This window comes from Sciurus vulgaris (genome assembly GCF_902686455.1).
Source record: "Sciurus vulgaris genome assembly, chromosome: 8".
NCBI classification, from domain to species: Eukaryota; Metazoa; Chordata; class Mammalia; order Rodentia; family Sciuridae; genus Sciurus; species Sciurus vulgaris.
Genome location: NC_136468.1, coordinates 104995509 through 105139687, shown reverse-complemented (window position 1 = coordinate 105139687; position 144179 = coordinate 104995509). Strand labels below are relative to the sequence as shown.

At 44.1% G+C, this 144179-nt stretch overlaps 3 protein-coding genes across 16 annotated transcripts; 2 read left to right on the top strand and 1 right to left on the bottom strand.

The window, feature by feature from the left end:
• Positions 1-43444: 43444 nt before the first annotated feature.
• TBRG4 (transforming growth factor beta regulator 4) lies at positions 43445-53506 on the top strand. 7 transcript variants are annotated; one of them, XM_079150596.1, is made up of 12 exons: positions 43485-43602; positions 43962-44024; positions 45399-45863; positions 48276-48599; positions 49293-49464; positions 49724-49881; positions 50516-50626; positions 51225-51369; positions 51663-51908; positions 52103-52214; positions 52333-52447; positions 53217-53506. In XM_079150596.1, exons 3-12 carry the CDS (start codon positions 45450-45452, stop codon positions 53316-53318), a joined length of 1899 nt encoding a protein of 632 aa, XP_079006722.1. In that variant the 5' UTR covers positions 43485-43602; positions 43962-44024; positions 45399-45449; the 3' UTR covers positions 53319-53506. The 7 variants fall into 7 exon arrangements, with proteins under 7 accessions (XP_079006725.1, XP_079006723.1, XP_079006721.1 ...); XM_079150600.1 differs by having other exon boundaries at positions 43497-43579; positions 45605-45863; XM_079150599.1 differs by lacking the exon at positions 43962-44024 and having other exon boundaries at positions 43445-43517.
• A 13891-nt stretch (positions 53507-67397) lies between these two features.
• Positions 67398-77037, top strand: NACAD (NAC alpha domain containing). 2 transcript variants are annotated; one of them, XM_079149898.1, is made up of 9 exons: positions 67399-67581; positions 70413-72943; positions 73184-75407; positions 75577-75689; positions 75771-75842; positions 76185-76331; positions 76440-76586; positions 76709-76831; positions 76948-77037. In XM_079149898.1, the coding sequence occupies exons 1-9, from the start codon at positions 67515-67517 to the stop codon at positions 76960-76962; spliced, it is 5439 nt and encodes a 1812-aa protein (XP_079006024.1). In that variant the 5' UTR covers positions 67399-67514; the 3' UTR covers positions 76963-77037. The 2 variants fall into 2 exon arrangements, with proteins under 2 accessions (XP_079006023.1, XP_079006024.1); XM_079149897.1 differs by having other exon boundaries at positions 67398-67581; positions 75577-75842.
• Positions 77038-78668: 1631 nt separating this feature from the next.
• Positions 78669-143720, bottom strand: CCM2 (CCM2 scaffold protein). 7 transcript variants are annotated; one of them, XM_079149906.1, is made up of 14 exons: positions 141924-142315; positions 141551-141688; positions 114704-114877; positions 104364-104462; positions 103678-103788; positions 102627-102667; positions 92116-92199; positions 91471-91654; positions 86606-86742; positions 85495-85630; positions 82480-82537; positions 81648-81786; positions 80806-80944; positions 78669-79296 (listed from the first exon to the last, which is right to left on the bottom strand). In XM_079149906.1, the coding sequence occupies exons 4-14, from the start codon at positions 104419-104421 to the stop codon at positions 79016-79018; spliced, it is 1368 nt and encodes a 455-aa protein (XP_079006032.1). In that variant the 5' UTR covers positions 104422-104462; positions 114704-114877; positions 141551-141688; positions 141924-142315; the 3' UTR covers positions 78669-79015. The 7 variants fall into 7 exon arrangements, with proteins under 7 accessions (XP_079006032.1, XP_079006033.1, XP_079006034.1 ...); XM_079149907.1 differs by having other exon boundaries at positions 141551-141653; XM_079149908.1 differs by lacking the exons at positions 102627-102667; positions 103678-103788; positions 104364-104462; positions 141551-141688; positions 141924-142315 and adding an exon at positions 143568-143720.
• Positions 143721-144179: the final 459 nt, after the last annotated feature.

The window sequence follows — 144179 nt, the reverse complement described above, 5'->3', positions numbered from 1 at the left end:
TACCACTGAGCCACAAACCCAGCCCTCATTGTGGTTTTGAAGATTAGTGGTGGTGAGCATTTTTTCATGTACTTGTTGGCCTTTCGTATATACTCTTTTGAGAAATGTATATTTAGGTCATTAGCCAGCTTTTAACTGGATTATTTGGTTTTTGATGTTGATTTATTTAAGTTCCTTAAATGACTGGAAATTAATCCCTTGCAAAATGAATAGTTTGTAAATATTTCTTCCTATTCTGTAGGTTGTCTCTTCATTCTGTTGAGTGTTTCCTTTGCTCTTTAGAAGTTTTTTAGCTGATGAATCTCATTTGGTGATTTTTGCTTTTGTTTCCTGTACTTTTAGAGTCATAACCAAAAAATTATTTGCCCACACCAATGTCCGGAACATTTTCCCTAACTTTTTCTACTAGTTTCATAGTTTCAGGTCTTACATTTAAGTTTTCAATCCATTTTGAGATGATTTTCATATATGGTGAAAGATAAAGACCTAGTTTATTTCTTCTGCTTATGGATATCCAGTTTTCCCAGCACCATTTGTTTAAGAAGACTGACTTTTCTATGGTCTTGCTGACTTTGTTGAAAATCAGTTGGCTGTAATTAAATAGATTTATTTCTGGATTCTCAATTCTATTCCATTATCTATGTGTCTGTTTTTCTGCCAGTACCTTGCTGTTTTGCTTACTGTCACTTTGTGGTACGTTTGGAAGTCAGGTATTGCAATGCCTCCAACTTCATATTTGGGGACTTTTGTAGTTTTGTGCAAATAAGAAATCAACAATAAATTACTAAACTAAGAGTTATTTCTACTTCTGTAAAGAATGTCATTGGTATTTTAATAGGAATTGCATTGCGTTTGTTGACCACTTTTGTAGTATAGATATTTTTAAACTATCATTTCTTCCGTTCCATGAACATTTTGTGTGTGTTTGTGTGTGTGTGTGTGTGTGTGTGTCCTCTTCACCTTTCATTCATGTCTTGTAATTGCCATTCACTTTCTTGGTTAAATTTATTCCTGGGTATTTTTTGGAGATATCATGAGTTACTTTGCTTTCATGATTTCTTTCTCAGCAAGTTTGTAATTGGTATATAAAAATGTTACTGATTTCTCTATGTCAGTTTTGTATTCTACAACCCTAATGAATTCATCTTAACATTTTTCTGTGCATAAAATCATGTAATTTAGAAACAACATGTATCCCATTTGTTTACAATAAAAATAATTTTTTTAATTATTTGCAAATAGGGATAATTTGACCTCTTCCTTTCCTGTTTGGCCACCCTTTATTTCTTTCTCTTGTCTCATTGGTCTGGCTAAAGCTTTCAATACTATTTAGAATAAGAGTGGTGAAAGTGGACATCCTTGTCTTGTGCCTGATTTTAAAGAAAATGATTTCAGGCTATGGGTCATCAACTGTAGCCCTTATTGTATTGTGGTACATTTCTTCTGTAACTAATTTCTCAAGAGTTTTTAGCATGGAGAGTGGAGAGATGCTGAATATTATCAAATGCTTTTTCTGCATCTATTAAAACGATCATATGGTTTTCATCCTTTGTTCTGTTGATGTGATATATTTTTTCTATATTCCACTTGATCCTGGTATATAATCTTTTCAGTGTGCTATTGAATTCAGTTCTTAACTATTTTGTTGATAATTTTTGCATCTATATTCATCAGGGATACTGGTCTGAGTTTTCTTTTTTGTTGTTGTTGTGCCCTTGTCTGGTTTTGCTATCAGGGTAATGCTGGCCTCATAAAATAATTTTGGAAGGATTCCCTACTTTTACTATTTGGAAATAGTTTGAGAAAAACTGGTATTAGTTCTTATTTAAAAGCTTGGTGAAAGTCAGCAGTGAAAACATCAAATTGAGCTTCATTTATTTAGGAGACTTTCTTTTACTGATTCAATCTTATTACTTGTTGTTGACCTGTCCAGGTTTTCTATGTCATCATGGCTCAATTTTAGTAGGTTATATGGGCTCATAAATGTATCTATTTCTTCTATGTTTTCAAATTTGGTGGAGTATAGTTGTTCATAATAGTCCCTAATGATCTTTTCATTGGTTGGTTTGGTTTGTGGTACTGGGAATTAAATTCAGGGGCATTTTGCCTTGAAGCTACATTCCCAGCCCTTCTTTTTCAATTTTATTTTGAGAAAGGATCTCACAAGGATACTCAGGCTGCCCTCAACCTTGCAATTCTCCCACCTCAGCCTCCCAAGTAGCGAAAATTACAGGCATACACTGTAGTATCTGTTGTAATCTGTAATCTGTAATCTGTAGTATCTCTGATTTTATTTATTTGATTTTATTTTATTTATTTGAGTCTTCCCTTTTTTTTTCTTGTTGGTCTAGCTAAAGACTTCTCTATTGTTTTTATCATTTAAAAAAATCAAATCTGTTTCATTGATCTCTTGTATTTTTTAATCTCTATTTTGTTTATTTCTGTTCTGGTCTAGTATTCTTTTCCTTTTACTAATTTTGGTTTGGTTTGTTCTTCTTTTTCTAAGTCCTTTAGTTATATCATTTGGCTGTTTATTTGAAATATTTTATATGTTTATAAACTTTCATCTTAGTATTGCTTTTGTTGTACCCAATAGGTTGTGGCATATTGTGTTTTCATTTTATTTGTGTTGGAATGTTTTTTATTTCCTTTTGATTTCTTCACCAACTCATTTAAGAGAATTTTTTTAATTTCCATGTATTTGTACAATTTCTAAAGTTCCTCTTGTTGATTTTTAGTTATTGACCCAGTTATTCCACTCCTTGGTTTATACCCAAAGGACTTAAAATCAGCATACTATAGTGATGTTGCCACACCAATGTTTATAGCAGCTCAATTCACAATAGCTAAACTATGGAACCAACCTAGATGCCCTACAGTAGATGAATGGATAAAGAAAATGTGCTGAGGTTTTTTCAAGATGGCGGCCTGCATTTCATGTTGCTCCAGGACTCAGGATTCAAAAGAGGAGAAATTGAGAGACTTGGGATCAACTCAAACCAGCCGGGTGAGTCTCTCCCATTGGGGAGGCGTCCCAGATCGGGCGGTAGTTCCAGAACGCAGGGAACATTGTGAAGTAGAGCTGCCAGTGAGACGCCCTCCCCGCTGGAGCAGTGAACTCGGACAACTGGGAGCGTCGTAAAGGAGGCCGCTCAGCACAGCGCTGGGACTCGGAGCAACCACTGGGGCTCCGAAGGCTGCCCAGGGGAGGAGTGACGAGGAGAGCTGTGTGGACTCAGGACACCGGGACCTGCCCTGAGGAGGAGGAGGAGGAGCATGGCCGTTTGGATTCGGAGTGACTGCACCAGAGCTACAGGCGGTTGCCAGAGGAGGGGCTGCGTGGCGAGCTGTTTGGACTCACACCACTTCTGAACACCGGGGCCTGCCCAGAGGAGTAGGAGGAGGAGGAGGAGGAGCGCGGCAGGTCGTTTGGACTCGCAGTGACTGCATTAGCGCTCCAGGCGGCTGCTCAGAGGAGAAGGCGAGTGGTGAGTTGTTTGGACTTAAAGTGACAGCGCCTGAACACAGGGGGGCTGCCTGGAGGAGAAGCGTGGTGGGTCGCTTGGTCTTGAGTGGCCACACCAGAGCTCCGGGCGGTTGCCCAGAGGACCCGTGCAGCGGGTAACGTGGATTCAGAGCCACTCAGAGCGACCGCTCCTGAACACCCGGGGGGTAACCAGGAGGAGGAGGAGGAACAGGGAGGGTCATTTTGACTCGGAGTGATTGATTGCCCAGGGCTACGGGTGGTTGGTGGGAGGTGGAGGCACGCAGTGAGTTTCTTGGACTCCTAGTGACCGTACCGGAATACTGGGCGGCTGTCTGGAGGAAGAGGCATGTGGCGGGTCTCTGGGACTCAGAGCGATGGTACAGGGCCCCAGGTGGCTGCTCAGAGGAGGGGCCACATAGCCAGGCGATTAGGTGCAGAGCAGGGTCCCAGGATCTAGGAGGCTTCTTGGTGAAAGAGCCGCACAGAGACAGGCTTAGGGGTGGAGCGAAGGTTCCAGGCCTGTGGGCAGATTCTCTGAGGAGGGGCAGCCTAAGGAGATTCATCTGCGAAGGGTGAGGCTCCCAGGCCCAGGAGGTAGGGCCGGGCCCCTGGGAACTTTGCAGAGGAAGGCAGCCCAGCCCAGGCGGTAGCTGTAAATTGAGGGGAACCTCTAGGAGGGAACTGACCAGTGAGACCTCCCCACCGGGTGAGTCTTCCCTGCTGGGTGAGGTTTCCCCACAAGGATGATAAAACCAGAGACACAGGCCCAAACAGGCCTTGCCTCAGCCCGCAGCCTAGGTCCCCTTTGGATGACCATTGGTCAACAAGTGGAAGCACCTCTGCCCACTAGCAGGGATTATACCCCACCTGAAGGCCACCACTCCTAGAGAGGCAGCTTCCTTGTGGAGCACCGCATTATCAACTTCCTCCAAGACTTCAGCCTACAGAAGGCCAAGGGGGGATATATAGAGAAATCTTCAGGGACATTGTAAGTCAATAGAGGAAATCTGCAATATCTCAGCGGTCCACTGATACCTGAACAATATGAGAAAACAAGGAAAGAAAATGCTGCAAACAAATCTAGATGTTACATCAATAAAACCCAATGACAGCATGGCAGAAGAAATGACAGAAAAGGAGTTCAGAATGGACATAATTAAAATGATCAGAGAAGCAAACGATGAGATGAAAGAGCAAATGCAAGCATTGAATGATCGCACCAATCGACAGTTAAAAGAGCAAATACAGGAAGCAAAAGATCATTTCAATAAAGAGTTAGAGATATTGAAAAAAAACCAAACAGAAATCCTTGACATGAAGGAAACAATAAACCAAATTAAGAACTTCATAGAAAGCATATCCAATAGGATAGAACACCTGGAAGACAGAACCTCAGACATTGAAGACAAAATATTTAACCTTGAAAACAAAGCTGAACAAACAGAGAAGATGGTAAGAAATCATGAACAGAATCTACAAGAACTATGGGATATCATGAAAAGGCCAAATTTAAGAATTATTGGGATTGAGGAAGGCCTAGAGAAACAAGCCAAAGGAATGAACAACCTATTCAATGAAATAATATCAGAAAATTTCCCAAATCTGAAGAATGAAATGGAAAATCAAGTTCAAGAGGCTTACAGGACTCCAAATACACAAAATTACAACAGACCCACACCAAGGCACATTATAATGAAAATACCTAACATACAAAATAAAGACAGAATTTTAAAGGCTGTGAGAGAAAAGAACCAAATTACATTCAGGGGGAAACCAATACGCATATCAGCAGATTTTTCAATCCAGACCCTAAAAGCTAGAAGGTCCTGGAACAACATTTTTCAAGCCCTGAAAGAAAATGGATGCCAACCAAGAATCTTATACCCAGCAAAACTTACCTTCAAATTTGACGATGAAATAAAATCCTTCCATGATAAACAAAAGCTAAAAGAATTTACAAAAAGAAAGCCAGCATTACAGAACATTCTCAACCAAATATTCCATGAGGAAGAGATGAAAAACAAAGAAGCAAATCAGCAAAGGGAGGAATTATTCTAAAGGAATTGTCAAATAAAGGAGGAAACAAGTTGTGTCAAACAAATAAATAAATAAAATTTTTAAAATGAACCAAATGACCGGGAAAACAAATCATTTCTCTATAATAACCCTGAATGTTAATGGCCTGAATTCATCAATCAAAAGACATAGACTGGCAGACTGGATTAAAAAGAAAGATCCAACAATATGTTGCCTGCAAGAGACTCACCTCATAGAAAAAGATACCCATAGATTATAGGTGAAAGGATGGGGAAAAACATACCATGCACATGGACTCAGCAAAAAAGCTGGAGTATCCATCCTCATTTCCGATAATGTGGACTTCAAGCCAAAGTTAGTCAGAAGGGATAAAGAAGGTCATTTCATACTGCTTAAGGGAAGCATAACTCAGCAAGATATAACAATCATAAACATCTATGCCCCAAACAGTGGCTCATCTATGTATGTCAAACAAATCCTTCTCAATTTCAGAAACCAAAAGTGCTATACAAATTCAATGCAATTCCAATTAAAATCCCAATGACGTACCTTACAGAAATAGAGCAGGCAATTATGAAATTCATCTGGAAGAATAAGAAACCCAGAATAGCTAAAGCAATCCTTAGCAGGAAGAGTGAAACAGGGGGTATTGCAATACCAGATCTTCAACTCTACTACAAAGCAATAGTAACAAAAACGGCATGGTATTGGTACCAAAATAGAAAGGTAGATCAATGGTACAGAATAGAGGACACGGACACAAACCCATATAAATACAATTTTCTCATACTAGACAAAGGGGCCAAAAATATGCAATGGAGAAAAGATAGCCTCTTCAACAAATGGTGCTGGGAGAATTGGAAATCCATATGCAACAGAATGAAACTAAACCCATATCTCTCACCATGCACGAAACTAAACTCAAAATGGATTAAGGACCTCGGAATCAGACCAGAGACCCTGCAGATTATAGAAGAAAAAGTAGGTCCAAATCTTCACCTTGTTGGTCTAGGACCAGACTTCCTTAACAGGACTCCCATAGCACAAGAAATAAAAGCTAGAATCAACCTCTGGGATAGATTCAAACTAAAAAGCTTTCTCTCAGCAAAGGAAACTATCAGCAATGCGAAGAAAGAGCCTACAGAGTGGGAGAATATCTTTGCCAATCATACTTCAGATAGAGCACTAATCTCCAGAATCTATAAAGAACTCAAAAAACTCTACTCCAAGAATTCAAATAGTCCAGTCAACAAATGGGCTAAGGAAATGAATAGACACTTCACAGAAGAAGATCTACAAGCAATCAACAAACATATGGAAAAATGTTCAACATCTCTAGTAATAAGAGAAATGCAAATCAAAACCACCCTAAGATTCCATCTCACCCCAATTAGAATGGCGATTATCAAGAATATGAGCAACAACAGATGTTGGCGAGGATGTGGGGAGAAAGGTACACTCATACACTGCTGGTGGGGCTGCAAATTAGTGCAGCCACTCTGGAAAGCAGTGTGGAGATTCCTTAGAAAACTTGGAATGGAACCACCATTTGACCCAGCTATCCCACTCCTTGGCCTATACCCAAAGGACTTAAAATCTGCATACTACAGAAATACAGCCACATCAATGTTCATAGCTGCTCAATTCACAATAGCCAGACTGTGGAACCAACCTAGATGCCCTTCAATTGATGAGTGGATAAAGAAACTGTGGTATATATATACTATGGAATATTACTCAGCCATAAAGAATGATAAAATTATGACATTTGCAGGCAAATGGATGAAATTGGAGAATATCATGCTAAGTGAGATAAGCCAATCTCAAAAAGCCAAAGGACGAATGATATCGCTAATAAGTGGAGGTTGACACATAATGGGGGGGAGGGAAGGGTTAGAGTTAGGGTTAGGGAGGGGGGCAAGTATGGAGGAAGGAACTACTGTATAGAGGGTAAAGAGGGGTGGGAGGGGTGGGGGGAAAGGAAAAAATAACAGAATGAATCAAACAACATTGCTCTATGTAAATTTATGATTACACAAATGGTATGCCTTTACGCCATGTACAAACAGAGAAACAACATGTATCCCATTTGTTTACAATAAAAAAAAAAAAAGAGCAAATACAGGAAGCAAAAGATCATTTCAATAAAGAGTTAGAGATATTGAAAAAAAAACAAACAGAAATCCTTGACATGAAGGAAACAATAAACCAAATTAAGAACTCCATAGAAAGCATATCCAATAGGATAGAACACCTGGAAGACAGAACCTCAGACATTGAAGACAAAATATTTAACCTTGAAAACAAAGTTGAACAAACAGAGAAGATGGTAAGAAATCATGAACAGAATCTACAAGAACTATGGGATATCATGAAAAGGCCAAATTTAAGAATTATTGGGATTGAGGAAGGCCTAGAGAAACAAGCCAAAGGAATGAACAATTTATTCAATGAAATAATATCAGAAAATTTCCCAAATCTGAAGAATGAAATGGAAAATCAAGTACAAGAGGCTTATAGGACTCCAAATACACAAAATTACAACAGACCCACACCAAGGCACATTATAATGAAAATACCTAACATACAAAATAAAGACAGAATTTTAAAGGCTGTGAGAGAAAAGAACCAAATTACATTCAGGGGGAAACCAATACGGATATCACCAGATTTTTCAATCCAGACCCTAAAAGCTAGAAGGGCCTGGAACAAAATTTTTTCAAGCCCTGAAAGAAAATGGATGCCAACCAAGAATCTTATACCCAGCAAAACTTACCTTCAAATTTGACGATGAAATAAAATCCTTCCATGATAAACAAAAGCTAAAAGAATTTACAAAAAGGAAGCCAGCATTACAGAACATTCTCAGCAAAATATTCCATGAGGAAGAGATGAAAAACAAAGAAGCAAATCAGCAAAGGGAGGAATTATCCTAAAGGAATTGTCAAATAAAGGAGGAAACAAGTTGTGTCAAACAAATAAATAAATAAAATTTTTAAAATGAACCAAATGACCGGGAAACCGAATCATATCTCTATAATAACCCTGAATGTTAATGGCCTGAATTCATCAATCAAAAGACATAGACTGGCAGATTGGATTAAAAAGAAAGATCCAACAATATGTTGCCTGCAAGAGACTCACCTCATAGAAAAAGATACCCATAGACTAAAGGTGAAAGGATGGGGAAAAACATACCATGTGCATGGACTCAGCAAAAAAGCTGGAGTATCCATCCTCATTTCCGATAATGTGGACTTCAAGCCAAAGTTAGTCAGAAGGGATAAAGAAGGTCATTTCATACTGCTTAAGGGAAGCATAAATCAGCAAGATATAACAATCATAAATATCTATGCCCCAAACAGTGGCTCATCCATGTATGTCAAACAAATCCTTCTCAATTTCAGAAACCAAATAGACCATAACACAATAATACTAGGTGATTTTAACACGCCTCTCTCAACACTGGACAGATCTTCCAGACAAAAATTGAACAAAGAAACCATAGATCTCAATAACACAATCAATAATTTAGACTTAACGGACATTTATAGAATATACCATCCAACCAAGAGCGAATACACTTTCTTCTCAGCAGCACATGGATCCTTCTCTAAAATAGACCATATATTATGCCACAAAGCTAATGTTAGCAAATACAAGTAGAGACACTACCATGTATTCTATCAGATCATAATGGATTAAAGTTAGAAATAAATGAAAGAGTAAAACACAGAAACTATTCCAACATCTGGAGATTAAATAATATGCTATTATATGATGAATGAATAACAGAAGATATTAGGAAGGAAATTAAAAAATTCTTAGAGGTAAATGAGAACAAAGAAACATCATATCAAAATCTCTGGGACACTATGAAAGCAGTACTTAGAGGAAAATTTATTTCATGGAGCGCATTTAATAAAAGAAGTAAAACTCAACAAATAAACGACCTAACACTACAGCTCAAAGCCCTAGAAAAAGAAGAACAGAACAGCACCAAAAGTAGTAGAAGACAGGAAATAGTTAAACTCAGAGCTGAAATCAATGAAATTGAAACAAAAGAAACAATACAAAAAATTGACAAAATAAATAGTTGGTTCTTCGAAAAAATAAACAAAATTGATAAACCTTTAGCCACACTAACAAAGAGAAGACGAGAGAAAACCCAAATCACTAAAATTCGGAATGAACAAGGAAATATCACAACAGACAGGATGGAAATACAAAACATAATTAGAAGCTATTTTGAAAATCTATACTCCAACAAAATAGAAAATTTCGAAGACATCAACAGGTTTCTAGAGACATATGAATTGCCTAAACTGAATGAGGAGGACATAAACAATTTAAATAGACCAATTTCAAGTACTGAAATAGAAGAAGTCATCAAAAGCCTACCAACAAAGAAAAGTCCGGGACCAGATGGGTTCTCAGCCGAGTTCTACAAAACCTTTAAAGAAGAGCTCATTCCAATACTTCTCAAAGTATTCCATAAAATAGAAGAGGAGGGAACCCTCCCAAACTCATCCTATGAAGCCAATATCACACTGATACCTAAACCAGACAGAGACTCATCAAGGAAAGAAAATTTCAGACCAATATCCTTAATGAACATCGACGCAAAAATTCTCAACAAAATTTTAGCAAATCGCATACAAAAACATATTAAAAAGATAGTGCACCATGATCAAGTGGGTTTCATCCCAGGGATGCAAGGTTGGTTCAACATCAGGAAATCAATAAAAGTCATTCACCATATTAATAGACTTAAAGTCAAGAACCACATGATTATTTCAATAGATGCAGAAAAAGCATTTGATAAAATACAGCACCCCTTCATGCTCAAAACACTAGAAAAAATAGGGATAGTGGGAACATTCCTTAACATTGTAAAGGCCATCTATGCTAAGCCCATGGCTAATATCATTCTAAATGGTGAAAAACTGAAAGCATTCCCCCTAAAAACTGGAACAAGGCAGGGATGCCCTCTTTCACCACTTCTATTCAACATCATTCTTGAGACTCTGGCCACAACAATTAGACAAACCAAAGAAATTAAAGGGATACAAATTGGAAAAGCAGAACTCAAACTATCCCTGTTCGCTGATGACATGATTATATATTTAGAGGAACCTGGAAATTCCACCAGAAAACTCTTAGAACTCATAAGTGAATTCAGTAAAGTAGCAGGTTACAAGATCAATGCCCATAAATCCAACGCATTTTTATACATAAGTGATGAATCTTCAAAAAGAGAAATTAGGAAAACTACCCCATTCACAATAGCCTCGAAAAAAATAAAATACTTGGGAATCAATCTCACAAAAGAGGTGAAAGACCTCTACAATGAGAACTATACAACACTAAAGAAAGAAATTAAAGAACACCTTAGAAGATGGAAAGATCTTCCATGTTCTTGGATAGGAAGAATTAATATTGTCAAAATGGCCATACTATCTAAAGTGCTATACAAATTCAATGCAATTCCAATTAAAATCCCAATGACGTACCTTACAGAAATAGAGCAGGCAATTATGAAATTCATCTGGAAGAATAAGAAACCCAGAATAGCTAAAGCAATCCTTAGCAGGAAGAGTGAAACAGGGGGTATCACAATACCAGATCTTCAACTCTACTACTAAGCAATAGTAACAAAAACGGCATGGTATTGGTACCAAAATAGAAAGGTAGATCAATGGTACAGAATAGAGGACACGAACACAAACCCAAATAAATACAATTTTCTCATACTAGACAAAGGTGCCAAAAATATGCAATGGAGAAAAGATAGCCTCTTCAACAAATGGTGCTGGGAGAATTGGAAATCCATATGCAACAGAATGAAACTAAACCCATATCTCTCACCATGCACGAAACTAAACTCAAAATGGATTAAGGACCTCGGAATCAGACCAGAGACCCTGCAGATTATAGAAGAAAAAGTAGGTCCAAATCTTCACCTTGTTGGTCTAGGATCAGACTTCCTTAACAGGACTCCCATAGCACAAGAAATAAAAGCTAGAATCAACCACTGGGATAGATTCAAACTAAAAAGCTTTCTCTCAGCAAAGGAAACTATCAGCAATGCGAAGAAAGAGCCTACAGAGTGGGAGAATATCTTTGCCAATCATACTTCAGATAGAGCACTAATCTCCAGAATCTATAAAGAACTCAAAAAACTCTACTCCAAGAATTCAAATAGTCCAGTCAACAAATGGGCTAAGGAAATGAATAGACACTTCACAGAAGAAGATCTACAAGCAATCAACAAACATATGGAAAAATGTTCAACATCTCCAGTAATAAGAGAAATGCAAATCAAAACCACCCTAAGATTCCATCTCACCCCAATTAGAATGGCGATTATCAAGAATACGAGCAACAACAGGTGTTGGCGAGGATGTGGGGAGAAAGGTACACTCATACATTGCTGGTGGGGCTGCAAATTAGTGCAGCCACTCTGGAAAGCAGTGTGGAGAGTCCTTAGAAAACTTGGAATGGAACCTCCATTTGACCCAGCTATCCCACTCCTTGGCCTATACCCAAAGGACTTAAAATCAGCATACTATAGAGATACAGCCACATCAATGTTCATAGCTGCTCAATTCACAATAGCCAGACTGTGGAACCAACCTAGATGCCCTTCAATTGATGAGTGGATAAAGAAACTGTGGTATATATATACAATGGAATATTACTCAGCCATAAAGAATGATAAAATTATGGCATTTGCAGGCAAATGGATGAAATTGGAGACTATCATGCTAAGTGAGATAAGCCAATCTCAAAAAGCCAAAGGACGAATGATATCGCTAATAAGTGGAGGATGACACATAATGGGGGGGAGGGAAGGGTTAGTGTTAGGGTTAGAGTTAGAGTTAGGGAGAGGGGCAAGTATGAAGGAAGGAAAAGAGGGGTGGGAGGGGTGGGGGGAAGGGAAAAAATAACAGAATGAATCAAGCAACATTACTCTATGTAAATTTATGATTACACAAATGGTATGCCTTTATCCCATGTACAAACAGAGAAACAACATGTATCCCATTTGTTTACAATAAAATTAAAAAAAAAAGAAAATGTGCTATATATACGATGGAATATGACTCAACTTTAAAGAAGAATGGAATTCTGGCATTTGCTTGTTCGAGTTAGAGAATACCATGCTAAGCGAAGTAAGCCAAACCCAAAAAGTCAAAGGACTAATGTTTTCTCTGATATGCAGAAGCTAATTCATAATAAGAGTGAGGGGATGGGGAAGAATAGAGTTACTTTATATTAGGTAGAGGGGAGTGAAGGGGGGGAGGGGAATGGGGAAAGTAATGATAGTAGAGTGAAACAGACATTATTACCTCATGTACATGTATGACTGCATGATTAATGTGATCCTGCAATATGTATAATCAGAAAAATGAGAGATTACACTCTGTATTATCTATCAAAATGTATAAATGCATTCTACTGTCATGTGCAACTAATTAGAAAAAATAAAATTCAAAAAAAATAAAAATTCTATTGTGGTCTGAAAAATGCATACTATAATTTAATTTTTAATTTGTTAAGACTTGTTTTATGGCATACCATATGTTCTATCCTAGAGAATGTTCCACATACTGATAGAAGAATGCATATTCTGCACCTGTTGGATGAAATGTTCTGTAAATTCCATTTAGACTATAGTATAGTTTAACTCCAATTGTACTTTGTTTTGTTGTTGTCACTGTTGTTGTTTGTTTTGTTTTGTTTTTTGGTGTGACAAAAACGTGAGGTGTTGAAGTTTTTGTTTTGGTGTGACAAAAGTGAAGTGTCGAAGTTCCAAAATTTTATTGTATTACAGGTGTGGTAGTGCACACCTGTAATCTTAGCCACTTGGAAATCTGAGACAGGAGATCACAAGTTCAAGGCCAGCCTGAATAACTTAGTGAGACCCCTCCTCAAAGTTAAACAAGAAGAACTGGGGATGTAGCTCAGTGGTAGGGCAAGGCCCTACGTTCAATACCCAGTACCACACACACACACACAAAAAAAAAACTATTATTTATTAAAGTCTATCTCTCTTTTGAACTGTAATAATGTTTGCTTTATTTAATTGGGTGCTCTAGCATTGAGTGCATGAGTATTTACAGCTATTAATTCCTCTTGATGAATAAATCCTTTAATCATTACAAAATAACCTTTTTGGTCTCTTTTTGTGTCTTTTATTTATAGTCTATTTTATCTGGAGTAAGTATAGCTACTTCTGCTTGCTTTCAATTTCTGTTTGCATGGTCTATCTTTTTTCATCCTTTCACTTTCAGTCTATGCATGCCTTTACTGGTAAAGGGAGATTTTTAGAGGCAGCATATCACCAGATCTAGTTTGTTTTTCCATTCAGCCAGTCTATATCTGTGTGTGTGTGTATGTGTGTGTGTGTGTGTTTCTCAAAATCAACTCCAGGGCTTCATGCATGCTAGGCAAATGTTCTACCACTGCAATAGCCCCTAATCCTTTTTATTTCTTATTTGGAGACAGGGTCTCACTATGTTGCCCAGGCTGGTCTTGAACTTGCAATCCTTCTGCCTCAATCTTCCAAGTTACTGGAATTACAGGTATGTACCACTATGTTCAACTCAGTCTGTGTCTTTTTTTTTTTTTTTTTTTTTCAGTGCTGGGAATTGAACCCAGGGCCTTGTGCTTGCAAGGCAAGCACTTTACCAACTGAGCTATATCCCCAGCCCTAGTCTATGTCTTTTAACTGAGGAATTTAATCTGTTTGTATTTGAGGTTTTTACTGATAAGTAAAGACATACTCCTGCCATTTTTTCTTTTTTTCTGGTTGCTTTGCATATCATTTATTTTTTCCTCTCTTATTAATCTTCATGGCATGATGATTTTCTGTATTGGTAAGTTTTGATTCTCTTCTCATTCTCTTTTGTGTATCTTTTCTGCTGTTGAGTTGTGAGCTTTCCTGTGTTTTCATGATGGTTCTTATATTCTTTTGCTTCTAGTATAGGACTCCTTTAAGCATTTCTTATAGGGCCAATCTGGTAGGGAGTAATTCTCTCCATTTTTGTTTGTTTTGAGAAGTCTTCATTTATTCTTAATATCTAAAGGATAACTTTTCTGGTTATTGAATTCTTAGTTGGCAGGTTTGAGCGATTTGGGAGGGGTTTTTTGGTTTATTTGTTTATTTTAGGACATTCCATTCTCTGTTGGCCCTTAAAGCTTCTACTGAGAAGTCTGCTGTTAATTTAATGTGTTTTCCCTTATATGTGACTTGACCTTTTTATCTTGCTATTTTTAGAACTCTCTCTTTCTCTTGTACTTTTGACAGTATTTGTGACTATAATGTACTCAAAGAGGATCTTTTTTAGTCAAGTCTATTAGAGCTCCCTTGAGTTTCTGGGACCTGGATTTAGAAAACTTGATTGAATAGGTTTTCAATGCCTTCTCCCTTCTCTTCTCCTTCTGGAACACTCATAATGTGAAGATTTACCTGCCTAATGGTGTCCTCTAAGTCTCAAAGTCTTTCTTCATTTTTATTTTTTTAACCTGAGTTATTTCAAAGAGCTCTCTTCAAGCTCAGAATTCTTTCTTGTGCCTGATCAATTCTGCTATTAAGGCTCTCAACTGCATTTTTCATTTAATTTATTGAATTCTTATCTCAAGCTTTCTGATTGGTTATTTATTATCTCAACCTCATGGCTCAGTTTATCATTCATATCATGAGTCATCTTCTTAATTTCATTGAATCATCTATTTATAGTGTCTTGTATATCATTAAGTTTCCTAAGTCACTCTTTTGAATTCTTTGATAGGCAATTCATTCAATTTTTTTTAAGTCTGTCCCTAGAGCTCTTGTGTTCCTTTGACAGTGCCACATTACCTTGTTTTTTCATGCTTCTTGTGTTCCTATATTGGTATTTGTGCATCTGGTGGGTCAGTTGCCTCTATCAGTTTTATAGGGTAGTTTTTATAAGTAAAAGGCCTTCTGATGATCATGTGTGCTAGGTCATTGGTCAGCTCTAGTGTGTTGGCTTTGTTTGTTTTTTTCCCCCAGATGGGTGCTTTAGTGTAGTGTCCATCTAGTATCTTTAACTCCAACATACCTTGACAATATCCGTGGGTATCTCAGTGGCCTAAAGGATATAAGTTCTCTTAGGCAGAGTGGGATGAATCCACTGGCAGTTCTTGGGCATGGTGCCCCTGGCTCTGTTGATGGGATACCCCCCAGTTTCGATGAGTTGTGTGACGGTGGGGCCATGCAAGTGGACCAGGCTGGCATGGCACAGCATGCCTAATAATGGGGGAGAGTGCCTTTCAACATCTGAGAGCTACAGGCCCAAATGGGGCACCTATCAGTGTCCAAGCAACATGAATGTCCATATGGAAACTCCAGGGACCAACCTGCTTAAGGAGCTCTGTCTAACTGCTTCCAGAGACTGAGGATGGGTAGGCAAGGCTTGCATCTGTTTCTCAGGGTCTCAGTGGGCCAAGCTTCTAGGAATTGGGCTGCTGCTTCTGGGAGCCTCAGCAAGCTGACCACTACGGAAAGTCTGTTCTGCTGCTTCCAAGAGTCATGGACAGGGCCACTCATCTGCTTCTCGGGACCACTGGAATGAACCACTTAGGGTGGGCTGCCTAGTTATGTTCCTGAGCCAGGAGTCAGTGGGGAGGACCACTTAGCTACTTTCCAAGCACAGCAAGCCACCTCTTTTGGTTTGTTTGTTTTTCATTGTGGAAAATAAGACCATGTAACATCAAATTTGGCATTTTAACCATTTTTAAGTCTACAGCTCTGTGGGATTAAGCACATTCTCATAGCTTTGCAACCATCACCATCACCCATCTTCAGAACTGTTTCATTTTCCCCAACAGAAACTCTGTCCAGTTGAAACACCAGCTCATTCTACCTCCCCCAGTCCCTGGCAACCCCCATTCTACTTTCTGTCCCTATGTATTTAACTATTCTAAGGGTTCATAGAAGAGGAATTCTACAGAATTTGTCCTTTTTGTGACTGACTGTTTCACTTACCATAATATCCTCAAGGTTCACCATGCTGTAGTATGATTTCAGGATTGTTTTCCTTTTTAAGGCTGAATAATAATCCATTGTACACATATGCCACATTCTGCTTATTCATTCCTTTTTAAGTGAACAAAGCAAGTTTACTTTCACTTGATTTCATTTTTATAAAATCTATCAGAAAATGTTTTGAGATAGATACACCAAAATGTCACTTGTGGTCCTTTATGGATCTGGATTTTTTATTTGTTCTTTTTAGTTATACATGACAGTAGAATGTATTTTGACATATTATACACACATGGAGTACAATGTTCTTCTGGTCATACATGATGTGGAATTACATTGGTCATGTATTCATATATGAACATAGGAAAGTAATGTCTAACTCATTCTACTATCTTTCCTATTCCCATCCCCCTTCCCTTCCCTTCATTCCCCTTTGTCTAATCCAAAGTACTTCTATTCTTCCCTACCCCGCCACCTTATTGTGAGTTAGTATCTACATATCAGAGAAAACAATTGGCATTTGGTTTTTTAGAATTAGCTTATTTCACTTAGCATGATAGTCTCCAGTTCCATTCATTTACTGGCAAATGCCATAATTTCATTTCTTTTTATGGCTGAGTAATATTCCATTGTGTACATATACCACATTTTCTTTATCCATTTATCTGTTGAAGGGCTCCTAGGCTGGTTCCATAGCTTAGCTGAATTGAGCTGTTATAAACATTGGTGTAGCAGCATCACTATAGTATGTTGATTTTAAGTCCTTTGGGTATTAGATCTGGAAAGATTTAAGGTGATTTTTAATTTATGTTCTTTCTACTGCTGCCATTTCTGTACACATGTGTGTGATAAGAGTTTGAGTGTGTATGTTTTGTGTGTGTGCATACATGTTGTGTGTGGTTCTCGCATAGCTGATATGTACATGTGAGATATGTTTGCAAATGTTAAAAGTCTGTGATGTGTGTGTACGGTGTATGGGTATGTGTGAATGAGTGGGTGTGTGTGTTGTACGTGGAGTGTGTGAATCTGTGATGTGTGTGTTTTGAGAGTGTCTGTGAATTTGGAATATGTCAGGTGAGTGCACATGTATGAGGCATGTGTGAGTGTATGTTCAGGCAGAACCTCATTGACCCCAGGTAGACAAAATGAGCACAGTTATTTCCCAGAGCATGACCTCCTTTTTCCCCACATGCAACCAGACCCTAAGCTTGCTGACCCTACTTCAACCAGGTGACATGTGTAAAGGGTCAGTACCAGCAGCCAGGGCCAGTTTGTGGCCCTAAACACACCCTTTACTTCTTAATTCTTCAGTGAGGCCAGAGTTAAATGCAACAATAAAAACATCTGGGTAGTGGGTGTGATACGCCTGAGTATAGCAATAAGAACACCGTATGCCTGGTCCCACTCAAGTCTACAAAGAAACAGAAGTACTTTGGAACCTGGATAGCACAATGAAAGCCTTCAGGAAGTTATTTTCCATCTGCTGAGAGAAGACAGAGCACTTAGCTGAGAGACTGGTGGGGACTTAGGGAGGTGGGCAGGAAGCCCCTTCCCACATGATATTGGAACAAGAAACTGTTTTACTGAGATAGTGGGGGCTCCCAGGTGCTATCTCTGTGCCCCAGGATGACTGAATAAAGGAAGAGACCTATGGGAACCTGCCTGAAAGCTCAGTGCTATACTCACTGTTGATTTTGCTGTCACCAATTCCTAAGGAAAAGATGAACCTCTGGATTTTAATGAAAAAGAGGAAGAGAAAACCAGTGTGGGGAACAAAATAATAGCACCAAAGATGTCCATACCTAATCCCTAGAGTCTGTGAAAATATCACCTTATATGGTAAGAGAATTTGTGTGTGGGATAATTAATTTCATGTGTCAACTTGGCTGAGTCACAATGTTCAGATATGTGGTCAAACATTACTGCGAATATTTCTTTTTTTATTTTTTTTTGTTTTTTGAGGTGCTGAGGTTCAAATCCAGAGACTCATGTACACTAGGCAAGCATGGTATCACTAAGCTACATCTCTGGCTCTTGATATTTCTGCAGTGAGATTTTGAGAGGAGATTAACATTTAAATTGGTGAGCTAAGCTAGAGATGTGGTTCAGTGAGATGTGTGAGACCCTGGGTTTGATTCCCAGCACCAAAAATAAATCAGGGGACCTTGAATAAAGCAAATTTCTTCCCATGATATGGACAGGCCTCACCCAATTAATTGGCAGCCTGAATAGAACAAAAATTTGACCCCCCACAAGAGAGAAAAAATTCTTCAGCACACAACCTTCAACCTTGAACTGCAACATGGGATTTTCCTGAGTCTCCAGCTTTCTGACACATCCCACAGACCTTGGACTTGCTAGGCTGTCACTGCATGAACTAATCTCTGGTTCTTTCTCTGCTGAAGAACCATTTTGAAGGTGACGCTCAGGGGCAAAGCACATCCTCCAGAAAGAATGTGCATTTTTCATGCTGCTGTGTGGATTCGGGTCTGAGTATCAAAGGGGAACTAGAAGGCCTCTTTGACCTCATTTCCATGGCCCTCCTGGGGAAGCTATACTACCCATTCTCATGGCTCAGTTCTGCAGGCTGGATACTATGGTTTGGATCTGGAATGTCCCCCAAAGGTCCATGTCCAAAAACTTGTTCCCTGGTTTGGTCCTATTAGGGGGTGGTGAAAACTTTAAGAAGTGGGGCCTTGCAGAAGGTCTTCAAGTCACAGGAGGCGTGCCCTCAAAGGAGATTATGGGATCCAGGTCTTTTTCCCTCTCTTTCACTTCCTGACCATGACATGAGTAATTTTGCTACACCATACACTCCCACCATGATGTCCAGGCTCAACACAGGCCTGAAGCAACTGATCATGGACTAAAGATTTCAAAACTGTGAGCCAAAATAAACTTTCTTCATTGCCGGGGTCCAGCCCTTGCAGGGGTTGGGGGTCCTAGGTGGATGGGAGGCGTCGGCGCGGTGGAGAAACAGCAGACAGAGACACCAAGTGTTCTGAGGCTGAATCTGTCTCTTTAATTTTTCTGCCAGCCTTTTTATAGATATTTTTCTTTAGTAATGATTATATCATTTTATGGTTAGTTTAAAATAAGAAAAATCTTCAAAAGTACAATCTATGCTTCTATTCAAAGTACGCATTCACTCTGTATGACAGTCCAGACCAAAACAACCTTATTTCCCAGCTAGATTAAAACAACCTTGTCTCCCAGCTAAACTGAGGGCACCATGATCTGCCAGCCTTCAACCTCCAGAACAAACATGTCACTAGATTTTCTGAGAAACTACCCCCACCATGAACTCCAGTGTTTAACAGTGAAAAGTTTTTACTATTATTAAAAAAGGGCAAAAAAAAAACTTATAATTAATATTTAGTCTATTCTATTTCACAAAATGGCAGACTACAATCTTATTCTGATTCTCAAAGAATTAGACTAAACATAGGAAAAACACAAATTATATTTATGACTAACCTAAATATTTTTATTATGTAAAGTATCTCTAGAATCAACTATTAAAATTAGGAAAGCAACAAAGGCTAAACACCACTTCCAAGCTCAGAGGAATGCCTCTTTATCCATCTATATTTAGAAATTATTATACTAAAGCAATCATAGGCTCCTTTTAACTCAAGCACAGCTACAATTGTTTATTTTCATATATTTTATCTATTACTGCTAAATTTTTATTGTGTACTATTTTGTGTCCCAATACAGTAAAACCTTCCCAGTTTTTCCAATAAGTTTCTAATGATATATTGATTATTAATATTAAAAAGCAACTACACATGGAGACATGCCACACCTATGGCCCCCAAGAGGGAGGATGATCAACAGAACCGTGTCAAGTGTTGGATCCTCTACTCCAACAGAATCGTGTCAAATGTCAGAGTGGCAGGAAATAGATGTGGCACTTCATATGTTGATAATCTCAGTTATTTATTTTAGTGAAGGAAAGCTGACTAACAATGAATGTTCTGATCCCACCAGGGGAGAGAAGAGTGACCACATTAATGGGGAGCCAACCTTGGCCATCAAGAGGAAAAAGAGCTGTGTAGCCTCACACCCAGGTCAGGGAAGAAAATGGGAAACAGCAGTCAATCACTTGAGGACTCTTAGTCTTTCCTGACTCTGATGATAGACACACTGCTGAAGCCATGGCCTCAGAGGGACTTGGTAGGACCTGGAAGGGGCCACTACAACCATGAAAGGTACTACCCAAGAGTCAAGGGAATCCAGAAGGGAGAGTAGGTCCAGTGAGTGAGCACTGGAGGCTATAGCTGACACCACTGCCCTCCTCTCCTGAGACTCCCCAGGGAGAGATTCTTTAATCTGAGCAGTGCAGGGTATAGACTGTGATGGATGTACAAAAGAACTCAATTCCCCTAAGGGGTAAAGGGCTTTGGTCCCAGCTCTAGGGAAAGCCCTTAGCTCTTAGATTCTTGCTGGATTTCCTTATTTTGCCTCAGGCCACATCTCCTTCCTGGAGCTCTTGTCTCTAATAACAGCTGAAAACATCCCAGCTTCCAAATTCCTGAACTTGGGTACTAAGTTGAGGCCCCTACCTAGATGGCTTATCAGAACAAGTATCTTCTCCTGCTCACCTTCCAGTGTCTTGCCTGCCATGGAAGCTTGTCCTAGAGCCCCTCCTCCACCATGATCTTCCTGCACCCTAATCTCTTTCTCAGAATTGGCTTCCCAGGGACCCCATCCTGCAACATTGTAGGTAACAGAGCCTCATCCTCAAGTATACACCACTGAGGGTGGAGATCTGGAATGGAGCACAGGGACATATGGGAACAAGAGCAATGTCAGGGTTCCTGTTCTCTTTCTTCCACTGCTTCCTGTAGGCCAGGAAACTGATCAGTGCCTCAAACTTCCTTTCTTTAGAAATGTGTACTTCAAAAGCAGTGGTAGCTACATCCTTGGCCCAAACCTTTTCCTGGAAAATACCTTGGACCTCTTCCACCTTGCTCCCTGGCTCCTGCACATGAGGACACCCTCATTGCTCCCTGGGGTATCTATCCTCCACTCTGCAACTCTGACAACCTCTCTAGATGTGTCTGTGCTTCCTCCCCCACCACGTATTTCTCCAGGAACCAGTAGAAAGAGCAACTCAATGCCTGGCTCAGCTTCTCCCACCTACTCCAGTCCCACAACTACCTTTTCATGCCCCACTATAAAGTAAACACTGGAACCAGAAACCCCTCTGGCTGAGTTGCATTCCATCCTCAGAATCAGACTTCACTGATCTTGATATTTGACTGAATGAAATACTCACAATTTACTATGGATTCTCACACTTCCTGATTAATGATGTATGATATAGTATTGTCTGAAGAAAGATGAAATTTAAAAGGGAGGTAAATGCTCAAAAATAGAAGAGGAGTTGGAATTATTGTCCTGGTCACTTCATGTTGTATTCCAAAGCTCAAAACCCATCTCCAAGGCTTAGGACTTAAGTACATAATACCAAGGAAACTGAACTCAGAAAGAAGGAAGGCCTTGCCCAAGGGTACATAGATAGTTTTTCATTCATAATTTCACTTGAGTGCATTATTTCATTTCACTAGGCTTACTTTATTCATGCCTGAGCCCTGGTGACACTCACCCACTAGGACTTTTCTCTGTGTAGGTAGCCCAAAGGGAAAACCTTGAAAGTCAAAAAGAATAGAAGCTCTCTGGTTGCAAAGAGTCACATGGAAGAAACGCCAGTCAAAATCTCCACAAGAAAAAAAAAATCTAATTCTGTTTAAATGGGATTCTGTCAGTCTAAAACAATAATAAATTGCTTTCCCACTGTTAAGGTCAAGATGTGAGGTGTCCCCCCAAAAGCTCAAGTGCAAGACAATGCAAGAATTTTCAGAGGTGAAATGATTAGATTATGAGGGTTGTAAACTAATCCATGGATTCATCCATTGGTGGATTAACTTGGGGAGCAGCCAAAGGCAGGTAGTGTGTGTCTAAAGGAGGTAGGTCACTGCAGGTATGCCTTTAGGGTTTATATTTTGTATCTAGTAAGCAGAACTCTCTCTGTCTCTTCTTCATGATTGCCATGTCCTGAGCTTCTTTCCTCCTCTATGCCCTTTTACTATATGTTCTCCTCACCTTGGGCCCACAGTTATGAGTAGATGACGTTGGACTGAACCTCTGAAACCTTGAGCCAAAATAAACTTTTCTTCCTCTATGTTGTCCTTGTTGAGTATATTATCAAGGATGAAAAAGCTGATTAAAACACCCACTCTAATCCCTCTCCACTCAGAACAGTCATTCTCCCTACAACAAACTAAGCGATAAGAACAAGACTGGGGCCTTCTCCCCCACAGCTGTGAATGAGGATGAGAAGATTCTATGCTGGGAATGGGGCTGGAGAGAAGGCTCAGTCCAGGAGGGAATGAGGATGGAGAAGGGCTCATAATGCTGTGCATGAGGATGATGATTGTTCCACGTGCACTGGGAACAGGTTGCAGAAAGCTTATCTAGATACTCCTGCCTCCCCCTCCAGGTGGGCACTCTGCCTCTTCTCCCGCCCATAGTGACATGCAGAAGCATCCAGGCTCCTTACCCTTAAGCTTCTTTGACCAGTGGGAAGTATCAGGAGTAGATGGGAGGCCATGAGATCAAAGCCTTTACTCTGATCCTATCCCTTTACTCTGATCCTATCCTATTCCTTGAGGCCTGGAATTGAGAAGGATCCATCACTGGTAGATCCCACAATAGGCCCTTCCACACCACTATGTGCAGACCACTTCACCTGCTTCACCCCACTCTTTTTTTTTTTTTTTTTTTTTTTTTTTTTTTGTGGTGCTGGGGATTGAACCCAGGGCCTTGTGCACACAAGGCAAGCACTCTACCAACTGAGCTATCTCCCCAGCCACCCCACTCTTTTCAATGCATTCCTTTTCTAGCTGACATGCTGATTGATAGGGAATCTGAACTCTAAATTCATAATAGACCCAAATCTTCAATAAAAAATAATGTGACTCTCTATTAATTATGCAGAAGGCTGGGTAGTCAGATTCATGACAGGGTAGCAATGGAAGTTCCGCTCTAACCACCAACCCCAGGTATCACATACCTCTCCAGCAATCCCCTGACTCCAAGTCTGGAATTGTGAATATGAAGTCTTCACCCTTCATGGGCAACACAAGCTTTGCCAGCCAGTCTGAGATTCTGCCCTGTCCACAGGGGCCACAGCAGCCAGTGGTAGGCAGCCCCCAAAGAACTACTCCCCACAGGGTCACACCCCCACCTGACCTTACCCACTGGGCCACAGAGGGACAGCATGATCTGTCAGTTGTGGAGCTTCCAGGAGAGCAACATGGTTGAGCTGCTGGGGACAGGGGCACTCTAAGAATCAGGGGTAGGCAGAGTGAAGTGACACATGCTAGTATTCCAGTAATCCCAGCTACTCTGGGGCTGAATCAAAAGGACTTCAAGTTCTAGGCCAGCCTTAATGACTTAGTGAGACCCTGTTTCAAAAAAATAAACAAAAAAAACAGACTTGGAATATAGCTCAGTGGTAGTTCATCCCTGAGTTTAGTCCCCAGAACAAAAAAGAAAGAAAGGAAGGGTGGAAGGAAGGGAGGAAAAGAAACAGAGGCAAGGGACTTGGAAAGAGGGCAGAACTTAAGACAAGGTGTGCAAGGACCAGGGATGTGCACACTTTGGGAGTTCAGGTCAATGGAGCCAGAGACAAGGGCACTTTGGGGGCCAGGGACTTGGAAGTTGGAAGGGGTGGGGCCAAAGAGCAGGGGACTGGAGTTGAGCAGCCCTGGAGGGTCAGAGGCCAGGTCCCAGGGCAAAAAACCACAGATGCAGCCCTACCCCTTTCACCCCCTCCACCTGGCAGATAGGTGGGTACTCACAGATGCTGGCCAATCTGCAAGCTCCTTGGGCATCGTCCAATTTTTAATGTTTGTGTTTTATACATCTTAAAAATAGTAATGCATGTCATTGTGAGGAAAAATAGAAAATAGAGCAAAAGACTAGTCAAGGAAGCCAAGGCACCCAGAGGGCGCATGTTCACACTTGTATTCTCAACTGTAGTTCTAAGTGTGTGAAGTGTTCAAACATGAGGCCCTGAGCTCTCAGATCAAGAGTAGAGGGCCTGGAGGGTGGCAAAGTGCTGTCCATGCCTGTGACAGTGGCCACTCTGAAACTCTGGACTCTGGGTAAGAGGGCTGATTGAGCTGGGCACACACCTGTAATCCCAGTGGCTTGGGAAGCTGAGATAGGAGGATTGTGAGTTCAAAGCCAGCCTCAGCAATGGAGAGGCACTAAGCAACTCATTGAGACCCTGTCTCTAAATAAAATACAAAACAGGGATAGGGATGTGGCTCAGTGGTTGAGTGCCACTGAGTTCAATTCTGGGAACCTAAAAAAAAAGGGGTGGGGGGGCTGACTGGAACTTAGGGATACTTAGGTGGAAGCACACACTGGATGTTTTGTTCTGTGGTGTGCTTGTTTTCCAGGCATTTCATCACTTCATTACCTCTTTCAGGGTTGTTTTTGTTTTGTTTTGTTTTGTTTTTTGTTTTTGTTTTGTACCAGGGATTGAAACTAGGGGCACTTAACCACTGAGTTACATCCCCAGTCTTTTTTTTTTTTTTTTTTCATACAATTTTTTTTTATTTTGAGACTGGGTCTCATTAAGTTGCTTATAGTCTTACTATATTGCTCAGACTGGCTTCAAACCTGCAATCCTCCTGCCTCAGTCTCCCCAGCCACCAAGATTACAGGCATGTGCCACTAAGCCTGGCCTTTCAGGGTCTTTCTGTGTCAGTTCCTTTAACTACTTGGTATCAACTAAATGACCACTATCTTTACCACACCAGATTCTCTGCCTTCCCCTCCATTGCACAGGAATGAGTTTCAGCTTCAAGGCTATAGACAGAGTACAGCAAATCTCCTGATGCCACCAGAGGGTGTCTCACCACACTCATAAATCCACACACAAGCAGCTTGTCATGATCTGACCACTCAGAAGCACTCCCTCAGCATTCCTGGCTTCCTCGCTGCCCTCTGCACACACTCCAAGGGGTCGCCAACTAGAGTAGGGTGGTCCAGTAGAACCTCAATGTTGGCTACTATGCATGTCATTGTGAATCCTATAGTCAACTAAAAACATAAAATAAAATGACACAGGTGAAATTTTAGGTTCCATTCTCTTTTGTGGTCCTGGGGATCAAACCTGAGGTCACAAGTATGCCAGGCAAATGCTATACAACTGAGTCACACCCCTAATCCTGAAAATTCAAATTTAACAAGACATCTCACCCATTATACCTGAAGTGTTGTTTTGACACAAAATCAATACAAACAATTATTAGAAGTATTTTACATTCTTTGCTGTAATAAGTATTCAAAATTTGGTATTTTAGAGCTGGGGATATGGCTCAGTGGTAGAGTGTTTGCCTAGCAGATACAAAGCCCTGGGTTCAAATCTCTAGCACTGCAAAAAAATAAAAACAAAACACCAAAAATAAAATTTGGTATTTTACACTTAAAACCCACCTTAATTCAATGAAAATATGGAATCTGTCTTCAGATTTTACAAAATTTACAATTGAAAAAGTAGACTCACATCCCAAGTTGTTCAGTGACAATTAGGGGCTTTCTAATAATTGAATTAACAGTTTTTTTTAATTTAGATTAGTTAAAATTAAATATAATTAAAATCTCCTCAATTGTGCCTCTCAGTTGCTGAAGAACCACATGAACTAGTGAAATACTACTGAGCTGGCAGCTCAAGAGATCCAGACAGGGAAACAATCAGTTTTATGTGAGCAATAGCACAACCAATCAAATTCCTCACCAGGCATAAAACTAGAACCAATGCTAACATTCAGAAGACACTGGAGCAGAATCAATTTGAAGGTTCTCTAGCACAAACATTGAACACCATCTGCAGTCCATTATAACACCACCTAAAGAGTCTAGATGTCCAGCCACCTATGTGTCCTATGGTTTGCTTCCTCTTGTCCCTGGTGACTCTGAACTGACCGCACCTGGAGTCACTTTTCCATCTTGGTCACCAGAGCAAGGTAAGGGGTTCACAGGCCCCATTTTCAACTATGTAAATTCAAGGTCCAGGGAGTTGTGTCAGGCACAGTTTCCCTGAGTACTAGTTGGTGGCATTAAACCAATAGCAGGGCCTTCTCAGAGCCAAGTGCCAGCCCTGTCTCCAGTCACACACCTTGGAGACTACCAGGGCTAGAATTAGGTCTAACCTTGAGAGAAGCCTCTTGCTCTTGGTCTGGACAATCAAGTCCACCTAAGAACTAATCAAGCCCTTCCTAAGAACTAAGATGTTAGACCCTGGGCCATAACAGACAGGATCTCTGCCAGAGGCAAGGAGTGTGTCCCTCCACCCTGCATCCCTTGGTGGGCTCAAAGCAACAAGAAACCTGCCTTGTCAGAAAAACAGTGAGAACATCCCAACTTGTAAAAGGTACTGTCTTCTGGAGATGTTGGATTGAGGCAGCATCACCCACCTAACAGGGTCATAGGAAGTGACCAGGGGCTACCCAAGGGCTTAATAGGATGTGTAAGGAGGGTGGGTCAGGGAAGATCCCAACACCTTTGCCTCTGTACCCAGGCTTCTTCCCTGTGAGATGAATGTGGAAGGAATTCCACATGGTCCTTGAGATGCTAAGCTCAAGGAAATGGGGCTCCAGAGATGGTCACTATAGAAAGGCCCTCCTCCTCCACCTCTGGGGGTGGTAGGCTGTGCAGGTGTTTCAGTTATTTTTCTATCACTATAACAAACACCCGAGATAATCAACTTATAATGAAAAAAATGGTCATTTTAGCTCACAGTTTGAGGTTTCAGTCCATGATCATTTGGCCCTATTGCCTTGGGCATGAGTGTGGTAGAGCAAAACTGCTCACCTCATGACCAGGAGAGAGAGAGAGAGTGCAGGGTTCCACAACTCCCCTTTGAGGGCATGCCTCCAATGACCTGAAGGCTTCCCACTGGGCCTCAACTGTTAAGACCTAACTTCCCAACAGCACCAAGCTGGAGAATTAACTTCTAACATATGGTCCTTTGGGTGACATTTAAGATATAAACCATAGCAGCAAGTCTGCATGTCCCCATGGTCACCCAATTGGCATGAGTGAGACCTAGGGAGGTGTGGGAGCTGGGCCACATAGCCCAGAGCCACATCACTCTCCTTGGTCACTCCCACAGGTGGAACTGATCTCCCTGTCCAAGACCGTATCTGCTGGCTTGTGTCCAAAAGAAAGTAGCTCAACCAGGCCAAGAGGTCAGAAGATAAGACTCTGCTGAGACAGGGCAGGATAAGAGGGCAAGGCATACAGTGGGCCTCACTGGGACAGCCAGGTCCCAGATCCTGTACGTGGAGAGCCAGCACAAGGCTGTCCTGAAGGCTGGAGGATACCTACTTGGGAAGGGCAACCTGGATATAGCTCCAGCAGGTGGCTCTCTCAGATCCTCAAATTGATTTCCTCTTCACCAATTAATTGGAAATATAACACTCATACAGAAAAGTGCATGAGACATAACCATGGTTCAGACATCTTTATGATTTTACCCTCGGTATAAACAGTGTTGTTTTGCTTGTTTTTAAATACCATATTTCCTTCATTCTGCTTTCTTTGAATTGCTTCCCCCCGCCCCCATCATGGTGATTAACTTTTTTATAATGTTTTTACATGTCCTAACTAGTTATACATGACAATAAAATACACTGTGACTGCTTTCTTGTTTTTGTTATTGTTCTAGCTTCTTAGATGCATGGCTCTTTGTTATTCATTCTTTTTCTTTTCTATTCTTTGTTTAAGGCTATAAATTTCCCTCTAGTATCTGCTTTAACTGTAATCCACAAGTTTAATATGTGTTAATTTCATTTGTTTTCAATTCAATATTTTATGATTTCCATTTTTATTTCTTCTTTTGTCCATGGTTCATTTGAAGTAGGAGTATATTTCTTTAGCTGTTAAAACAAAGCATAGGGTTGAAAGTGTAGCTCAGTGATAGTGTTCATCTAGCATGAATAAGACTCTGGTTTCAATTCCAGCACTGAAAAAAAGAGAAGGAAGAAAGAAGAAGAAAGAAGAAAGAAGAAGAAGAAGGAGGAGGAGGAGAAGGAGAAGGAGAAAAAGAAGAGGAGGAGGAGGAGGAGGAAGAGGAGGAGGAGGAGGAGGAGGGAAGAGTTATGTGAGGGAATTTGTAGTACATACTGTGTTAAGTGAAAAAATGTAAAACACAAATGAACATCTATAAAATACTATCTTCCAGGTTAGAAAAGAGAAAGATATGACAAAATATACATGTACCTACTCATTTGTGCAAAAGAAATGCAGATATACCAGAAACCAAAGGGACTGGTCACCTTGGTGCTTGTCAAAAGAAATAGAAACCAATTTCAAAGAACTCTCAGTGACTAAAACTAAACCAAAAATTTGTTAAATAATTGTGTTAGTCAGCTTTCTGTTACTGTATCAAATACCTGAGATAATCAACCTATACAAAAAAGAATTATTTGGGGCTCACAGTTTTTTGTTGTTGCTCTTTTGTTTTTGTTTGGTTGGTTGATATTTTGTTTGTTCATTTTGGTTTGGTTTGGTTTATGTGGTGTTAGTGAACTCATGACCTTGGGCATGCTAGGCAAGTGCTGTACCTCCCCCGTCCTAGCTCACGGTTTTGGAGGTTTCAGTCTATGATCAGTTGAGCCACTCAAGGGCTTTACCATCTTGCAATGGCACCACAATCTGGGAACCAAGTCTCTAACACATGGGTCTTTGGGGTACATTCCAGATCCAGACTATAGCAATAATATAAAAAATGATGGGGAAAAGGACAGCTCTTCCTTACAGAAGAATTCAAGTCAATATAAATAGAAGAAATTTAAAAAACACAGGTGAGCTAAAATTAGTGGGCATAAACTGAGAACAAGAATATTTGTATAATCTCAACTACACCCCCAATATTCGTTAACCATAAAGGAAAAGGTAGAATCACTTTGTTGATCAGACCAGTCAAGAAGCAGGAAAGGACACTCCTCTCACAAGGCCTTCTGTAAATCTCTAGCCTTGGGCCAGAAGCCTCAACAGGGGCTTTTACACTTCAAAGGGGAGTAGTTAGATTCCTAAGGTAGTTATTTACAATCTGAAAGGTAGGGGTCTATGGTGTTAATTAGGTTTCTTGAAGGAGGGCTGACTAAAAGGGAAGGGAAACTGTCCCTTTTCCAAAGCACTAGTTTTTCAGAACAGTGTTCTTTTTTTTTTTTTTTTTTCTCTTTTGAGATAATGGATTTGGAGGAGTTATTTTTAATCAAACATGAGGCGATTAGGCAATATAAAGGTATCTTAAAATCAGTAAATGTTTTCTTTTAGTTTTAAATCAATGTGTTTTTTTTTCTTTTTTTAATTTTTTGATTCATTGTACACATATGGGGTACAATTTTCATTTCTCTGGTTGTACACGAAGTAGAGTCACACCATTTGTATAATCATACATGTATATAGGGTAATGATATTTTTCATTCCATTATCTTTCCTTCCCCCTACCCCCTCCCCACCCCTCATTTCCCTCTACACAATCTATCCTTCCTCCATTCTTCCCTTATCCCCTCCCCTCTCCCCATTATGTATCATCATCCATATACTCATCAGAGAAAACATTAAGTCTTTGGTTTTGGGGGATTGGCTTATTTTACATCTAGGCCTGGTTTTGTTGTCCATCACAACTTTACAGAGTCAAGGACTTACAGGAGAGGGCAGCCAGAACATATGTGTGGCTGAATAAGCTGGGTTTACGATGCATAGCAATATCAAGGGAGAAGACACCCTAGAGAGCGCAGGGTGCCCCAGGGAGGGAAATTAGAAAGGTTTCATATGATGTAGACTTAATTTGGGAGAAAATTTTTTAAAACAGGGGTTTTTCTCTGGATGGGAGCCTGTCAGTCAACGAGAGAATAAAAAATTCCCCACCCCAAAAACCCCCTGGTACTGAGGGTTAAACCCAAGGGTGTTCCACCACTGAGCTACACTCCCAGTCCTTTTTAAGACAAGGTTCACTAAGTTGCACAGGCTGGCCTCTAACTTGAGGCCCCCCTGCCTCAGCCTCCCAAGTAGCTAAGATTACAGGCATCTGCCACTACCCAGCCAGAGAGAGTAATTCTGTGTCTGAATATCTAATAATTTTAGCTCTGCTATAGGAAGCTAGAGCTGTGATTGGTAAAGTAGAGCTGTATGACTCACATAAGCCAAGAGAGGGGGCTATTAGCCATTTTGTGGTTTGGTTCATGGTTTTCTTCTGTGACGGTGGAGACACCCCCTCTGAGGTCCAGATGTATGTTCAAAGGAGCCCCCAAGGCTTGGCTCTGACATATTGGGGTTCTTGTCTCTTTCTCAGCGGTGGAGACAGAGGCACCCAGCAAAAACTGATCAAGGTTAATGTCACCAGTATTGAGATATATTACCAAAGAAAAGCTGGCATTGCTATGTGAATACAAGCTTAGGTGCCTTCCTCCCACACTTTGGTGGGCTTCAGTCTGTGTCCCTCCTCTGCAAGGAAGAGGTCAGAGGCACAACATATCTTCAGGCTAACTCCCTGTACCAGGAGATGCTCTGGGGGCAGATGAAATTTAGAATGTCTGCGTTTACCACTCTGGGTTCCTGTCAGCTTCCAGATCTTGCAGGCTTTTCAGCTTCCTGAGTCATCCCCAGGAGAAGTTATCAAGAGAAAAGCTTTATTTTGGCTCCCAGTTTTTGGAGATTTCTGTCCACGACTGGTTGATCCAATTGCTTTTAGGCCTGTGGTTTAGAGTGCATGGTAGAGCCAAGTGCTCTCCTTGGGCCTGGAATGCAAAAAAAAAATTTTTTTAAGGAAAAGACAGGGAACCCATGATCCCCCAAGGCTCATGTCCCACAACATTGAAGGTCTGTCTTCTGATTATCAAAAGAATCAGGCAGAGACTATCTATCACACACAGTCAGCATCCAGACCACACACGAGAATAGAACTCTGAGCTGCAATCTGCAGCCACCAGCCCAAAACGATAGGAAGTCAGACCACTGTCTCTAGCGGTGACCCAGGAAGCCAAAGAACAACCTAGGTAACAATCAGCCCAAAACCACCAGAACTTGATTAATAACTGACAGCTTCCCTAGTTTTGACCCAACTTTCAATTTAGAACCAACCAGAGAAAGCCAAATATATTTCCCTAGCCAATCACATGAGAGGCCCCACCTCCACCTTCCCCTGCCACCGCCTCTAGTAGGGCTCACCAGAGCCTCCTTTTCCCCTTAGAAGCTGAACTACTCTCCTGCCTGACCAGGAACCTCACCCACATACACTGATGGTATCCAGTTTCTTTGCAGTAACAGCTCGAGCTAAATAACCTGCCTATTCTCATTTGGGTGGTCTTTGTTTATTCCCATACCCGAGCAATAGATTTCAAAAGAAAATGTCCCATTTCTTTTAAAGATTTTAAAGTGTCATCGAGTGACTAGACTGAAAATTGTAGCACCTGTGGAGAACAATGGAAGTCAATGAAATGTGTTTTTAGCAGGTTGTTAACACCCAGCTTAGTCTCTGCTAGAGAGTAAATACCTCATCCTAGTGCCAGGGTTCTGTCAAGAGGTGAGCCCCCTGAACCTCTGACCCTGTGTGGCATGAGAGATGTGAGAGAGATGGTTTGGACCCCTTTTCTAAGATGGGGCAGGTTGGAATTTGGATCCCTGCCTGGCCCTCATTATCTGAAGGCCTGAGAGCTACCCCAGATCCACCCCTAATGACAGTGTGATACTGGGCAAGTCTCTCCCCAGTCTGGGTTTCAAGAACCCCAGATATAAAAGAGAGGTTTCCCATCTTCTCTGGGATTGTTTAAAAGTCACTCCTTTATAATTTGCTCATTCTCTACCAAAGGCCCTGATATGATCCACAAAGAACCAGGGGTAGGTTTCTGAAGGATGGGATAGCAGCATGGAATGGACTGTATATGGAGACATCAGAGGCCAGACTCCTCCCCCTGAAGCCCCGCAACCCACCCCTGCAGCCTGGTCCCTGCTCCTCTGACCATCCTGTTTCAGCCCCAGGAGACCCAGGCCCTGGCTACCACATCCCTTCCTCCCAGGTCATTGCCTGCCAGAGTCCAGGCCCTTCCCTTCTTACAGGAACAAACTCCCTGGACTGACTCCCTGCTTATCCCTTCCTACCTCCCCAGCAGCCCAACCCTCTTGTACTACAATGTCAAGGACATCAACTCTCCCAAATACCCCAATTCTCTGTGCCTGGCAGCATACACTTCTTGGGCCATCTGCATTCTGTGCAGGCAGTTGTCTCTTGAATGCTCAGGGGCAACTCCCACTTGGAAGACTCACTGATGGTGAGGGGCTGCTGTGGGCACATACCTGGGTCTATACTCATTCACCTATGCCACCAACACAGACAAGCATTGGTCACCAAACCACTAGGGAACAAGCTGGACAAGCTGAAAGCACAGGTCTCCATTCAGCAGCCTCTGCTGTGACCCAGAACAGACTCAGTGTTTGCCAGTGTGTCCAACACACTCACAAAACACCCAAGGTCTTTTGGTGTTTTGTGGGCTATTGGGCAGGAGAAGAGGAGCAGAGGCCAACGCAGGGTCATATCCAAGCTCTGGAGCAAGAGATGCAATGCTGTGTACAGCAATGTGATGAGTGAGATAGGGGATGTGGGTAGGGCCTCAAAGCAAACAGATGAGGGCTGAGGGTAGGACCTGCATGCTGGGGCTGTGACCTAAGTGACAAATATAGGCCCACACTCAGGATCATAACCCCAGTGACCATACATGAGGGCAGATGTGTACCCAGAGACCATGGTAATCACATGAGAGAGGGGAAAGCATGTGGACCATCTGGCCTCTTCCATCCCTGTCTCTGCTATGGGTTTTGGAGGAAACTTCAGCCCAGATGATCCCAGGACCTTTGTGCAGAGAGTGTTCCCAATGACCACATCCCTGGGCCTCAGTTTCCCCAGACACAGAGCTGACAATGGGTATGAAAGAGCCTGTACATCTTGGAAGAATATGGGCTGAGCCAAGCAAGCCAGGGCCAACAAACATCCTCCTGAGCACAACCCTGCGTTCCTTGCCCCTGGGTCTGGCAAGCCTAGAGGAGTATCTTCATTCCTGGAACCCTCTGGTGTCTCCACCTCACCAACAGGCTCTGAGGACAGCTGAGCTCCTGCCCTGAACTCCGTGTACCGCCAACACCTCTTGTCCCTCCCCCAGCAGCCCAGCCACACCAAACATACATCCCCTGGGCCCTGGGGGCTCAGTTCCCTCCAGCAGTTAGAACAGGCCTCCATTCTCCACTCCTTTGAAACAGAGCCCTGACCAGAGGAGTTCTGGTCAACATCCCATTGTTAAAACCTAAAATCAATTCTTAAAGAAGCTAAGGAAATGGTTAAAATGGCAGTACCGTGCCCATGAACTGACTGTTCCACAACTGCTAACAATGATGCTTTCCAGAAATCTTGATGGCACAAGAAGTGCTCAGAATATAACTTGACTCTAGCCAGGACCACAGCCCAGCTCCAACTACATCAGGTTGTCCACGTGTGTGCAGTGGGGCAGCCCACACACAGGGGCTCTACTACATATACAGTGAATATATGTTTATAAAGAAAGGAGTGTATGGAAAGAAACCAAAATGTTACAAGATATTTCTAGAATATGGACTGTGGGTGGGTTTTTTGTTTGTTTGTTTTGTTTTGTTTTCCTCTTTATGCTTTTCTGAGTTGCCCAAGTTTTCTTCAATGTGTATGTGTTCTTTTTCTTTTTTCTTTTTTTATTTGTTCTAATTTGTTGTACATGACAGTAGAATGCATTTATATATTTTGATAGATCACACATAAATGGAGTATAATTTCTCATCTTTCTGATTATACATTCTAATTTTAAAAGACTAGAGATTTTTTTTTTCTTTTGTGATGCTAGGTATTGAACCCAGGGCCTCACACATGCTAGGCAAATGTTTCACTGCTCGGCCACACCTCCAGCCCAGAGATTATCTTCTAAATAATCAAAAATGCAGCCTGTACAAAGCGTTCTTAGATTTCATGATTCTTCACCTACCTCATTTAATCTTCACATTGGCCAGGTATAAGAAATGTCATTGCTGCTTCTCTTTTATAGGTGGAAGAATCAAGACTACATGGAAGGAAATGGCTTATACAAAGTTAAGTGAGGACAAGGCCTAATTCCCAAAGAAAGGCTCTTCCAGATTGCAACTCACAGGAGACTAGTGAAGCCTGAGTCTTTAAATCCTAGGCAAGCTTCAAGGCTAGCCAGTGCATTTGTATTGATCAAGAACTTACTTCCTGATAACCAGGCACAGTGGCCTATTTCTCCAGCCCCTCAGGAGACTAAGGCAGAAGGATCAATCGAGCCCAGCAGTCCAAGGCCAGCCTGGGCTACATAATGAGACGCCATCTCAAAAAACAGAAAACAAAAATAAATAAACAAACAAACAAACAGAAAACAAAACTTTCTGAAAATGCTAACGCCCTCACCACCTCATAAGTCCCAACTTGGGACTTATGGAGATACAAGAACAACAATAATCACTGCTAATATTCTGTGTAGCAGGCACCATGTGCTTGCATGAAGTATCTCATTTAATCCTCATAACAGCCCAATCCAGTATATTTCATTATCACCCTCATCTTAAAGGAAAAGGAAAGGTAAGCTGCTCAACCAGCAGGGCTACAGCTGTGGATCCGACTCTTCCTCTGAGTCACTTTACCTCACGGGGACATCAATGCCATAATCAGCATTTGGACTCTGTCCCTCAGGTTACAGAAAACCAACAAAGAGCTTCAGATGGGGGAGTGATGGGGTTGTGCTCTCATGTGGAGGATCATTCCAGACAGAGCATGATCAGGCTTCCCTCACCCTGTCTCCTCCCTGCCTCCCTCTTTCTTTCTTCCCTCTGTGCCTCCATCTCTCCCTTTTTTCTTCCCCGCTCCTCCCTTATTTTCTTGCCTCCTCATTCCTTTTATTCACTTTTTCCTCCCTTCTTCCCTTCATTCCTTTCTTCCTACCTGTTCATCCATAACAAGTAAAAGGCAATGGCCTGGATGCTGGGGATGCATTGATCAGATTCTGGAGGAGTGGATGGAGAACAGGATAAGAAAGGGAGAAGCTGGCCAGGGCAGCAGACTTAGGGGAGCATGGCACAGGGCATTTGAGGGAGAGACTACACATTTTCCATGGAGCCCAGAGCCATGGGAGAAGACCAGGCCAACCCCATGCCTCTTAAATAAGCAAACACAGAAGTTCTGCAGCCATTTTACATGCAGGAGACTATACATATGAGGTTCAGTTTTCCAACCTCACATGAAAGTATTTGTGGATGGAACGACATGATGTTTGAGATTCAGGAACTTCAACAGCAATGAAAATAATGATGAAACAAATCTGGCAAGATGGTTACATTCATTACTCTAGGCAGTTGGTATGTGGGTGCTTATTGGACTACGTCTTTCTACTCTACTGTATGTTTAAAATCATCATAATAAAAAGTAAAAATGAAAACCTCCCATCATTAACTGTCAATCTATCCACCCAATAAGCAGAATGAGAGTGCCTAATTGGGCGGTGTTGGGGGCCAGTCCTTTGTACCCAACTGTACCAGCAGGTATGGGAATTGGGACAGCCTCTCGGAAAAGACATTGAGTAGGAGTCACTAGGTGAACAATACCCAGACCTTTTGACCCGTCAATTCATCTTTCTCTGCATTTATATCCTGCAGAGGTCCCCACTTATGTGCACAAAGCCTAATCATCTGTGACAGCAAAGAATCAGGAACAACCTATATGCCCATTGATAGGAGACCAGCAAACACATGGACCTATCCATGCTGGGGGTACCAACCAGTCATCCAAATCACATCTGCGTGTCATTAGAGAAGGAAGAGGGAAATGGTGTATCTGTAAGCTGTGTTTTTAAAGAGAACAGATGAGCATATCCATACCTAAACATGCTTTGATTATTTCTGAAAAGGATAGGAAACAAACCTCGAGGAATGAGAATAGTGGACATTTGTGTCACACATGTGCTTGTTGCTGCTTTCTCCTATTATGCTCCATTGTCTCACCTCACTTCACTTTGTTCTGTTATGCTCCATTGTCCCACCTGATATGTTCACATGTTCTGAGATGAAATTCTTAAATCGGGAGTGTGGTTCAATTTTAAAGAACGTGCTTAGCACACACAGGGCCCTGGTTCAATCCCCAGCAACACCACACACACATATATACACTCACACAATGAAATTATTGAGAATTTTAAGATGGCCACAGCAGAGTCTTAAGCCTCCATGACTACATGGGTTGCTAGTTTCATGCAAGCAACAAGCACATATGTAACACAAATTTTCACTGAGTCTGGTTGCCCTGAGTGCACAGATCCCCCAGGAGATGCAGATGGAGTACAACCCTAGCTGATGTGAGCTTCCTACAGCAAGACACCATGATGTTCTGAGAAACTCAAGCAGCCAAGGAGCCCTAGGCAGCCTTTCCTGCTGGCCCTCCTCCAGTGCCAGAAGTTGGTTACACTGAAATTGATGGCAAAAATGGAAAGACAGAAAGGGGAAGAGGGGAAAACAGGTGACTTCCTTACTTGCCAGAGAGCCTTGGCAGAACATGTGTGTGTGAAGAAGTGGGATAATGCATGCACTACAGAGTCTTCATGGTGGCCTAAAAGCTGAAATGACCCATGGTGATGGAGAATGGAAGAATAAAGTATGTATACACCTGCCATGGAATAGAATCAGTCCATAAATGGAACAAAACACTGACATCTGCTACTAGATGAACCTCAAAAACATCAGCTAGGTGAGAAGTTACACACAAAAGGCTACATATTATGATTTTATCAGCATGAAATGTCCAGAACCTTCCTTAGAAGGTGAAACTACTGCCAATGGAGAAATATTTTGTAAAATCAATCTATGAGGAGGCACAGAGAGGTGGCAACTCACCATGGCCAGTATCTCCAGACCTACTCCTAGAGAACTTACGCTGGCCACCCCAAAGGGGCCTGGATTGAGGCCCAGAACTCTGAGAGGGGATTCAAGGGCCATGACAAAGCCACACAGTGTCCTGGGAACATGGAGGAAGTGCAGCTCAATGAAGAACATTCTGATAGCATAGCCTGAGGTCCCCAGGAGAAGCTCTAAGGATCTCTGTGTCCAAAGCCAAGATGCCACCGGCCGGCAGTGAAGGTCCCTGACCAGATCAAAGTCCAGTCTGGACCAGGGGCAGGGCACTGGCCATCAATAAGCATATGCTCACCCTTGGGTCCCCAAACCCACTTCCCTGCTCAGTCCTCCAAGAGGAAAATCAGGGAAATGCCCTCAGGCTGGAGGGGGCATATTACTCAGTAGCCCAACCCTTCCTGCCCTGTGGCACCTTTTCACTTGGCAAAGGAAGGGCACTTCTGGGAAGAAGCCTTCCTGGTGTCCTCTGAACAGACAACCCCTCCCTCCTTTAGATGTCCTACATTCTCTGCAAGAATCGAGTATCTCATTGTTACAGAAATTTCAGAAAACTACAAAACAGCACCAACAGAAAAATAAGCCACTCTCTGAGATCACATGCTGGTACTTGCTGTCTACCTCCTGTTTTATTTCCTATGTACCTTTGTATAAATTTTGAATATGCCATTTTGTTTCTGAGGATCATTTAAAAGGAAACTGTGTCACATGTTACAGATCCTATTTTGTCCTTTTTTAGCCCTTATAGTTTTTTTCATTCTCATAATAAACATTTTTACTTTAAAGTGGAAAAAAGGGTCAGGGATGTAGTCCAGTGGTAGAGCACTTGCCTAGCATGCACAAGGTCCTAGGTTCAATCCCCAGCATTGCAAAATAAATTAAAAGGAAAAAAAAATGATCAACCTTACAAAGGACTCTTTTTTAAGCCATGACCCCAATTGTGGCATTTGTTCCTCCCAGTCTGGGCCTGGCCTGTCTATGTGTCCAAACAGGAAGTACCTCAGCCCAACCAGGGCCATGCCAGGCTGCACCCACCCACCCTCCACAGTCTTCCTCCTACTAGTCCTTTAAATGCACCCCAGACATTCAGGCCACCATCCATCTCCTGCCTTTCCACTGGTCACTTACCTGCCACCAGTCACCTACCTACCACTACCACCATGCGCTGTCTCATCAGCCTAGCCCTTGGCCTTCTTGCCCTGGAAGTAGCCCTTGCTCTGGACCCAGCCTTCATCTCACCAGGTAGGCCCCAGTCACCCATCTCACTCCAGAATCTCTACTTCCAACATGAGCTAAAATACTGCTGGTCCTGGGTTTGGTAAAGGGACAAGGAGGATAACAGAAGAACAGAAAGAGGGTTCTATCTCCACATGGTGAATGCCTCACATCCCAGAGCTAAGGCCATGGTCCCTAAATGAGAAGTGCCCACCTGGGAGATGTAATGATGGGGTGACAGGAAAGGGGAATGGTTCTCAGGCCCTGATCACTTCTGATGAGGCCATTCTGATGAGCTTTCCACCACAGTGGGCCTGCAGTCTTGTTTCCTGATTTTCACAGCTGACGTCTTATACTTTTCATGAGACTCTATATCAAGTGTTGGTAGATTTGGTGTGGGGGGGTTGTATGTTTGTTTGGTTTTTGGCTTTGTTTTCCCCTCTAAGAAATGGCATCTTGGGAGTTGGGGGCTGGGATTCCTGTAGTTTCCATCTTTGTCTCCATCTTGCCTTCCCCCAAGGAGCTCCAAAGGGTGGGGATGGGGCCTAGGCCCCCACTCACCTGCCTGTCCCCTGTGCAGCTCAGGTCATGTGCCCCGAGTCCAGCTCCTCCGAGGAGATGCCCTGTACCCAAGCCTGTCTCACCGATGAGGACTGTCTTGGCAACACCAAGTGTTGTCCTAGTGCCTGTGGCCGTTCCTGCAGAACCCCCGTCATCGGTAATGCCTTGCCTGGCCCTGGGGGGAGGGAAAAGCCAGCAATTCCAAGATTCTGCCTTGAGTGGGGCACCACAGACCTCTCTTAAAGCCCACCAGCCCTGTACCTGCAGCTCATCTGTGAGTGCCTCCATCCCAAGGGCGGCCTTGTGATCTCCCACTAGACCAGTCCCTAAGGTCTCCAAGCCACCAAGGTGCTGTGGCAGATCCTGCCCTGAGACAAACTAGATGGAGGCCCGTGCGACACATTTGGCCTCAGGGTTCCACAGACATTTAATTTCCCTATTCATAAGATGGGGTTTTCAGGTCAGGGGCAGTGAAGTGGGCCCAGTAAGGCTGTAACCATGACATGGCTTTGGGTGCTAAAGGACTGGCCCATCTCTCTCCAGTAGCCGCCCCAAAGACTGGCAGCTGCCCCTGGGTGGGCGAACAGATCTCCCAGCTGTGTCAGGAGCAGGACCAGTGCTCCAATGACAGCCAGTGTGAGGGCAACAAGAAATGCTGCTTCAGCCGGTGTGCTATGAGGTGTCTGGACCCCATCCTAGGTATGCAGCCTCAAGACCACCCTCTGGGTCCCTTTCTCCCTTGGTTTTCTCTGGTCAGCACCTCATCCTCAGTGGGTGTACAGGGGGGCAAATCAGAAACAGTCCAGGAGGCAGGTCCCAGTCTCCACAGACTTGCCAGCTCACTGCACCACCTGCAGGCTTCCTTAGGCACTTGACTTGCCACTCAGGTCAGGAATGGCTGCCAGTAAAAAGGGGAGCTTAGACAAACAGTCCAGAACTCAGAGTAGGCAGCTGGTAGGACTCGGTCTTGGGGAGTCTGTGCCTTTGCCACTTAATTTGAAGGGACAATAAAGAGCTCGAGGCTAAAAGCCTGAGTAAGACACAGGTTCGGGGCAAACTCTTCATGCCTACCTGTGACCTCCACATCCTCCATGGCAAAGAATGGACAATAGTGAGGGCAGGGGTGATGGTGTGAGGGCTGTGCTTGCTCAGGAAAGCTACCTGCCCACCACATCCCTGAACCAGTAGAGGTGCACATGCTAGCACATGAACCACAGCAGAGATTTCCTGCCTACACTCTTATCCATTCCCCACTGCAGAAAGCCCCCTCCAGTAAGGAGCCCGCCTGAATCATCCGACTGCCAGGAGAAGCCATCTCCAGTCTGAAACCCAGCAAGAATCTTCTCTCCTGGATTCAGTGGGCATATGATGCCTCCTACCTGCTGCTAATAAAAAAAAATCCATTCGGCTTTAAGTCTCTCTGTCTATCTGTCCACCTGTCCATCTGTCCTGGGCTCCCAAAGGAGGGAACAAAGCAAACACAGGACTTATCCCTGGGATCTCTGGGGTGGCTGAGGTGACTGCATGGGAGCAGACAATCCCTCGTGGGGATGAGCATGTGTAGAAGGGCTGGGAGTTGAGCAAGGCTCACTGAGTTCGGGTCAAACTCCACCAGGACTATGGGGTCATGGTTGATCTCTGCACTGGGAGAGAGGCCTCCCTACCCAGCTCTGGTGTTACCCAGCCAGTTACCCTGCATCTGAGCCTTTCTGAGTTATGACTAACAGGAGCTGAGACTGTGGAAGTCTTGAAGCCCAGAGGGTACTCGGGACTTGGCCAGTTTGGGCAGCATAGAGAGAAGGCAAAAGCATAAAAGAAATCAGAGGAGAGATAGAGCATGTGTTGACACCACTCTAGGTCAGACTTGTATACAGTCTCCAGCAGAGTGTATCTGTTCCTCTCCAACACCAGTTGGGCATCCTAGAGCCCATGCCAATCCTGACACTGGCACGAGGCTTGTCACATCAGCCCTCACAAGTTAGGAACTTAGTCCCACAAACTGCTCCCACTCCAGATACCAGCCCCAGTCCCAGGGCTTTCTTCATTTCCAACTGATGAGGCTGTAAATTTGGAGGTTTTCATGATAACTTCAGCTTCAGTGGTTAGCTAGAATGATGGCAGAAGTCACTCGACTTATTATTAGACTTCTATCATAAAAGGTATAGATCAAGAACAATCAGATAAAGGGAGACACAGGGTGAGATCAAGAGGTGGGAAGATGCAGGAGAGTCTGTCCCCACAGGATTGGGGTGGGCCACCCTCCCTGCATATCAGCATGTTCCCAACCCAGAAGCTAGCCTGAGCTCAATGTCCAGATCTTTTATGGAGATTTCATTACAGGGGCATGTTTGATTCATTCATTGGCCATTGGTCATTCAAGCCATCTCCAGCCATTCTCTCCTCCCTGGAGGTCAAGGGTAGTGCTGGAATTTCCAACCCTCTTATTCTGTGGCTGGTCTTTCTAGTGACCATACTCCATCTGAAGCTGTGGAGGGGCCACTGAGAGTCAACTCTTTAGCAAAAGATCCTACCACCACTAAAAATGCTGTGGTGGAGACCACAATCTGGGATCCACTCTACAATGCCAGCTCTCAAACTTGACCACAACTCTACTGAATTGGAGTAGGTTTTTCATGCATCCCACATGATTCAGTGATCCACCAAATTTGAAAGTAGAGGCTTCAGTGGCCTTCAGTGCTCCGAAAGAGTAGAGCAGGGCCTGAACTGAATCAGACAGGCACTCCGTGGACTGTAGGTGGCAAACACCAAGCCAGATACTATGATATGATTATAAAAGCTTCTGGTCTTTGTCCCTCGTTCTTGACAAGAAGCTTCTAAAATCCTTTCCAAAATTAGTGTTTCCTAAACTCACTTGGCAATTCAAGTGGTCAGTTGGGTTTGCTAATTGGCTTTATTCAGGCAGAAACAAACTTTATAGGTATCTAAGACAGGAAGGAATTTTGCATCTTGGAGTGATCCCCCTCTACTTCCCAAAGAAGTTGGATTCCCACCCTACCACAGAAACTAAGTGATAGGAGTACTGAATTCCTTGATGTATACATATCAAAGAAAGTACATACAGTCACAAGATAAATGCTCTGGAGAAAGGAGAGGGGAATTCTCTCCCATTTTCAACTGGGAAAAGTTGTCTTTAAGTTCCACACCCTACCCTACCCTATGCTGGGAATTGAATCCAACGTGGTCTACACTAAGCTACCCCCTAGCCCTTACCTATGATCTTTAACTCATTTTGCCTTACAGACTCAAGCCCTGTTAAGACTCTACTTCAAGCAAACTAAGGACCTAGTCAGTGTTTCACTTCTGGATCTTGGGCCCCACAGTATGGAAGAAGAATGAAGTTTCCCAAGCAAGGGATAAGTGCTAATGGGGAGAGATGCTTTAGTGGAACTTTCTGGAGGCAGTGATCCGGCGCCTTTATGTGTGTGTGTAAGCTCGATCGCGCTGCAGGGACTGTGCCGGGTGAAGCTGGGCCTGACCACTTCTGAAATTAGACATAGGAGGTGGATTCAGTCACTCTACATGGGTCCATGGGAAATGGTCATAGCCCCACCAAGGCACTGAGCTCTGTGTCCACGCACTGCTGGCTCCTTTAAAAGAGGATGTTCTGATAATCACCCAGGATGTTGGCCATCAAGTGTTCCAGGAAGACTTGATGGGACCAAGCTGGTACCAAGCAGGCAGCTGGTGAGCCCATCGGAGCTTGGCACCTGACAGTTCCCTCTGGCTACAGGGAACTGAAGTTAGGCATAGGCGGTGAGACCAGAGTGGCCTGGCAGCTTCGAGGAACCACAAGAGCTAAGGGTGCTTCATCAGCCCAAGTTCCAGCCCCTCGGTGGGCACACCGTCCGCCTTCCCACACTGAGGAAACACGGTACTTAGGTACACTCTTTCGTTTGGACCTGCCTCAAACCAATCTTGGCTCTTTGACTTTTCTCCTCCCCTTTTCCCTACATTTCCCAACACTTACCCTCCACTACATTTCCCACTATGTTGCGTGTGTCCTCAGACCCCATCAGTAAACTCTAAAAGGGCGGTAGGCGTGGCTTCTAGCGGGGTGACTTCCAACTGGGCGACTTCCGGCGAATCACGTTTCCGGTGGCGCTCCTAGTGACGTAGTGAACGCGCCTTGCCTCATGGGCCTGGGGACAGTACGGGCGGTGGATGGAGGTCAGCGAGAGTATTCGCGGCGTAGGTCTCGCGCCATGGGAAGAAAGGGCTGCTGGGCGTGGGTACTGAAGGCTTGAATGTAGAGGTCTGGTGGGCCTGGAGGGGGTGAGGGCGGCGACCTCGGAGAGGGGACCGGTAGGGGAGCTATACGCGGTGGGCCCGAGGGAAGGCCGAGCGGGCGTACTGGGATCCTGGGGACCCGGGAGAGGGAGCCGGCGGGGGCACTGCATGCAGTGGGCTCGCCTGCTGCCTGCTCGGCACCAGCTGGAGAGTGCGCATGCGTCCCCTCTGCCTGTGGCGTCCACGAGGTCGGGCCTGGAAGGCGCTGCCTACATTGACCCTTGGTGTCGCCAACGAGTCGATTTTCGTATACCTATATTTGAGGAGCAGACTTCCGAGTTGATTTGCCTAAGCCTAAAGGCGGCTTTTCCAAACATTTTTTAGAATTATCTTAAAAATTGGAAAGATTTTCCAGCGCCACCCCACAGTGCCTGGGTTCAAGAAGTGGTAAGTGTGGGGCTTGGAGACGCTCTTCCCTGAGCCTCATATTTTTTTTTCCCTCATGCACTGTTAAGCTAAGCATTTTTTTTTTTTTTGAATTGTAGATAAACACATACCTTTATTTTTATGTGGTGCCGAGAATCGAATTCAGTGCCTCACACATGCTAGGCAAACACCTTACTACTAGAGCCACAACCCCAGCTCCTAAGCTAAGAATTTTACAGCTGCAATAATTGCTCCTGTGAAAATAAAATGTGCCAGCCATATACTAAATTCCAGGAAGTAGAAGAAGATAAAAGGTGCTTTCTGTTTGAGCAGAAGCAAGGTTCCTATTACATGACTTACCCAGGTCATTCAGGCACCATAGGGAGCAAAACTGACAGAATTGTTAAAAGTATAATAGGGATATGAAACGGGTTCTTGAAAGAAGTTAACATTTTGTGGGGCTTGAGAAAATGAAGTGTGTTCTTTGATGGACCCTATGAGGGGGGATAGCAAGCCTACAAGGTGGAATGAAAGTGCAAAGCCTGATTAGAATGGGGCCTTGGGTACTGGGGAGATGAGATAAAACTAAGAAGATAATTTGGGGCCATGTTATGATAATTTTTGTGATTGAGAAGTTTTGTTCTTGGAAGTTGAGGGAAGGGAACTCCAATTAAGTTACTGATAGCAGTTCCCCTGTGAGCAGTGAGTTTGGGGAAGCTCACTCTCTTGTCTGGATTGTTAAAATATATCCACAAAAGCTTTAGGAATGTGAGCTGAATATCCTGAGTTTCCAGGATCATTCTCTAAATCAGTAATTCTTAATCTTGGTAACTTTGGGGTGGCCAGGGGGATTAACACTCTCACAGCCTTACCTGTAGAGATTCCCAATCATGCTGTATTGGGCAAGACCTGGTAATCTGAATTGTTAACTACTCATAGGTGATTTAGAATCACAACCAGTACTGAAAACCTTACAGGCTTCTGAATTTTGATATTTGATGACACTCTGTACTGAAACAAAAGTCCTCTGAGGTGTTTACTTTGTATTATCTCAGAGCTGGGCATTGTGGCACATGCTTGTAATCCCAACTACTCAGAAGGCTGATGGAGGATCACAAGTTAAGACCATCTTGGGCAACTTAGCAAGACCCTAACTCAAAATCCAAAAAAAGGCTAAGGATTTAGCTCAGTAATAAAGTGCCCCTGGGGTTCAACCCCCAGTGCTGCAAAAAGTGAGAAAACTAATCTCACACATGTGAATAGTCCAAAAGGAGAAAGATTAAGGCTGGTTTTAGGGAGAGGGTAAGTTTGATTTCCTGTCATTTGTCATGTTTCTCCTGAGTTTGTGGGTCAGGATCTGCCACTATAGTACCTCCTTCTCTCTCTTTTCCTCAGAGCTTCAGAATCATTTGCTAGAAGTCTAGTCTCCTATACTCCCATGCCATAATGGCAGCCCGCCTGGTGAAGCAATGCACATGCCTCCTGAGAGAAGCTACTCGTTTATCCCCTGCTATGGCTCCAGTCAGTCAACTGAAACTGGCCAGGGTAGCCCATAAGACTTTGACCTTCTCAGCCACCTCACGCAGTTCCCACTCTCCAAGTTCCTTGACAGAACTAGTGGAAAGAGATCAAGTGTTCACTCCCTACCCAGAGCGCCAAGAAGTAGATCGGCTCATCGAGAAGGCCACCAGTCCACAGGAACTCTTAGAACTGGTTGGTGGTGATCAGAGTCTGCACCACAATCACGCGGCCCTCATACTTATCCGCCTATCTCGCCTGCTATCCGAGAAGCCAGAAGACAAGGCCTTGCTTATACAAGATGTCCGGTTTCAGCAACTTCTTCATCTGATCAGTAGTCAGGTGGGTACTAACATGTTGGTTGAGGGCTTAAATGGAGGAAGAGTAGCCCGAGGCACCCGTGATTGACAGGAGTCCCCCAGCATCTTGTGGTAGTTCTCTTTTTCTAGATTTCAAAGTACTTTTATGTGCTCTGCATTTGTCCTCATAAGAACCTCAGTAGATAAATATTTCTATCCTCATTTTACAGACAGGTAACCAAATACACAGTAACAAGTATAGGAGACAAACCTGATTCCCACTTCCATTCAGTGTCTGACTGCTGACTGGGCACTACTCTTGAAGCTGGAGGAGATGTAGTGTAACTAGTGGATGGTCACCAAAGCTTAAGCTGGGCATGGGCATAACCTAGCCACATTCATACTCTCAAAGGATGAGCAGGGAAGAGATGAGACCCATTTACATGATCCTCAGGAGCAGCAGTCTACTTCAGAAAACCAGTTTGTTCTCTGAATAAGGAAAGAACCCTTCACACAGTGCTTCCCTGGGCTCCACAGCAAAAAAGAAGTATAACCCCTGTCCTCTACAAACTGGCCCTTACTACCTAGTCTGGAAAGGAGGTACTCAGGCACTGAAACCATATGCCCAGTTGTCAGAGGTGATGAGGAAGTGGTTGTGCTGAATGTATATCAAGCTGACGGTTTTTAAATCAGTGTAATGCAATATGGTTTTTTCCATGAAGTAGAAAAGTATGGAAAATTCATAGTTTCTTAGAGCTTTTGTTTTAATTAAATATGTACCCTGTGCTTGCACCATGTGTACTGAGTTCGGGTACATATTTCTTGCTGAGCATGTAGTTCATAAGATTAATTTCAGTCCTTTCTTGTTCTATAATTCCAGTAGTTACTTATTGAATGTTTTGCACACACTTGATTGAAACAAGTCTTTTGACACAGACTAAACATTGGAACAAAATTTTAAGGCAGTAACAAAATGGACATAAAATGTTTGCACTGTAAATGGTGACAATGCTTGACTTTCAGAAAATTTTCCACAGGAAATCAGAAAGATACAGATACCTGGGCCTTGTGTGAGACTAGGATGAAGTACTTTGTTATCCTTCTCAACCCTTTAGGTTGCAGCTTTTCTGTTCCTAGCTTCCTAGCTTCCTGGCTTCCTTTAGTGTATGGTTTCTGTTACCCTTTCACAGGTGAAGAGATGGACTGAGGAGTTGATGTGGAGAAACTGAGCACAGGAAATGATAACCATACTTATTTTATCATCTGCCATCTTCCATGAGGATGAGGTCTGGGCCTCACTGACCTCATGACTCCTTAATTCTCTGAGACCTTGAGACATATTCCTTGCACCCGGTAGAGTTGGCCTCTTCAGAAATGAGGTGGGCACAAGCAACAGAGGCAGACTAGGGTACAGGTTCTAGACCTAGAACTACTCTGAGACTGGGGAGAAATGAAGACTAGACTTTACTTACCTGAACAGTGGGGCTGAAGATGAATACCTCATAGTATGTTGGCATCTCATACAGGACCATTTGGAAAAAGATGCCTGGCATTTAGAGGGATCCTGCTCTCTGTTGGTGATGGGGACAGCTTACCTGTCCCAGGAGACCTTGGCGTTTGGGAGTAGTCAGGGCTTAGTGGTTCCTGGGTTTTTGTTTAGTTTTTTATTATCCTAAGGCTTTCTTGTGAACATTCATGTTTCAGGGAATACCTGCCTCTGAAGTAATCCAGAGGCTCCCAGGCTTACATCACTGCAATTTAGGATCTGGGGTGGTGATGCACTTGAACCCTGTCCCTGTTCTTGTTCTTTAGGGTGTCATTTCTTCCACTTATTGCATTAATTAGTTTCATTCTTAAGGAACTTCATATCACCAGAAACTAGTGATTGCTTTGTTGGAGTGAAGTTTAAGGGTTGGAGCTTTTCAGATTCAAAATAACAGTCTTTTCCTGAAGAAAAGTCAGGGTATTTAATAGGTAAATGTTTGGCATTGTAAGTAAATGAATTGTTTACAAGACTGACATTAGAGTCTCAAGTGCTGCCTTTCTTTGCTATCAAGTCATACCATCAGACCCGCACTTTCTGATCTCAGTCTTGACGTGTTCTGCTTGCAGTTTGGGTCTGCAAGTCTGCACAACACTCAGCAGGGGAGGTGGAACGTGGACTCTATTGAAATCAGCCACATTAGGTCAGGTCTGTGTTAGGGAAACTTGAAGAATTCTCTTACACTCAGGAGTTCTTGCTTACAAGCAATAGCAACCTACCTAGCCACTTGAACAGAAATTCTTGATTTATTAGCTTCAGAATAGGTGCCAGGCCCTGTTAGAGCAGGACAGGTGCTGTTCTCTGAAGAGTTTTAGTAAATACCCCTGGAATGGGGTCACAATGGCAGCTACAGCCCAGATGCAGGATCTCTGGCATGCCACATGTGATTGCCTTTTTCCTTTCTCTGTCCAGATAGCCACAGTATGGCATGGGACTCTTGTGAAGCTGCTGCGGAGCTTGTACATTCTGGAGCTCCCCAAGACCTCCAAGGAACTGCAGTCAGTGGAGCAGGAGGTGCGCTGGCGCCTGCGGAGGCTCAAATACAAGCATCTGGCCTTCCTAGCTGAGTCCTGTGCCACCTCCATGCAGGAGCAGCATTCCCAAGAGCTGCTGGCTGAATTGCTAGTGCACCTGGAAAGGCGCTGGACAGAGATTGAAGATGGTCGCACAGTTGTGGCCATCATGATGAAGGCAGGGCACCTTTCAGAGTCATTGATGAACCGCCTGGAAGACAAGGTATGGAAATGAGAGTGTGCTGCACCTGGCCTGCCTCCCTGGAGGCTTTGGACTTGTGCACAGGGACAGGAGCCCTAGAATCTTCTGTTTAGAGTCTCAGACATCTCTCAAGGAAGGACCAGAGGGCTCCAAGAGCCTGTGGTTACTCTGTGACTACATTAATTCAGCAACAACCACCCACTTGCCCCTAATATAAGCCACTTCCTTTGTTTGCACCTGTATCTTTCTCCTATTTCTGCCACCTATATGATCTTGAAAGGCATGAGAGACAGTTCCAGAACTTAACACAGAGTTCCTGGGCCAGCCCCTGCACAGCAGCCCAGCTTGTGGTAGAACTCTCCCAGAGAGATACTGTGTCCCCACCCACTCTATCCTTGCAGTCAAGTCAAATTCAGCTCCCGTCTTCTCATGGTGGGGGCTGGCCCAGATGGCTGCTACAGCAAGTTCCGCTGTTCATGGGCCCTGTGTCCCCTGCCCTGGGACATGGGGATAAGTTTGGCTGCGGACATTATGTTCTGAGTCCAGGAGTCCCTGAGGCTGGGTGGAGGCAGGCCCTGCTTAGATGGGCCTGTGTTGAGTAGCTCAGGCCCAGTTGCTGTCTCACAGGGACTGCACTGGATGGGACCCCTGCCCCCAGCTCATCCCCGCCACCTCAGGCCATCAAGCTGACCCCTGCGCGACTGTGGTTGACAGTGCCTGGAGCTGGTGGAGCAGTTTGGCCCTGATGAGCTGCGGAAGGTGCTAGTGACACTGGCAGCTCAGAACCGGCGGTCGGTGCCCTTGCTGCGGGCCATCTCCTACCACTTGGTACAGAAGCCCCTCCCGCTGACGAAAGGCATGCTTCTGGACCTGGCCTATGCCTACGGTGAGGAGGGTGGGAGCCCTGGCAGGGAGATACCTGCAGCTTTGTCAAATTCAGTGCCTGTTGTACCCATGGTAGGCACTGGCCCAGAGGGCTGCTACAGAAACATTGTGACTCATGGGCCCTGTTCCCTTTGACTAGGCTCAGGGATAAATTTGATCACAGACAACAAATCCCTAGACCTCAAGTCTGAACTAGGGTTGCACAGTGGGTAGCTGCTGAATTCCCCCAGCTAAGCCTTGTGATCTACTATGTCTCAAAGGCAAACTCAGCTTCCACCAGACACAAGTGTCCCAGCGCCTGGCCGCTGACCTCCTGTCCCTCATGCCCAGCCTGACACCTGGTGAGGTAGCCCGCTGCGCCAAGTCCTTCGCCTTCCTCAAATGGCTCAACCTGCCCCTGTTTGAAGCCTTTGCCCAGGTGAGCCAGGACAGACTCTGGGGCCTCAAGTCTGACCCCAATTTGGGAACTGGCTCCATAGACCTCTTTTGAGAGACATTGTTTTAATCAGGGAAACAAAGCTTATCTGAAATAACGACGTTTATAGGTGGTAAATACAGATTTCTTTTCAGCATATTTGGAACTAGATGTGCAGTGATAAATAGATATATATATAGAGAGAGAGAGAGAGAGAGAGAGAGAGCGCTGTTTACTCTGTTGATTGTTGTTTGTGTCCATCTTGGGGCAGCAGTAGCAGGGAAAATGGAGAGCAAGGCTGAGAATCCTCAACTCTCCCCTAGTTACTAAGGGCCCCAAATGAAATTGCAAGGAAAGGTGGTGCCTGAACTGTGGGGCCTGCACTTTCATTTCTGTGCAGCCAGACTAAACCAAGTGTGCTGATGGAGTATTTCTAAAGCCACCATCAAGAAAGTAGTTTCTAGGGGTCCCTATTCTCTGAGGACAGCGGCTGATGGTTGGAGAAGTGTCAGGTCCTGTGTGAGTGGCTGGGAGTTCATGAGCCTGGGAAAGGGTCGTCCAGCTGCCTTTGGAGGGTTAGGAAGACAGCTGCTAGCAAGACTTCATCCTTTTCCTCTGCTGTCTCTGCATGGTTCAGCACATCTTGGACAGAGCCCAGAATGTCACCCTGCCTCACCTATGCAGCATGCTTCTGGCTTTTGCCCGTTTGAACTTCCACCCAGAAAAAGAGGATCTGTTCTTCAACCTGGTATGGGCTCCCACTCCCTATTCATTACCCTCTTGCTGCCACCTGCTAGCTGTTGGTTCTGAACTATTATTGTGTGAAAGGGAAGGGACCATGACCCCTGACACTGGGTGGCTGAATGGGGGTGTGGCATCCCAAGGACCTTTTGGGAATAGACACAAAATCTGATATTGTCCTGTGATGACTCCCTCACTCCTTTCCCAGTGTACCACTTTTCAGCACACTGCTGCTGATGGCTCAGGGGCTTCAGTAATTCTCTGCAGAGATTCTGAGAAGGCTTGGCACTGGAGTATTGGGGCAGGGGTTGCCCTGTGTGGACCACCATGCTAAGTGCACCAGCTATTATAAGGGACTTTTTAGGAAGACCTGAGACATCATAGAAACCATCAGACCAACTTTGACCCCAGGCTTCCTGGGGCACTGTTAGGGACTTGCATGATATGCTCTGGTACCTCTGGCCAGGATCCTGCTCTTGCTCCCAGTGGTCCTCCCTTGCTACAGTGTTATAGGTCAAGACAAGGTCATTGGCTACTGTCTGCTGTTGGATGTAGCAGTTTGTGGGCGAGGCCACCTTTCTCCACCACAACCTCTCTTCATCCAGGTACATGAGAGGCTAGACCCTGCACTCACAAGCCTGGAGCCAACCCTACAGGTGGACCTAGTGTGGGCACTCTGTGTGCTGCAGCAGGTGCGGGAGGTGGAGCTGCAAGCCGTCCTCCATCCTGGATTTCACACAAGATTTCTAGGTGAGATACTTCCCCATGCACCCCCAAACACACAGGCTGCCTTGGTTTGTCTACCTAGAGCGAGGTAAGAAATTTACAGTAAAGATGGGAGGAGGCCAGAGCACACCTTCAGGGCTTCTCCATCCATTCCCTGCAGGTGGCCCACAGACCTTAACTCCACTGGCCCCAATCCAGAGCATTAGGCCAAGGCTGGGTGGAGAGCCACTGCCTTCCCATCTGGGCCCTCTCCCAGCCTCCATATGTGTTCCTCTTGGCCCTCAACCTACCCACTTCTCACTCTCCTCATCCCCCAGAGGGCAAGTGTCTAAAGGACCAGAGCACCCTCCAGAAGCTGCTTCACATCAATGCCACTGCCCTGCTGGAGCACCCCGATTACAGGGGCCCCCTCCTGCCTGCTTCAGCCTTGGCCCCCAGGCCTTCTGCCCCTGACAAGAAGATGACCCCTTTGCAAAAAGAGCTACAGGAAACACTGACGGTGCTGCTGGGAAGCTCTGACCGGGGTTGCCTTGAGGTGGCTACGCGATATGGCTGGGTGCTGGGTAAGGACTCCCCTCAGCTGGCAAAGGGCTGATTCCACTCAACTCTTAGCAGTTAAAACCATTCTGACCCTTCTCGATGCTCTAAGGAGCAACCCAAAGAATTATAGTGCCCCCTACTCCCTGTCTCTACATTGTGGGGGTGGCCTCTGAGGCACAGATAATCCCAGCAGGCTCTCATCCACACTCCTTCCCAGATGCGGAGGTACTGTTGGATGCTGATGGCCAGTTTCTGCCCCTGAGGGACTTTGTTGCACCTCACCTTGTCCAGCCAGTTGGGAACCAGCCACTGCCCCTGGAGGCTAAGAGGTAGGTAGCCAGGAACCCCCATAAAGGCATCCACAGCTCTTGGGCTGTGTACACTGGTCTGTCTGGTTCCTCTGAGGAGCTGAAAGCAGCCCTTGTCAGCCACCCTTCCTCCTGCCAGGGTTGCTTTTCTACGCTGGGAATTTCCCAACTTCAACAGCCGAAGCAAGGACTTGCTAGGCCGCTTTGTCCTGGCCCGGCGCCATGTGCTGGCTGCAGGCTTCCTGGTAGTAGATGTGAGTATCTGTTGGGCATGTGGTCCCTTCTGTATAAGAATAGCCAACCTATAGCTAGAAGGACATTGACAGATACCTAGTCCCCTAACCTATCTCCCCTGTCCCTGCCAAGTCTTAGAAGCTGGAGCTTAGCCCCTAGGGTACATCTGGAATGCCCCAAAGCCTCCTGTTTTAGATTTGGACGTGGGCAGGGCTGGGCATCTCATTCACAGATGAGGAAGTGAAGCTCAGAGGGTCACACAACTGTTGAGAATCAGAGTGGTCACGGGAGCTGCTGCTCTTCCTCTCTTGTCAGGGTTGGTTCTCAAAAAAGGTAAGACCCACAGACTTCTCCAGTGCTATTACTATGTGACTACATGGAGTTCCACTGAACTCAGAGCAGAAAAACAAGGGCCTAGGGCCTGGCTCGAGCACAGAAAGACCTTGGCCTAAGCCAGAAGATGCTGACTCTCCTATAAAGGACCAGAGAGTAAATGCATGCTTTTAAGGACTGCCTAAGGATTCTATCATGTTTTCTTCTTTGGACTGGTCCTTTGGTTGTTTAAACAACCCTTAAAAATTTGGAAACTCCCCTGGAACCTCTCTGTCTACACCTGTAGCTCCTTAGCTTCTTCTCTGAGGCCTTGGGGGTTGAAGGGTGTGTGTGCAGAGGTGTCAGTCACCAGTATTAACCAAAGGGTAAGTTGTCAGCATGAGGGCAGCAGGTGGAACCAAGAGACAGGTATGGTCCTTCCAGCCCTCATGACCTGTTCTTCCTGCTTCCCTCCAGGTCCCATACTATGAGTGGCTGGAACTCAAGTCTGAATGGCAGAAAGGTGCCTACCTCAAGGACAAGATGCGCAAAGCAGTAGCTGAGGAGCTGGCTAAGTGACCTGTCCCCTTCAGTCTGGACTACATGCCCACAGGCTGACTACCCAGAGGCCCAGCAGTGAAATGCTGGGTGGGCAAGAACTGGCACACTTGAGGATGAACTGTCTCAGTATAGAACTTTTGCCAGAGTTGGGGAGTGGCCTGCAGGTCCTCTCATGGCTAATAAATCTTTCAATTTGGTGTTCAGAACCAGGTGGCTTCCCAAGCTTTGTCACTCTCCTCCCCTCTGCTACACATCTGCATTGGAAGGCAAGAAATGGCTCTTTGGGGCTTGGCATGGAACCCAGCAAATGAGGGCTGACTTGAAGGACAGAAAACCTGGGGCTCAGACCTGAGATGTCTTTTCCTGCTGCCTTCCCCAGCTTCTTTCTGGGGATCCTTACTGTAGTGTGTGTACATCCACATGTGTCAACTCATTATTGCTGGGAGGCCTGTGACCAACCCCTGCAAACAGTCCTAGAATTCTGAATTTCCAGGGTTGAGAAGCTTCTCAGGGAAGTCATTTGAGTTTCTGGTGCAGAGCAGGGCTTTTGACCCAGCCTGACTACTCAATCACTGTCCTGGGAGGCTCCCTCCCATCCCTTGTTGCACACTTTGGTAAGTGGAAGGTCCTTGATGGCCTCTGGTGACGTGGTATGAGGGCTGGGTAGATACATGGGAGGCCCTGACTGGAGCCTTGTGCTGCTACCTTGGAAACCATCTTCCCAAATGGGGTCCTGAGGCAGCCTCACTGCTGCTGCTGAGAAGCAGCAGGGTGTGTACCTTCCAAGCTCTGTCAGAAACTCTCATTGACAGAGCCTACCTGAAAGGGGGTGTGGTTGCTGTGGATCTCTCCCAGCCATTGGTGAACCTTCTCACGACTGCTCCCCATGCCAACCCATTCGCTCAAAGGAGTTTAATTCCTCCTCTGAAGCCTGTCATCCCTCCAAGCATTAGGATCATTTTGGGTCAGATAACACTGGTCGTTTGCAGGTCCAGGTGTGCAGAACACAGTTTCTTGCCTTGCATGGACTCAGTTACACAAAGGAGTGATCCCTGGCCCAGTAGGAAAGGGATAAGCAGCTGGAGCTGGCATTCTGAGGGAGGAGGGAAAAGCATTCCAAAGCGGAGCAACAGTGTGGACAAGTGCCTGGTCTTAGAGGGGACACACAATGTGTACAGCGCTAAGGCCAACTAGCTGGAGCACCCAACTCTGGGAGAGCCTGAGTGCATCCAAGGAAATAAATATTTGTCCTGCTCACCACTTGGGGCCACTGGTTTTTATTTTGAGGTAACAGGGGGCACCATGTAGTTGTTAGGAAACAAGTGGTTCCCTCCCTCAATTGTAGAACTAGATGACAAAGTTCTACTGCAATACTGATGTAAGCGGAAGTCAGCCTAGACATTCTCATCACATTGCCCACAAGATACCTCTTGTTCTCATCACATTGCCCATAGGATACCTCTTGTTCTCAACCATCTGCAACCATGAACCTTTGTTACTACTGTTTTGTCATCCTAAGAATACTACCCTAAAGAGGATCACACAATTTGGACTTTTTAGATTCAGAGAAATTAAATTCTTGAGATTTCATTAAGATCATTGAATGTGCTAATAGCTCATTCCTTTGTGTTCCTTAGAGCTGTGTAGTTCTTGATCCCATTAAAAGACACCTTGACTGTTTCTATTTTGGGTCTTTACTGATAAAATTGAACATAAAATCTAGGTTCAGGTTTTTGTGTTTTTGTTAATTTAGGGTAAACATGCTAGGAGTATAACTCTTAGGTCATTTCATACAGAACTATGAATAGCTATTTTCTGGAGTGTCTGTATCATTTTACATTTCAGTCAACAGTGTGTGGGACATCCACATTCCGCCCAGTATTTGCTGGTATCGCTAGTTTTTTTTGTTTTTTTTAAGTAATTTGTCCAGGTGTGTAGTGATTATAATGGTTTTAAGATGCATTTTCCTAAGTGACTAGTGATCTTAACATTTTTTTCACCTCTGATAAATTGACAATAGATGTTTATTTGCCATTTGTCTATCATCTGTGAAATGTCTCCACGTCTTTTGTCTGTGGAGTGATAGCTTTTTCATGAGTAAATTTTGAGGGTGTTTTATATATTCTAGATCCTAATCCTTTGTTGGATATATGATCTGCAAATATTTTCTCCCAGTCTGCTTTTTGGTTGTTTTTACCAGAATTTTAACCCACTGAATGAATCACATCCCCAGCCCCTTATTTTATTTTGAGACAGGGTCTTGCTAGGTTGCTTACAGCCTCACTAACCACTGGAGTTACAGGTATGCACGATCATGCCTGATTGGAGACAGGATCATGCTAAATTTCCCAGGATGATCTCAAACTTGCAATCCTCCTGCCTTAGCCTCCCAAGTAGCTAGGATTACAGGCATGCACACTACACTCAACTTAACCAGATCTTTTGCAGAGCATAAGTTTTTAAATTTTCAGGGAGTTCAATTGTCAGTGTTTGCTTTTCATGGGACCTGACTACTCCTAGGTCCTAGAAACTCAATTATTTTCCTATGAGTATTAACAGATTAACATTTACACATAATTCCATGATCCATTTTGAGGATATGTTAAAGTTTTCTTCAAATGGAGAAACTTATTTGCACAATTTTTGTGAGACTTAAATTGAGGATTTTTTGTAACCTCTAGATTCCCAACTGCTCCAGAACCATTTCTTGAAAAAGCCATCCTAAACCAGTCGTGGTGTATAGCTGTAATCACAGCAGCTTGGTGGGGCTGAGTCAGGAGGATCACAAGTTTGAAGCCAATGTAGACAATTTGCAAGATCCTGTGTCAAAATAAAAATTAGGGAAGAACTGGGAATGTATGTAGCTTGCCTAGCATGTGCAATCCCTGAGTTCAACCCCTAGTACCACAAATAATAGGAAAAAAAAGACAAGATTATCCTCTCCCACTGACTTGTTTTTTCACTTCAAAAAGTCAACTGGGGGACACAGCTCTGGGGCCCCTTCTCTTTGGAGAAATATAACTTGCTTTCTATGCTTGGGGTGGGGGGGTGTGGAGGCAATCGGGACCAGGCACGTGGTGCACACCTGTAATCCCAGCAACTAGGAAGGCAAAGGCAAAAGGATTTCAAGTTCAAGAGGATTTCAGACTCAGAGATTCGGGCAGACCTTGTTTCAAGGTAAAAAATAAGAATGGAGGAAGAAATTCAGTGGTAGAGTGCCCCTGGGCTCAATCCTCAGTACAGGGTGAGTGGGGAGCCAATAAGTCAATTGGGCATATTTATATGTGTTTATTGCTGAGTTTTTATGCTCTTGATCTGTGTTACTTGAATCATCACATGTTCTTGATTACTGTAACTATAAAATAGACCTTAAATTGAGTAGAGTGAGCCCTCCTACTTTTTTTTTTAAAGATTGTTTTAGCCATTCTAGTTCCTTAGCCTTGCCATCAAGTTTTTGTTCTGTTTTGCAGTGCTGGGGATCAAACTCAAGGCCTTGCTCGTGCTAGACAAGTGCTCTGCCACCAAGCCATATCCCCAAACCCAATCCTTCAAGTTTTTGAATAAGTTTGTCTATGTCTTAAAATAACAGGTACTATAATGGGATTTTAATAGGAATTGCATTAAACCTATAGATCGATTTGGGGAGACTCAACATCTTTACTGTTGAACATCCTATGTCTTTTTAATTAGGTCTAATTCACTTTATCGATATTATGTAGTTTTTGTTTTGTTAAATGTATACCTAAGCCTGGTATGGTGGTGGGGCATGCCTGTAGTGCCTGTGATGGGAGTCTAAGGCAAGAGGATACCAAGTTCAGAAACAGTCTCAACAACTTAAGTCTCAAGATAAAAAATAGAAAGGGCTGGGGATATAGCTCAGTGGTAAAGCACTCCAGTACAATCCCCAGTACAAAAAAAAAAAAAAAAAAAAAAACTTAATTATTGCATGTTTTTTACAGTAATTGTAAATGCTATTGTGTTCTTATTTATTTGTTCTTAATGTTCATTGTTAGTATAGAAATCAGGTTGATTTTTATGTGAACTTCATTTTATGAATTTTTGGTTTTGGTGCTGGGGATCTCAGGCCCTCCTATGTGCTAGGTAATTTCTCTATCTCTGAGCTATATCCCAGTCCTATGCATTTTTTATTTTCTTAGATTCCCTGTATATAAAGTCATATCCTCTGCAAAAAAGGATATTATGCTTTCTATATGCCTTTTATTTTTTGCAGCTTTATTATATAATATTTGGTGGTTACTAAATTATATAATAATGATGTTAAGTATTAGTGATTAATGTTAAAATTCACTTACCTACTTCAAATGAATGTCAATGTTTTTTTAGTCTCTTCACAAGTATGTACAACTCTTACCACAATCAATTTTGAACATTTTCATCACTTCATAAAGAAACTGAGTACCTTTTATGTCACTTCCCTATGCTCTCACCTGCTACCCACAGCCTTAAGCCAACACTGATCTTTCTGACCCTAGATTTCCCTCCTGTGAACTTTCATATGAAAGGAATCATACAGGATGTGGTATTTTGTGACTTACTTCTTTCATATAGCATAATGTTTATTTACATAGTTTTGTGTTTTAACTTATAGCATTCATTCCTTTTATAATCAAATAATATTCCATTTATAGTTTTTGCAGTTAGCCCTTTTTATCTGTGGGTTCTGCATCTGTAGATTCAACTAACCATACACTGAATTAGAAGAAAAACATTGCACTTGTACTGAACACATGTAGACATTTTTCTTGTCATTATTTATTCCCTAAGCAACAGCATAACAATTATTTACATACATTAGTTTTGTATTAGATGTTACAAGTTATCAAGAGATGATTTAAAGTATATGGGAGGATGTAACATAGGTTATATGCAAATATTGCCATTTTAAGCAAGGGACATGAGCATTCAAAAATGTGGTATCCGTGGTCCTGGAACCAATCCCCTGAAGATACAAAGGGACAACTGTACCACATATTGCTTATCCATTCATCCACTGATGGACATTTGGATTGTTTCCACCTTTTGATGCTGTAAATATTTGTATGCAAGTTTGCATGTGGGTATGTTTTCCTTTTTACTGCAGATATACTTAGGAGTGGAATTGTTGGGTCTTATGGGAACTATGTATAATCTTTTGAGGAACTGCCAATCTGTTCTCTGAAGCAGGAGCACCCATTTTACAGTATATGAGATTCCAGTATCTCCACAGTCTCAGTACTTGTAACCTGTAACCTGACTTTATTCTAGCCATGTTCATTTGATTTTTATGTCCCTGATAACTAATAGTACACATCTTTTCATCTGCTTATTGTTCATTTGCACATTTTTTTTTGAGAAATACCTATTCAAGTTCTTTTCCTTTTTTTTTGGTTACAGGGATAGAATTCAAGGGCACTCAACCACTGAGCCACATCCCCAGCCCTATTTTGTGCTTTATTTAGAGACAGTGTCTCACTGAGTTGCTTATCGCCTCACTTTTGCTGAGGCTGGCTTTGAACTCTTGAATCCTCCTGCCTCAATCTCTCAAGCTTCCGGGATTACAGGCATGCCCCACCGCGCCCAGTTCCTTTTCCCATTTTTAAAGTTAGTCTTTTAGTTTTTAATTGTTAAGTTCTTATCAAATATATGAATTCTAGATGATTGTTGTGGTGCACACCTATGAATCCCAATGACTCTGGAGGCTAAGGTGGAAGGATTGAAGGAGTTAAAATTTAAGTGCCCATAATTAAAGCACAGAATCTGTAGTCTAGCAAATGAACTTAGGAAAAGAAACAAAGAGGGACAGGCTTGAGGCCTGAACATACCTAAACAAGCCTAAAATAAGACTGCCAAATCATCAAAAACTAACTGGCCATGGAGGATAAACAATCTCCACAAGGCCGTGGACCATCTGGTGTCACCCACTTTCCCCCTTCTTCCCTTTTCTTTAAGGTTAACTTGACCGCCTGCTAACCAAAATAAACTGCCCTACCATATTGCTGGAATGTCAATTTGCACGTACTACTTGCTGATGTAATCAATGTAGTCATGTGCCCGCTTATGTTTGAATCAGCCAATTATGTGTACCCGCGCCAAACTCCCTAACTTTTCCTATATAAACCCCTGATTTCTGAGCCTCGTGGTCAACTCCTCTATCTCCTGTGTGAGATACGTGTTGGCCCAGAGCTCCGTTATTAAAGTGCCTCGTGCTTTTGCATCAAGCCGGTCTCTCGTGTTTCCTAGAGCGCGCCATCCTGAGACTCGAGTAAGGGTCTTCCTTTTGGGGGGTCCTACAGGATCACAAGTTCAAGGTCAACCTTAGCAACTTAGCAAGGCCCTAAACAACTTGGCGAGATCCTGTCTCAAAATAAATAAAATGACTGGGTGCGGTGGCACACTTCTGTAATCCCAGCAGCTCAGGAAGCTGAGGCAGGAGGATCACAAATTCAAAGTCAGTCAGCAATTTAGTGAGGCTCTAAGCAACTTAGTGAGATCCTGTCTCACAGAAAAAAATAAAAAGGGCTGGCAAATGTGGCTCAGTGGTTGAATGTCCCTGAGTTCAATCCCTAGTACCAAAAAATAAAAATAAAAAATAAATAAATAAAAAGGGCTGGGTATGTGACTTGGTGGTAAAGCACACGTGGGTTAAATCCCCAGTGCTCTGTGTATGTGTGTGTGTGTGTGTATGTGTATGTGTGTGTGTGTGTGTGTGTGTGTGTATGAATATATATATATGAATATGTATATGAATTCCAGATATTTTCTCCCATTCTGTGAGTTCATAATTTTCACAAATGATAAGTTTCATAAATGATACACTTTGAGACACAAAAGTTTTGATTTTTGTCATTTTGTATTATTTTCATTTGGTTGGGTATTTGTTATTTTTATTGTCCTTCTTGTTGTTGCCAAGGCTGAAACCAGAGCCTATGCATACTAGGCAAGTACTCAGTCATTGAGCTATATCGCCAAACCCCAACAGTTTTAAATTTTGAAATAGTCCAACTTTTCTTTTAGGTTGCTTGTACTTTGTCATTTATAAGAATCCTTTAGTGAATCCAAAGTCACGAATACTTACCCTTATGTTTTCTTCTAAGAGTTTCATAATTTTCACTCTTGTCTTTTGCTCTTTGTTCATTTTGAATTAATTTTATATATGGTCAAAGTGTCAACTTCATTCTTTTGCATGAAAGTATCTAGTCCCAGCACCATTTGTTGTTATTCTTTCCCTTGCTGAATGGTCTTAGCACCCTTGTCAAAAGTCGGTTGACTACGGATATATAAGTTTATTTCTGGAATATCAGTTTTCTTCCATTGATCTATATATCCTCTTGCCAGTGGTACACTGTCTCTTGATTACTACTGTTTTGTAGTTATATTTTGAATTTTTTTCCAGCATTGTTTTGGTTCTTCTGGGTCCCTTACAATCCCATGTGAACCTTTGAATGAGCTTGTCAGTTTGTACACAGAAGTTAGTTGGAATTCTGATAAGGATTGTGTTGAATCTGTCTTCGGTATTGTTACCATATTAACAATGTTAAATCTTTTGAGTCATGAACGTGGGATATTTTCCCATTTATCTACATAGTCTTTAATTTTTTCAACAGTTTTGAAGTTTCCAGAGTATACATTTTGAACTACTTTTGTTAAATTTATTCCTAAGTATTTTATGCTTTTTTTTTTTTTTTTTCTTTTGTGCCAGGAATTGAACCCAGGGCCTTGTACATGCTAGGCAAGCACTCTACCAACTGAGCCATATCCCCAGCCCCTATGCTTTTTATCTTTTTGTTTTGGCTTGGTTTTTTTGCATTGCTAGGGATCAAACCCAGGACTTCATGCATTTATTTTATAATGCTGTCGCAAATGGAATTGTTTTCTTATTTCAATTTTGGATTTCTCAACGCAAGTTTGTATACAGTATAATTTATTTTTGCATATTGGTCCTGAATCTCACAACCTCAATGAACTTATTAGGATGTGTCTGTTTGTGGATCTATTTGCAAATATCCTACTTTGAGTTCATTTTTTCTCTGTTCTTCAGTTGTGTTTTGTTTTGTGGTTGTTTTCAGTATAGGAGATTAAACCCAGGGGAACTCTATCACTGAGCTACATCCCTAGCTTTTTTATTTTTGAAACAGGGTCTCACTAAGTTGCCGAGGCTGGCCTCAAACTTGGAATCCTTCTGTCCCAGCCTTCCAGGTATCTGGGAGTTCACTAATTCTTTCTTCTATAAGTTGATAGCAACTCTAGTGAATTTTTCATTTCAGATAGTGTACTTTTCTGCTCCCTAATTTCCATTTGTTTACAATTTTTTTTTATTTTGGTATTTTCTACTTGATGCAACATAATCATCCTCTCTCTCTCTCTCTCTCTCTCTCTCTCTCTCTCTCCCCCTGCCCCCCCCCCCTTTTTTTTGTACCAGGGGTTGAACCCAGGGGCACCACTGAACCAAATCCCCACCTCTTTTTATTTTTTTACTTTGAGACAGGGTCTCACTAAGTTGCTTAGGGTCTCACTAAAATGCGGAGGCTGGCTTTGAATTTGTGATCATCCTGCCTCAATCTCCTGAGCTGCTGGGATTACAGGCATGCACCATTGCACCTGGCTCTCTAATTATGTGGCTAGTTTGAAATATTTTTCTGTTAAGTCACCATCTAGTTGCTCTCACAGTTTCTGTTGCCTACCTTCTTTTCTGGAAAACAGATTCTGTTTTCCTGTTTCTTTGTGCGTCTAGTAAAATTTTTGTCGGAAAGTGGACATTTTAGCATCTCTGGGTATGGTTCCAACCCCTTTCTCCTCTGGGGCTTCCGTGCCCCCTATTCGTCTCTCTGCCTCCCTTCCTCTTTCAGGCCTAGGGGTAGAAAGCAGGGGCACTTTACCACTGATCTACATCCCCAGTCCTATTTTTTTTTTTTTAATGTTTTTGTTGTGAAATGGTCTCACTAAGTTGGCTAGGCTGGCCTCAAACTTGGTATTCTCCTGCTTCAGCTTGGCAGTTACTGGGATTACAGGCATACATCACCACATCTAGCCCTCTATTGCTATCTGCTTATTTATTTAGTGACTAGTTAGGTTATTTTTAATTCTATCCCCACTCCCCCATTTTAAGCCTCTGATACTCCTCCTCAGGGAGGTACAGCTTTGTATATGCCCACAGTCACCCTGGGATGACGGGTGCTGGTAGGGTTCTCTTCCTCTTTCTCTGACCACACCCAGCTATTAAAACTCCACTAATTGCCACTGACACACAGCACTGATTAATGCTTTCAACAATCCTCTAAGGCCTAAATTCTTCTACAAGCTAATCCACCTTGTTTTGTTGGATGGGATAGTTTCTGAGGTCAGTGTTTGATATTTTGTCTAACCCTAGGGCACTCAGTTGTCTTACTCCTCAATTTTCTCCTGCAAACTAGCCACCTGTAGTCCAGGCTGTTTTCACTAGGTCCACAAATCACCTCTCAATTGCTTTTCACCACAACATCCACTCCTCCACTTTTGTTTTTGTTTTTGTTTTTGTTTGGTGGGGATGGGGTAGGGATAGAATTAAAAATAACCTAACTAGTCACTAAATAAATAAGCAGATAGCATTTGTATTTGGTTTAGAGACAGGGTCTCACTGAGTTGCTTAGTGCCTCACTTTTGCTGAGGTTGGCTTTGAACTCAAGATCCTCCTACCTCAGCCTCCCAAGTTGCTGGGATTACAGGTGTGGCTCTCCGCCACTGCACTTGAGAGTGCTTCCCCATCCTCTGTTACAAGTGAAGTCAGTTCATTTGGGAAGAGATCAGGGGCTGTCGCACAATCTGCTTCTCTTCCCCAGACAGAATCTCTGAGCTCAATGGCCAGCTTCTGCATAGACACCTACTGGCATGGGAGAGAGGGGCTGTAAGGACCCCAGTATTCTCAGTACACCATGCCAATAGTACAGCCTCCCTCCAACAATCGGGAGCTAAGTGGAAAAAGGGATCCCCCACCTGGACCACACTCACCCTGGACTAAGTGCACAAGACAAGAAACACTGACGTTCTTGCAAGAGGAAAGTCCTCCAGTTGGCAGCTGGAGGAAGAGGGAGGCACCCTGTGTTTTGTTTTCATTTTTTGTTTGTTTGTTTTTGGCACCAGGGATTGAAACCAGGGGCACTTAACTCACTGAGCCACATCCCCAGTCCTTTTTATATTTTATTTAGAGACACAGCCTCACTAAAATTGCTTAGAACCTTGCTAAATTGCGAAGGCTGTCTTTGAACCTATGATCCTCCTGCCTCAGCCCCCCAAGCCTCTGGGATTATAGGCATGCCTGGTGATCTCCCTGTGTTCTTATCTGCACTAGTCTGAAGTGGAGTCCACCTCCTTTATCTAGGAGGGAACAGTCTGGTTTCAAAGAATATCATGGCTTTTGCCCTGCTAAATTTTCAGATTTTCTTGAATAGATGCCACTTCATTCACTGTTTTCCCTTTAAACCACTTCCAGAAGCTTTAAGTTTTATTTTGTTATCATTTACTTATTTGTTGTGGTGCTAGGGCTCTGTCCCAGGGCCTTCTGCTTGCTAGGCAAACATTCTACCACTGACCTACTCTCCCACCCCCAATTTTTTTCATTTAACATATTGGTGTTATGAATTAAGTTGATTGATTTTCAAGTATTGAACCAGCTTTGCATACCTGGAATAAATTCTACTTAGTTATGGTGTATATTCTTTTTATACATTGCTAAATTTGATTTGCTAGTATTTCATTGAGAATTTTTATGCATAAATGTATAAAATACATAGTTTTGAGAGTTTTATGTCAGAATACTGCTTGCCTTGTTTGTTTGGTTTAAGTACTGGGATTGAACCCAGGGTGCTGTACTACTGAGCTACATCCCCAGCCCCTTTTAATTTATTTTGAGACAGGTCCTCTCCAAGTTGCACAGACTGACCTCACAACTTAAAATTCTCCTGCCTCAGCCTCCTGAATAGCTGGGATTATAGGCATGGACAGCTACACTGGGCTATTGCTTACTTTATAAAATGAATTAGGAATTGTTCCCTCCTCTTCTGTTTTCTGAAAGAGATTGTTTAAAATTGATTTTAATTCCACTTTAAATTTTTGATATAATTTTCTAGTGAAAACAACCTAGGCCTGAAAAATTTCTCATCTCTTCCTCTCCCTCTGCTTTGTCACTTCTCTGTCTCCCCGCCCGCCATGTTATTTTTGCAGTGCAGGGGATTGAACCCAGGGACTTATGCATATTGATTTATTTTGAGGCGTTTTTAAATTACAAATACAATTTATTTGATAGTTATGGGACATTAACTACCTATTTCATCTATTTTGAGTTTTAGAAATTTGTAATTTTCAAAGAATCAGTCCATTACTTAAAAGTTGTTGAATCTATATACATCAAATTGTTTGTAGCATTCCCCTTGGTATCCTTGAAACATTTGTAGGTTTCATAGTACTAGCACCATTTCACTCCTGGTCATTTGTGTCTTTATTTTTGTCTGTCTTATAAGAGTTTTAACCAATTTTAACATTTTTCAAAGAACCATCTTTTTGTTTCATTGATTCCTTTTATCAGCTTCCTGTTTTAAATTAAGTTCTGCCTTTATTTTACTATTTCCTTCATTCTATTAGTGTTGGCTTATTTTGCTCCTCTTTCCTAGTTTATTTTTCTGTTTTTTGTTCATTTTGGGGTTTTTAGGAGTTTTGGAGATTGAATCCAAGACCTTATGCACACTAGATAAGTTCATTACCACTGAGCTACATCCCAAGTCCCCCTTTTCCTGATTTCTTTTTCTATTCTTTTTTTTTTTTTTTTTTTTTTTTTTTTTTTTTTTTTTTTTTGTTGTAGGTGGACACAATACATTTATATGGTGCTGAGGATCGAACCCAGGGCCTCACACATGCTAGGCAAGCACACTACCACTGAGCCAAAACCCCAGCCCCCTGATTTCTTAATATTTCTTATCATATTGTTGGCTTGAGACCTTTCCTCTTTTATAACTGCTGTACATATCCTTTCTTGCACTGCTTTGGCTGCATAGCACATATTTTGATATTTTGTTTTTATTTTCATTCAGTATGTCAAAAATGTTTTTTTCCCCCTTGGGTACTTCCTCTGGCCCATGAATTATTTAGAAGTGTTATTGAATTCTCAAGTGTTTAGAGATCTTCCTGTTTTCTTTCTATGAGTTGATTTCTAGTTTGAGTTCACTGGTGGGAGTATATACTCCATTTTGTTTGTTTAGGTTGGGTTTTTGGTTTTTGCAATACTGAAGGTTAAACTCAGGGGTGCTCTACCACTGAGTTACATCCCTATCCCTTTTTCTTGTTTTTATTTTGAGACAGGGTCTCACTAAATTTCGGAGACTGGTCTTGAACTTTTAATCATCCTGCCTCAGTCTCTTGTATCACTGGGAATATTGGGGTGTGCCAGCACACCTAGTGATAGTTTCTTTTTTTGTGGGATCTCCTTTGCTAGTCCCCTACCCACTCTGTTGGGGAGGAACATGCCCTTTGCCATGATCAGCTGGTGGTGTCAGCAGGCCTTCACTCTGCACGGGAATGAAGAAGTCTACCAGGTTCTTCTGTTGGTAGATTGGGGTGAGGAAACGCCAGACCTGGGTCTCCTATTGGGCACACAGCCTCCTGGCTATCCTGTTCACCTGATTCCTCATCAGCTCCCCTTCATTTCATCTTTAAGAATTCTATTTCAGCTTTCTCTTTATGTCCTGGCTTTATAGTTTTCCTTGGTAGGGAGGAAAAGAAAGACAAGCCCATGCCTTCTTGTCTGAACTGGAGGCCCCTCAGGCCCAACTAAAGGCATTTGGTTTCTAAGAATCCATGATACTCGCAAGGTGATAGGCCGGTGTCAGAACAGTGAGCTTAGAATTGAGCTAAAAACCGAAGAAGGTTCACAGGAGGAGAAATGAAGGTCCTTATGTTTTAAAGGATATAAAGGAAAGGCGGAAGAAAAGTCCACACCAGTGTGAAAAGATGGATGTACTGACAGCAACTGAGAGGAATACAGTGTCCAGGCGGTTTTGCTAGAGGCTACTGGGCTTAGTTTTGGGTCTAGAAGAGTACAGCGGGTAGATATGTAGCGCTGTGCCTTGAGGCAGGTACTAAGGAGTCAGGAACAGCCCCTGACTTCCTGAGTTCTCTGGTAGAACCAGAAGACTGAGGACGTTGGAGGCTCCCTCCCTGCTTGCCACAATGGCTGCTCTTGATTCTCTTTACCCCAGTTCAAAAATGACAATGTGTCATTCATCCGTCTCTCAGTGCCTGGCACCGTGCGGGGAAGTGGGGTGGTGCTTTGTGAATCTAGGCGGTGCAGCAGCCTGTGTGGAAGCAATAGCGCATTTCAGAAAAATCAAGGGGCGGGCTTCATCCTTGGAGGTGTGGCAGGGGCCAAACCAGGAATAGAAGGAGGGGCTTTTCTTTCCTTTTCCTTCCCATGACTGGAGAACTGAGGGGTAACGGGGTGGGAGCAGATCATAACGCTACCAGGAAACCCAGAGACCCAGCTCGGCCCAGGAGCTCGTCTGGGGCCACCTTCCCCGCAGCGCTCTCTCTAGCTCTATCTCTGGTTGCCACGGAGACTGGAGGCGGTTGCCACGGAGACCGACGACTGCAAGGACCAGCCAATCACTCCAAAGCTGCGGCTCCAACTCATCTTTTGGATGGAGGCATCAAGCTGGGTGGGGTTCCCTCCCCACTCCGGGCTTCCTGTGCCCTCCAACTAGTCAGAGAGAAGTGGGCTGCTCCCACCACCTCTCCCACAGTACCTCCCCCAGGGCCCCTCCCGGGCAACCATGGTTCTAGCCACGCCTCCGCCTATTCCCAGCTAAGGGGTGATGCCACCTGGGAGGTGTCCAGACCCGGAATGTCTTCGAGTCCCTCCTTGGTAAAGGAAGGGGGATGCTGCGGGAAAAGCAGGGCGGGGCGCAGGCGCCCCACGCCTGCTCGGATTCGCACACCGCAGGAGAAGGCCTCGACCGGGTTGAGTAGGGAGGGAGCACACCCCCCCTCCTACATCGCGCTCCGCAGTGCCTGGCTCTCCCGCGCAAGCTCACTCAGGCCGCTGGGCGGGCGGGGCGGCGCTGACGTCATCCACGCTCCCCCCCACCCCCACCACCACCTAGCTGAGGGGCGGTGGCCGCTCAGGCTACACCGGGTGGCGGTTCGGACAGACGGATCAAGGGACAGAGGGACAGGCGGGCGCACGTCGAGGCCATGCCCGGGGAGGCTGCCCGCGCCGAGCTGCCGCTGCCTGAGGCGGGTGGGCCTGGGCCCCGCACAGGTGAGACCGCGGCCGCTCTCCTCTCCGGCCCAATTTTCTATCTGTTCTTCTCCCTCCTCCATCTCTCTGCCCCCTAGCCGTCCGGTCCTAGTCATTTCCACCCTCTGCCCTTCCCTCCTCCCGAACCCTCACCCCCACTCACTCAGGACTTAGGGCAAGGCCGGGAGGGGATTCAGGGAGTGCTCTCCGCGAGCCAGAAGCGACGTGGGGACCTGCGCCCTTGGCCTCTGACCCTGGGGTCTTGGGACTCCACGCGCTCCTGGTCCGCGTTCCTTTGGCTCCTCCCGCCTGCTGTGGCAGCCGCGCCCCGTCGGCGTCCCATTGTCCTCGCAAAGCTGCCAGCCTCCAGGACAGAAGGCTACGGGGTTCGGGTTCGGAGGCGGGAGGCCCATCGGGTCCCTGCAGGCTGATCCCGCGCCCACCCAGAAGGTCCTCGACTGCAGCCCGAGCTTCCAAGGGCTGGGGATTGGCCAGGCATAGGAGAGAGGAGCAGGGCTGGCTGGAGATATAGAAGGCCAAAGGGAGAGCAACTTGCGGGAGAAACAGCAGAGTTGGGTCTGAAAGGTGGGAGGCCTTGGTGAGGTGGCCTCACCAGCAACACCCCATAGTGCAGACCACGTAGTCCTTGGAGAGGCTGGATTAGCAAATGTTGGTTTACGCTATAGGTCCCCTTGGCCTGGGCAGTCAGAACCTGGATGGTTCCTGCTGGGGATGTTGGCCATGTGTGGCTTGGGCAGGGCCAAGGGCACCTTGCTGTGAGCAAGAAGTCACCTGGGGACAGTGTTGGGTCAATGGCATGGCTATAAGATGGCACAGTTATCATCTCTGCTCTTGGTAGGAAACAGGCAGTCCAGGATGGGACTGCACAGAAACAGGATCATGTTCTGGCTCTGTTCTAGCTTGTTTGGTGACCTTGAATGAGTCGCAAAAAAACTTTGGCCTTTTATTTTCCTTCCATTCTAACCTTGGCCCAATTCAGCCCTTCTCCTGCCCTGGAGGCATATCAGGGGGCAATGCAGTGCAGTGCAGTTTAGGGCACCCAATGATGCCCACCAGCCACACCCACTCCCACTGCTGGATGGCAGGTGTGCCACAAGGGACCTGAAGGAACTTCCTGTTCTCTCAGGACCCCCTGGCCTCTCTAGCAGCCCAGCCCTCAGTTGATGAGCTCTCACTGCCCTGAGGCTGCTGAGGGCAAATGGGGCAGCCTGGCAAGGCAGCTGTCCCTTCTTCAACTTCACCTCTAATCCTGGTTGATCTGTGTTTTGTAGGAGAGAAAGCTGAAGTGCAGGCAATGTTGCTGTCATCAGTGAGCATGGTAGAGCAGTCATCCCTGGGCAGGCATCTGTAGTCTGGAAGCCCAGCCCAGCCCCTGTGAACAGCCCTTCCCTCTCTTGAGCAGGACTTGGCTTGGGCTCCGGGAGGACCTTCAGCAGATGCTTCTATTTGGAGAGTCTTTGGCTTCGGTCGAGGTGAAAAACGAAATGTTACCGAGCCATTAAAAAAATGAGGCTTGGGCTGGGGTTGTGGCTTAGTGGCAGAGAACTAGCCTAGCACGTGCAAGGCACTGGGTTCAATTCTCACTGGGTTCTATTTGCATATAAATAAATAAAATAAAGGTCCATTGCCAACTAAAATATATATATGTAAAAAAAGGCTTGTGAGCATTCTGCGCACATGGAAAAAACAAATGTTGGGTGAAAACCGCAAGATTCAAAAGTACATATGCAGTGACTTCAGTGGTGATAAAATGCCAGTCAGCAAGAGGCCAGGAGGCAGCAAATGAGCAGAGTGGTGCGGTAAGGCTTGCCAGGGGTGTTCTTTCACTTTGCTGAGTCCCCTAAGTGCTTTCTGATCCATGTTACTTCATGGTGTACATAAAGTGACTTGTCAGCTGGAGGTGTGTCAGCCTGTGGAGGTTTCCTGAGCACTGGTAGCCTCCTCATGGAGGCGCCTTGGGACCCAAAGAAGGGCTATGGGGCAGGACCCAGCACCCAGCCCCAAGGGAGAATCTGGCACTCATCGTGGAATGGTTGCTACTGTGGGGAGCACTAAACCAGAGGCTCCACCAGCCCTTCCACAGCTCTCCTGCTCCCACTGAGCTGCATGGTCACCATTATTTCCCACCACTGTCTTTTTAGGTGGATGCTCCAACTCAGTCTCTGTGGGACACAACTGTCTCCATTTTTCAGAAATTTGAGTGCATGTAGAGTCCCTGGCTTCCCTCCTCCCCTATGCTCCAGGAGGGGAGCAGGCCCAGGCACAGAGCCCTGAGGGGACAGGTGAATCTCAAGTGTTGGCAGAAAGCATAGGAAGGAGATGGGCAAAAAAGGCAAAGCCTCTATTTTATAGGAGGCATATGTGAGAGCTGTAATGTTCCAGAACTGTGCTATATGGGAGAGCCCCTGCCCCTGTCATGGGAAGGGCTGGCACTGTCCAGCAGATTCTGATTGCTGTCCACTCCAGCTAAGCCCAGCTAAACCATAGTGATTACCTAGAAAGGAATCAGCAAGCTAGTCTCTGTAAAAAGATGGAATTGCTAGTTGCATCTTTGCTAGTGTCCCCAAGAAAAGCCTGAGTTTATAACACACAGCAACACTGCCTGCAAGCCCCCATTCTGCAAAGCCACTGTCAGCAGTTCTGTTCTGTCAAAATCCCTGGAAGTTTGCCTTTAAATGCAACCCACATTACCATTCTCTTCTCCTTCTTGACTTCCCCAACCAGCTCTCCTCTGGGCCTCTTTCAATGGACATGTTCTCATCCCATGCTCAGCTCCTCACTCACCTGGTCTAGAGATGTGTCTAGGTACTTCATGTTCTCTGTCTCCACAGAACTCTCCTGTGATGCAGCTGCTGCCGCAATCCTGAGAGGGGACCGGCGGGAGCCCCATGCCCTGATCCCAGAGCCCAGCCCCCTGACCCTCACATTCCTGCCCAGCAAGCCAGGTGCCCGGCCCCAGCCTGAGGGAGCCAGCTGGGATGCAGGGCCTGGTGGGGCCCCTTCAGCCTGGGCAGACCCAGCGGAAGGCAGCCCAAACCCAGCACACCTTGCAGAGGGCCTGCCCCCCCAGGCTCTACCTGAGGGTCAGCCCCCTGAGGCTCTGCTTGCTAAGGGCCCTCTCCCAGCTGCCCTGGAGCCCCGGATTGTGATGGGTGAGGAGACGTGCCAGGCACCCCAGTCACCCAGGGCAGGCCGACTAGTGCTCAGGGATCAGGAGGGTGGGCTCACCGACCTGTACCCACCCCCTGAGCTGTATTCTCAGGGTGATCCTCCTGTGCCTTCCCCTCCCTCAGACCCTGATTCCTACTTCACCCCTCCCTCTACCCCCACCAAGACCACCTACATCCTGCTTCCTGGCCACGGGCCCCACAGGGACACCTGGGACCCAGAGGATGAGCTGCTGGATGAGCTGCTAGATTCCCCACCTGCCTCACCCTCAGGCTCGTACATCACAGCAGATGGGGACAGCTGGACCTCATCACCATCCTGTTCCCTCAGCTTGCTGGCCCCAGCTGAAGGGCTGGACTTCCCCTCAGACTGGGGCCTCTCCCCACAAGGGTCTGTGGCAGATGAACAAGAGCCCCATCCCACTGTGCCCCCAGAGTCCCTGTCCTCTGAGTCCAGTCTTTCAGCAGACAGTGGCTCTTCCTGGGACCAGGAGGGCCACTTCTTCGACCTGGACTTCCTAGCCAATGACCCAATGATCCCTGCAGCCCTCCTGCCCTTCCAGGGCAGCCTTATCTTCCAGGTGGAGGCAGTGGAGGTGACACCACTGCCCCCAGAAGAGGAGGAGGTATCAGCTAATGCTCCTGCCCCAGGTGGGGACCTGGCTGGAGAGGGTGAGGAGGATAGCACATCTGCCTCCTTCCTGCAGTCACTGTCTGACCTGTCCATCATTGAGGGCATGGACGAAGCCTTTGCCTTCCGGGATGACACCTCTGCGGCCTCTTCCGACTCAGACTCAGCCTCCTATGCAGGAGCAGATGATGACAGGCTGTATAGCGGGGAGCCTCATGCCCAGCCCAGTGCCCTGCTGCAGGACAGTACCCAAAAGACAGAGCAGGAGCATAGAAGGGGGGCTGCTCTCTGGAGCCCAGAGGACACTGGAAAAGTTCCCAACCCTCAGGTCTCAGAGGGAGAGGATCCTATCATCCACAGCCAGGAATCAATTTCAGAAATAATGGAAGAGGGCCTTGCTTTAGGCCAGGAGTCTGAAACTACTGTGACCCCTCATGCTCTTCAGGCAGCCCCAGGCCTTCAGATGGAGGCAGCTGCCAGGGTGCCCGCTCAGGATGGTGAAGAAGCAGCTGACTCTACCACTGGAAAAGCACCTGCCAGCAGGTCACTGCCTCAGCCCTCCAAGGAGTTCATGAGTGCTACCTTAGGTCAGGAGCTCCTCACTGCAGAATCACCTCCAGTTCTGCAAGAAGAAGCAAGTCCCACCTTGTGCCCAGAGCCTCCTGAGAACTCAAAGGAAGAAGATGACTCAGGTCTCCCCTCAGGCCTGGAGACAATAGCTGCAGCCACACAGGGGCTCCAGCAGGCTGAAGAGAGTGTCACCGTACCCCAGGACACCCCTGAGACAACACATCCACCCCTGCAAGATGCAGTTCCCACCTCAGGCCTAGAGTCTGTGGCTGAGGTCACACCAGAGCCCCAGCAGGCTGAAGAGAGTGTCACCATACCCCAGGAATCCTCTGAGACAGCACTTCCACCCCTGCAAGATGCAGGTCCCACCTTCGGCCTAGAGCCTGTGGCTGAGGCCACACTAGAGCCCCAGCAGGCTGAAGAGAGTGTCACCGTACCCCAGGACTCCCCTGAGACAGCACTTCCACCCCTGCAAGATGCAGGTCCCACCTCTGGCCTAGAGCCTGTGGCTGAGGTCACACCAGAGCCCCAGCACGCTGAAGAGAGTGTCACCGTACCCCAGGAATCCTCTGAGACAGCACTTCCACCCCTGCAAGATGCAGTTCCCACCTCAGGCCTAGAGCCTGTGGCTGAGGTTACAACAGAGCCCCAGCAGGCTGAAGAGAGTGTCACCATACCCCAGGAATCCTCTGAGACAGCACTTCCACGCCTGCAAGATGCAGGTCCCACCTCCGGCCTAGAGCCTGTGGCTGAGGTTACAACAGAGCCCCAGCAGGCTGAAAAGAGTGTCACCATACCCCAGGAATCCTCTGAGACAGCACTTCCACCCCTGCAAGATGCAGTTCCCACCTCCAGCCTAGAGCCTGTGGCTGAGGTTACAACAGAGCCCCAACAGGCTGAAGAGAGTGTCACTGTACCCCAGGAATCCTCTGAGACAGCACTTCCACTCCTGCAAGATGCAGGTCCCACCTCAGGCCTAGAGCCTGTGGCTGAGGTTACAACAGAGCCCCAACAGGCTGAAGAGAGTGTCACTGAACCCCAGGACTCCCCTGAGACAACACTTCCACCCCTGCAAGATGCAGTTCCCACCTCCGGCCTAGAGCCTGTGGCTGAGGTCACACCAGAGCCCCAGCACGCTGAAGAGAGTGTCACCGTATCCCAGGAATCCTCTGAGATAGCACTTCCACCCCTGCAAGATGCAGGTCCCACCTCCGGCCTAGAGCCTGTGGCTGAGGCCACACTAGAGCCCCAGCAGGCTGAAGAGAGTGTCACCATATCCCAGGACTCCCCTGAGACAGCACTTCCACCCCTGCAAGATGCAGGTCCCACCTCCGGCCTAGAGCCTGTGGCTGAGGCCACACCAGAGCCCCAGCAGGCTGAAGAGAGTGTCACCATATCCCAGGACTCCCCTGAGACAGCACTTCCACCCCTGCAAGATGCAGGTCCCACCTCAGGCCTAGAGCCTGTGGCTGAGGTTACAACAGAGCCCCAACAGGCTGAAGAGAGTGTCACTGTACCCCAGGACTCCCCTGAGACAACACTTCCACCCCTGCAAGATGCAGTTCCCACCTCAGGCCTAGAGCCTGTGGCTGAGGTCACACCAGAGCCCCAGCACGCTGAAGAGAGTGTCACCGTACCCCAGGACTCCTCTGAGACAGCACTTCCACCCCTGCAAGATGCAGGTCCCACCTCCGGCCTAGAGCCTGTGGCTGAGGCCACACCAGAGCCCCAGCAGGCTGAAGAGAGTGTCACCATATCCCAGGACTCCCCTGAGACAGCACTTCCACCCCTGCAAGATGCAGGTCCCACCTCAGGCCTAGAGCCTGTGGCTGAGGTTACAACAGAGCCCCAACAGGCTGAAGAGAGTGTCACTGTACCCCAGTACTCCCCTGAGACAACACTTCCACCCCTGCAAGATGCAGTTCCCACCTCAGGCCTAGAGCCTGTGGCTGAGGTCACACCGGAGCCCCAGCAGGCTGAAGAGAGTGTCACCGTACCCCAGGACTCCCGTGAGACAGCACTTCCACCCCTGCAAGATGCAGGTCCCACCTCAGGCCTAGAGTCTGTGGCTGAGGTCACACCAGAGCCCCAGCACGCTGAAGAGTGTGTCACCATACCCCAGGACTCCCCTGAGACAACACTTCCACCCCTGCAAGATGCAGGTTCCATCTTAGCCTCGGAGCCCCTGGCTGTAGACACTCCTCGGGGCCCAGGGACTAAACCCATGGCTTGTGTGACCCAGCAGGAATTAGATATGGCCTTAAAACCAAGGCCAGGGCCTGAGGAGCAGGCCCCTGCTAGAGACCCAGAGCCTTCAGCCTTGAACCAGACCCAACAGGATGGCCCAGAACAAACTGCAAAGACTGGAACTCCTTGGGCCCCAAGGGAAGAGGCAGGTCCCACCTTAGGCATGGAGGCTCCTGGTCCCCCTCAGTCTGCCTCTGGCACTAGAAAAGTAGCTAAGGGCCTTTCAGCACCTGCAGGGGAAGCATGTCTTGAAGCCTGCGTGTACACCAGTGATGGGGCCAAGACCCAGTCACCTTCAAAGGAGGCCCTGAGGGCTAAGAACAAGAGGGGTGTAGGCTCCAAGCAACCAGCACAGGAACATGGACCTGGATCAGTGCCCCAAGGTATAAGGGAGGCACCCAAGGCATGTCCTGCTGCCTCACCTGAGGTCAACCAGGCACACACCCTGAGCCCAGCCAAGGAGGGAAGGGGTTTGGGCAGCAAGGCCACCCTGGAACCCACACTTCCCTTAGTTGTGGCCAAAGAGGCCAGGTCAAATTCAGGTCCACGGTCCCCAGCCAGGGCTGTAGGCAGGCTGGACAGGGACTGCCCTGAAGAGCTTACCCCTTCTATATCACCTTCCCAGTGGCAGGAGCCTGTGCTAGGCATGGGCAATAGAGAGCAGCCCCAGAAAGCCCCTGGTGTGCTGAACTCCTCCCCACTGCAGCTCCCAGAAAACCCTGCCAGGGGCCTGCCTAGTATACCCCAAAACAGGCTCCCTGACCCCTCTGCTCCTGGTGTCCTTACTGGGGAAGCCCCACTGGCTCTGGGATCCCCTGCCTCTTGCCTGTGCCAGGGGCCCCAGGAAAACTCTGTGGAGGGTAAGGAGCCACCTGCTTCTCGGGGCCTTCAGGTGCCTCGGGCAGGAGGAGCCCAGAGGGCCACAGCGGCTGCTGCTGCCACTGCTACCGCCGCCACCGCCACCACCGCCACCACCTCAGGAAACACTCAGCCTCTGGGGACAGGGCAGCGTGTCAGCCTCTCCCCCCACTGTCCCCTCCTCATCCCCAAGGCGGCCCCCATGGATGCCAAAGACCCGGCCAAAGACCTGGCCTCTCGGATCTCACCACCCCGCCAAGTGCCTCCTCCCTCTGGGACCCAGAGCCCAACTAGCCCTCAAGGGCTCCCAGCCCCAGAGCAGCAAGAGGACGATGAGGACAGCCTGGAAGAAGGTGAGGGGGAGTGAGGGGGTGGGGGACCCCAGGGTAGGCACTTCTGTCCTAGGTTAGAGGACCTCTGCAGTGGGGTGATGATGGGTCCAGACCCCCAGTTTCATTTCATCATGAAGCAGGGCCAGGGCCCCACCTAGGAGGCCATTCTCACACCTCTTTCTTTCCACAGACTCACCTCGGGCCCCAGGCTCAGGCCAGCACTCGGACAGTCACGGGGAGTCGTCAGCTGAGTTGGATGAGCAGGACGTCTCAGTTCCTCAGACAGTGCAATGCCCTGCCCAGGTGCCCAGTCTGGGGGAGAGGTTGGCCCTTAGGTGGGCCTACACTCCTACCTATGGATGCTCAACCTTCCCATTTCCACAGGCTCCAACAGGCAGCAGTGAGGAGACCATCGCCAAAGCCAAGCAGAGTCGCAGTGAAAAGAAGGCTCGAAAAGTAGGCTGGGAGCTCCCCTTGTGACCCCAGTACTAGGACCATATGCACAGGGGGACATCCTTACCAAGACTGATCATACCCCATAATGAAACTGCATCCATAGGAAGTCCTTTGGATCAAATCTAATAACCCACCCACCTTCCCTAAACAGCTTAGGCTGGAATGTCATGATGGTCATATGGATTGAGGTCAACCTACTCCAGAGGCTAGTACACGGGGAAGGAATGGCCATCAGGGTCATGGGGAAGTTGGGGCGGGGTGTTTGCCTGCCAGGCACTGTGCTGCCTGCCTTCTCTGGTTGGGCCTTCAGTAGGTCTGAACCCCCTTCACCCTCTGCCTCAGGCAATGTCGAAGCTGGGCTTGCGGCAGATTCAGGGAGTCACCAGGATCACCATCCAGAAGTCCAAGAACATTCTCTTTGTCATCGCCAAGCCTGATGTCTTCAAGAGCCCGGCCTCAGACACCTATGTGGTCTTTGGCGAAGCCAAGGTTTGTCCTGGCTGTAGCTGTGGCAGTGGTGATAGCCAGGGAAATAGGGACAAGGCACATGGACGGGGAGTGTGCAGGCCCTACTGACACAACTGTTCCATGCTGCAGATCGAGGACCTATCCCAGCAAGTACACAAAGCTGCAGCAGAGAAGTTCAAGGTGCCCTCGGAGTCCTCGGCCCTGGTTCCTGAATCAGCACCTGGGCCCCGTGTGAGGTCAGAGTGTGAGGAAGAGGAGGAGGAGGAGGAAGAAGAGGTGAGGCTAAAGAGCTCCAAGAACCTGTCTGGAGGGGCTCTGTCTTGAGACCCTGTCTCAGGAGAGCCCTGTCCCAGGGACCTCAGGCAACTCCAATCACTTCCCTACTTCCCCACTACCAGGTGGACGAGGCAGGGCTAGAGCTGCGTGACATTGAGCTGGTGATGGCCCAGGCCAATGTGTCCAGGGCCAAGGCTGTGCGAGCCCTAAGGGACAACCACAGTGACATCGTCAACGCCATCATGGTGAGCAAGCACTGGCCCCTCCCCAACCTCCCAGGTGTCCCTGGAGGCCTCAGCGAGGTCCTGATGGGGAGTGGCTCTCCCTCATCATGACCTTCTCCTTCCATATTTTCCTACAGGAACTGACAATGTAGCTGCTGGCCAGAAGCTGGGTACATCCTGCCCCTTCCCCCAGCTCTGCTGTCCAATAAATTGGTGTCCCATCATCACCCTCTGGTGTCCCCTCAATACCCTCTGGCAACTTCTCAATATCCACATTTCCCTGCCATCCCCTCATCATCCTCTGATCTCACTTCATCAACATGCCACCTCATTGTCCTCTAGTGTCCCCAGAAGACCCTCTGGTGTCCCATCACTCTGGAATCCCCTGTGCCCCAACTGCTCTCTTGATGTCCCCTCAAACTCTGACCACTTAACTACCCTCTGGGGCCTCCTCAATGTTCTCTGGTATAACCTCATGCCCTCTGGCATTCCATCATCAACCTCTGGTAACCCCCAATACCGTATGGCATCACCTAATTGTCCCCCAGTGTCCTCTCACCACTACGATGTCCCTTTGCTGTCCTTTGGCATCCCCTCAGGTCCAGCTAGGGCTAAGAGTGGCCATCTGCTCCACATTCTCCACTCTCTAACAGAGACCAGTGACCCAGTGTTGGCCATGTCTGGAATAGGTGCCTGGAGGGGCAAGCATGTGGTTCTTGTGACTCCACATCAAAGACCCTGCAAGGCCACGCTTGATCTGTACACAGGGGACAATGAGACCCACTGGGGCACAGGGTGGGCTGTGGGAGGCAGATGGGAGCTAGAGGACAAAGTCTGCATTTTGTTTTCAGTCTCCCCTAACTATTCCAGAGCAGGATTAACTGCATGCAAATCTAGAGACGGCTCTAATACAAAAGGTCTCAATTTTTCCCAGCCTGGTTTGGGATCCCATGACCAGCTCTGGGACAGCCACAGCAGAGGGAAAATTCTCCCTATAAAACACTATCTAGGGCTGTTCTCTCCTGAAGCCACAATACCACAAGGGCCTTATTCAGGAAGGCACCTACAAGACCCTCCAGCCCCTCTGGCTAGGCCTGGACACAACTGGGGTATCCATGGAGCTCCATGCATGGATATTCCAGAGGCCTGATATACAACCCTTCTGCCCAGCAGGGCACATTCCCTAGAGTGGAAAGGAGGGGAATATGACCAGTCTCCTCAGCCCAGGAACTTCCTGGATGTATCCTGAGGGGTCTCAATAGAGTTGAGGCTTTGATGGAGGGAGGGGCTCAGAATATCCTGACCTCAGGTCACCTCTTTCCCCTCCCTGGATTCTAAGGAAGGTCTGAGGTGGACTAAAGGGCAGAGGCCAGACTTTCCAATAGGGATTGGGAGAAGAGCTCACTGGGGATGGACATGATGAGGACATGGAGAGGAAGGTAGGAGTCTATAGGGCCCATGTTTGCTTATCTGAAACTCCCAGCACTGCCTGATCAGCAGGGTGCCAGGGCAAGAGCCAGAGTAAGTCAGCATCCTTGGGAGAATTCACGTGTGGGATGAAAAGATCAAGGCACCTTTGCTAATGATACACATTGCTTCTGCTGCCCATGGTCACTGCCCTTGCCACCCTTAAGAGACCCCAGTAGACCTTCTTGCCTCACATCCACAAAGCAAAGCCCAAATCACAAGTGCCTGCTGCCTCCTTTGCCCCAGCTCTGACACCACTATGCCCATCTCTAGATACTATGGGTCGACATGGGCACAGGGATTGAGGTTGGAGTGTACCACTCCTAGCAACATGGTTTTCACCCAACTGGATCAGAAACATGTTTGGTAACCAGAGATTAAATTATTCACATTGCAGTAAACATTTTTTAAGGTCTCTGAGAGTTAACAACAGGAACATCATGTGCAAAATTGACAGCTGTCCAGGGCCAGGCCATCAGGACTGGCTCTCCTTGCCAGCTTGGCTTGGCCCTCCCAGAGCAGGAGGTGCAGGGTATGGCTGAGCCCCAGATGATGAGGCACAGAGCCTTCTGCCCTGGATCAGGGCACATCCTGTGGCAGCTATGTGCTCTTTCACAGTAGAGGACCTGGCCACTCAGGGCCACCTGTTCCTGCAGCCCCTCCCCAGCAGGAAGGGCTGACACTCAGGTCAGCTCCCAGGGAGGCCTGGGGTGGAAGGGATGGATGCTCCACTGCCCATCACACTGAATCCTGGTCCATGCTGCAGCCCAACGCCTCGATGTCACTACTGATGTCTGAGATCATGCGGTCCCATTCATCCCCCTCTGAGGGTGCTGACCGGTCATCGGGGCTGCCTGTGGCCCTGTTCCCATTGGTAGTAGAGGTGGATGTGGTGCTCAGGGCCCGCCGGTGCCTGCCAAAGCTGTCAGTGATGATGCCACGGCCGTCCTTCACACCTATGGTCTCCAGGAAGTTCTCAAAGTGCTGGCTGTCCTTCTCTGGAATGAAGGGCCTCAGACCTGCCAACACACGACCCCAACACCACAACAGTAAGGCTCAGAGTCCAGACAGGACCACAGCTACCCCTGGACCATGGTCTGAGGACCCTGACACCACACAAACTGTACCCTGGATCCAGATGGTTTGGCTAAAATCTGCTTCTGAAAGATACCCCAGCTCTAGACAGCTTGCTGTCTGCCACACCTGCCCTCCCTGGCCTTGAGGGACAGCACAGGCCAGGGGCCCATGACTCCTCTCATTCCCTATGGGTTCTCAGAATCCCCATTTCACAGGTAAGAAAATGAAGCCCAGAGTAGTCAGTCCTCTGCTCTGCTGGCATTGGTAACGAAGGCCAAAACCATGATGCCACAAGCCCAGCCCAAGGTGACTGCCCCAACTCAGTAGTCTGTCCTCCTATTCAGGAATCCCCTCTGAACTTCACTGTTGTGGGCAGGCTGGGCCCTATCCAGAGAGGACAAGAGGCCTATGCACACAGGGTAGGGTGCTGCTGCCACCTGAACCTCCAAAGCTGGAGTGGAGGAGTCCTAACTGCTATGCTGTGAAGGCCCTGCAGGACTCCCCCCAGAGAAGGGAAATGAGATGGTAGGGGAGGCCTAGGGGATGGGAAATTGCCCTCCCACCACCGGGCTCCAAGCAGCATGCCCCCATAGCTTGGCTCCTCTCTAATCCACTTGAAAGAGGTGCCTACCTAAGGGCAAGATGGAAAGGCAATGGGTGCAGCCTTTAAAGGGATATCCTGAGCTACACATGGGCCCTGATATGAGTGCTGCTGTGGAACTGACCAGGGAGGCCTCAGGGGGTGGCAGGAGCTCAGACTAGATCCCAGCCAGCTCAGTCTCCCACAAGGAGGGAGCCCTGGGGAGGCAGCCAACGCCAGTCAGGCTGGTAAAAAGGGAAATAAATCCACCTCTCCTAGTTTACTGAGAGCAGGCACAGGACCTAGTAGCACTCAATGGGCAACCACTGACTGTGTTCAGAGTGCTGGCAGAGGGGAAACCACAGCTGCATCACTGTTTCCTCAAGGTGGGAGCAGAAGTTTTAGGTCTGAGCCTTAGCTATCCATTGTGGGCCTGACCATCCAACCTGCCAATCACTCGGACCTAACATGCTGAACTCTTCAATGTCTTGGCAAAGGCAGATCTTCACCTGGGATGGCATCTTCACCTCTTCACCTGGCAAACTCCTACACACCCACACCCATCAACTACTCAGGTGTTACCTCCTTTAAGAACAACCCTAATACCTCTCCCAGCTGTAGAGTTCTATTCAGTCCTAGCCCCAGTCCCAGGGCAAGCTCTCCTGCTTCCTGGCAGGGCCCACTCAGCTCAACTCAGGAGTCTTGAGAGATGGAGAACTGTTGGTAGGTCCCCACCAGGCTCTAGAAGGAGCTCTTCCAACTAGTTGTGGAGATTCTGAGACCTCAGGGCCCTGTTCTGCTGACCGTCATTCTTAATGGCACTCACTCCATAACAGAGGTGACTGGGTGTCCTCTGGGGCTCTCCACTCACCAAGCAGCAGGAACTTGCGACTGTCTCCATAGAGTTGTCGTAGGCTGATACAGAACTCATGGATGGAGGCCCCATTACGGTACTCATGCAGCAGCGCAGCAAACTGCTGGATCTCCTGTGATGACAGCTTGGTGCGCAGCTGTGAGAACAGAGCAGAGCAGGTGTGAAAATGGACATGCAAGGGTGGGAGGGCATGGCAGCTGGGCCCTCACCCTGCCACAGCCATGGACTTAGGTGGAGCCACTACAGTAGGCAGGGCCAGAAACCTGGGCACCAGGCCCAGGTTGCTAAGGGCATACCAACCACATCTGGCTTCACATCTGCAAGACCTGTGGGGTCAGAAGGCCCACAGAGGGAAAAAAAAAAGTGCCCTGGCAGCTCCACTTTCCTGAGCCTGGATGCCCCTCAATGGGGCAAGGAGGGAGGACAGTGCCAATTCTTCATAGAGTAGCAAGGACACAAATCAGCAGGGCACAACAGGAAGCTGGCACCCTAAGCCCAGGGCCAGGGCTAATGCCCTCAGAGCACAAATGCATGAGATCAGGAAGTCTGAGTTTTTAGTGACAAAACTATGGGAGATGTAGGGGAAGGCTTCTAGCCCTAAGCCCTGTAAGAGCCACTATTTCCACCCAGGACTTGACACCAGCATGGTCCAGTCCTGATGGCTCAGGACCACCAACACACACTCCCATACTGTCCCTGGGAAAAGGCAGCAATGTCAGCAAAAATGAGTAGGCAGGTATACACAAGGTGCCCACTCACATGCTCACTCCCCATAATGGCACCACTTCCCACTAGCCTGGACCCCCCTCAAGGGCCACCCTCACAGCTACACCACCTACTGTCAGCATGTAGTCCTGCAGCAGCTCTGTGGCCGTGGTGCTCAACTCACTCTCGCTGACAGTCTTGCCATGGGGTGATGCCTGCATGCAGAAGGACAAGGGCGGCAGGCCACTAGCATCCACAGAGTCAGGGAAGCAGCTGCAAAGGAACATGGTGCGTGGGCAGGCAGCTTGCTACCCCTGCATCCCACGTTTCAGGTACCTAGTCAGGATGAGGTGTGCACCAGTCCTCATCCTTGAGCAGAGAAGTGTATGCAATTGACAGTAACAGGAATGATGGATGACAATGACGAGGAAAGCTGGCTGAGCACAGCCACATGCACCAACCAGCAGAGGTAGTCAGCTCAGCCTGGTCCTGATTGATGTGTGGCTCTTGATGGGCTCCGAGCAAAGGGAGGGAGTTCACAGGACCAGGAGATGGGCAGTACTGTGGAGGGATAAGAGGCTCATAGGGAAACCCAGGGGACAGCCTCCTCAGGCAGTGCCCAAAGGTGAGGGGACACAAAAGAGGAGGTACAGATGGGGGTGGGCATCAGGACAGCAGAACATATGGTCTGAAACTGCCATGGAAACTGCAGGTGGTGGCAGGGAGGGGCTTGAAAGTACAAGACCACCCAATGTGCCTTTTACAAGGTCACTCTCTGGATGTCAGGGCAAGAGACACCACAGGGAGGTAAGGACATGGGGGCTGCAGTGTAGATGATGTGTCTGGAGTTTGGGGACTGATGAGGCTGTGATGAGCTGGAGGAGGTTGGTGACTAGCTATAGCCCAGACAATGTGGGGTAATATCTGAAGCTTGTCTATCCCAGGGGTTGGGGCATGTGCACTCACAAGGTGCTGGCTTCTGCATCATAGGTTTCCTTAATATCCACTTTTGTAGAAGAGTCATCTGTAAGGAAGATATAAAAAAACAAACACAACTTTCAGGTCCAGCCTACCGAGCTATGTTTACAGGAGATAGTGACTACCCTGCTCTTTGGGAACCCTGAAGTCCTTCATCATGTAGCCACCATGCCCTGGAATGTGCTGTGTGGCCAAGGTAGGACTCCCAGACTTGAGTTCACACTCCTCCTGGGGATCCCATCAAATGCACATCCTGTTGAAGGTTGGGAGTCCACAGAGGACTCAACTCACCCACAGTCAAGGTCTTGACAGCTGCTTTTGGGGATGTTAACTATTTGTTAAAACTAAATGAGAGAAGTTGTGCCATTTGTCCCAGGTCACACAGCAGAAGCCACAGAGCTGGTTATTCCAACCCCAGTCTGGACACAGCTGAAGCCTCAGAATACCTGAGACCCTCATCCCTGCAAAGAGTCTGGCATATAGCAACTGCCTGGGTAATACTCAACAAATGACAGCTTGTGACAAACTGCAGTTGGCTGTTCCAAATCTGAGGAAAGGGGCATTTCAATACTGGGACAAGCAGCAAATGAAAGCTTTACAAGCAGGAGGCAAGTCTTTAAATGGGAGCACAAGGAGAGGATGGGAGAAAAAGGGACATTTCTGGCACTGGAACCAGGTGAGGATAGAGGGCAAAAGAATAGCCCCAAAGACATCCACACCCCAACCCAAGAACTACAAGTTTTCTGTTCCATAGCAAGGGGGAATTAAGGTTGCTAATCAGCTGACCTTATGACAGGGAGATGACCCTGGGTTATGTGAATGGTCTCAATCCACGAGGGTTCCAAGCATAGAGTCAGAGAAAGGAGGTGCCATCAAGATGGAGGAAGGAGTTGTGTGTCAAGACATGTGGAAGCCTCTAGAAGCAAGGAAATGAGTCCTCTGGGGCTTTCAGAGTAACTGGCACTGCAGACACCTTGACTTTAGCCCTGTGAGGCCTGTGATAGAATCTTAGTTTCTTAAGAGGATGTATTTGTGCTATTTAAGCTGCTAAGCTTTGATGATCTGCCCTGGCAGGGGAGAATGAACACAGCACGCAAGGCACCAAGGCAGAAATAAGCAGTGGATGTTCACATGTGTTTCTGTGTGTGCACATCCCACCAGTAGGTTTCCAAAAGGCTGGCAGGGGATGAAACCCACTCAGTCTGACAGTAGTGCTGAATGCAGGCTTGCTTTATGAAAACTCATTCAGATGTACACTTAAATTCTGTGCACTTTTCCATTAAAAATGTATTAGGTAGGACTGGGTGTGGTAGAGCACACCTATAATCCCAGCTACTTGGCAAGCTGAGGCTAGACAATCGTAAATTTGGGGCTAGCTTTGGCAACTTAGTGAGACACTGCCTCAAAAAATAAAAAGGGCTGATGGAATAGCTCAATGCTACAGTGCCCCTGGGTTCAATCCCCAGTACTGAAAAAATAATAAATAAATCAATAAATAAACAGGGGAAAAAAGGACTGAGAGACAGCTTAGTGGCAAAGCACTTGCCTAGCATGCATGAAGCTCTGGATTCAATCTACAGTACTGCAAAAATGAATGAATAAATGCATAAGTTAATGAATAAATAAAGCAAGCAAGCCCCTAATGGTAATTTTAATGCACAGGGCCAAACTGAACAATCACAATCAAACTGAACTGTTCCTCATGCAGTGTGTTACTCTGAACAAGCTGCTGACCTCCAAGCCATAACTCCCCATCTCTAAGACAAGGCTAAAGGATACTCCTACCTCACTGGGCTTTGGAGGACTAAACAAGATGCATGCCTGAGTGTTCATCACAAGTGGCAGTGAGGCCCACATGGGAAAAAAGAGGCTTCAACACCAGTTTCAGCAATAAAAAAGAGATCACACCATTGAGTATATATACCACGTTTTCTTTATCCATTCATTTGTTGAAGGGCACCTAGGTTGGTTCCATAGAAGAATAGAAGTTCAGTGGATTAGAAAAAGGGGAATGAAGGGAAGGGAGGGGGATAGGAATAGCAAAGACAGTGGAATGAATCTAACATGAATTGCCTATGTACATATATGAATACACCACAGTGAATCTCCACATCATGTACATCCACAACTGTGACCCTAATTACAATAAGAAATATTTCACGTTTGTATAAGTATGTCAAAGTATACTCTACTGTCACATATTTTAAAAAAAATCTTCTAATTCAACATCACATGTAAATGATTGCAGCTAAAGTTCTTTTCACAGCTTCTCCCTCATTAATGTACCCCTATGCCCATTATATTCAACATTCATTTACTTTGAACTATATCCATTAAACAATTGACTTGAAACAAACAAAAAAGAAACAAGACATACCAAGATAGACCCTTAAATGAGGCACACACCTGTTCAAAGACTTTGTGAACACACAGGGGCTCTCTACCTGTGAATTACTAGGGATGGGGTAGGCGGTTGAGACTTATCGCCATAAAAAGAAGAAACTGCAGGCAACAAACTGCACTGTCTCCAGAATCTTTGCTTTTATGCCTCTAACTTGAATAATCCATTAACTTTCTATAAATAACATATTTGAAAATAGATGCTGCTGGTGTTCAGGAGACTTAGCTCAAGTGAGCTTGTCCATAAAGAAAGTGTCTAGTATGGACTAACAAGAGGCCTGAATGTACTCTGCAACCAGTCCTGGTGGAATGTGCAGAGATGCTGGCTCCCACATGCTGGTCCAGCTATGGAGCCTTCCAGTTACCTATCACTCAATCTCCAGGCCTTGGCTTCAGGAGAAACCTGAGCCTCTCCTGAACAGATCTAACATGGTCCCAGAATGAGCTATCACACTGAGAACTGCCTAGGCTTGGTCATACTGAAAGGGATATTCTCCAGACCCATACTTGGCCCCCAGATCCACATCATGCCCCTACTGTGAGCCTGTGGTTCCAGAAATGTTCATGGACCCCAAACTCTCTGCCTGCTTTCACTCAACGTACCGCTGTGCAGGGATAGGTGGTGGGTGGGTGTAGAGGCCCCATCAAATATTGCTCGGTCCAGAAAGTCGATGGTGGACTCCGTGTAAACAATCTGGAAGACCTGGCCAAGCAGGGAGCATAGCTCTTCGGCGGCAACCTGCAGTGGGAACAGAGCAGCAGCTGATGCAGCCAATGCCCATGCAGCTTCCGGGGCACCTGGAGGCCTCAGAGGCTGTATAAATATGAACCAAAAGCAGACACCAGAAGAACCAAGGATCCTTGGACCTTTCACAGCCCACAGGGTACCAAAGCAGAAAACCAGGACCACCTCAGGACTCTCTGGAACAGACAGTGGCCCAGGTATGCCTTGTAAGTGTCTGGGGACTGTGCTGAGAAATACTATCTAGAGGATATTTAAGGTAGGTAGTAGCCATTATTCATTTTATAGATGCAGAAATTAAATAGAAAGGTATTAAATGTCTCCCCAAGGTCCTGTGGCTGTTGGGTGGCTGTGAGCCCAAACCTCAACCCACAAACCAGTCCCCATGGAATCTGCAAGCACAGTCCTTAGCACCAGGCAAGTCTTGGGTGCAGGTTACTGCATACCCACTGGCAAGGGTCAGGAGGAAGTGGACTAGTGGAGGGGATGGGGGAGAATATCATTGAATAAAAACCTAGCTGGCCATGTCAGAGAAGAGCTAGAGGAGGGGTAAGGAGGCCATGTCAGGTAAGGACAGGAGGACAAGGCCAGGCTAGGCAGAAATGGATGGGGCTGGGGTGGTTGGGGTAGGGCAGAGGAGGAGTGGCTGTCTGGGGTTGGGCAGAGGAGTGGCTGTCTGATGCCAGGGTTGTGAGCAGGACTTTATGGAACTAAGGGTGAGGCATGGTCACAGTGGGCAGAAGGGTTAGGGTTGGTGGGTCAGGCAGGGTAAGAGGAGGGGCTAAGCTGGGCTGAGCTGTATATGAGACCTGGTCATAAGTAGGGCTGAGCTATGGGTAGAGCCATGGCAGGACTGGTCATGGATTGAACCAGGCTGTTAAAGAGCTGGAAGTAGAAGGGGTCATGGGCAAGACCTAATTATAAGTTGAGCTAAAGGGAAAGCCTGGGCTGTGAACAGGACAGAGGTCTCACCTTGCTCTCCGCAGCCAGGATGACCAGGCAGCACGCTTCCACTGGCCCCACTGCACTCTCCGACAGGGAACCTGCACTGAGGCCTCTGGAACCTTCCGCACACAGACTCTGGCTGGGGGAGATACCTGGATCCTGGGCTAATAAATGAACACCCTATCAGGTTAGCTCAGTGCAAAGAGGGCAGGTCTGAGAGCACTCGAGGGACCAGCTAGGCCACTCTTAAAATACCATTCGGGAGACCTTTACTTGGCTCAGGTATCCACCAAAATGACCTGGGTGACTGGCCTGTGCAGGTATACCCTTTGGGCAAGTTCCCTCTTCTAGCCTTCCCCAAACAAGTATGGGAACAGATAAGCCCTGAGCTCCAGGGTAATAGAGCACCACCCCCATCTTCACACTTCACTGTATGTCATCTGCTGAGAATGAACACTCCACATACATATCACTCCACATGACCTCCTAGCATCCTTGCTAAAGATGGAAGAGACATGTGATATCCCATATTCAACGCTTTTGATCTATACAAAAGACAGTAATTTCACAAGGTTCAAATTTCATACAACAGATTCTGAACAAAATCCTTAAAGAAATTTATCTCCAGAAAGTTTCCATGTATTATGGCCCAAAGAACTCCCTTTATACACATGGGTAAACTGAAGCACAGGACAAAGTGCTGGGCCTGAAAGTATGTGAACAGCAAAGTCCAAGTGCCAACCCAGACAGTCACATCCCAGTGCCGTATTCCTAACACTATTACTTCCCCATACATCTTGTAGTGTGATTTCCAGGACCACCCAGGAACAGGGCTCTGACAGCAGGCACATCCATCAGACCAAAATGGAATAACTGAAAACAAAGCCTATACATCCCCTGCTGCCCAAGTGTTAGACGGTAAGCTTACCTCAGGAGAGAGGGGAAAATAAAAATGGGGAAACCTGAGGCTCAGACAATCTGGGAGAGAAAGAAGGGGACAGGCTCAGGTCAGAAGCAGGTGAAGCATGTACAGATAAAGGTTGTAAGATACTGCTCCATGAGCCCCTCAGTGAGACCAGGGGCTCGCACTGTCCCCAGAGCAGTCACTGACCACCAAGCTACTTAGTATGTGGACCATGAGTCCATGCCAAGATGTAGTAAGTGTAAAGCACACACAGGGTTTCAGAGTTGGAACAAACAGTATACTAACTAGGTCATTAATTTTTATATTGATTATATGCTGTCATGATAATATTCTGGATACACAGAGCTAAATAAAATATACTAATAAAACTAATTTCACTTGTATCTTTCTTTGCAGCATTGAGGATTGGACCCAGGGGTAGCTCCACCACTGAGCTACATCCCTAGCCCTTTTTATTTTTTGAGGCAGGGTCTCACTCAATTGTTGAAGCTGGCCTCAAACTTACGATCCTCCCACCTCAACCTCCAAGAGATTAGAATTACAGATATGTGCCACAGCACCCATCATCTCTTTTTACTTTTTTGGTGTTTTTTTTTTGGGGGGGGGCGGGGGGAGTACCAGGCATTAAACCCAGGGGTGCTTAACCATTAAGCCCCATCTCCAGCCCTTCTCATTTTTTATTCTGAAGCAGGGTCTTGCTAAGTTACTTAGGGTCTCACTAAGTTGCTGAGTCTGTCTAAACCTGCAATCCTCCTGCCTTAACCTTCTGAGCCACTGGGATTAGGGGTATGTACCACCATTCCCAGGTGTCTTTACTTCTATAATATTTTTAACTGGCTCCCTGGCTCTCACCTGGTTCTTGAGGCAGCAGGGTGGGCAGCTGTGAAGTTCAGACAGCATTCATGTACTGTCTGTGAAGTTCAGACAGCATTCATGTACTGTCCACTTCTACCCTTCTGTTAATGGATGCAGCCACGTGGGCCCTACTTCAAATCTACAATTTGCCTCTCTCCTGCATCACAGTGCTTCAGCAGACACACAGATGATGCTGTGTTTATCCAGCCCCAGCTCAAGTCACCCTCTGAGCAGACCTGGCCCTCTAGTCCCCTCATACTATACTGTCCCAAATACCAGTGACCGTTGGCCTGAAAGATGCATACAGCTGAACCACACATAGTAGTCACTGAGCAGACATTAGGTATTCATCTGCCAGGCTGTGTGTGTGTGGGGGGCACTTTGCATCCCACTCCTGAATACAGCACACCATGAGTAACACACACTGGCCTCTATGCCAACATGAATGGAGACTCACCTGAGGCTAGTCCCTGGGACAGAGGGATTTATTCCCTTCCTGTAAATCAGAAGTTCTCTCAAAGACCAGAGTCCTGCTCTTGTGTTTTTGGAAAGTTTCTCCTATGGAATGTTTTGTCTCTTTCAAAAAATCTATTATCCATTTTCTTTTCTATTTTTTTTAAAGTGATGAAAGTTAATAATGAATATTATTTTTCTACTATCTTTTTGGTTTGTTTTTTGGTTTCAAAATTTTTTCCATTATCCCTTTTCTTTAGAAAATTGTTTTAATGATTAAAGCTAAGAAATTGTCCTGCAGCATAAGAAACAGAAATGAGGGGACCTTCCCTCCCCATCTGCAAGGACCTGATCAGGAGCTGGTCTCCTCATTCCCTGTCCCTTAAAGGATACCTCCTGTAGGGATCCAAGGGCAGAGAAACAGAGGGTCACCATGGTGCTGGACAGAGTGCTGAGAAATAGTCATGGAGCCTTCTAAGTCCAGAAGGAAGGAATCATTTCAACCCCAGTCCCATCTTCACCAACTGCATGATCTTCACAACATTACTTAACTTCCCTGCTCTCCATCTGTAAGATGGGAATCAATGGAATCTTCCGTAAAGGTTTATTATAGAGGTTAAATGAGATAATCGCATCAAATGCTTTGTACTAATGAGACACATTAAATTGCTACTTTTATTGATTAAAATATTTAAATACAGACAGTTTCATGTTATTCAACCTAGTTCAATGCCTGGCATTAACAGTGAATGCTCATTCATCACTGTAATAGAAAATTAGCACTATGGTTTGAATATTAAATATTCTCAAAGGCTGATATACAGAAGGCTTGGTCCCCAGGGTGGTGCTGTTGGGAGGTGGTGGAAGTTTTATGAGATGGGATGATCCTAGGTCACTGAAGTGGGACCTCAAACAGAACTGTGGGACCCCAGCCCCTTTTTCTTCCTGTTTTGCTTCCTGGTCATGAGGTGAACAGTTTGGTCTGCCACATATACCCTGCCATTAGCACCCTGGCACTAGAGGCCTACAAGCAATGCGGCTGGCTAATCATGAACTGGAACCTCTAAAATCATGAGCAAAAATAAACCTTTTCCCTTTGTAAGTTAACGATTTCAGGCATTTTGTTACAGCAATGGAAAACTAGCTAACATAATGACAGAAAAAGATGGTAAGAAGAGACCTTGCTCAGACTTGCCTGGCAATAGTGCAGAAGGGGCATTATGTGTATGTGTGTGCATGTGTCTAAGTGTATGAGTGTATTTGTATGTCTGTGTGACAAAGGCAGCTGTGTGCATGTGAATGAACTGGTATGAGAGACAAATGAGTGCATGTGAGTGAATGAATGTGTGTGTGTTGTGTGTACAGGTCCACATATGTAACATGTATGATTTCATGTCTATGTGATATGTAAGTATGCTGGGGAGGGCATGAGCTACTGCTACACAGACAAGGTAGAGCAGCTGTGACTCCCAGCAATCACCTTCTTAACCCTCTTGTTACTTGTGTAGGTTGTGACCAAAGGAACCCAGACCAGATTAACAGGACAGAACTTCCCGCGGTCTGTTCTTGACAGCTCACCTAAGCATGCAACTTCGTAATTCTGAGAGGCGAAGAGAATGTTCCCCAGATTCCCAGTAATTGCTGACCTCAAGTGGACCAAGATTTCCTTCTTCACTACATAGTGTTTGTTCCAGGCAGAGCTACCCCAATCCCTCATGCCTTGCCACTAGTTCTCTGGAAATGAAAGATCAACCCAGCTGCCCATAGTGGCCCAGTAAGACCAAACCAGTGTCTTTGTGGCAATGCCAGCCTCAGAGCTCACAATAAACAAGGAGAGTGAAGCAAAATTTCTCACTCATTTCTCAATGACTGAATGCCAGAATGGAGGCCTCCAGAAGCTGACAGGCAGCTCCTACACCAGTGTCCAGCAGGACAGGTGTTGCGCAAAGCACTAGGTTAAGAGAGTGAGTAGAAAATGACATTCTGCACAATCCCACCTACACATGAAAGCAGTGACAAGAGTACCTGAAGAGAATCTCCTTTTTGCTATCCCGGCTTTGGGAACATTGTGTGGAGCTCAAAATGTGGGCTGGAGCTGGTGTGGTAGTGCATGCCTATAATCCCAGCAACTCAGGAGGCTAAGGTAGGAGGATCACAAGTTTGAGGACAGCCTCAGCAACTTAGCAAGATACTGTCTCGAAATAAAAACTAAAAGGTTGGGGATATTGCTCAGTGGTAAATTACCCCTGGGTTCAATCCCCAGTACCAAATATATAGAGAGAGAGATGGTGGGACTGGGTTGCTGAGGGAAGATTCCCACCATAGCCTTCATTACTGCCCTTCTCTCTGGGGCTCCAACACACCAGACCAGTGGAAATAACGACAGTATAGGGTAGGCTGAGCCCTACCAGAAAGAGGGACAGGACACTGATGCTTTGGATACTGGTCCCCAGGGCTCTGATGTGACAGGGACTCCAGGGTCACAGCTGACTGCTAGACCTCCTCTGGCTGACCTCTGGGATAGGAGGTCCAGTTCTCAGCCACAACAGGCAGTAGTACCCAACACAGAGCTGCAGAAGCTGTCTCCAGAGCTTCATGAAAGTCATGAACACTCCTCAGGACAAGTATCCTTCTGACCCCTGGTCATCCAGGTTCATACCTGTCTTTAGGACCACCAGGTGTGCAGCATCATCTCGGACATAGGAGACAGCAGCAATGTCATGGATGGGCACCCTGAGGATGATGTCCTCCCCGTCCCTCCAGGCCAGCTTGACATTGTAGGCAGATAGGCTGAGCACAGCATCATGTTCCTGGGTCAGGTGTCCAGGAAGAAGGTGGGCTCGCTGGAAAGAACCACAGGGTATCAGAATTGTCAAGTGTGCTGAGGGCCAGTTCTGGGCTCTTCTCTAGCACCACTGTACTGGCTGAGGTCACACATGTGACCAGTACTAAGTAAATTAGGACAGTGCTATTCCCCATAGCACATCAGTGCTCACTCCAGGGATACCAGTGCATTCAAACATTTGGGGAATTTTTCTAAAACTGCCTTTAGATTAAAAATTATGGTATGTAATTGGAATATCTTGAAATTATAAATTTTGACAAACAGCCCAAAACCACATAGAATAAGTCTGGAGAATGAAGTTAATGTTCAGACTGAGGACCAGTCTTTATGGACAAGAACCAAGTGCACCCTTAACATAATGGAACTGGGTCTCCCTCTTGGGCATGAGATCAAAGGTGAGTGGACTAAGGGCTGGTGCTGACCAAAGGACAGAGCACACAGGTAAGAGGATGGGGTTACCTTTGCATTGTCTATGAAATGCAGGATTTCAGTCCTACTGGAGGGATTCAGGTATCCTGGTATAGACGTTAACTGACCTAAATACTGAAAGAGAGTGAAGAAAAACAGTGCCATGAGAAACGGAAGATGAGCCAACACCACCACTGCTACCATTGAGCACAGATGAGTGTCTCATGCTCAGGTCACCAACTCTAGGATGTGAGTACTAAATTCTCACAGGAGTTTCTATGAGCTCAGGAAAACCCTTCCACATTTCCTACATTCAAGATCATCAGAAGTCCTACAAAAGGCATTTTAAAACTAGGCTTAGTAGTTAACCAGTGATGGCAGGTGTTTCCGGGTGCTGTGAGAAATGAAAACCATGCAACAGTCCCACTAAAAATAAACCCTAACTTGCAAAGATCAACACAGCTAAGAAAAATGAACACAAATAGAGAAATGAAGTACCAGAAGTACCATGGTTTAAATGTGTCCCCCAGAGTTCATGTGTTGGAAACTTAATCCCTGATGCAACCACGTTGAGGTGCAACTTTTATGGCTCATAAGGGCTCTACCCTTAGGAACAGGTTAATGCTGTTATGGCAGGAGTGGGTTCGTTCTCTTGGGAGTAGGTTCCTTATGAGTTCAACTCCCTTTTCATTCTCTCTCTCTTCCCCTTCCACCTTCCACCATGGGATGACACAAGAAGGCTCTCACCAGATGCCAGACCCTTCACCTTGGATTTCTCAATCTCTAAAACCATGAGAAATAAATTCCATTCTTCATAAAATTATCCAATCTGTGGCATTCTTTTTTATTTTTATTTTTTGCAGTACTGTGAATTGAACCTAGGGTCTTGTACATGCTAGGCAAGTGCTCTACTGCTGAGCTACATCCGCAGTCCCCAGTCTGTGGCATTCTATTAAAGTGACACCAAACAGATTAAGACATGATGTAAATTAGTTATTTTGTAACACATAGCAATGAGCCTCTTGGCTCAGCAAAGTTCCATGATGAAGGGCCTTGGAGTGCGGAAGCTCTGAATGGGCAGCTCTGAGTCTGCTGTGTTCCTTGTCTGGGTCTTATGAACTAACACAATATTTTTAATGGTTTGTTCTTCTAAATGGGTTACTTACTGATTTCTTCCCAAGATGAGAGCTTTAAATATACATGACAGTAGAATGTATTTTGCCATTTTATATATACATGGAGTATAACTTATTCTCATTAGGCTAAGAATAGACTTCTTGTACTTAAAATTTCTTATAATTCATTAACTCACATATTTCAGTTCTATATTTAAAAAGGACAAAGTGGAACTTCCAGTTTCTGGTCTAGCATGTAAAGAGCTTAGAAGCTGTCACTTCCATATTCTCAACAAGAACACTGACTGAAAACCAACAACTGTTCTTAGATCCATTAAATAACTAAGGTCTCAGGGAAAACTACTACACCCCAAAATGGAGAGACAGGTGGATGTTGAGAATTACAGCTTACCAGGGGCATAAACCCTGGAGGTAGCACTGGTAGAAGCACAATACTAAGCATGGACCAGCCTGGGGGCTCAATCACATGGAACCCTACATTGACATGAGTTTTACCTCCAAGAGCCCAACTGGGTTCTAAGGGTAAAGAATGGAGAAAAATCACCCCTACGTCTGGCAGAAAGAGAGGAAAAGAAACTTTCACAGATGCAAGGTACATCCCTACATGTCTACCACTGAGCTACATCCCCAGCCCTTTCTAAATTTTTGTTTTGAGAGTGTCATTCTAAGTTGCCCAGGTTGGCCTCAAACTTGAGACACTCCTGCCTCATTCACCGAGTAACTGGGATTACAGGTGTGTGCAACCATGACAGCAAAAGAAACAATTTTAAAATACAACAAGAATTCTATTATCCTTAACTACGTCTAAAAACAGTATCAAAATACATGAGGCAAAAACTTATTGATCAGCTGGGCATGGTGGTGCATACCTATAATTCCAAGGACTCAGCAATCACAAGTTTGAGACCAGCCTCAGCAACTAAGTGAGGCCCTAAGCAACTTAGCAACACTGCCTCAAAATAAAAAGTTAAAAGGGTTGGGGATTTTGTTCAGTGGTAAAGTGCCCCAGTAATGTCAGCTACTTGGGAGCTGAGGCAGGAGGATCACAAGCGTGAGGACAGCCTGGGCAACAGTGAGACACTGTCTCAAAATTAAAAAAAAAAAAAAAAGAAAGAAAGAAAAAAGAAAACCAAGGGCTAGGGTTGTAGCTCAGTGGTAGAACACCCTGGGGTTCAATCCCCAGTGCAGGAAAAAAAAGGGAGGGAAAAGGAGCAATGGAAGGGGAGGAGGGGGAGGGGAAGAAGGGTGGAGAAGAAGGGCAGAGGGAGGGAGAATGAGGAGAAGGGCAGGAAGGAAGGACACAGCCAAACTCAACAGCACCAAAATAATTCTTATTTTTTATTTTTATTTTTATTTTTTTGTGGTACTGGGAATTTGAACCCAGGGCCTTGTGCTTGCAAGGCAAGCACTCAACCAACTGAGCTATATCCCCAGCCCAATTCTTATTTTTTAGTACTGGGGATTAAACCCAGTCTCACATACAACATTAACCAACATAGACCACCTCCTGGTCCATAAACATACCTTACGTTAAAAAACAATAGAAACCATATGATGTCTGTTCTCAGACCACAGGGAAACACGACCTTGAAAGACATCTACCAAAACTTCCAGATGGGAAACAGGCAATGTGAATGGTCCTACCATCTATTAAAGAAACCAAATCAGTAATGAATAGCCTTCCAAAACTGAAAGCACAGGCCCAGATGGGCTCACTAGTAAATCTACCAAACATTTAAGAAAAAAAAAAAGGAAAGCAGTATGGAGACTCCTCAAAAAGCTTGGAATGGAAAAACCATTTGACCCAGCTATCCCACTCCTCGGCCTATACCCAAAGGACTTAAAATCAGCATACTACAGAAACACAGCCACATCAATGTTCATTGCTGCTTAATTCACAATAGCCAGATTGTGGAACCAACCTAGATGCCCTTCAATTGATGAATGGATAAAGAAACTGTGGTATATATATATACAATGGAATACTGCTCAGCCATAAAGAATGATAAAATTATGGCATTTGCAGGCAAATGGATGAAACTGGAGAATATCATGCTAAGTGAGATAAGCCAATCTCAAAAAACCAAAGGACAAATGAGCTCGCTGATAAGCAGTTGATGACACATAATGGGGGGTGGGAGGGGTTAGTGTTAGGGTTAGGGTTAGGTTTAGGGTTAGGGTTAGGGAGGGTGGCAAGAATGGAGGAGGAAGGACTGTATAGAGGGAAAAGGGGTGGGAGGGGTAGGAAAAAGAATGAATCAAACAACATTACCCTATGTAAATTTATGATTACACAAAATGGTATTCCTTTACTCCATGTACAAACAGAGAAACAACATGTATCCCATTTGTTTACAATAAAAAAAAGAAAGAAAAGAAACTTTAAAAGAAAAAAAAAAAATTACACCAATTCTCTACAATCTTCTCCAGAAAACAGGAAGAGGGAAAACACTTTGAACCCTATGAGGCCAGCATTACCATTTTATTAAAACCAAACAAAGACATTATAAGAAAGAGAAAACTATACACCAACAGTTCTCATCAACATCCACACAAAAGTTCTACACAGAATATCAGAAAATTGAATCAAACCATATATAAAAAGAATTATGTACCAAGTCCAAGTGGGATTTATCCCACATGTGCAAGGTTAATTCAACATCTGAAACTCAGGTAATGCAATTCATCACATCAATAGGCTAAATAAGAAAAATCGCATAATCCTATCTATAGATGTAGAAAAAACTGACAAAATCTAAACCCTATTCATGTCAAAAACAAGGAAGAAAGAGACTTCCTGAACTTGATAAAGAACATCTAACAAGCTGGGCATGGTGGTTCATACCTATAATCGGATACTCAGGAGGCTGGCAAATTTGAGGTCAGCCTGTGCAATTTAGCAAAAACCTTTCTCAAAATAAAATAAAAAGGGCTGGGGATATAGTTCAGTGGTGATCACTTGCTTAGCAGGTGTGAGGCCCAGAGTTCAATCACCAGTATTGGGAAAAATAAACGATGAAAATAAAAATATACAACTAACATCATACTTAATGGTAAGAAACTAGATACTTTTCCCCTAAGATGAGAACAAGGCAAGGATGTCCCCTTCCCATCACTTTTTCTATATTTTTTTATTGGCACATTATAATTATATATAATGGTGGGATTCACTGTTAACAAGTGTTTATGTGCATTCTCACCACTATTATTTATCATCTTACCAGATGTCCTGCTAATACAATGAGACAAGATTAGGAAATAAGGGATATACAAATTGGGAAGGAAAAAAATATATTGTCTTTGTTCACAGATGATCTCTGAAACACAGAACCATGCAGGGAGGTTGCTCTGGAAATCCAAAAGAAAAAACATGACAACATGAAGTCAGTGAACCTACTGTTGCAAAATGCAGCCTGCTCACTAGCTGGAAAAGGGGAGACGAGAGTAATTGGCTGAAGCACATTTAGGGCACACCAAAAATACAAATTTAGTTTGGGCTTAGTCAGGCAGTTAACCTTCCAAAAACAGCTTTTAGAAACCATCCGTGTATACTGACAGCTCCATAGGAAAATGCACACTTATTCTGAAAAAGTATAGACTTAATCATCTCCTAAGGTGGGGTTGTAGGGGGAATAAAACAAACTGGGATTCAGTTTCCCTAATTAATAGGGTCAGTAATCCTCCTTTGACAATTAGAGTGGCTTAAAAATAAATACATGCCAGGCACAGTGGTGTACACCTATAATCCCAGCAGCTTGGGAGGCTGAGGCAAGATGATCCCATGTTCAAAGTCAGCTTCAGCAAAAGTGAGGTGCTAAGCTACTCAGTGAGACCCTGCCTCTAAATAAAAAGTAAAATAGGGCTGGAGATATGGCTCAGTAGTTAAGCAACTCCAAATTCAATTCCCAGTAAATAAATACTGAAGGTCAGGCATGGGGGAACATGCCCAATGTCTCTGGAGGCTGAGGCAGGAGGATCAGCCTCAGCAACTCAGCAAGGCTCTATGCAACTCAGTGAAAGCATGTCTCAAAATAAAAAATAAGGGTTGGGGGTGTAACTTAGTGGTAAAGCACCCCTGGGTTTGATCCCCAATACCAGAAAAAAGAAAAAAAAGAATAAATAAGGAAGGTGGGAATGTAAAATGGTAGAATGATTGCCTAGAATACACAAAGCCCTGGGTATGATCCCCCACACTGTAGAAATAAATAAAATAAAAAAGAAGAAAAAGAATAAATAAGTAGCACATCTAACTGTTGGCCCATACTTAGCTTGTGATCAGTGAACATTCTGGAACATTTCCATAGATCTGTTGTTAGCTGAGGTTTTTCCATCCTCCTTTTACCTGCTATGGAAATCAAATACAGATGCCTACTTATATTCATCAATAATAAATTTCATCTATTCTCATACTTCCTGACTTCCAAACTCACTACAAAGACACAGAACACTGTGATTCTGGCATACACATAGGCAAACACAGACCAATGGAACAGAACATGAAGTCTAGAAATAAACCCTCACATATATGGTCAAATGATTTTCAACAAGAGTACCAAGGTCATTCAATGGAGAAAGGACAGTATTTTCAACAAATGGTGCCAGTAAAACTGGACATTTATCAGACTCTTACGTACTAGCATTTACAAAAATTAACTCCAAATATATTAAAGACCTAGACTATAAATCTCTAAGAAGAAAACATAGGGCAAATACTTCATGACACTGGAATTGACAATGGTTTCTTGGACATGAAACCGAAAGCACAGGCAACAAAAGAAAAACAATTCATAAACCAGACTTCAAAATTAAAAGCGTGTGCATCAAAGGACACAGTCAACAGAATGAAAAAGATAATCCATAGAATGAGAAAAATATCTGCAATCATACATCTGATAAGGAGTTAATATTCAGAATATATATAAAAAAAACTGCAACAAGTCAACCACAACAAGAAAAACTAATTTTAAAAAAGGGGAAACAACTTGAATAGATATTTTTCCAAAGAAGATATACAGATGACTAATAAGCACATGAAAAGATCTTGACTATCACTAATTATTAGGGAAATGAAAATCAGAACTACAGTGAGATACCTACTCACAGCCATGAGGATGGTTATTAATAATAAAAAAGAGAAATAACAACTTTCAGTGAAATTATGGAGAAACTGGAAACTTTATATACACTGCTGATGGTGATGTAAAATGGAGCAGCTGCTGTGGAAAACAATATTGTTTTCCTCAAAAAATTAAACCTAGAATTAGCATATGATCTAGCAATTCCACTTCTAGGTTTATATACATTAAAAAGAAATCAAAGCAGAGACTTGAAGGTATTTAAACACCCATGTTAATGACATTCACAATTAACAAAGGGTAGAAACAACCCAAATGTTCACTGATGAATAAAATATGGTATATCCATACAGTGGAAGAATTTTCTTAAAAATGAAAATTCTGGGGCTGGGGAAATAGCTCATTTGGTAAAGTGCTTGCCTTATAAGCGCAGGGCTCTGGGTTCGATCCCCAGCACCGCAAAAAAAAAAAAAAAGAAAGAAAGAAAATTCTGACACCTGCCACAATACTGATGAACCTTGAAGATGTTGTCCTAAGTGAAACAAACAGTCACAGAAACACGGATACTGTATCATTCTCTCTCTCTCCCTCCCCCCACTTCTCTCTGCGCCTCCTGGTGGCCATGTCCTGAGCTGCTTTTGTTCTCCATACCTTTATACCATGATGTTCTGCCTTACCCTGGGGCACAAAGCACCTGAGGAGACTTCTGAAAATATGAGCCCCAAATACACTTTTCCTCCTCTAGAACTGTTCTTGTTGGGTCTTTTGGTCACAGCAGTGAAAAGCTGACTAAAACAGGATCTGGCAAAGTTGCCTAGGTTGGCCTTGAACTTGTGATCCTCTTGCCTCAGTCTCCCAAGTAGCTGGGATTACATGAGTACACCACGTCCAGCAAAGATGGTAAATTTTATGTTATGTATATTTTATAATAAAAATTTTATCTTAATAGTTTTATTCAAAATTTTATTTTGCAGCCAGGCATAGTGACACACAACTGTAATCCCAGTGGTTTGGGAGGCTGAGGGAGGAGGATAGCAAGTTCAAAGCCAGCCTCAGCAACTTAGTGAGGCCCTAAGCAACTTAGCAAACCCCTAAGCAACTTAGTAAGATCCTGTCTCAAAATAAGACACAAAAAGGACTATAAATGTGGCTCAACTGGATAAACAACCCTGTATTCAATCTCTGACACAAAAAACTACATATATATTTTTCTAAAAATTTTTTCAATGATCAGTATTCACTATACATTAGCTATCCCTCCTAGCTTTGTATCAGTCAAAAATATTATTTTGTGTTTTCACTCAAATGAGTTAAAAAAAAAAAAATACTGATGGTAATAATCCCAGTGACTTGGGAGGCTAAGGAAGGAGGCCAGCCTCAGCAACACAGTGAGCCCTAAGTAACTTAGAACCTGTCTCAAAATTTTAAAAAGGGCTCAGTGTTAAAGCACCCCTAGGTTCAATCCCCCAAACACACAAACACACAAACACTGGTTAAGACTGGGTCATATGTCAAGTGCTTCACTGAAACAAACGTACCCTAATACCATGTCTACACAGTTGAACAGGAATCCCCCATCCCCCGCCACCCGAGACTGTCCAAGGCCTGGGTGGACACCACACCATCTTCCTTTTCTCACATATCATACAAAATCTGGCTACCATGCTTCCAGTTCATTCTACAGTTCTCTACCAGGACTCTACTTCCTTTGCTCACTTGAGAAGATTGTGCTGTAAAATATTTTATATTATTAAAACAAATTTTATCTATAAAGAAAAGTTAAGCTCTAATCTTTGTCATCATCCCTGACTGGACAAAGTGTGCCTCCTGGACAGTCCTCACAATGGCCTCTCCCTCTACCCTGGTGAGCCTGTTTAGTCTCCCTAGGGCTCCCTGGCCAATTCTGACTGATACCCAGTGCTTCCCAAGGCTCCACCTGAGCAACACACACCATGCATACCCCACACTCACAACCTCGTTGTGGCAAACTGAGGACATAGCTACAGGAGGGTATAGCCATGATGAACATCAAGAGGACAAGGGATGCCTGACCAGCTAGCCATCAGCTCAATTAGCTGTGGTAGTAATGAGACAGAAGAAAATATGGCTGGATGGCTTTTCAGGCATCCATACATTCCATGGGGGGTGAGCTCAACTCTTTATCAGGCATCTTGCATGGGGGACAAGATGGGATAGGTGGCCTTAAACAGAAATTCCCTCTAAAAATAATTTTAGACAAGATGCAATAGAAGTCCATTTTTACACTGATCCCAAATCAACAGCTACGGGTCTTGACTGATAGGTTTCCATAGCTGAATTTGGGCCCAGAATGGTAGCAAGTAGGGCAAACAAGTGCTACAGGGAGATCTAGGTGGGCACCCTGAAAAGCCTCAGTCCTCAGACTCTTCTGAATATTCAGCCTGTGGAAGGAGTCGTTCATCCCCTCTTGATGGAAAATACAGTCTCCCAATCCCGCTTGTTAGAAGACAATGAACAAGCCTCCACTGGGCTTGTTACTGCGCTTCTTGGCTCTAGGACCTGCCTATCATGTGCGGGCAGGCACCGAAGAACTGATCCAAAAGTTGCACGGTGCTAGGTCCTAGGGGCAGAATATTAAGCTGGATAAGTTTGTCCCCACTAAGGCACACCACATGCCACAGTATTTAATGACCTGACAAGTTTCATAGCTCATTTTAATCTGCAGTTGTGGATCTTAGGAACTCAGTCGAAGTGAAAGATGATACTGACCAAAATAGAGCTCACAGGCTGCCATGGAAGACCTCATATTGGGGTCTCATATTGGGGTCTCAGTACTAGAAGGCTCAGGGAAGTATGTATGCTGGGATGGACCCATAAAATGACAGGAAAACCCACCAGGGCCCATCCACCATGGCGCATGGAGAAGAGGCATGAGCTGGCCAGTTTTGCAGGGGAAGCTAATGAGGAGACATGCTTGCACAGAACTGGGATCCCCAGAAGCAAGAGAGCAACCGGGTCCTAGAAGAGCAGCAGCCAGGTAGTAGCACTTAACCACAAAGGAAAGAGAGGCCTGAATTAATAACAGGCAGTAAAGTCAACATGGTGATGGGGCACCTGTTGAGATGGCTCACTGAACATAAAGTTTCTACAGCAAGACAGACAGGGAGTCAACAGTGCACTGCTCAACATATATGAACAAGGAGATCAAAACAATAGGCAGAGAGCTTGTCTAGCATGTGTGAAGCACTGGGTTTGATCCTCAGCACTACAGAAAAATAAATAAAATAAAGGTATTGTGTCCATCTACAACAAAAAATATTTTTAAAAAAATTAAAAAAGAAGTGTTAACATGTAATTTAATAAAGTTGAATTTGTATTTTTTTAAAAAATAGGCAGAAAGTTGAGGTAAGCTTCTGCAATAAAAGTATCTAACTCTGACTCAGTTTCCAGACCTGAAGCAGTTCTCAAACCCAAACACTGATGGAAGGAGAGGTCTCACATCTGGGTGGGAATGACCTTAACACCAAGGCAAGTATGACCAATGGTGATTTCCCTAGCACTTTCCAAAGAGATTTAAATGGCCTGGGTACAAGTTCCTGGGAACTGGAAATCTGTAAAAGTTTTTGGAGGTTTGGAAGTAATGCTGCTACTTGGGAACCTACACTGCTAACAAACCCTGTATGGTGGTGGGGTCATAATAACTGGAATCTAGGCCCAGGCCTATCTCTATGTGTCTACCTGCCACTTCCTGAACAACAGACATAATATATAAAAGGAGCAGACACACTTACTAGGGTACAGAATTCTCATGATGACCCTTGGACCTATAGACAAAAGAGCTACTGAAGTAGAAAAGGTCATCTCAAACTGATTCCAGCCCCCTACTCTGAGCCAAAGTGGTAAGTCAAAAACAATAACATTTCCTAGTGGGAAAAGTGGAGGTGAGTGGTGCTCTCAAAGACATATGATGTAGGGATGGTGCCGCATCTTATATTCAGCTTTGCTCCTACAAAAACTGGTCAGATCCTCGTGGGCAACACTGGATGACACAAAGTGAACTAAAGGAAATATATATTAGAATAGAGGAACCAATCCTTGGATACAGAGTTAATAGGTATTGATGTGGCAAATGCTTCTCTCCCAAACCTCCAGGAACTGTTCACAACAAGGGATGCTTGTGAACAGCAGAATCACAATCTTGACCCAGGACTGCTCATAGTGAAAGCTAAGGATCAGACGGTCTGGACATAGTCATCACCAGCAGAGCTGTATGAAGCCTTCCCTAAGTGAATACCTAGGGCCTCAGAAAGGGCACCCAATGCATAGCTGCTGAGAGGGAAGAGGGGACAGTGGGCAGGCTTGGTTCACATACTTGGAGCAAGCAGTGCCCTGCAGTCCTCCATGGTGACCAACCTGCCATCAAGATAACAACTCTGTAAACCTGATGATGTGTCATCCCTCCAGGAGACCAACTAGCACTCGTATATCAAGACTCCTTCAACCCTACAATAGGAATTGCTTTCCTGGCAAGAATGGGGTATAACCCAGGTATAGTTCTGCCTCTCCTGCCTGCAGCATCAGTCAGCTTCATTCTCCAGGGGCTTGTAGAATGCCTGATTTCTAACATGAGATAGCATGTGACATCACCATAGACTAGGGGATTCACTTTGTTCTAAAGAAGTATATGAGCAGGCACAAGATTGTGGGATTCAGTGGTCCTGTATAATGCCTGATCATCCGGAACTGCCAGAACTGTTCAATGGAGTTGTGGAATGGTCTTTCGAGGGTGCAGCTGAGGGACCACCTAAGATATGGCATTCCAAAAGAATGCTCTCTCTCCTTCCAGAGGCAGTATGCATCTAAACCACAGTCATTACATGGTACTGGGTCTCAGGTGGGGAAAATGCAGGGGTCTAGGATCCAAGGTATGGAAGCAGGAGTGGCTTTGATCACCATCAACTCAAGTAACTGTTTGGGGGAACTGGTACTTGCTGACCTCTTCACTTTAGGCTCTGCAGGTTTTCAGGGTCTAGGTCTCAGGGACAAAATGCTTCTATCAGGAGACACATCAAGAAATAATGGCTAGCTGGTCACTTTGGGCTCCTCAAATTCACGCATATGCAAGCAAAGAAAAGAACAACTATTCTACAGGGGAGTTGACTCAGGTCACCACGAGGAGGTGGTTATAGTTGAGAGGACACTTTACATTATCTCTGTATATTCCCACACCCATCAGCAGGCAAACTGGCAACCATGACCTATAGAAAAGCTACTGAAATAGAAAAGACCTTCTGGAAAAGGCCACCTGGTAAGGGCAGGATGACTAAGGCTCAGACCCTGGGAAAAACAACCAGGACTAGCAGATTCATCAGGTAGGGGAGGAGACTTTTGAATACGCCGTGGAGGAAGGTGACAAGGAGTACCAGATGTAGCCTCAGAGTCACTGATGCAATGCAGGCTGAAGTTCATCAGGGAAAGGTTTCCAGCAAATAAGACCAATTGATGCTGGAAAAGCGGAGCCTGGATGGAGAGACCTTAAGTGAGAAACACAATGTTGGCAAGCAGAAAGCACATGTGGTAGGTGTCCCACCCAGGGTTCTCGCAACCCAGGGTTCTCGCCACCCTTGAGAGTTAACTCCCTGATTCCATGCTCCAATCCCCCACCCCAAGCCACCACTGTCAACAAAGGTGGCAGAACAGGGATCAAACAGACAATTTTCACATACCTTCTTCCTCCACCCTCCCCAGTCTCCCCTCCTTCTTCCCATAACAGATCAAATGAACATACTCTCAGACTCTGCTGCTGCAGAATCATTGAAACAAATACAAAGACAAATGATAAACCAGCAAGAGACATTTGCCACTAATTTCACAGCAAAGGACTAAGTTACCTGACAGACTGAGAGCTAATGAAAATACAAAAAACAAAAAGAAAAACAAGCACAACCAATGAAAGAAAAAAGGGGCAGTGAATCTAGAAAGGCAGTGTGAAAAAAATTTGACTCTGGACTATTTGAAAAGATACTCAACCTCACTTATAGGTAAAACTATAATGAGGAAACATTATAGTTACTTCTATCAATTAGCAAAGATCAAAAAGTTTGCATACACACTGTGTTGTTCCTCAGAGGATGGAGACAGGCACTCTCAAAGACTGATGATGGCATGCACTGGCTTAACTTCTCTATGAAGAACAATCTGGAAATCTCTGTCAAATTAAAAAGTAACCTAGACTTACAGATCCAGAAATTCCATTTCTGAAATTTATCCAATATGTATATACAGTAAAACATGTGTAACTGTAGATAACAAATTAAATATGCATTAACATGGGTAAATAATATATGGTATAGCAATATAAAGGAATACTATGCAGTTATTAAAACAAGTGAGGCAGCTTTACATGTCAGTGTGGACATTCTGAGACATAAGGAAATATATAGTTGAATATAAAAAGCAAGGTACAGACAATGATTTTTTTAATAAACTCCCAAAACAGAAACAAAAAGCAAAAAAAGGCAAATGGGATCATATCAACTAAAAAGTTTCTGCACAGCAAAGGAAATAACCAAGAAAATAACCAGAATAGGAAGAAATATTTGCAAACTAACCATCCACCAAGGGGTTAATAGTCATAATATCTGAAGAACTACAAAAATTCAATAGGAAAAAAAAAAAGACCTGATTAACAAATGGACAAATGATCTCAAGCAAGGTTTCTCAAAAGAAGATATACAAATGGCCAACAAGTCTATGAAAAAAATGTTCAACCTCACTAATCATCAGGGAAATGAAAATCAAAATTAAATCCACAATTAGAGATCATCTTACCCCAGTTAGAATGGCTAATTATCAGACAGACAAAAGATAACAAATGCTGGTAAGGATATGAAGAAAAAGGAACACTTATACACTCCTGGGGGGAATGTAACAGCACAGTTATTGTGGAAAGCAGTATGGAGGTTCCGTGAGAAACTAAAAGTAGAACTACCTTATGATTCCATGATCCCACTAGTAACTATATATCCAAAGAAAATGACATTGGTGTGTCAAACAGATGTTTGCACTCTCATGCTTATTGCTGCACTGCTCACAGTAGCAAAGATATCAGCCTAAGTGGCCATCAAAGGATAACTGCACAAAGAAAATGTGAGCTGGAGTGGTGGCACACACCTGTAATCCCAGCACTCAGGAGGCTAAGGCAGGATGATTCCAAGTTCGAGGCCAGTCTTGGAAATTTAGCGGTACCATGCTCAAAATAAAAAATAAAAAGGGCTAGAGCCAGGTGTAGTGGTGCACAACCTCAGCTAGTTGGGAGGCTGAGCAGGAGGCTCAATTGCAAAATAAAGGCCAGTGTTGGCAATTTAAGGAAACCCTATCTCAAAATAAAAAAGGGCCAGGAATATAGCTAATTGGTAAAGCACTCCTGGGTTCAATCCCAGTATGACAAAAGGAAAAGGAAAATGTGGTATGTATACATAGTAGAGAAATATTTTTCAGTCATAAAAAAGAACGATATACTGCCATTTGCTCACAGAAAGACAAATACCACGCATCAAACTGATATGTGGAAGTCAGAAAAGTTGCTATCATAGTAGAGAATACAATAGAGGTTACCAGAGGCTAGAAAGGGCAGAGAGAAAAGGGAGAACAGGAAGCATTCGTTACTGGGTATAAAAATATAGTTAGCTAAAAGGAATAAGTTTTGGTGTTCTAAAGCACAGTAGGGTGACTACAGTTAATACTTTATTATATATTGCAAAGCAGCTGGAAGAAAGGATTTTGAATGTTTCCAACACAAAGAAATGATAAATGTTTAAGGTGACAGATAACTGTCCTAACTTAATCATTACACACTGCATACATGTACTAAAATATCACATTAGATCCAAAAATACACACAATTATTATATAATCATTATATCAAGTAAAATAATTTTAAAACTTTTTGTTTTTGGTACCAGGGATCGAACCTAGGGGCTCTTAACCACTGAGCCACTTACCAAGCCCTTTTTTTTATAGTTTGAGACAGGGTTCTCACTAAGCTGCTTAGGGCTTTACTAAGGTGCTTAAGGTCTCCCTAAATTGCTAAGGCTGGCTTTGCAATCCTCCTGCCTCAGCCTCCAGAGCCACTGGGATTATAGGCAGGCACCACTGCACCCAGCTTTAAACATTTTTAAGCCAGGTGTGGTGGAATGCACCTCTAATCCCAGCTACTCTGGAAGCTGAGATAGGAGAATTGCAAGTTGCAGGCCAGCCCAGGCAAATAAAAAATAGTTAGGAATATAATTCAGTGGTAGTGTGCCCCTGGGTTCAATCCCCAGCACCACACACACACACACACACATGCACAAAACCCAAAACAAACTTTTTAATGAAGCTGAGGGGTGGACATGTGGCTCAGTGGTAGAGTACTTGCCTAGCATACACAAGGCCCTCAGTTCAATCTCCAGCGCCACAAAATGAATGCAAGGCTGGCTGACTGACTGACTGAATGAATGAATGAATGAAAAGCAAGTTGGGGGCTGGGGATGTAGCTCAGTGGTAGACAACTTGCCTAGCATGACAAAGACCCTGGGTTTCATCCCCAGTACCACACACACATACAAAAATATTTTTTAAATTAAAATTTTAAAAAAGATGCAGTACACATGTAATAATTTAAAAAACACATGTATACATGTTTATATATGGATAAACTATCTGTGTAAGAACTCAAAAAAAATGAAGTCAGGGATTCCTTCCAAAGGACCCATACTCAATTAAGAATATCTTAATTTAAAAAATACATTCTAACCAAGAAGTTTCTTGGGTTTGATAGCACATATGTAATTACCTATTATCTCTCCCAGAATGAAGACCAGACAGCAGACCTGGTGTGAGTTCCCTCACTCAGGCACTAGGCCCCAAGCTAGCATAAAGCACTGAGCATACTGGGGCAAATGCCAGCATGTGATGGAAAATAAGGGAGAATGGTTCCATTTTGTGAAGGTTTTGTAAGGATTAATGAATGTATTTTAAAAAGGTAAACAGTGCTGGTGCATACAGTAAGCATTCCAATAACAGAAGCCATTATCAAGTTTCTGTCAATCTTATTTTCAATACTCATTCTAAACACAAAATACTCTCCATAAAGAACTACATTGGAGTGTGTGGAAGTACACGTTTCCTTGCCATTTGCAGATTTTGTTGTATTTTTATTTCATCAAAGTAATAAATGCACACATTTTAAAGAGTCAAATAGTACAAAGAAACATATAACAAAAAATGGTAATCTCTGGTGCCAACCAGGAAAATCCTATATGCCACTTCCCAACAGCCATGCTAGGGTCTGTTTCTTCTGGCACCTAGGGTCCTTTTTCTAAATAATGGGTTTATATGGCTCTTGTTTACTTTCTTGTCTTAAGACACTGTATCTCAACTTCCAATTATATCTCTACTCCCACCTACCCTTTTTCTTAGAATATGATTTTTTAGTCATTAATTTGCTGCTTATATCACTTTGTCACATATATTCTACCTCACTTCTATGCCAAGTCATGAAACTACAATCTTATTCATATACAAAATTTTTTTGGGAGGCGTGGCGGGGCGTTGGAGGGGTGTTGTCCTGGCTGACTATGAACTCCTAGCTCCAGAGAGCCTTCTACCTCAGCCTTCTGAGTAGGTGCAACTAAAGACACATGCCACTGCACCTGGCTGTGCAATAATCTTTTATTTCTTAATAATTAAGTTTAAGAACATTCTAAGTGTACAAAGTACTGTAAGAAATAATATAAGGAGACTGATTGTGCCTTTTCACTCATTCATCCTGGTGGTGACATCTTGCAGAACTGCAGCAAAAAATCACACATGAGAGAGCTGGAGATATAGCTCAGTTGGTAGAGTGCCTACCTGGCATGCACAAGGCCCTGGGTTCAATCCCCAGCACCACAAAAAAAAAAAAAAAAATCACACGAGATGGATAATGACATTTAGATTCAAAACACCAATCAGATTCTGTTACCTTTTATGGGGAGTACCAGGGACTGAACCCAAGGGCACTTTACCATTGTACAACATCACCAGTTTCATTTTGTTTTTGTACTAGGGATTGAACCCAGGAGAACTCTACTTTTGAGCTAAGTCCCACCCCTTTTTTTTATTTTGAGAAAGGATCTCACTAAGTTGTTGAGGGTCTTGCTAAATTGCTGAGGTGGGTCTTGAACTTAGAATCCTCCTACTTCAGCCGCACAAGTTGCTGGAATTACAGAGGCACACGCCTGACACCAGTCTTTATTATTTTTTTATTTTGAGACAAGTTCTCACTAAATTGCTGAGGCAAGTTTCAAACTTATGATCCTCTTGCTTCAGCCTTCAGAGTCACTGTGCCGGGTTCCCCATTACTACCTTTAGATAGACTTAACTATTTTCTCCATCTGCACCACAGCAAACCCTACTGTGTTCTCCATATCAGTAACTGTGTTGTTTCAAGAAAGTTATATAAAGGGAATCATACAGTATGCAACCTTTGTGGGATGACTTTTTCCACTCAGCAATAACTCTGGCAATCCATCCAGGTTATTTTGTATATCAGCAGTTCATCCCTTTTTATTGCTTAGAGGTCTTCCATGGTATGAAGAAACCTCAATTTGTTTAACCTTTTGCCTGCCAAAGGACACTGAGGTTGTTTCCAGTTTGGGACTATTATGAATAAAACTGCTTTGAATATTCATATGCAGGTTTTCGTGAGAACACAAATTTTCATTTCCCTAGAATAAAATGCCTAAGAGTGCAATTGTCAGGTTATATGGTAGTTTCAAAGAAACTATCAAACTGTTCTCCAGATTGGTTGCACCATTCTGCATTCTACCAACAGTGCGAGAAACCCAATTCCTTGCACGCTCACTGGCACTGGATGTTGCCACTATTTTTTTTAACTACAGACATTCTGTTAGGTATGTAGTGATACTATAGTGGTTTTAATTTGCCTTTCCCTAATGGTGATGTTGAGCATCTTTTCATGTATTTACATGCCACCTATATATTCTCCTTAGTGGAATTTCTCTGTCTTTTGCCCATATTTGACTTGTACTGTTTGCTTTTTCTCCTGTTGAGTATTGTTTGCTTTTTCTCTTGTTTTGAGAGTTCTTTATATTTTCTAGATACTAACCCTCCATCACATATGTGGTTTGCAAATACTTCCTCTCCATCTGTAGTGTGTCTTTTCATCCTCTTTTGTAGAGAAAAATGTTTACACATTGATGAAGTCCAGTTTATCAATTTTTCCTTTTCTTGATAGTGCTTTTGGTGTCAAATCTAAAAACTCTGCCTAGTCCTACATCCTGAAGATTTTCTGAGATTTTCCCCAGAAGTTTTACAGTTTTACATTTAAGCCCATGATCTATTTTGAGTTATTTTTTGTATTAAGTGTGAAGTTTAGGATGAAGCTCACTATTAGCCTACGGCATCCAATTGCTCTATCCAATTTGCTGAACAGGTTCTGCACCTCTGACAACAATCAGTTTGTAGGTCTGCTCCTGGGTTCACAATTCTGTAGCAATCTGATACTTTTTGAAATCAAGCAGCCTAACTCTCATTCTTTTTTTTTTTTTTTTCTCACTTGTTTTTAGCTATTCTACTTTTTTCCTTCCCATATAAATTAGAATAATCATCTACAAAAAATATCTTGCTGGGATTTTGACAAAAATTGTATAATTCACTTCTAACTGTTATGAAGCTGTTCATATTACCTACTTCAGGGCTCAGGATGTAGTCCAGTGGCAGAGCACTTATCTATTGTGTGTGAGGCCTTGAGTCTGATCCCCAGGACCACAAAAAGTAAGAGACTATCAACTGCATACTGGGTACCTGTGGTGGCTTCTACTTTTCAAAGCATTGGTCCATTTATATGAACTTAGGGAAAACTGACATAGTAACATACCAGTCCACAAACATACCATGTCTCTCCATTCAGGCCTCTGATTTCTTTCATGTCTCTCCATTAATTGAGTGCTTCTTTGATCTTTTATCAGTGTTGTATAGTTTTTAGCATATGGATGCTATACATGTTTTGGAAGATTTATGCTTAAGTGTTTCATTATTTTAAGCAATTGTAAATGATTCTGTATTTTTAGTTTGTTGTTTACACATTCATTGCTCACATATATTATCTTGTTTTCTGAGTTTTTATCAAGAATGAGTGTTGGATTTTGTCAATTTCTGCACTGACAAGATGGATTACATTTTCAAATACTAAGCCAATCTTGCAACCTTGAAATAAACTCCACTTGATCATGGTATATAATTTTTTTAACGTATGCTGAATTCAATTAGTTAATATTTTGCTTAGGAGTTTTGTGGTTATATATCTTTTGTTGTTTTTGTCTGGTTTTGGTATCAGACACCACTTCCCTCCCCTTCCATTTTTCTAGAAGAGACTGTGTAGAACTGATGTTAATTCTTCAAATGCTTGGTAGAATTCTCCCAGTGAAGCCATCTGAGACTGAAGACTTCTTTTATAAAAGTTAGAAAATCATTGAATTTCCTTAATAATTACAAAACTACTCCAATTACCTATTTCATATTAGAGGATGTGTGGTAGTTTGCACTTTTCAAGGAATTGGTCCATCTTTTGGTCTACTGTTTCTGTGGTAAAGTTGCTGGTTATATTCTCTCCTTATCCTTTTGATTCTGCAGAGTCTTTGGGCCTTTGAAGAATGCTGGGTCATTTCCTTATGGTCCCCACGTTTCTGACAAGGAATCTGCTATTCTAACTGTTCTCAAAGTTTGTCTTTTGCCAATTAGAGTTGGTTTAGTCATTATATCTGTTATGGTTTGGATGTGAAGTGTGCCCCAAAAAGGTCCAGTGTCAATGCAATAATGGTCAGAGGTAGACAGTGATTGGATTGTAAGAGCTGTAACCTAAACAGTCCATCTTAGTGTGAACGGATAGTAATGGTAGACAGGTAGAATGTGGCTGGAGGAGGTAGGTCTCCAGGAACATACCCTGGAAGGGTGCACCTTCTCTGTGTCTTCCTCCCTGCTTCTTGACCTTTCCATGAGCTGAGCAGGGTTCCTCTGCTGGGCCCTTCCACTATGATGTGCTGCCTCATCTTGGTCCCCAAGCAACAAAGTTAGTCAACTACAGACTAAGACCTCTGAAACCATGAGCCTCAAATAAACTTTCCCTGCTCTAAATTGTTCTTGTCAGGTATTTTGGTCACAATGATATAAAAACTGTCTTAAAACATTACCTCTGAAAAGTTCTTCAGCCCTGCCCTTTATTTTCCCTCTCCAAGACTCCAATGATACATCTCTTAGAAATCTGCTCTGATCCCCTAGAGAAGTAGTAACACCTTTCTGTTAGATAGAACAGAATGTCAGATTCTCTGCCTGACCTCCGATGACAACTGAAGAGGGTGAGGGGTACTCTTCTTTACATGTGGGCCTGGTAGCAGTTCTAGCTCCCCACATGGCCCTCAGTGATACTTCCCTGGCTGGGGGAGTGACTGCCTCCCACATGGTTTCCACTGATACCCAGAACCATCCAAGGTTCTTTAACTTGTTATTGTCCAGCAGAGAGAAAGGTCCTTGTTCCCTGCTTGGCCAGATATTGTGGGACAAGGTGGCCCCCACTTGGCCTTTGCTGGTGGAACAGAGATGGGGACACAGTTGTTTCTGTCACGTTTGGTTGGAGTTGAGCAGGACTTCTCTGAACATGCTGTCTTATGAGGCTGCCCTTTCTTGGTCCTCTGGCAAGGGGGAGTAGATCTGCCCTTGCTGGTGTTTCAGGTTGCAGCCTTTTCAGCTCTGGGCTATACTAGGTGAAATAAGGCCCTCTGGACCTTGCCATGGATCCTTCTCCAGGGTCTGAGATCCTGGTTGGTTCACCTTCTCTCCACCTCTCAGAGCCTTTCTCTGTTGTCCCACACATAACATCTAGGGATTTTATTTGTACTTAACAGGAAGAATAAGAAAACGTTATGTTTACATCATCTTCCTAGAAATGAAAGCTTTACTTTTCACAGTTTACTTTCTCATAGCCTATGATGACTGCCCTTCCACCGTCTGCTTTGTTTTCTAAGTATTATTCCAATTCTTTCTCCAAGGCCTCTCAATAATATTCTTCCATTCAAACATACAAAATAATCTGTACTTTCTCTTCCAAGACTTTCCTGGTCTGTTCCTCAGATTTGTCTCCTGGGATTTTGCTTTTCTATCATCCTAGGAATTTCCTGCCCTCTTTTCTGTGCTCAACCCCTATGCCATGGACCTGTGTCCACCTGCTTGGTTTTCCCTTTGTTTTGATGTGGCAAATTTTCCAGGAACTTCTCAGAACAGCCTCCTGCAAGCTCAGACTGTAGAAACCTGACTTTCTAATCATTTCAAACAGGATCTTTTCAGTGTGGGGAGTGATGTCTAGTTATTCTGCATAATATTCTTCCTTTACTGTCTTAGTAACTTCTCACAATTTCCTCTGTTCTTTCTCCTTGTGTGTCAGATGTAGAACCTCCTAAATTGATCCTCTAATTTTCCTTTTTTCTCTTTCTCATCTTTTATTGAACTTGTTTGGTTTTTGGCTATTCTTTCTGGGAGATTTCTTAAATTTGATCTTTCAACATTTCTACTGATAGCTTTAGAATACATAATTAAAAGACCTTTAATTCCAAAAGCTCTTTCCCCATCTTTATTTAAAAGTAGAATCCTGTTATTTCATCACTCATGAAATTTCCTCTTATCTTTTTTAAGTGGATTTTTGAAATAATAACTTCAGTTTTGTATGTGGTGCTGAGGGTAGAACCCAGTGCCTCATGTATGCTAGGCAAGCATTCCACCACTGAACCACAATCCCAGCCCTCCTCTTATCTTTTTGAAACTATTATAAACAGTCATCAGGGAGGCTGAGGCAGGAAGATCATGAGTTCAAAACCAGCCCCAGCAACTTAGCGAGGCCCTAAGGAACTTAGTGAGGTCATTTTTCAGAATAAAATAGGGCTGAGGATGTGGCTCAGTGGCTAAGCCTGTGGCCCCTGAGTTCAATGCTCAGTACCAAAAATAAAAAAATAAATAAATAGTCATCATACCCCAAATAACAATGTTTCAGTCAATGACAGTCCCATAAGATTATAATAGAGGTAAAAAATTCCTATCACCTAGACCTCATAGCTGTCTTAATGTTATAGTGCAATGCATTATTCAATCTGTGGTAATACTGGTATAAATAAACCTACTGCACAACTATACAGGAGTATAGCACATACAATGACATGTAGTGCAGAATACTTAAATGACTATGGTACTGGTTTGTGTATTTACTATAGTATACTTTTATTGTTTTTTTAAAGTGTACTCCTTCTACTTATATTTTTTAAAAAAGTTCACTGTAAATAGCATGCCATGTTACACTGACAGCAGCTTCATGTGCCCCATTTAGCTTCTTTCCATGAATCCCCTTATGGCAAAGATCTGGTTTCAGGCATTATAGATGCTTGACCGAGAAAGGGGCTGGGGATTCTGACCATCCCTAGCAGGCTTTGATCTAGGTCTCTCTCACCCTCCCTTGTGCCAGGTGTCTGCATGTCCAAAGCCCCATCTCCCAGTGGGGAAGGAAGAGGCTAATTCCCTGGCTCGGCCACCTAAGGGCAGAAATCCCTCTCACAGGCAAACAGACAAGACCTTGGACCTGGACTCTGTCCCCTGTGGGTACTTAGATCCAGCAGCACCAGCTCTGACTCAGTTATCTCACCTCTTTAGCTTCCTTCTCCTATTTATGGGCCCCCTCAACCTGTTGTCTCTCTTCATTCTCCCCAATTTTCTGGCTTAATACCTTTTTATTCATTTACTTTCACATTAGGGGACATCACACGGCTTAAGACAGTCTGTTGAGCACAGGTCTTTGAGACACAATGATGGGCTCAAGAACATGATCAGAGGGCCTTGACCAAGTAACTCTTTTTTTTTTCTTTTTTTCTTTTTCTTTTTTACAGTAATGGGGATTGACCCCAGGGCCTCCAGCATGCTAGACAAGTACTACTACTGAGTTATCCCCATCTCCCCCCCACCTTTTTAAATTTTGAGACAGGGTCTCGCTAAGTTACCCATTTTGGCCTTGAACTCGCAACCCTCCTGCCTCAGCCTCATGAGTAGCTGGGATTACTGGTGTATGCCACCATGTCCAGCACTCAACCAACTAACTCCTGTCATCTGCAAACAGAGATGATGTGGGATTTCTCCCAGTTCTATGACCCCCTTATGGTGGAGCAGGACAAGATGCCCATATGGCTGGGCCTTGGAAAGAAAGGACATGGCAGAAAAAAACAAACTTTGGTCAGAGACAGGGTTTTGGGTTTTCTTGTTAGATACATCAGCACAGGAAAAGGCAGTGGGTGGGATGTGGGTTAAGGCACTGTGTGGAGGTAGATGTCTTTGTCAACTCAGTGTTGCGCCCTATGACCCATGGCAACTTACCTTCACCTCCTTCTCAATATAGTCGCTCAGCAGTCTGTCTGGCTCGACGCGCTCAGGCAATGACAGCACCACAGTGTGCAGAGGGCGCCTCTCTGTCACCTTCTCATGGGCTTTCTTATCTCTACTCTTTTCACCTTTTAGGAATACTCGTTTAAATGGCGACACAATTCCAGGCTGCAGGCAGAAATGGCAATGATTGGAGTTCATTATTCACAAATGCTTTGTGTTGTACCTATGGCTAACAAACAGAAGTAGCCAAAACCATTACCACAATCCCCATGCAAACAGGGGTTGATGATGGCCAGGCTAGTGAGAAAGGACCAAGAATACACAGCCTGAGGGATTGGGCTCCATGGCCAGCTCACAGGCCCAGGTGAGCCAAGTGGCAACTTGGAGGACTCTGTTCACTGCAACACATAGAAGGCGAGTAACTTCAGTTGTTGAGAAGAGAGACAGAGGGAAGAGTTTCCCTAGGAAACAAAACATACATGGCTCCAACTCCTCCCAGCTCTGGGGAGCATCTTCATTTCAGAGAACATTGTGTGGGCAAGTAGGAAGCATGGCCAGGCTTCAATCAACAAGGAACTATCTCAGCAGCCAAGGTGTAACAGTCTACAGAAGTTCATTTCGTCAATGGTACTAAGACTGAACCCAGAGCACTCTACAACTGAATTACATCTCCAGTCCTTTTTCTTTTTTCAGACAGGGTCTTGCTAAGTTGCTAAGGGTCTCACTAAATTGCTGAGACTGGCCTTGAATTTGTGATCCTCCTGCCTCAGTTTCCAAAATGGTGGTGATTATAGGTGTGCACAACCACATCTAGAAGAAGTTCATTTTTTTAATGGAACATGTACTGCTTCTGCAATTCCCTCCCCATGGCAAGCGCTCTGGGCATCAGGTACAGACAACTGGACACCCGATCCATCACTGGCCAGTTCCTCACTAAGCAACCTCACGCCCTGTTAGGCACCTAATGAAAGTTCTGAAGAGTAATCCTATAAAAGTGAATTCAAAGAGAGAGTGAGAGAGGATGAAAGCAAATCTAGCCTGAGAAACCCCAGGACAGGACCTGGCACCTCCTGATCACTGACACCATGAGGAAGCAATCCCAAGTTCTGCTAAGAGATAGAACTGTAGTCGCTGAACATAAACCCAGAGAAAATAAGACACTAATGTGCAAACTCAGCAGCAAAATGTCACAAATGCAGGCATAGACACCAAGTGACCTTTGTAAGAGACAATGGCATCACTGCCATTTTCTCTGTGATCTGACAGACAACTTAGGGAGGAGATGCAGCTGCTCCTATGGCTCACCTACCGTGACGGGATAACAGTACCCAGATAGCAGCTGGGTCCATACAGCAGGCCCAGCTCAGACCTTCCCTTATCCCCAAATACAAAATAATATAAATGACCGGATACTTGAAAAAGCTTTCATTTCTATCCCCTGCAATATGGGAAATCGAGCCACACAAAAAATCCAACACAAAACAGTGTCACAGAACCTATGGTCCCAGGTGACACCTTGTCCAACCACCAATCTCACAATCACAGCTGAGGATAGAGCCTGTGATTGCTTCCAACAAAGGTAAAATTTGGTGGCCCAGCAGCTCCCATCAGATACTGCAGTTACCCCCATAGCTTGGCCAGACCCTACCCTCCCCACTTCCTACCAGAACAGTTTGCTCTCCAGCATTAAAGGGAAAAAAAAAAAATCAATAAACAAGCAAAGCTACCCCATCCTCATACAATAGGTTCAAAGTCTTCCCTGATCCTGCTGCCTCCTGACTGTGGATACAGCTTTTTCAGTCCCTCACCTTCACTGCTGACCCTTTAAATCTATGGCTTTTTGATGTTTGGGTTTTATTACACTCACTGAAACACAGAATCAGAAATCCCATTCAACAAAAATAAAACAATACAAAAAGTCTTGGCACTGGAGTTGTCTACTCACACTGCCACCATGCCTGTCCCCATCCCCACCCCAAGGTTTCCTGCATCTCAAGGACTCTTTGCTACCAGTAAACAGAGAAGTTCCTCAGGCTAGAGGCTTGACCTCCACTCTGCATGGTCTTGACTGCATGGCTTCCTAAGCAAACTGATTATCTAAGCTCTCACCATCTCTAAAATGGGTTTATGATCCTCATAGTATGTGAGCAGACTATGAAATAATCTAGAAATCCCCTGAGCACACATCTGATACATTGTGAACAAGCAAAATATATGTCAATTATTTTTATTAGTTTTTACTCTTGACAATACATTATAAATTCATCTCAGAGGTCAGTGGTACACACCTATAATCCCAGAAACTTGGGAGGCTGAGGCAGAAGGATCTCAAGTTTGAGGCCAGTTTTAGCAACTTACTGAAGCCCTGTCTCAAAATAAAAAAATTAAAAGGTCTGGGAATGTAGATTGGTGATAAAGCATTACTGGATTCAATCCCCAGTCACAAAATACATACATACATAAAATCTCTTCTTCAACTTCTATCATGATAAAAATAGCCTCAGACTGCGTTCTATAGTCCATGACCACAGACTAGAAAATAAAACTGGGCCTAGCATCCACCTGAGTGCTTTATCCATGCCCCAACATGGGACAAGACTGTGGTTCAGGTTCAGAGTCCTGTGATCCACTAAAATACTTTCCCTCCTGTGAGCTGTTTTAACCCACCTGCATCTGCTTCCTTGACCTGGAGTAATCAGTCCATCATTGACCTGGAATAGTCTATTGTTGACCTTGACATCCTCTCTTGACCAGTAGCTCCCCCAAAGGTAGCCCCTTAACATTTCTTGCTGGTGTTTGGGAGAGGGTGGAGTAAGATGACCAAAGGTCTCCAGGGACAAGCACAGTGGCACATGCCTGTAATCCCAGAGACTCAAAAGGCTGAGGCAGGAAGATTCCAAGTTTGAAGCCAGCCGCAGCAACTCACAGAGACCCTAAGCAACTTAGTGAGACCCTGTCTCAAAATAAAACATTAAAAAAAAAAAAAAAATTAAAAGGGTTGGAGACACAGCTCAGTAGTAAAGCACCCCTGGGTTCAATTCCCAGTACCAGAAAAACAAAGAAGGTTCCCAGGGCAGGTAACAGCTAAGGCTGCATGAAGTGTGTATATAGCTCCATTTACTTTGCTCTGTACTGTTTTCATCTTTGAAATATTTATATTTGAAAAGGATGAATTGCTGCTTCTCACTGTTTATACATAAACTGGGACAAGACATAAAAGCATATAAAGTTAAAGAGAACCAATATCCTTATAAGACAATTCTCTACAAGATGAGTAACACAACAGATGGAAAAAGGTTCTGGAAAAGTTGGCAGGGGTGCTGGTTCTGAGCTGCCAAGTTCATGTTCTACAACAGAATGAAGTGGGCTACCCGTAGGGTACTGTTCGGGCTTCATTCTCTTCAGTCCCCAGACCAGCTTGTACTTAAGCACCTCAGGATGTGTTTAGACAAGTGGTGGAAGGGGGCAGGTGGCACTCAAACCAGGCAGTCTCAATGTGGGGTTCTCATGGGAGAATGGTGAGAAATGGTCGCCTGTAATTTGTCAAATCAGGTTTTTACTGAAGGTAAACTGTAAGCTGGAAATGACCCCCCACACTTGAATATGTAATTTTAACAATGCGAAAAATCATGTTTCATCCGCCCCACCAAAAACAACTGTGATTTCCTCACCACTGACACCATTCTCGGTGACTAGATGGCACATGAATTACTCTTAACATGTGTTATACTTAATCACTAGTTTCTCCTTATAGTTCTTATGATATACATAGCCTAGCCCTGAGGGATATACGAAGGCATGTGGCCCATAATCCTGTCTCTTTAGATATTCATGGTCTCACACTGGCCAATGGGAAACAGCTGTCATGAAAACATTTTCTCCTGCAACCCTACACAGTTCCCTCCTCTCAGTAGCTCACCATGGCTAAGCACTGGCTCCAGAATGCAGGCAGTTCAACTTGGTGGGCCTGTCCTTCCAGAAGCTGCCTGCTATCAAACTTACTACTAATCTACACAAGGGAGCAAGAGGACCCCATTCTAAGACCAAAGACTTGCTAAGATAGCCCTCTAACCAAGGAGCCCTCACCAAAAACAGGTTCTCAAACCACAGGCAACTTATGCTGTTATCATAACAGTAATATATAGCTCATAAAATTAGAATCTGCGTAAAGAATTAATCTATAATGTGAAGGACCCCAGGGCCCTCTCCTGCAATCCCACCCCTAAAAACCCTCTACAATTAGGCACCATTGGACAGCATCTTAAGAACACCTGCCCGCACAGCAAGAAAACCATCTACAGTGCCTCTAGATGTCTTCTATGTATGCCTCCCATGGAAGACTCTCACTACCCAGGAGTCTTCCTTAGTTGAGCCCAGCTCTGTCATCTCCGGCCTTGGCTCTGTCCTTTCTGCGCCGGCACCCAGCAAGGAGCCTACGCAGGGCTAGAGAGCAATAAATGCTGGTGGTGACCCTTCATTTAGGGTTTATACCAGGCTAGGCAACCAGGGAAGCACCACAGATGGAAGAGGAATAGTTCCCACCCTCAAGGGTATCACAGTTAGGCAGAAGAAATACTACCAAAACAAAGTAACAGCTGCAAATCAGTGCAGCCACTCTGGAAAGCAGTGTGGAGATTCCTTAGAAAACTTGAAATGGAACCACCATTTGACCCAGCTATCCCACTCCTCGGCCTATACCCAAAGGACTTAAAATCAGCATACTACAGAGATACAGCCACAACAATGTTCACAGCTGCTCAATTCACAATAGCCAGACTGTGGAACCAACCCTAGATGTCCTTCAATTGATGAATGGATAAAGAAACTGTGATATATGTATATATATATATACACACACACAATGCAATATTACTCAGCTATAAATAATAATAAAATTATGGCATTTGCAGGCAAATGGATGAAACTGGAGAATATCATGCTAAGTGAGATAAGCCAATCTCAAAAAACCAAAGGATGAATGATGTCGCTGATAAGTGGATGATGACATATAATGGGGGGTGGGAGGGGAGCAAGAATGGAGGAAGGGGCTGGGGAGATAGCTCAGTTGGTAGAATGCTTGCCTTGCAAGCACAAGATCCTGGGTTCGATCCCCAGCACCACAAAAAAAAAAAAGAATGGAGGAAGGAGGGACTGTATAGAGGGCAAAGAGGGGTGAGGGGGTTGGGGGAAGAAAAAAAAATAACAGAATGAATCAAAAACTATTACCCTAGGTAAATGTATGATTACACAAATGGTATGCCTCTATTTCATGTACAGAGAAACAAGATGTATCCCATTTGTTTACAATAAAAATAAATTTAAAAAAAATAAGAGTAACAATTTAAATCCATGACAAAAACAGCCAGTCAATGCTCAAGATGCAAAGCAGGCCCCAAAGATGTGCCATAGTGCTAAAGCACCCTGTTTTTGTACTATCCTAAGCAGCAAGCAACAAGGAAAAGTGACTAATAGGTAATGGAACCCTCTGACCACTCACAGACTGGCAGAGGAGAGAATAATCCCAAAATACCAAAAAGAAATACATGGGGGGAAACCTGTCCCTTTAATCTGGGCCTTCAAATCATGGCAGTTTAACCAAGCACAAATATTGTGGATTATACAAACCCCCCTCATCTGTGGTTTTACTTTACAAGGTTTCAGATATCCATGGTCCACCATGGTTAGAAAATATTAAACGGAAAATTCTGGAATAAACAATTCATAAGTTTTAAAGAACTTTTACTATAGTATAACTGTTCTAATTTATTAATTATTGTTACTAATCTCTTACTGTGCCTAATTTAGAAATTAAATTTTATCAGTTATTAATGGGGATAGAAAAAAGTCTACATAGGGTTTGGTACTATCTGCAGTTTTGGGTACCCCTGAGGGACCTGGAACATATCCCCTAGAAATTAGGTGTGTTTCTCTGACCCTAATCCTTAGCCTCAGTATAGGAGGAATGATACGCTTTTTTTAAATGTTCCAAATAATTTTTAATGGGTAGATGAGTCTTCCTAGAAAGTGCACTGTTGAAACTATTTAGTAATGAAATACACCATGCACATCTGCCACAACTTCACTGTCATTAGCACAGAATGAAGGGCTGCAACTGCTCTGGTGAAAGAGGAATAGCACTTTAGCATTGGCCCAGATCTCAGTCATGGGGAACAAGCAGCAGAAACAACAAGCACTGGAAGGGAGCACTCTGCCATTTCACCAACAAAACTGAACAAGATGGCATCTCACATTTTTGGAACTGAAGATGCTTGAACATGAAAATTGTGGTTAAAAAGTAAACCGAGGGGCTGGGGTTGTGGCTCAAGAGGTAGAGCGCTTGCATGGCATGTGTGTGGCAATGAGTTCAACTCTCAGCACCACATATAAATAAATTAATTATATAAAGTTCAAAAATAAAAAAGTAAACTGAGCCAGGCTTGGTGGTGCACACATCTGTAATCCCAACAATTTGGGAGGCTGAGACAGGAGGATCATGAATTCAAAGTCAGTCTCACCAACAGCAAGGTGAGACTCTGTCTCTAAATAAAATACAAAATAGGGCTAAGGATGTGGCTCAGAAGTTGACTACCCCTGGGTTCAATCCCTGGCACCCCCTCTTCTCCCCACCCCAAAAAAAGTAAACTGATAAATAAGAGTCTTTTTTTTTTTTTTTTGCGGTGCTGGGGATTAAACCCAGGGCCTCGTGCTTGCAAGGCAAGCATTCTGCCAACTGAGCTATATCCATAGCTCTGATAAATAAGAGTCCTGATGCACAGAATCAAGATTCCAGATACCTATCATGGGCTTTTTTGTTTTTGTGATTGTTTTTAGTACTGGGGATTGAATCCAGGGGCACTATACCACTGAGCCACATCCCCAGCCCTTTTTTAATATTTTTATTTTGAGACAGGGTCTTGCTAAGTTGCTGAGGGCTCACCAAATTGCTGAGGCTGGTCTCAAACTTTCAGTCTTCCTGCCTCAGCCTCCCAAGTCACTGGGATTACATCCATCTGCTCACTGAAATCTTCTACAGATCCAAAGTTTAAAAAGTTTAGCAACCATCAATCTTCATTCAATAAGTGTTTTATTGAGTGTGCATATTCATCACCACCAAAATGATCATATCACCTTTGACCCCAAGAAATCAAAGAACCCAGCTGGCCCCAGAAGGGCAGCAGGCTAACTGGGTGTCTCTTCCATAAGTGGAGTGCCAATGTAGGATGAAACTACTGGCCTGTCTTTCCTGATGAAACCAAGGCTATAGGGTTGAAAGGATCAGCCAGGGCCCAAGGTATAGAACTGGGAGGAGGGAGCCTAGCTCTGAGTTTCTGTGCAGCATTATACAGACGTCCACATGGAATACATACCACCTCAGATAACTATATGAAACTTTGTAGAGTCACTCTGTAAAGGCCTCAGATCCTTGCCATATTGTACTATTTGCCATCTTAAACCTAAAACAGCTCTTACAGTTAAACCTAAAACAGCTATTACAGTTGGAAATCTAGTTGGAACTCAGTGGTAGAGCATTTGCCTGGTAAAGTACAAGGCCCTGTGTTTGATCCCCAGCAACATACATAAAGTTAGAAACCTAAAGTATAGTTCTTAGTTTAAAAACCAAAACTAAAACTTATTCTGGTCTGTGTACAGTTACATAACAAACATGCTCTCTCACAACACCCAGGCTTGGGCTCTGAACAAGGCTGGCCTGTGTCCACTGTGGGTCTTGAGTTTCATCAAGTAGGAAGATCAATCTTATCGACCCACTTGTGCAAACAGGCTAGGAGAGGCTGAGGTTATTACTCAGATATTAACTTCTAAATCAGAGCATCTGTCAATTCATGTACAATGAGAAATGTATCCACTAAAAGAACCAGCAAAAACCAGGTGCAGCGTCACACACCAGTAATTCCAGTGACTCAGGAGGCTAAGGCAAGAGAATCACAAGTTCCAATTAGCCTCAGCAACTTAGTGAGGCACTAAGCAACTCACCAAGACGCTGTCTCAAAATAAAATAAAAAGGGGGCTGGGGATGTGGTTCAGTCATAGAGCGCTCCTGGGTTCAATCCCTATACCAATCAATGAATGAAAGAACCAGCATGCCCAGACTTATGGGACAGTGGCCTCTGCTCTGAGAACACAGTAAACAGTACAGTCATATATGCCACTTGCATCCCCCATACAAAACAAGTTCAGCAAGTAATTCTGGGGAAAGTGCTAACAAATATAAAACTAAGATGCACAAAGTACCTCATACATTTTCACATGTGTATTTGACTTAATCCTCACAATAAACTACAAGGTAGGTCTTATCTTGTTAATAAAACAAGATTGACTCTGAACAAAGACACTTAAAATAAAAGACCCTGCATCTGCTAGAGTCCAACCTTAAGCATCTCATGAGTGCTTGCCACATGCCAGACATTGCTGTTAAAGAGTGAAGGATCCACCATTCCTTCCCCCAGGGCACCCCCAGTCTTAAAGGGAGACAAACTCCAATAACCCAGGCCTGGCAAGGATGAGGGAGAATGACTAGAAAGAGGCACCAAGTTCAGTGTGTAAGGTCAGAGAAGACTGCTCTAGGTACCCATACTTCTACAGAAACCAGAAGCACAATTATGTCCAGCTGCACAATGAGCAGTTACGTTCCCTATAGATCCAAGTCTGTCATCTCTCATACATCACACACAGGTCTGTGTTTATTGGAGGCACTACGACAAACTTTCTTTAACAAACTCTACAACAGAGAGCTCCCTCTGCTGATCCTGCCCTGCAACACTGCCTATCCAAACTGCAACCAACTCTTAGCACTCGCTACAGTGCTCTTAGATAGGTTCACTTTCTTTTTTTTTAAGAAAACTGAGTACTCCAATGCCTGATGAAAAAAGGACTTTCCTTGGTACCACTAATGTCTAAATAATGAGCACAATATAGCCTGTATGTGTCCCCATCTCAGGACTTGGTTAAGTTTAGAGAATCAGATCTCTGCCCACTGTTGCCAGTTTGATCTGGTGGCAAATGTACATGCACCTTAATGCCCACGGGAGGCCATATCCAGTGGGCCAAAATCCACACTGATATGCAGCTATGGTCCTGCTATGGGCCTATCGACAAAATTTCAAGCATGAGTCTTCAGGTTTGGGTGCCATCAATTTCTTGACCTTTTTCTTCCACTATTTTCCAACTCAGATCTTGGGTCTCAAATTATACAAATCCAAAGAAAAATTACTTTTCCCTCAAAGACATAAAAACCATGGTCTCATTCCTGAGTAAAGATGAATGAGTGCAACAACCTCTACCCTCCAGCTGGTTGGGTGACTCCTCACTTTCAGTCACACACACTGCTGACTGCCCTCCAGCAGAAGCCAAGGAAGCTAGTGAATGAACCCTCCACCCCAATGTCCCAGGGTAGGGGTCAGAGGACAGGACATCCCAAACAAGCCCTGGGAAAGGGCACAAATGCCAACCACAAGGGCCTCACATAATTGTTCTAGGCGGTTCTTTCCATGCTGCATTTGAACCTACCTCATTCTCCATGGAATACCCCGTTGGAGATTCAGTTTGAGGAGCAATTTCTTTGGAGGAATTCTGGTTCCTCACCCTCTGGAGCATTCTCTACTCCCTCTTGAACTTGTTGAAAAATATGGTCAGATGTTAGCCCTCCCTCTGAAAAAAAACATGAGCAAGCAGGAAGACCAGAAACCACAGTTTCCTTCTGCAAAGCCCACTTCACTTGTTTACAGTTTTTAAAAAGCTTAAAAAAAAAAAAAAAGGCAGCATCCAAAATCTTGACAAAATTCAAGAGGACTGCATGAACAAAAAGACAAATGAACCAATAAATATTTTCCCACTACTCAGAGCATGCAAACCCCACAGGGCAGCACCCCTGCAATTCTGTAGGATCCTATGCAATCAACTAAGGGACACTATTTTGGACATCTGACCTTTCTGAAGTTTAGATGCTGAAGTTAAAAATCGAGAGAAAACACTGCTAGAGGCTGCATGCTGTTGGTGAAAACCTCATGAAAGAGTAGAGACATGGACAAGGCTGTTTCAGACTTGCTGTTTTTACCACTTCTCTAAGGCAGCAAGACTTTTCTGGGGACAGGTGCATTTCTTTTTTTTTTTTTTTTTTTTTTTTTTTAATATTTTTTAGTTGTAGATGGACACAATATCTTTATTTGTTTTCATGTGGTGCTGAGGATCGAACCCAGTGCCTTGCATGTGTGAGGCAAGCACTCTACCACTGAGCTACAGCCCCAGTCCCGGACAGGTGCATTTCTAAGTGGGGCCTGGGGAAGGCACACGTGGCTCAAAGACACTCAGTGTGCAAATGTCTCTCTATCTGCCTCCAGGACTCACAAGTTTGCGTCACCAATTTAAAACTAAGTAGTGTGTGTCCGCCACCAAGTTTGCCTTCACTTCTTTAAGTATCCTAATACAGAAAAGGAGAAGTTGGACTTGTTGCTGCTGAAGGTCCTTATGGAATATTCCAGAATGGCTTGCAAACAGGAAAGGCTACTTAATTGGAGTGACTATAGATAACTCACAGATCAATACATTAACCAAATAATTAAAATATAGATGCTCCTCCCAATAAGTTCCCAATAAACCCATCAGAAGTTGAAAATACCATAAGCTGAAAATGCATTTAATACACCTAACCAGCTAACCATCCTAGCTTACGTAGTTAGCCTAGCTACCTTAAACGTACTTAGAACACTCAAATCATTCAGATAAGGTGACACACACCTAAAATCCCAACTACTCAGGAAGCTGAGGAAGGAGGATCTTCAGGTCCTCCACTTAGCCAGACACTGTCTCAAAATAAAATTTTAAAAAGTCTGGGGATATAGTAAGTCATTAGCCTAGCATGTATGAAGCCCTGTGTTCAATTCTCACACACATACAAAAAAACAAAACAAAGGGCTGGGGTCGTGGCTCAGTGGTAAAGCGCTCACCTAGCACTCTTGAGGCCTTGGGTTCGATCCTCAACACCACATAAAAATAAAATAAAGGTATTATGACCATCTATATTTATAAATTACAAATATGATGGCCAAATTAAAAAGTTAACTAGAATAATAAGATGGGTATAACTAAGAGCCAAATGAGGGAGCTGGACCAAGGCACTGGCTAACCCATTAGTGATGAATTTGAGGAGTTCTAACTTTGAACCTTAATTAAGCCCCAAAAAGAATTCCATTCTCAATAGCACAACCATATCACAACAAATTGTGCTTATTATTATATTCTGAATTCAATAAGAACTTTGTGGAAATTTGTTCTCTTAATTATCTAAGTACCTACTTAATGGCCTTGATTTTGCCTCATGGCCCAGAAAGCCTAAAATATTTTCTATCTGATCCTTCAAACAAGGTCTGCCAACCCTATCCTAGAACATAAAGCAAAAATATAAAAAATCAGAAAACTCTGAGACAAAGTAAAGCCCACAGAAGAGTGAATCTAGAATGAGTCTAGCATTCACCTAGGAGGAAAACAAGAGCAAAGATGAAACAGGGATACAAATGTCAGAAGCAGCCAATAAAGCACCACTCTTTGGACAAAAAAAGCTCAATAAGGTAGGTTAATGTAAAAGGCAAATCTAGATATTTATACTCATTCTCAGAAAACTACAGAATATCAGGCTGAAGACAAGAGCTGGCATCCGCAAGGCCCTAGGTTCGAATCCCAGCACAACAACAGGATTTAAATCTACAAAATTAAGAGAACTCTGCTGGGGGGGTGGCTCACACCTGTAATCCCAGTGGCTCAGGAGACTGATGCAGGAGGATCAAAAGTTCAAAGCCAGCCTCAGCAATTTAGTGAGGCCTTAAGCAATTCAGTGAGACCTTTTCTCTCAATAAAATACAAAACAGGGCTGGGGAAGTGACTCAGTGGTTGAGTGCCCCTGAGTTCAATCCCAGGTACAAAAGAAAAAAAAAAAAAAAAAAAAAATTAAGAGAATGCAGTTTCCAGTAAGAAAAATAAAAAGATTACCTATAAAGAAAGGAAGAACATTTCAGCATTAGCTGGGTCATGGTAGAAGGAAATATGGTAATCCCCTTAAAGTTCTGAGGGGAAATTATATACTATATAATTGTCATACACTATACAATTGTCAATCAGTAACAAACCACATATGGGAAAGTGATCCCAGGAAATTATATAAACTAGTGACATCCCAACCATCTTAGTTTGTATAAGTGCAATACTTGATGATGTCCACAAACAAAATCACCTTGCAACACATTTCTCAGAATAATTCCTATTGTTAAGTGATGCACGACTTATGCTCATAATTCCCCACCTCCCCGGTACTGGGCATTAAACCTCACACCCACACATGTCAAATGTGTCAAGCACTCTTTGTTTTTTGGGTTTTTTGTTGTTGTGTTGTTGTTTTGGTACCAGGGATTGAACCCAGGGGCACTGAACCAACTAAGCCACACCCCAAATCCTATTTTGTATTTTATTTAGAGACAGGGTCTCACTGAGTTGCTTAGTGCCTAGACTTTGCTGAGGCTGGCTTTGAACTCACAATCCTCCTGCCTCAGCCTCCTGAACAAAGGGGATTACAGGCATACACCACCACGCCTGACAAACAAACAAGCACTCTTAATACTGGGCTACGCCCCTAAGCCTAAGCCTAGAAATTAATGTAAAGGCAAACTATCTACCAAATTGAATGCAAAATAGTTATTTTCCCACCTACAGTGCTTTGGGATCTTAACACTCTAAAAACTCTTTTTGAAAAATACACTAGAGGGTATACTCCCTGTCAAAGAAAAGGATCCAAGAGAGAAAAAAGTACAGATTCCAACCCAGGAGGTAAAGAAAAGAGATCCCACCGTGATGATGACATTTGTATTACACACCAATAAAAGAAAATCTTAATGAAGATTCCATTATATAAACTGCATGATTAAGAGCCCACAAGTTCTTGTACCTCTTTTGAAAGAAAAAAGAAAAGCAATTTATAGAAACTCTAGGGGAAAAGTTTGTTAAAAAAAAAAAAAAAAATTTCACAAACTCCATATGAAACATACTACAATGTGGTCCAATTCTGAACACCAGACAGCACAAACCAACAGCCTCCAATCCTATACTTGTATCTATTTAATTCTTACCTAACAATGAGTGCTACCTAATGTTTGATTTCCAGTCCTATTAATAAGCCATGACCTACAGTTTTAACAACTGCCCAAAAATATTGCTTCAGCATGTGCTCTTCAGTGACCCATACAGCCACCACACATGATGACCACAGGAAGATGACCCAGCCCTCCTCCTTGGCCACCCTTCCCTCCTCTCCTTCCCTCCTATGCTGCTCCTCCTCAGCCCTCAGCTCACCTACTCTGCAGTCCAGGTTTGTGAAGACAGAAAAAAAGATGCCTGGATGCACAGCATAAGCTTATCTGACCCACTCCCTCGGCCCTCTTGACACACCACTTGGTACTCTCAATCTCTTGGACACTAAGAGCCCAAGACAGGGAGGAGATTCAAGGAGGCAGCAACAGCTCCCCAGAAAACTCTTCAAGCAATGATTACTATGCAAGAATCTGAAACCAATGATACCCAGGTAAGGAGGCCATGTATGCAGCCGGAAGCAATAGCACACTGTTACAGTCCCAGCTACACCAGAGGCTGACACAGGAAGGTCGGTGGGTTCAAGGCCACCCTGGGTAACCTAGTGAGACCCTGTCTCAAAATAAAAAAGAAAAAGGGCTGGGGATGTAGCTCAGTTTTAGAGCACCCTTGGGTTCAATTCTCGGTTCTATGTGCACACACACACACAAAGGTCATATATGCAAACACAGGAAAGTGTACAAACACAGGAACACAATCTAAAAAGTTCTTAATAGTTGTTTCTAGTGTGTAAGATTCTTTTTTGGTGGGAGGTACTGGGGACTGAACTCAGGGGCACTCGGCCACTGAGCCACATCCCCAGCCCATGTATTTATTTAAAGACAGGGTCTCACTAAGTTGCTTAGCACCTCACTTTTGCTGAGGCTGTCTTTGAACTTGCAATCCTCCTCCCAAGCTGCTGAGATTACAGGCCACCATGCCTGGTCTAAGATTTTTTCACTGAATATAATTTGCTGTTTTTCTGAGTTGTATTTTTTTTTTTGTAAGAAAAAAAATTTAAGTTCACTTTGGAAAATATTCTAAGATTTTAGCCAATACCATTTTCACACGTCATTTTGGGAAATATTCAACGGTTTGGTAATGTGCTACATAGGCAAGGATATGTAAAGGGAAAAAAAAAAAATTTACTCCCATCGTGAATTGCTTTTAATAAAAATTAGTTCAACTATAGAAAACAATTTGTTAAGATCTCTAAAATTGCAAACATATGCTTTCCCAGCAACTCCATTTTGGGGAATTAACCTTATAGATTCATTACACAAACAAAAGGCTGGTAGAAAGTTAACTGTTTCATTTTTTGTTAGAGCAAAATGACCACCTAAAAGTTCATAAAATGGCTGCTATTTAAATAAATTATAGTAATCCACAGATAAAATACCATTCTACTCTGAAGAGGAATTTAAAAACAAAGCAAACAAACAAAAAAACTAATGCCTATAAAGAAAGCTCTCCAAAATATACCATCAAGAAAAATAACCAAAAGAGATCCCTAATTCCCATAATAGAGGAGTAGGCTATATCAGAACAACCTTCTCACAGAGTGGTATTATAGATCCTAGATGAAATATGGACAACAGCCTTCTGGAGGCACTGGAGGTGAAATTAAAAAAAAAAAAAAAAAAAAAAAAAATCCTAGGAACTTAATTGACCCTTGAAAGAAGAAAACATCATTGAGCAAGACCCTTTACACTGCTTTTCCAATGAAGGTGCTCCCTGATTCAAGAGGTACAGGACAGTTTAAACAAAGAACAACAAAAAAAAAGTTGCAATTTTATTGTCCTGAGGGATTAAGGGAGGAATGGAGACTGTTCAAAAAGTGAGAAACCCAGGAAAAACCCACTGAAAGAGGGAGTCCCAGTTTGAATATAAAACTCCCCTCTAATCTCTGGCTAAACTTTGAACTGTTCAAGTGGGGGTGAGATACCAAAGAGTCCAGAAAGAACGTAAGAGCTTGAAGGTTGATAGAGCTGTGCTGAGATTTTAGCTGCCCCCACTGGCAGGGTAGACAAGAGTTGAGTTTACATCCTGCCAAGTCAGAGGGACTTGATAAATACCTCAAACTGTCCATGTGAAACTCCACAAGAGTCACATCTCTTGTGGACATCAAGGACTAAGTGATTTACCCTAGGAATAAGAACAAATATCAAAACTGGTGTACCAAGCCAGGCATGGTAGCACGCATCTGTCATTCTAGCTATTTGGGAGACTAAGGGATTACATGGCTAGTTCCAGGCCAACCTGGGAAACACAGCAAGACCCTATCACGCACACACAAAAAAAGGGGGGAGGGTGTTCCATGCTAGATTCCACCCCCAGCATCACCAAGAACAGGTGGGGCAGGGTGGGGTTGGGGCGAGCTGGGGATGTACCTCAGTGGTAGAACACTAGCCTAGTATGCCCCAGGTCCTGGATTCAATCCCCAGAACAACAACAAAACACCTGATGTAACAAGGCAGTGTAAAACCATACCTCCAAACAACAAAACAGTCCACCGCTAATTTAACTTCCTGATAAACAAACAATTCAACACTGTTCAGAAGTCAGAATCCCTATAATCCATATCTACAACGTCCAACACTAATAAAAAAAATCCCTACAGGTGGGCATGATGGCACACACCTGTACTCCCAGAGAGGCTCAGGAGACTGAGGAAGGACGATTGAAGGCTGAGGAAGAAGGATTGCAGACTGAAGCCAACCTCAGCAACTTTGCAAGACCCTGTCTCAAAATAAGAGCTGTGACTCAGTGGTTAAACATCCTTGGGTTCAATCCCTCCTACCAAAAAAAAAAAAAAGTATATATTATGTATAAAAAAAAAAAAAATATATATATATATATATATATATATATGTTATGTGAAGAAATACAAAAATTTAGCCCAAATTCAACAGAAAAAATCAGTCAGCAAGAGATTAACAAATGTCCCAGATGCTGGAATTACCAGACAAAATAATTTTGATAAATCTGTTAAAGAAACTATAGAAAGTTAGCATGAGGGCACTCACCTATAGTCCCAACTACTTGTGAGACTGAATAGAAGAACTGCTTGAGTCCAGGAGTTTGAGGGCAACCAAGGCAACATAACAAGATCCCCTCTCAAAAAGAAAAGGTCTATAAAAAAGATAGAAGGGCTAGGGATATAGCTCAGTTGGTACAGCACTTACCTCAGAAGTACAAGGCCCTGGGTTCAAACCCCAGCACCACAAAAAAAAAAAAAAAAAAGGATAGAAGACATGAGGAATTTCAAGAGAGATCTGGAAACTTTACAAGCACACACAGAAAGTGGGGTATGGTGGTGCACACCTGTAACCTCAACAACTTGGGAAGCTGAGGCAGAAGAATCCCAAGTTCAAGGCCACCATGGGCAACACAGTGAGACCTGTCTCAAAACAAAAAATAAACGCATAGATTAAAAAAATAAAAAGGCTGGGGATGTAGCTCAGTAATAAACTGCCCCTGGGTTAAATTCTCAGTACCCACCCTAGCCCCCTAAAAAAAAGAAAACAAAGAACATGAAAACAGAGCAATGCACATAACCTAAATGGAATTACAGTGACAGAAGACTACTGAAATAATGACCAGAGGGGCTGGGGATATAGCTCAGAGAGAGTTGGCCTAGCAGGTGCAAGGCCCTGGATTCCATCCCTAGCACTGCCAAAACAACAAAAACCAAAAGTCCATTAAATAACAAGTAGAGCTTCAATAACAAGTGGAACCATGCTGAGCATAGTGGCACACGCCTGTAATCCCAGCAACTTAGACAACTAAGCCATAAGCAACTTAATAAGACCCTATCTCAAAATTTAAAAAAAAACAAAACAAAACAAAACAAAAAAAACATTAAAAACGAATTTTTTTTTTAAGGAGGGGGATATGACTCAGAGGTTAAGTACCCCTAGGATTCAATCCCCAGTACCATATTAAAAAAACAAAAAACAAGTGGAAACAGTTTGATATATGTGTACTGAAGACCCAGGAAAAACAGAGCATGGAAAAAAAATGAAGCTATTTGAAGAAATATGGTTAAGATATTTTCAAAATTTGACAAAATTCACAACCTATAAAGAACCTACAACTCAATAAATTCAAATTTATTTGTATTTATCAAATAAAGGATGAAATCCATCCTAACCAAATTGACAAAACCAAGTATAAAGAAAAAAAATCCCAAAACTGTCAAAGAAAAAGACATTAAAAATATAACCAAAAGAATAGCAGATAACTTCTCAATGGAATGATGCCAAAAAATAATGGAGCTACGTCTTCGAAGTACAGAAAGATAAAGAAAACAGTCAACCTAGATTCCATACTCAGGAAAATCATCTTTCAAAAGTAAGGTGTGATAAGTATATGTTCAGGTAATAAAAGGTAAAAGGATGTGACACTTGTAGACCAACACCAAAAAAAACCATAAAACCAACACCATAAAAAGGAAGATCTTCAGACCAGAGGTAAATGACTCCACATGGAAATTTAACCTAGAAGAAAAAAAAAGCACTGAAATGATAAACAGAGATAAATATGAGATTCATTTTCTTTCTTAGGCTTTTAATAGAGTCAAATTAGCCACGTGTGGTAGCAAATTCCTGTAACCCCAGCTACTAAGGAGGACTGCAAGTTCAAGGACAGCCTGAACAATTTGGCAAGATCCCCCTCCAAAATAAAAAGGCCTCGGGTTATAGCTCAGTGGTGTAGCACTTACTCAGCAATAAGGCCCTGGGATTTGATCACCTGTACCACAAAAATTACACATATGTATGTAAAACTGTCAAAGAAAAAGACCTCTTCAATATATCACCTAACACCCTGATATACATATATGTGTGTGCGTATATGATGTGCCATGTATAAATATTTAACAACAAATCCCATCATTATGCATAATTACAATGCACCGATAAAAAACATGGAAGAAAATGTTTAAAGAGTCAAAACTATTTCCTTCCCTTGGTCTGCTAGTCGGGGGAGTGGAAGAGTTGAAGGTTAAAACACCAAGTTGGAAAGGAATCATTTTATAGTTTGGATCTTAAGCATCCCTGAAAGGTTCATGTGTTAAAGATTTTGTCCCCAGCTGTTAGAACCTTGAGGCTGCAGAGACTGATAGAAGAAAGTGAATTCCCTGAGGTGTCCCCCTGAAGGATAACATTTTGTCCCTGGCCCCTTCCTCCCTCCCGTTCTCACTCTCCCTCTCCCTCTTCTCTCTGCTTCCAGCTGCCATGAGGTGAGCAGTTGTACTCTTCCACACACTCTCAGGCCTGATATTCTGCCTCATTACAAGTCCAGAATGGAGTTAGGTAACAATGGACTAACACCTATGAGTAACCAAGAGCTAAAATAAGTTGTTTTACTCAGGCATATTGTCATAGCAATGGAAAGCTAACTAATAGATCATCAGCTTTGGGTCAGGAACACAACAGGCACAAGAGAAAAGGAAAGAGTCTAGAGCTTTCTTTTCCTTTTGTTGTTGTTGGGTTTTTTCCCCCTTGCATTACCCAACCAAGGGCACTCTCTCGTTGAGCCAATTCCCAGTCCTTTTTGAGACAGGGTCTTGCTAAATTTCCCAAGCTCGTCTTGAACATGCTCCTGCCTCAGCCTCCTGAACCGCTGGATTACAAGTATGCACCACTACACCAAGCCAGAGCTGAGCTCTTACTGGCTGTTATCCTGCCTCTTCCCATATCCTTTCCCCTTCACTGAGGCAAAGATTTTAGCCAGCAACCAGTGTTTCCAGGGTCAACTCTGAGCTGGAATGTGCACAGTGGGAATGAGGCAGACATGGCTTAGCTTTGGCTTGGCAAGAAAGGCATGGGGACAGAGGAATTGCCAAGGACCCCATGAGCCAGTATGCCCAACAGGAGACAGGAAAAGTGTGTCCAGGACTGAACTGGTCTTTCCTACTCTGCCCTCCCAATTTCCCCTTCCTCTTCATCAAGTCCAAGCTTTTGGCCAGTGAATCCAAGAAAGGGAGGGGAGTATTTGTGAGTTTGGCTTTAAGACAGCATGCCCCACAGCAGGTAGCATGCTATCCTAAAGAAAAAAAAAGAATGGCAGTACGTCTTTAACCGAGATTGGCTGGTACAGCCAGGATTATTTACCTACTGGGAGACTGAACAAAAAGATAATGGGAACCGGGTTTCTTACTACTGGAGAAACAAGGTATAAATGTGGAAAGGGGGAAGGCTAAAATAATTTCTGTGACAACCAAAATTAGAGATATCAACATGAGTTCTAGTTTTTCATACACAAATAAACCAAAAAAAAGCTTCTGTGTATGTGAGTAAATTTTCTAGTTCTTCTTTTGCTAGTTCTTATTCTAGAATTAATGCCCTAGTAGCAATAAGCACAACTACTGATCAGATCTTTGTTTCGAAATATCATTTCCACTAAAAGCAATCAGGGTTCCTTAGACAAATGTCCAGTTCCAAAACTAAGAAGTATAAAATTACCCTGGAACATCTTATTCTGGCAAATATAAGAAAGTGTTCTTACCTCAACATTGTAAAGGCTATTTATGCTAAGCCTACAGCCAACATCATTCTTAATGAAGAAAAACTGAAAGCATTCCCTTTAAAAACTGGAACAAGACAGGGATGTCCTCTTTCACCACTTCTATTCAACAATGACCTTGAAATACTACCCAGAGCAATTAGATCAAAAAAATTAAAGGGATATGAATAGGAAAAGAGGAACTCAAGCTGTCACTATTTGCTGATGACATGATTCTCTATTTAGAGGATCCAAAAAACTCCACCAGAAAACTTCTAGACCTCATAAATTAATTCAGCAAAAGAGCAAGATATAAAATCAACACGCATAAATCTAAAGCATTTCTATACACAAGCGATGAAACATCTGAAAGGGAAATGAGGAAAACAACTCCATTCACAATAGCCTCAAAAAAAATAAAATACTTGGGAATCAATCTAACCAAAGAGGTGAAAGATCTCTACAAGGAAAACTACAGAACATTAAAGAAAGAAATCGAAGAAGATCTTAGAAGATGGAAAGATCTCCCATGTTCCTGGATAGGGAGAATTAATATTATCAAAATGGCCATACTTCCAAAGGTGCTATACAGATTTAATACAATTCCAATTAAAATCCTTATGACATTTCTCAGAGAAAAAGAAAAAGCAATCATGAAATTCATCTGGAAGAACAAAAGACCCAGAATAGCCAAAGCAATCCTGGGCAGGAAGAGTGAGGCAGGAGGTATCACAATACCAGACTTCCAACTCTAATACAGAGCAACAGTAACAAAAACCGCATGGTATTGGCACCAAAATAGGTAGATTGATAGTACAGGATAGAAGACACGGAGGCATATCCGCATAAGTACAGTTATCTCATACTAGACAAGGTGCCAAAAACTTACAATGGAGAAAGATAGCCTCTTCAACAAATGGAGCTGGCAAAACTGGATATCCATGTGCAGTAAAATGAAATTAAACTCCTTTCTCTCACCCTGTACAAAACTCAACTCAAAATGGATCAAGGGTCGAGGAATTAGACCTGAGACCCTTCACCAAACAGAAGAAAAAGTAGGCCCAAATCTCCATCACATTGGCTTAGGACCAGACTTCCTTAACAAGACCCCCATAGTGCAAGAAATAAAAGTGAGAATCAATAAATGGGATAGATTCAAACTAAAAAGTTTTTTCTCAGCACAGGAAACAATCAATAATGTAAAAAGAGAGCCTACACTTCAGACAGAGCACTCATCACCAAAGTTTATAAAGAACTTAAAAAACTTTACACCCAAAATACAAAGAACCCAATCAATAAATGGGCTAAGGAACTAGGCAGACATTTCACAGAAGAAGAAATACAGGTGATCAACAAATATATGAAAAAGTGTTCATCATCCCTAGTAATTAGAGAAATGCAAATTAAAACCACCCTAAGATTTCATCTACCTCCAATCAGAATGACTATTATCAAGAACACAAGCAATAATAAGTGTTGGCGAGGATGTGGGGAAAAAGGTATACTCATACATTGCTGGTGGAGTTGCAAATTGGTGCAGTCACTCTGGAAAGAAGTATGGAGATTCCTCAGAAAACTTGGAATGGACCCACCATTTGACCCAGCTATTGCACTCCTCAGTTTATACCCATAGGACTTAAAATCAGCATACTACAGTGATGCAGCCACATCGATGTTCAGTGCAGCTCAATTCACTATAGCTAGATTGTGGAACCAATGGAGATGCCCTTCAATTGATGAATGGATAAAGAAATTGTGATATATATATATATATATACATATATATATATATATATATATGTATATATATATATATATATATATATGTATATATATATATATATACACACACACACACACACACACACAATGGACTATTACTCAGCCATAAAGAAGAATAAAATTATGGCATTTGCTGGTAAATGGATAAAGTTGGAAAATATCATGCTAAGTGAAATAGGCCAATGCCAAATATCAAAGGCCTAATGTTTTGTCTTTTAAGTGTATGACAATATATAATGGCAGGTTGGGGGGGAAGAGAAGAATGAAGGAACTTTGGATAGTGTAGAGGAAAATGGGGTGGGAGGGGGTGGGGGACAGAAAGATAGTAGACTGAGACAGACAGTATTACCCTATGTATATGTATGATTACATGAATGATGTGAATCTACATTGTGTTCAACCATAGGAATGAAAAGTTGTACCCCATTTGTGTACAATGAATCAAATTGCAGTCTGTAAAAACACAAAAGATTTTAATAAAAAATAGAAAGTGGGGCTGGGGATATAGCTCAGTTGGTTGAGTGCTTGCCTCATAAGCACAGGGCCCTAGATTCAAATCCCCAGCACCACAAAAAAAATTAAAACAAAACAAAAAAAAATAGAAAGTGTTTCAAGAATAAAAGGCATTTATCAAAAAGATGCTAGATGCATAACAATGTATTTTTGACTTTTGCTTTTTTGCAGTACTGGGGATTGAACCCAGGGGTGCTTTATCATTGAGCTACATCCCCAGCCCTTTTTATTTTTTATTTTGAGACAGTCTCACTAAGTTGCTGAGGCTGGCCTTGAACTTGTGATCCCTCTGCCTCAGTCCACCACATCCAGCTTTTTTGGCTTATTCTTTTTTAGCTGTTGATGAACCTTTATTTTATTTACTTATATGTGGTGCTGCGAATTGAACTCAGTGCCTCCCAAATGCTAAGCAAGTGCTCACTCTACCACTGAGCTACAACCCCAGCCCTGCAGCTTACTCTTAAACAGTTCAAAAACATTAACAATTAGGGAATCTGGATAGAAAATATGTCCTTTGTGTTCTATACAACTTTTATGTAAATTAAAATATTTCAGGGTTGGGATGTTGTTCAGTGGTACAGTGTTTGCCTGGCATGCAGTAAGTCCCTGGGTTCAATTCCCAGCACCACAAAAAAAAAAAAAAAAAAAAAAAAAAAAAAACATAGAATATTTCAGCCAGCCACAGTGGTACATGCCTATAATCCCAGTGGCTTGGGAGGCTGAGGCAGGAGGATCACAAGTTCAAAGCCAGCCTCAGCAACTTAGTGAAGGCCTAAGCAACTCAGTGAGAACCCTGTCTCTAAATAAAATACAAAAAAGGGCTGGGGATGTGGCTCAGTAGTTGAGCGCCCCTGGGTTAATCGCCAGTACCAAATATACATAAATATATATATATATATTTTTTTTTTCAAAAGTCAATCATTTAAATATAAATAATGCAATGCTGAAGTTATAATGTGTACAGAAGTAAATGTTAGAAATTTCACAAAGAGCAGGAAAGAAGACAAATAGAATACTACTACTAATAGGTTCTTAACATTGTACAAGAAAGAAATGACAACATTAATTTATGGCATTCTGTGATGTTATGCATGAATATTGTAATCCCTAAAAGAAACACACATAAAAAGCCAATAACAACAACGCTGGTCACAGTGTTGCACACCTGTTATCCTAGTTACCTGAGAGGCTGAAGAGTGAGGAAGGCAAATGCAAGGCCAGCATGGGCAACTTAATAAGACTCTGCCACAAAATAAAAAAGGGCTGAGGGTGTAGCTAACAGGTAGTGTCACTGAGTTAAATCCCCAGTACCACAAAAAAGAGAGAGAGAGAAAGAGAGAGAAGAACAAAACAGTAACACCACAGACTTAGGCTGACCAATCTGCTCAATTTCAGAATTCAACTATTATTTCCACCTTCCTGGGTTACAAGATTATACCACCCTAAGCTGCAAACCAAAGCCAAATTCCAACTTCCTACTGTGCTTATTAAACAGGATTATTTTCATTGTACACATCTAATGCCTGCCATCAAACACCCTAATTCTTAACACAATCCAAGCAAAAAACTGTTACCAACTACGCACACTTGGGAGGGTGGAAAAAAGTGTCGCAGTTTTGGCTTACTGCTAAGCAAAAACTTTCCTGCTTATTGGGGGGGAAAAAAAAGTAATTTAAATATAAATTAAAAAAAAAATCTGGACTAGGTGTGCAGCTCAGTGGTAGAACATTTGCCTAGCATGCATGAGACCCTGGGTTCAATCCCCAGCACCAAAAAACAGTATAATCAAACACCTATTGGTTCAACTGACAAATCTAAACACAAACTCCCTACACCTGCATTATCATTTGAAGAAATGCTGTTTCTCTCAGACTGAGGGATAAGAAAGTTAAGCAGGGCTGGGGATATAGCTCAGTTGGTAGAGTGCTTGCCTCACAAGCACAAGGCCCTGGGTTCAAATCCCCAGCACCACGGGGAAAAAAAAAAAAAAAAAAAGTCAAGCGGTAGAAAGTACACTGATGTGGATTCACCTTCATGACAATGATATATTGTCTGTGCAGAAGACACAGCTAGGCCCACTCATTCATTACAGATTCCTGAAGACAAAGCCTGTTCCTCACAGTGCCTAGACCCAAAATCCCAATGTGCTTTCCTGACCACAGAGTTAGGTGCAATTTTTGGTTCACATGGTATGTGGTATGGCCCTATCTAGGGCAACAACCCAGACCTAGTCCTCAGAACCTACCCAGAACATTCTCATCTACAAACTGACCTCGAGTTTGCCTCAAAACTTTCTAGGGCTTGGTGTGATAGTACACACCTATAATCCCAGTTACGCAGGAGGCTGAGACAGAAAGATCAAAAGTTCAAGGCCAGTATTGGCAACTTAGCAAGAACCTATCTCAAAATAAAACATAAAAAAGGGATGAAGGGGATGTTGATCAGTGGTAAAGCACAGCTATCAGGATGAAGTACCACAAACCCAGGACTTCAGTCAAAGAAACTTATTCTCTCACAGGCCTGAAGACTAGAAGCTTGAGATCAAGCTGTGAGCAGAGGTGGTTTCTCTTGAAGTCTCCCTTTGGCTTACAGATGGCATCTTCTATGTCCTCACAAGTTTGTTTTTCTGTGTATGTATAAGTATTAATCATCTCTTCTTAAAATGACACCAGACAGACAGGATCAGGGCCCATTCTTATGACTTCATTTAAATTTAAGCACCTCTTTAAAGACAAATCCCCTTTCCAAACACAGTCACCTCCTGAAATCATGGAGCTTGAAGTTTCAGCCCATACAGGCAGAGTAAGGATGAGGAGAAAGTAATACACAAAACAGACTATACACACATCCACACTGTTTGCAGGTAGGCATGGGGACTTCATTTGTCCTGAAGTTTTCATAACAAAAGTTTTCCTTGCTGGGTATGGTGACACACACCTGTAATCCCAGGGGCTCAGAAGGCTGAGGCAGGACAATCACAAGTTCAAAGCCAGCCTCAGAAAGACCCTGTCTCTAAATAAAAATAAAAAAGGGGATGTGGCTCAGTGGTTAAGCATTCCTGGGTTGAATCCCTGGTACCAAAAAAGGTTTTCCTAATCACCTATATAAAAATCTGCTTCATCCATCTGTTCTTGGCTCAGTTTCCTACTCTGAGGCTGCAGGCTGGTCCCATGTATCTTGGTTCCCAAGTGTCTGTATCTGGCACCATTGGCACTGACCAACAATCATCTGATAGATGAAAGAGTGAATGGGTAGATGTCAAACAACTGCAGTGGCTACAAGTGCATATATGGACCCAACACCAAAACTCCCCCAATCTCAATACCTCAGGGCTGTCTCCACCTCTTCTATGCTTCTGGTCCCCACCTTATTCCATGCTTATTCCATGTCTTTCCTAAAACACTGTAATATCTGGTCTCTCATAGTCTCTAATTTTAGAACTAAATGGCTAGACTTCCAACGTGCGTTGTTGCTAACTTTCTTCTCACCATAGGCACTCGAGTAAATTAAAGATGACTAAAATGTTGACAGTTAGATCTGAGATTTAATCTTGGCTGTTTAATTACACCATCAAGTGATGAGGGGGCACTGCTGACAAAAATACAGTTACCATAAGCTGGGTGTAGTGGCGCACACCTGTAATCCCAAAGGTTCGGGAAGCTGAGGCAAGAGGATCACGAGTTCAAAACCAGCCTTAGCAACTTGGTGAGGCCCTAAGCAACTTAGTGAGATCCTGTCTCAAAAAATAAAAAAAGGAGGGCTGGGGAGATAGCTCAGTCGGTAGAGTGCTTGCCTTGTAAGCACAAGGCCCTGGGTTCAATCCCCAGCACCCAAAAAATTAAATAAATAAATAAAGGGCTGGGTATATGACTTGGTGGTTAAGGACCCCTGGGTTCAATCACTGGTACCAAACAAAACAACAAAAAGAAGGCCCTCACCTGATACCAACCCACTGCTCTTGAACCTCCCAGGCTCTAGAACTGTAAGAAATCTGATCTTTAAGAAATTACCCAGTCTCGGTATTGTTACAGAAGCCCAAAACAGACTAAAATACAAGGATGTAGCGATCCCCTCTTCTTTTTTTTTAATTCTGGTTTAAATGAAGCAAATCCCAAAAGTAATTATTATCTCACCTATAAAAACCTCAATATGCATCTGTCAAATCAGAACTTAATAAAACATTATACAAAAATTACACCCAACCAAATAAGCAATAATCCCTTATCGTCATTTTATAGCCAGTCCTACATTTCTAAGGAAACGTTTTTAAAATTTAAACAACAGAAATAAATTCAACTAACACAAAAATATTTAAGTTTGTTCAGGTGGAAATCATGGCCATTGGATGGTAAGACCTAAGACCAGAGGCAGCAGAAGCTAAGACCAGCAAGAGAGTTAAGGCCAAATGGCAATTTTGGGTGGGCTGTGATCCTCATCTGAATTGAACATAAAAACACACATCCCAACTCAAGTGTACACCTAAATTTTTTGGAAAAAGGGATCACATGTTGACAGTATAGTACCACAATGCAGACTTGACTACATTGTGTAAATAAGGGCCTTATCCTCCAAACCCCATTATTGGAACTTTCAGTACCAGTCACTTTGCAGACATCAGAGCAGGAGAGCAGCTTTCAAATGGTCACTTCTACCTCAGGGGCCCCCACAACTTTAGCAGCCAATGGGTTTCTCTTCCAATCCACTCATTCTTCTATATGCACCCACAACTGATCCAACTCCCCACCAGCTCCTTCAGGTCTACACTCTTGTACATCCTCATCACCTAGGGGTTTCGTAGGACACAACAGGGGTCAACAAATGTTTACTGAATGAACTATAACTGGCTGGAGGTACACAGTCACCATGACCATATGTGCAGGAATAGCTTGAGGAAAGGCAGGGCTATACCTGGGGCCACTTCCATGAAATCCACTTGGTCCATCAGTTCTCTGGCAGTTCACTGATTCCTGTGTCCCAAGAAGAATGGGCATGGTAGAACAAGCCTCTATCACTGCTTGACAAGACATCAAGACAAGTATCTGAGACCTGGAAAAAGCCCGCCAATCCACATTTTTAAAGTTTTAAATCCGCATTTTTTTTTTTTGAAGGAACAAGAGAATGTAAAGCATCTAATCTTTAAGTAAAACTCATTAAATAGTGAAAAAGTTTAAAACAGGTTATTTCTGATTTAAACTCTTAAGTTCATAAGTTGTAGGTGACATCACACTGAATGAAGAAGTAGAAAAGGTTGGTTCTGCCAGTTGGGATCAGTAGAGGATACCTGGTAAACTTTGTTAAGTTGTGGCCTTAACAGGAATCAATGCCCCAAACTTCAGTATCTCATCTGCCTACAGGGAACAAAATGGCAGAATACAGAGAAAACATTCAACTCCTGACTTGGGCAACAACATTAACAATTGATTATCCCCTCTAATAGAGACAATAAAATTAAACTAACCCTACCTATGTCTAAGGTTTTTCAACTGTAAAATTCTTGATAGTTTTCCCGGTTTTCTATTTCTCTTTCCAAAGCTCAGGAATATATTACTGCTTTTGTCTCTTTCAATATTGCTAGAGGTTTAATGTTTCCACCAAAACTGGTAGAAGGCTCCAAAGGAAGGTAAACCAATTCCATCCTTGCCTGTCACAGACAGGTAAGTGGTTCAGTTCTCCCTGTAAGTGGTACACATTAAAGAGGTTAACTGACAGTCAGGTCCCCCAGTGCTCTCAGCTGCTATCATTCCACAGAATAGCTGGGTCAGTTTCCAGCAAAGAGCAATATCCACACTGGACATCCTGGCACCTACCTAGGCAGTCACTGGGTTAGGACCTCTCCTTTCTGGCTAAATCCTTTGATGCTGCTCAGCTTCTTGCTCTTCTGTAGTCTAACACTTGCAGGCCAAATCACTTTTTCCGGGTATTTTCCAACCTTAAACAATTCTTGCAGATAACTATAATTGATACTGCATCTAAGTTAGACTTACATGTCCCTAATATAAAACAATGAGAAAGTAAAGAAGCAGCACCACAGGGCTCCCTGAAGGCCACTGGCTACATCCATTTCAAATAAAGACTTTTTAAAAATGGGGCACCTCAAAAAACAAAGTGATGAGGACGGTCAATTAAAGGACACTGCAGAATGCCGGGTGGTAACATCAGGATCTGTTTTAAACTTGTCCATAAAAGTGAACCCACAGTTTATCAAAATGAAAATGATAAGCAAGACAGGAAGATTATAAAGCATTTATTTGAAAAGGATATATTTTAATAAAACCCATTTCCACTTTAATGGTGGTTTATCCCACTTCGTTTTTCCAGTCTCCTTAAAATGTTCTTTATCAACTACTCAAGCCTATAATTAAAGCCACATTTTTAAACTACATAAACTAAAGAGCCTCTTGAACTATGTCCTAAATCCCACGCCAAATATAACGTCACTAAAATCACTCAATGATATTAGGTACAAGAGACATTCAAAGAGCAACTGGGCCCTGAAGAGAAGCCCATCTTTGCTTTTACTGGACATCCCAAAACGAAGCCAAGTGGACAGTAAGTGTCTCCACGTTAACCCGACAGCCCACTGGCCCGAGTTCCAGCCTTGGACACACTTCTGTCCCCTCGCTGGGCCCACTTCCTTTGCGGCCCCAGTCCCTACGCCGGAGGAAGGCCCACCCTCAGGCCGTGGGGGCGAGCCGCAAACAGGACCCCGGAAAGGTGCGGCGTGTACTGCTCCCGAACGCTGAACCACCTGACCACTGTCCGGGGCTCGTCCCGCCCTGTCCTGCCCCGCCCTGCCCGCCCCTCTCTGCCAAACTCCACAGCCGGCCGCTCCCGCCCAGCCCCGAGGGACCCCCACCCTCCTCGGCCCCCGGGACCCGAGCGGCGCCCACCGACCCCGGCAGCGGACGCGCTGGTGAACGCTCACCTTCTTGCCCTTCTTGCCCTCCTCCTCCATGTCGCCGCGAGCGGCCCCCGCGGCCCGCCCCGGGAGCCCCACCACCAGCGGCCGCTACATGCTCGCCCCGGGACCGCCACCCCCGCGCTCCCGGCACCGCCCGCCAGCCCGCAGTCTCCGCCCTGGCCGCGCCCCACACCCGCACTTCCGGGCCCGAGGGGAACGGGCCCGCCCACATGGGTCCCGCCCCCGAAGAGGTTCCGCCCACAGCAACCCCACACCCTCACTTCCGGGCCTGAGGGAGTAGGCAGGCTCTGCGATCAGATCCCGCGATTTCAGGCAGGAAGCTGCGGCCGGGTCCCTGCAATTCGCGAAGGTCCCGCCCACGGTCTGCAGGCGGCGGAGAACCCCCAACAGGAGGGCCAGGATCGCCCCACCCCATTACCCCCCCTTCCAGGGCTGTCGGAATGTGCCTGTCCAGTCTCCTGCACGCCACACCCCGCCCCCAGCTTCCCCCGCGCACTTGAGGTCCGCGGGAGCGCGCACGAGAGTGGGTTCCAACTTTTCAATCCTGCCGCCATCTTTAAGGCGGCCAACTTCCCAGCGTTCAAAGAAGCGGGCGGGGCTGGCGGGAAGGGAAGG

What these genes read in the sequence shown, in the direction of transcription:
- CCM2 (XM_079149905.1), bottom strand. Translation starts at nt 124,324, where the DNA reads ATGCTCCAGAGGGTGAGGAACCAGAATTCCTCCAAAGAAATTGCTCCT. An exon ending in GGTATTCCATGGAGAATGAG is followed by an intron (nt 114,878 to 124,237) that starts GTAGGTTCAAAT and finishes TTCTGCCTGCAG; the next exon opens with CCTGGAATTGTGTCGCCATT. An exon ending in CCACCTATCCCTGCACAGCG is followed by an intron (nt 82,538 to 85,494) that starts GTACGTTGAGTG and finishes TCTTCCTTACAG; the next exon opens with ATGACTCTTCTACAAAAGTG.
- TBRG4 (XM_079150599.1), top strand. Translation starts at nt 45,450, where the DNA reads ATGGCAGCCCGCCTGGTGAAGCAATGCACATGCCTCCTGAGAGAAGCT. An exon ending in AGGATCTGTTCTTCAACCTG is followed by an intron (nt 50,627 to 51,224) that starts GTATGGGCTCCC and finishes CTCTTCATCCAG; the next exon opens with GTACATGAGAGGCTAGACCC. An exon ending in ATTTCACACAAGATTTCTAG is followed by an intron (nt 51,370 to 51,662) that starts GTGAGATACTTC and finishes CTCATCCCCCAG; the next exon opens with AGGGCAAGTGTCTAAAGGAC.
- NACAD (XM_079149897.1), top strand. Translation starts at nt 67,515, where the DNA reads ATGCCCGGGGAGGCTGCCCGCGCCGAGCTGCCGCTGCCTGAGGCGGGT. An exon ending in TGAGGACAGCCTGGAAGAAG is followed by an intron (nt 75,408 to 75,576) that starts GTGAGGGGGAGT and finishes TTCTTTCCACAG; the next exon opens with ACTCACCTCGGGCCCCAGGC. An exon ending in AGGAGGAGGAGGAAGAAGAG is followed by an intron (nt 76,587 to 76,708) that starts GTGAGGCTAAAG and finishes CCCCACTACCAG; the next exon opens with GTGGACGAGGCAGGGCTAGA.